Raw genomic sequence first — 112232 nt, forward strand, 5'->3', positions numbered from 1 at the left:
GCATGAGATATGCCCATTCAAAGTTTGCAATTTCAATCAGTTGCTATAGCGCCCCCCTTTGGCCAATTGATGTAATATTGCTTCATTCGCATCCTCCCATGACCCTCTACCACTGTGCCAAATTTCACATGGATTGACCAAGTCAGTGAGGAGAAAAACGTGGAACAGACACACATACCCACAGACAGACAGACTTTTCGTCATTATATAGTAAGATCATATTTTGACAAAAGTCAAGGTCATGTGATGATACTAAACCTGACCAAATCAGCACTCTGTGATGTACGTTTTTTGCTGTTTCTTTGCCTCTTTACCGCCACCTTTCCTAGTCGAGAATTATGGAGGCGGCATTGGCAATTATAAATGAAAGTTTTGACAGCATTCTCAGTGCATGAGGCTCATCTCGCTGCACAGCTGGAACACCCATTTTCAGTAAGAGCAAGCTCAAAACCATCAAAAGAGCAACATTTTGAGAGATGATGAGATGAATATGTGACAGTATGTGGCAGACTGGGTTCTGCTGATTTAACCCACATTAAAAAAAAAGAGGTCAACACTGTACATCACCCCTAGTGGTGCTGTGTTGTGTAACGTTAGTGAACTAATTTCTAAATCACGAGGTCACCTGGTAATACTAGTCTCATGTGAATAGGGCTTTCAACCCTTTAGATTTAATATTTTCTATCCCTTAAGCGGTCATCTTCGATCATAAAAGACTGACTACTCTAAAGACCACTTACCTCCTTTAAGAAAGTCTTCTGTGTCTCTTCATCAAATCTTATCAACTCTTTCATCACCATCACCTCCCCCGTCTCCTGATGCGTCACCTTGACAACAACAGATTAATCAAAATGCTGCTTAAAATCAATCTTACAAAGAACTACTGACCAGGTGTACGGTCATTAAAAATGTTTTGAGAAAGTCATCCATAATAATGAAAGGGATAATATGATGGTAAATAGTCAGTGTGTTACCTTGACAGCCTGTCCAAAGAAGCCCTTTCCAAGCACTTCTCCATGGATGAGGTCTGACGGTCTGAAGATCCGATGGGTCCGTTCTCCAGGGTCCACACGAAGAGACTCTGAGCGAACCATGTCTCTCCGAGATAAAAGCGACAGGGCTCCAGGGGACAGAGGACACTTGTCTATACTACAGCTGCGCCTGAGAGAGAGAGAAGAAAGACTCAGACAGAGAGAAAGAGGGGGGTAATTAACCAGAGTAAGCTGGGAGAATCAACACTCACAGAATGTGTCTGGATCGCATTCCCATGTTTCCTTGGTGCTGAGGAGGTGAGATGCTCATCCTGAGGTTCACTCCCGGTTCACCTGCTTCCTCCCCTGGACTTGGCTCTTCCTCCAGACTGGGGAGTTTGTGGGTTGAGGAAAGTTTGTCACGGACACATGGGTCAGGACAGTCGATGTCGTCCTGGTGATTGTTTGAGCGAAGGGGTTCAACAGCAGACTGCGGGTTGTGTTCAATGGTCAGCTGCAGTGGTCTGTTTGTGTCCTGGATCACAGAGTTTATCTAGAGGAAAGATATGGTATTTGGTATTAGTTTTTTTGTTGATGCTAGGAAGTGTAACCACTTCTCCTTTAGTTCTGACATTATTGCTGCATCAGTGGATGGTTTGAGGCCTACCTCATCTGGGGAAATGTTGTGGACGGGGATTCCGTTTACCTCCAGTACTCGGTCACCAGTGTGGACAGAGGACAGCAGATCAGAGTTGAGGGCAGCTGAGTCTAACCTGAGGAAGGAAGACAATGATTGAGGATGCAGGAAAGGTGGGATAAGGCAGGGAACATGTCGGGATCGTTGGATCAGAGTTTAACTCTATAAATGCAAAAGACTCACTCTGTCACAGTGACAGCAGAGCCTTTTTCTTGGCTGAAGTCTGTGGCTACAGTCAGGCCTCGTCGGCCACCTGCATGGGGAGGAAGAGACACCAGCGCCACCATGTGCCGACTCTTGGTGAGTGGTGAAGCTGACCCAGCTGCTGATTCAATGCCCTGACAGAAACAGTGGCCGCTGCAGAACAGATAAATCAAGAGAATAAAGGGACACTCATCAGAATCACAAATCTATGGCCAATACCTTTTCCATTTCATTCTTTTTTGGCTCACTTGCTTGATTTCTTTTCTGTCAGCTTCAAACTTACCAGTACAGTTTTGTGCGTTCAACAAGCGTGTAGGTGTCTCCGTCTCCAATGAACATTTCACAGCTCATACAGATGAAGCATTCAGGGTGGTACTTCTGCTCTCCAGCAACCTGTTTATTTAGGGTGGCAGTGTGGTTAAACAAAATTCAGAAGCCAAGGGCATAATATCAGTTTTTACAAGATGCTGTTTGCTTGGGTCAGACTTTAGGGACAAAATGCAGCTCTGCATCATAACAGTCCCGTCTGTGCATTCCTGCATCAAGGCATTGTAGTGTCAGGATGTTTTCAGAGGATATCCTTTGCTCTGAGTGTTGAAAGAAAAATAGCGTTTACTTTCATACCAGGGGGAAACCAAAAGACTGGAAGGCTTTGAATGTACGAACAATCGGTGTAGCATGCTGAGATTTGGTTTTACTTGTTGCAGTGTTTGATCCTGTGGATGTATTGCAATACTTCAGTCTGTAAATATTACATTACATCTGTATTTGATAGTTGTATGGCCACAAATGGTGGGTTTAAATGATCAAGAAAGCAGCTATTTTTAAATTATCTCGCAACTTCTAGTCAGTCTGTTACTGGCTGAGTTCAAAAAAGTTTTGGAGCATGAGAGTAGTAAAGCAAACAGGAGTATCTGCTATGGTAACTTTGACTCTGGACTGTTTGTTGTGTCTTCAAGTACGATATTGTGACTTATTATGATGAAATGTCAGTCAGCATCACCAAAGTGTGGAAGAACTGGTCAGGAAATAATGCTTTCCTCTTATGTAGTCTAGAAATGTGTGTACAGTCAAGTTTGTGGCCTGCTCAGAAAAAAATGCAGGAACACTTTTACTGTCAGTATTTCCTTGAAGTGTCAGAGTGATAGTATCATTAAAATATCACACAATGAAAATATGGCCTAATTGGTTTGTGGTGCAAGGCTTTTTCCTGTTTTCAGTGATCATCACGTTACCATAATGAGTCCTGTTGCAATGGTCTCTTTACAGCCGTGGCAGTGCTCTCCGTATCGGGCCCAGTAGTGCTTCTTACAGTAGAGCTGTCCCTCTCTTTCATAGTACCAGTGTGACAGGATGCAGCCACATTCAGAACACCTAGAGAACAGTGAGAAGAAGAGACAGAGTAGGATGGCGAAACAAGTGAAAATGGAGATTTAGAGCGGATGTAAGATGATAGATACTTCAGAGGTGTGTGCGTGAGTTAAGTAACGTGAGCCGTATTGGTGGTGGAACACATGAGACCTGCAAGGAAAGTTGACCTGTGGGATCGTCACGCACACAGCATCAGGTACAACACTTCCAGGTCAGTTGGACCATAAAGTGTGGTCAGTGTGGCCCATTTTTCTTTGACACAGTTGTATTCTATGTCATAGACAGCATTGCCTTTTCCCTCTTGATTTCTTGGACCCTGTTTGCGTTAAAGTACAGTTTCATGCTCTTATCAGTCAGAAAGTTGAGACTGAGACATCAAGTTGTTTGTCCAGCACTCGCCTGGAGGAAATAGTTTCCTTCGTTGCAGGGACAGTGTTGAAATGATGCATTACAGACCTTGAATTGCTGATGTCACCATGACAGAGAGCGCATTCAGTCAGATTCCAAACTAATATTGCTTCTTACAAAAGGACTACTCATGTAGGGTCACTAGTCAGTCACATGGTAGTCTCCCTTGGGCACGCCCACTCAAAGATTGCAAAAGAGAGTGAAACAAAGTAAAAACATTGCAACAGTTTAAAAAGCACCCTTTCCTTAAACGCAGTGCGGCATTTTCACTTTCAGTGAAGTCGTTCATTTTCACTTTAAAATCTGGGGAAACTCTCAGTAGCATCCTGGTTTAGGCTGAATGAAGAATAATACCTATGTACAACAAAAACCTGCTTCCTTATCTCTTCAACACTGCAGCCGGAGTGGGAGTTGACTTCCTGGACAGAGTACAGCTCCATGTTTCCTCCTTTTCCTATAAATGCCATGCTGTTCTTACAATAGAGAATGAAAGGGTTGCTTTGCTATTGAGAATGAAGTAGTTTCCTCCAGCGTAAGAGACACTCAATGACAGTGTTTCACTGTGATCAGTCGTATGATGTTATTATATTAAAAACTTGATTACATTAGGAAAACAGTCACTTGTGTCGTTGGTGAAGTTTTAAATCTTGTATAGTAGTAACTTAAAGTGGTAAAAAGCATTATTCTTAGGGCAGCAACTAGCAATAATTCTCCCTGTAGATTAATCTGTCGATTATTTTCTCGATAAATTGATTCATTTTTGGTCCATAAAATGGCAATAAGATAGTTGTGTTTTCCAAAGCCCAAGGTGACACCCTCAAATGTCTTGTTTTGTCCACAACCCAAAGATATTAGCTTATTGTCATAGATAAATATTCATATTTAACAAGCTAAATTCAGAGAATTTTTTATTTTTTTTCTCAACAAAGTCCTCAAACGGATTAATCGAATATCAAATTAATTGGCGATTGATTTAATAGTTGATAACTAATTGACAAATCAGCTCTAATGATCCTATTTCTTTTAAATGTTAGTACTATTACTGTTGTTGCTGCTGTTGGTGCTAAAATGTAAAACACGTAAACTCTTTTGGCAGAAAATGCAAATACTTTAATGACCTGGGAAGAAAATCATGTTTTATGTAATTTGTTAATATGGTAGCAACATGATTATCTATTATTATTACTCAGATAGATACCAAAGCTTTAATAACAAACCGTAGGTTCACTGCAGCTCATATTTATTAGTACTTGAGTAAAGTAAATAGTCACTGGAGTCTCTAGTCCTAACTGGTCACGGATTAGTCTGCTGGGGTTACAGTGCAATACAAGAAGTACTGTTAGAGATCTGTTTGACCTGCTTCTCATTCATTGCTGAGGAAATAATTAAGTAATAAAACCATCAGACAGCTGCAGCTTTATTTTTGACCTTCTGTCATTGTTATTGTGCTGCTGGCAACGGATGTGTGGAACCTCCCAGTTTAACATCTGCAGTTCCGACAAAAACATCTGGCCATGAGAAAAAAGACATTTATCCTCTCTCTGTTTCCTACTGTAACATATATCCTCACATGTCTCTGTTTATAGAAGAGAAATGTCAGGCTCGTGCTGCATCTTACATTTATCTTTAGCCACTGTTCTAAGATCTGTTCCTCTGTCACTAAAAGTGGAGCTGCGAACACATCAGCACCTGTGGTTCATAAAACAAACATTCTGTCAGGTCATAAACGTAGGTCAAATGTTAAGAATCAGATGACGTATTCTCCTGCAGTGGTTTCCTTCCTATTCTGTCTGTGTCGTCCTGCTGATTTCCTTTAAATAACAGTAGTTCTTAAAAGGAAACATTTGTTTTTGATCTAACTATATCGTGTAAGGTGTTACAATGGTGTCTCAGTGTTGTTATGCATGCAGTATTATTTATATTTGAATATAGACCTGAGAAAGATTAGTCCTTGGTGGGGTAGAACAAACATGGATCCACAAACAAACAAAAAATGTTAAGTTGTGACTTGTAGTGTTGCCTGCTTGGACGCCTGGCAAGTCAATGACATCTGTCATTGTTTTGGTTTGATAAACTACTCACACACACTCAAAATTAATGTTAAAGTAGACAGAATATTGAAGCACAGTTACTCATGTGTTTGTCACAGCAATTGTGTTTGAGGAAGTATCGCAGATGTTGATGTACAATTTGCTTACATTCTCTCGTTTTCACTCACTCGTTCATACTCTCCTTCCTCTGAATGGCGCATACACATCACACAAATTAATGAAAGTGGCTCTTACCGTCCTTTCATTCCTCTCCGAAACCTCTGGTCCCGTCGAGACATTTTGCCCTGTCACTTCACCGACAGACACTCAGAAACAATCCACCCAGTTAAGAAAGGAGCTTTTTAGCTGCATGTGTTCATGAGGAGGCACTTTATGTATTCTGCTGTGACCGGCAGCAGGCGTTGTCTGTTTTTTCTCTTTTACTCTCTCTCTCGCTCTTCATGTGCGCAGAGGCTTCCTGTGAGCATGAGTTCCCCCTCTAATATGCAGAGTAGCTGTGTGAGAAGAAATTCTGACCTACTGACACCAGCTGGCTACTCTCCCTCTGCTGGCTGCTCAGAAACAGATATATCCCAGTATAGAAGTTCTGCTCCACCGTCCCTCTCCTGTTACTTCCAGTATGTAGACGTCTGCAAGATACAGTTACACTCCTCGGCAGGGCCCACAGCGTGTGGAGCTGTATATGAGTTAAGATAAGTGTGTGATTCTCCGAAGTAGTGTGAGAGAGTCAGCACGTCTGCCTGTTTTGAATTAAGCTCTGTTCCCATCAGCGCAGGCATAATCTCTTTATGAACGCCCCAATTACTGTCCTGATCATACAGTGGAGCGCTCTATTCATCACACACAGCACACCAAGAGGGACAATTCAGTTAAAGCACAGGAAAGAGGAACAGCCCAGAAGTAGGAGAATAAAATCATAGGTACTATTCAGAACGTGGCACCGTTATTATTCACAAGTAGCTGCTGCTGTTTAATTGGCTTGAAGAGCATAAGACACAAGAGTAATGAACAAAGTCAGGAGACAGCATTACAAATTAAATCTTCAGATTGTAATTTATACTAGTTGTGTGCCATGTCTGCAGATACATTTTGTCATTGCACAGATCCTGCAGTCTGACAGACAGAGATGTGAGAGTGGAGGGGTGCTTCTATCACTGAACTGACAAAGCGATAAAGCTACGTCACTTGTGTGCTGTGACGACTTGTATCATGGTGAAACATCTTGTATGTGTGCTTCTGGTATTGTATGTTTCTACATCCACGGTTGTATGTAGATGGCGTGACACCTAGGTGAGCAGACCAACAAAAGCAGCTGTTTTTTAACAAGAGTTCAGGACATGTCCAGCCATGTTTGTAGTAACTGAAGTGGGTATTTTAAGCCAAAATATAGCCTAATCTAATCTAACCAAGTGGTTTTTGTGCCTAAACCTAGTCACACATTAACCAAAGCATTGTTATAACATAAAAAGAAACTTTAAATTTCAGCATATCCGCTAAAGCTTTCAAGATACATCTCTAGGAAGCGCTGGGATGCATCAACAGTGATGTTCCTGGGGTTCAACATCAGACCCCCTCATCCATCCGGTGACCCATTCGGGGTTGATCAAGTCCCGGATTACATCCCAGCAGCAGCAATCGAAGGGCTCGCCCTCTTTATCCAAAGCCTCCAAGTGGCTTTCTCTGCTGCTTCAGTGATGGTTCATATGGCCCCCTTTGACCGCCTAGCAAACCTCCGGTAGCTCACTTCAGTTGGTATGCAGAGAGCCCGCTGGCTTGTGCACTGCCCCACCAGCTCTTGGTATTAGGCAAGCTTCCTCTCATGAGCCTCCTCCATGTGCTCCTCCCAGGGCACAGACAGCATGGTGGATTCTGAGGAAATGATCAAGTCTGGGTGGAGTCTTGTGGGCGCAATGTGATCAGGGAACTTGAGTGGTTTTCCAAGATCCAGTCTCAGCTGCCACTCAGGCTGTGAGCAGACGGGATGGTCTTGTCCGTCGTTGGGAATGGAGCTTCTCTCCAGCCTTGAGGAAAGAGATGGTTCTCTTCCTGGGGTGGTGTTTACTGGACTGAATGGCTGTGGTGACTGAGGAGCTGTTGGAAGGATCCTCTCCAAGCACACGGGACAGGATGGTGTCGCAGTCTTGCACCAAGTATGAAGGTTTGCTGGACTTGGTAAAGTTTCATAGACAGCAGAAATCAGATGCAGAAGATGTCAGCCTGCCAGAAATCCGACCAAGTAATCTTCCGCTGCAGTGTGTTTTCCCACCTTCTCCAGGCTCTTTACCAACCGAGTCTCACCATCTTGCAGACTCTTACCTCCTCCACACCTGCACACACTTCCCCCTAGAGGAGATGTTGTCTCTCCTTTCCTTTTGCTTTGTCAGTCTGGCTGCTTGGAAATGTAAAAAATGTAACATGTCTGTGGTTTGCAGAAATGGACAATGCCAATATTTCTTCTGCTGATTTGATTGGTGATTTTGTTTATAATGATTGCTTTCAGGACTTACTGATCATGTCATTGCTTGTACCTTTGCTGTAGACCTCTCTGCTGTGTATATTGTGAACGCTACAGTGTATTTACTGAGTTTCAGTATCAGTCACCATAAAGACACTGCTGCTCTCTCTTTTTTAGTCAACCCAGGCTGTAGTGTGTTGTTTCCCCTTTTCTCGGCTTTACTTGTGGTTATCAAGCTGCCACAACGCATTAACCAACATCTGCCTCTCAATGTGCAGCTTCCTCCTATTACCTTTGCGCCAAAACCCTCTTGAGGGTTGTACATTTTGTGCATGTGCACCATTGTCAATTATTTTAGCTGCTTTAAAATAACAATAACCTGAAACAACAGTCACTGGTCATTTCTTTATTTCAGAGAGCATTGTCTGAAAGTGTACAAAAGTGCATCATTTTCTTCATAGGCCACATAAAGAACACAGATGTTAAAAACAAATGCTGAGCTACATGAGAGACACAAACATAAGCTCAAATGCAAGATGAGATTCAATGACACTTTTTTTTATCCAAATGACATCACAGACTACATTGCGATTTAGCACAATGTAGAAAACAAAGCACTTATATTAATCATAGTAGTACACAAGTTTAAAAACTGTTAAAACACACACGCACAATAACTCAAATATTTAATACTGTATTAATGCACTTGAATTCATAAAATGAGACTAAATAGATAAAGCACTCAGCTTTTTCTGCTTTTTGTCAGCATAATTTAAAAATACTAGCAAACGTGGACAATTTCCCAACAGTGTTAAAGGAGGTACATAAAAAAGAAAAACACAGTAATCATTGCTCCTTAGATGCCATTTAAACGCACTGTCATGTATTGTGATCATATAACCTCACATTTAGCTTGAATGCTTTCCTTAGCTTCATCATAAAGTCATTACAAATACATTCTTCTTATAATGAAAACAATATGCATGTTAACCAAAAGTTTACACTAATACCAATTAGAGTTTTGTAGCTATAAATGGTGCCTTTAATGTCGTGCATAGAGTGGAACAATCAGCTGAGAAACCTCAGTCTCTATATGTGTTGATACTGCTGAGGCCTGAGCACAATAAAATGAACACAGACTGCTTTTCAGGGACCAGGTAATGACCAGTCAAAACACCATACTACAAAATTAAAAAACAAAAATCTGCTTAGAGTCCCTTTGGTTCACAGTTCCCTCTAAATAGCAGCCGTCTGTATCTTTGTACAGATTGCTGGACAGATGATCCAAGTGTTTGCACTTTGTTGTTAAAGCTAAAAACAGTGAATTGATAAAACAAACATTACACTCTGCAGACCCAAGAAAAATCCAGTCTAACTGGACAAAAGTGTGGCCTCGGAGAATAAAAAAGAAAACAAAACATTGTGTCAGCATGCAGACAGGTCTGTAGGAGCTGCCCTGAGGGTGTCCTTGGTATCAGTCTTCACCCAGAGGTTCATGGTGATACTTCAACACAAATGATGTTCAACAACAATAAACAAAAACTGTATTATAATACAGGCCCCAGAATTTAAGGAGAAATCTTGATCCTTTGTTTCATTGGTTCTCAGCCTGGTAGTCAGGATCCCCAGAGAGTCACAAGGTGATTCATGAGGGAGATATTTCTATTGTATGTAATATGTATCCCCCTTAGGAGTGTAAAGACACATCAGTCTGCACTGATATATTGATTCAGTGATCAACGATCCAATATCATTTGTGCAAAGTGAAGGTACACCTTTATTTTAAAATTCCTATGGCAAGTATGTGTCACCATTTCTGTCCAAGCATACCTCCTACTTAAACATTCAGTGCTAGCGGCCTGTTGCCAGGCAGACAATGACAAACAGCCAAGAAAAAATAAATTGAGGATATTAACTTTGTCATATTGATCACAGGCTCCTGAATTTAACTGAAATCATATGGTGGCAGACTTTGTGATATTAGTTAATACTGTATCGTCTAAAGTATCGTTGTATTATTGTATCATGATGAAACCTGTGATTCACACTCCTAAACCCCATTCAGACTTGTGCATTTTCTTGTGCATTGGTGAACATTTTAAATTATTTGACCAAAGTCAAATTGCTTAATTATTATTATAAAAACAACACAGTAAGCAAAAATGTACCACCTTGCACATCAACCTGCACCAGACACATCACCTTGTGTTAAGGAATCATGACCATAACAGGTTGAGAACCACTTCTAAGCAAATAATAGTGTAACATGTGGAATGTGTTGAAGCTTTAGCTTCTATGGCAGGTAAGACAGTTACGATCTGGGATCATGCAATAGCACCACTGTTGTTTTAATGAGGTCACTTCCTGTCTGTTGGTCTTTCACTTCCTCCTTCGGCCACAGTATTTACCCTGACAGCCAGCACCTATGTACCAGGAGAAAGACAGTTATATTAGCATACATATTGTATGGGTACAAACTACACTGTGAAAAATGTTAAGCTTGTTTACCATGAAAACAGACATACACAAAACTTGTTAAAGTTAGGCTAAGTGAGGAATTTGTGATATAGAATAAAAAGACTTTAAACTAAGGCATCAAGTTCAGTCAGCTTAAGTTTAGTCTCACTTCACAGTAACAAGCATTAAACACAGAACTGCACCCTGGTTGCACTGCCTCAGTAAGAGGGGTCAGTTTGCCATTTCCCACACAGCCACATAGTTCCTGTATTTGTGGCTGTAAGACTATGGTGCAATTCTTAGGCACGTCAGTTCTCTGGAAACCATGCTTGTACCAGACTAAGTTCAGAGAAAAGAGTCGTAAAATACACCAGAAGCTGCCATTAGTAGCTTTGTTGAATTCAAATTGGATTTAAAGGAATTAAATACTGAGGTGGATTTCATCATGCTTATTGTCAGAGGAAACAACCACAATGTTGGACATGTTTCCATCACATAGCTTTTCTTTAAACTAGAAGGAAGACAACGTAGTCAGTGCGCAGTAGTACTTTCATTCAAGTCAAGTTACAGTCAAATGAACTCTTGGAAAGGGCTGCAGCAGTGTTTTACAGTGAATTGATCCAGCTTACTGTAAAGAAATACCGTGTGTATGATGTTTACCTCTGTAGCCCCCAGCTCCTAGTAAGGCCTGCATGGCTGCATATTTGGCTGCCTTCTGTGCCTTGGCTAAAGGACATGAAAGTAAAAGAGAAAGTTATTCTGCAGATAAAGAGCTAATAAAAGCATAATGACTTCATTTCAAAACACATTTCAGTTCATTTTGTTCACAATATAATCAAATTTTTATAATCAAATTTACTCCTCTCTGCTTAGGATAAAAAAAGCCTCTAAATTAATATCGTGTAGTTGCTTTAAGAAAAAAGAAAATAATTGGTAATTGTCTTCATCTAGATCACTATGTTTCAGTGTGTGGGTACAGTGTATCTCTGTGTTAATGCTGTACATATGTGTGCTAAGAGACTGAAGCTAATTAGAGCATGCTTATCCCAGAGGACACAGTGAGGTTTCTTACATTTTTGCCCTGCCCCTGCATATCCTAGAAAACAATGACAGGAAAGACAGAGTCATAATGAACAACTGATAATCTTCAGAATGGTGTCTTTTGTTATCTTGGCAATGACATGAATGAAGATATACTAAAATGAAAGTATTCTCTGTGCAAGGTTGAATATTCAGGATAAAAACATTTTATGTTTTATACTTTGTGTGCATGTGTCCACCAGTGTTATGGGTATCTACAAGATTTAAAAGTATTTATTGCTTATCGTTTTAAATTTTACAAATTATATGCTTGCTAAGTGTGACAAAGTGCTTCTGCCTTACCTGGATAGCTTCCACCAGCCACCCCACCATAGCCAGGGCCAACACCCCCTGCTGGAATGATGGACACATTACAGCCTGCATCACTAAACAATGCACTTTCTCTTAATAAAGAAGGTATGTACTGTCCAGTGGTCTGAATTTTTTAAATGTTGTTTTAAAAGCTTGTTTTGTTATTTCTGTATTGTATCAGTGCTCTGCTTAAACTGACCTGGCAAGCCACCTGCACCTCCTCCTAATCCCTGACCTGTTCCTGCCAGACCTCCTGTCCCTCCTGTTCCTCCTGCTGCAGTACCTGGACAGGTAAGTAAATACACATGCATAGAAATCAGTCAGGCTGTTAAAAGAAGAAGATTTAATAACACGCAATAAAGCTGTCAGCAGAGAGAAGGCTTTCCTAGTTTAGATTTTCATGTTCGACAGACGTGTATCAAACTTTGAAGCCATTTTAGAAAGACAACACCAAGGACATTATAGAATAATATTAAGCTGTATTTGTACAGTGTGTGCTGTGCCACACCTAAAGTTACTAATATTTAGTCACTTTTTTTTAAATCATAAACAAGAAACTCACCTGAGCCTCCAAGGATACCTCCTGTTCCTGCACCAGGGACCCCTCCTACTCCACCACCTGATGAACATAAGCGGGATTGAAGTAAATTGGATAGACTATAAATGACCAATGGCAGGTACATAATGGATGAATATCTCAGCAATTTAATCATCTTAACACATAGTAAATAGTAATACAAAGCAAGCTATAATTAAACATGGACCAAAGATGGTAACAGAAGAGGTTTAATGTCCAATTATTTATCATGTGGGTAAGACTTCAAGTTTTTCTGCATTTTGTCCTCCAAACTTGTTCATCATTTATTTCTTTGTCCTGTATGGCAAATATCTTGTGACAATCAGAACTTGTATTAGTAGGTATCAGAAATTTTTAATGTAATAATTATATGTATCAAAAGAGAAATTTACCTGGTCCATAGCCAGTTCCACCCAACGACGAGCCGTAACCTGATTTAGGAGGCTTCCTTTGCCCAAGTGCTTGGCCACCAGGTCCAAATCCACCCGCACCACCAGGTGTAAAACCTCCTGGCCCAGTTCCAGCACCTCCAGGGCCATAACCACCAGTTCCAGCACCTCCTGGGCCAAAGCCACCAGTTCCGGCACCTCCTGGGCCAAAGCCACCAGTTCCGGCACCTCCTGGGCCAAAACCACCAGTTCCAGCACCTCCTGGGCCAAAGCCACCAGTTCCAGCACCTCCTGGGCCAAAACCACCAGTTCCAGCACCTCCTGGGCCAAAGCCACCAGTTCCAGCACCTCCTGGGCCAAAGCCACCAGTTCCGGCACCTCCTGGGCCAAAACGACTTGTGCCTCCTCCTAATCCTCCTGCTGGGAAACAAATCTGAATATATAAGCATGACTATATGCTATATAAATGTTTAAAAAGATAGTAACCACCCCCAATTCTAACCCGAACCTCACCTGATCCAATTCCAGCTCCTCCATAACCTGGAAAAAATGGATGAGAACAGTCAGTGTTCTGCTTATTACTTTAATATGAAACAGTAAAATCAAACAGGAGTCTCCATCAGTACACTGAATATGTGTATGTCACCTGCCTCATAGTTTTACTCGTATAATCATTACTCACCAGATTTAGGTTTTCTTTTCCCTAATCCTCGGCCCCCTGGTCCAAAGCCTGTTCCTGTGCCAGCACCACCTGGTCCAAAGCCTGTTCCTGTGCCTGCACCACCTGGTCCAAAGCCTGTTCCTGTACCAGCACCACCTGGTCCAAAGCCTGTTCCTGTACCGGCGCCACCTGGTCCAAAGCTACCTGTTCCTGTGCCAGCGCCACCTGGTCCAAACCCTGTTCCTGTACCAGCACCACCTGGTCCAAAGCCTGTGCCTGTGCCAGCACCACCTGGTCCGAAACCTGTTCCTGTGCCAGTGCCACCTGGTCCAAAGCCTGTTCCTGTGCCAACGCCACCTGGTCCAAAGCCTGTTCCTGTGCCAACGCCACCTGGTCCAAAGCCTGTTCCTGTGCCAGCGCCACCTGGTCCAAAGCCTGTTCCTGTGCCAACGCCACCTGGTCCAAAGCCTGTTCCTGTGCCAGCGCCACCTGGTCCAAAGCCTATTCCTGTGCCGGCCCCACCTGGTCCAACCCCTCCAGGCCCATACCTGCCAGGTCCAGTACCTGTTCCACCAGGTCCAAGCCCTGCACCTAGAGAACAAGAATTAAATTGTCATTGGTTTTACGCTGGCATGCGTAGTTGCCTACCTTCAAGTTTTGTCATTTTGAGTTGTCAGAGGGAGTTAACACCCTGAATGTATCTTAAAACCAAGTAAATTATTAAATTTTGTTGGTGTTAAAATACATGACCATTATACCTGATTTGGGTGGCTTTCTTTTCCCCAGTCCTTGACCTCCAGCAGCATAAACACCAGGAATTACCCCAGCTCCACCAGGTCCATAGCTGCCTGGTCCTGTGCCAACACCACCTGGTCCAAATCCACCTGGCCTGGTTCCGACACCACCCGGTCCTGTCCCAGTACCGCTAGGTCCATATCCACCTGGTCCAGTGCCCCCAGGTCCATAACCACCAGCACCGCCAGGACCAAAGCCACCTGGTCCAGTGCCCCCAGGTCCATAACCACCAACACCAGCACCGCCAGGACCAAAGCCACCTGGTCCGGAACCAGCTCCACCTGGTCCAATCCCGTAGCCACCAGGCCCAAACCCAGTACCACCAGCTCCTGCTCCGTATCCTAGAAAGAAATATTTGTCATGTGTCAGTCCTCTGTATAAAAGCTTCTGTCTCTACACTGTATATTTGTCAATTCTTATCATACTTTTTGGTGGTTTGCCAGTGCCGGTACCCAGTCCTTGACCTGTGCCATATCTTGAACCTGAATAAAAGCGCATGTAAGATAAGTTTTCACTTACATGCTGTTGAAATAAGACATGTTTTTCTCTATCAAATTTAAACTTAATTATTAGAATTGAGTCACACAGTAAAACAATTTCATAGAAGTCAACTTACCACCAGGACCCACACCACCACCATATCCCCCCAGGCCACCACCGACTCCACCAGGACCTGCTCCTGCTCCTACTCCTCCCACACCTCCACCTAAGCCTCCAGCATCAGTTCCAACCCCTCCAATTCCGAGAGTCCCAGCACCACCAGGACCGCCACCAGTGCCTCTGCTTCCAGTCTGGCCAGGTCCAGCCCCATATCCACCAGGCCCAGCACCATAGCCACCTGGGCCAGCCCCGTAACCTCCGGGTCCTGCACCATAACCTCCTGGACCAGCACCATAGCCACCAGGACCAGCTCCATAACCGCCAGGCCCAACCCTACCCTGGCCTGCTACTCCAAGGGTCCCATATACTGAAAGATAAAAACATAAAATGGATCTCGTAGCATCTTTCATCTCTGAAGCCAAAATAAGTCCTTATTAAGGAGACCAACATATAGTGACAGTTTATAAAACCTTTGCCTGATTTTCCTGCCCCCTGTCCAGCTCCAGTCGGGTAACGTATGCCTGAGAGAAACATAAAAAGATCACTGTTTTTAGATATTCTGTATATGTCATCTGTTTGTTTAGATATTAAGGATAGTGTTAGTTATCATACCTCCACCTGGTAAAACTCCAGCACCATAGCCTATGATGGACAAAGTGTGAAATGTATACACGTCATTGTGATATAGGCATATAGGTTTAGGATGAATATACAGACGTTTCAGAGATCAAAACATGGTAGCAGCTCACTTTTTCCAGGTTTAATGACTCCTGTCCCTACTCCACCAGGCCCACCAGCCCCAGGTACCAAGCCTGCTCCTACGCCTGTTACCCCACCTACAACACCAGATCCACCACTGACGGCTCCTGCCACAGTCCCGTCCGGTCCGTATTCTACATTTAAAAAGTAAACAAATATATCTCTTTCTTCAGTGTGAGTATTTTTTGTCACCAACTGTAACTTATTGATAGATTGGATGTTTCATACACAGTGTTGGATAGAGTCATAACTGAATGTAAAAATAGCACCTTTGGGTGGTTTTGGGGTTCCTCCTACAGCGCCAGCTGCACCTCCTGCCCCAACTCCAGTTCCAGTTGCAGGACTGTCACCTCTTCCCACTCCTGTTACGCCACCTGAAACACCTCCTGTTGCTCCAGCACTGGTAGGACTCCCTCCTACTCCTCCAGGTCCTCCACCTGTACCGCCTGTACCACCTCTCTCTCCATCAGGACCTCCCTCGCCATCTCCTTCACCTGGCGTGTCACCTCTGGGTACACCTGCAGACAGTACACAGAAGGAAAGGAGAAGAAGGAGAAAACCAAAGTCAATAAACCCCCAAACTATTACATCCAAACCACCGTTACAGAGAGGAAGCAACGCAGTCCTCAGAACAAAAAGTTGGCATTGTGCATTTCTGCAAACCACAGATTTGTTATATTTGATGTTATTATGTAGTGCATGGGTGAAACTTTTGGTTTCAACAATGCTTTGGTTGGATACAGGCACAAAAACACCTTGTAAAGTTAAGAATGGATCATGTTTTGGCTTAAGATAACCAGTTTTCATGGCATAATCCCATGAAAAACCACAGGTCACTACACATCACAACCAATTTGTTGTTTGTTGGTCACAAACAGTGGTCTGCAGTGTCTCACCTACAGTAACATGCCATCCACCGTCCCCTCCACCTCCTGATGACAGAGTCAGCTCATATACTATATCGCTTTAGAAAGGTTGATATGATACATATGAAACATATTCTTTACTCTTTATTTTAATCCCAATTAGCTTCTAGAAAGTGGGTCTTCCTGGGTTCCAGTATTAACAAGCCTGGTGATTACAGTCCTCAGTGTGTGATTTGCAGACCTACTTAAACTTTTGTGACCTATCTTTCTACATCTTAATTGTGCAATATCTTGTGAAACACATTGAGTTGTATCAGACTGATGTAAGTTTGAACAAATAGGTTCTTAAAGTGGGGAAAGGCAACACTGCTGTTAATAGATGTTTGTGGTTTGGCTTATGATTACCTCTCATGGGAGTTAATACATTATGTTACTTCTGTTGTTTGGAAATAGGTAAGCAGTATTGCAGAGATATCCTTTATTTAATTTACCTGGGGGTCTGAGAGGTCTGGCCCCAGGCAATGTTGTAGAGAGATCACCACCAGAACCTGCAAAATTATTCAGTAAAATATAAGAAACATCAGATGATATTTTCCTCTGTAGAGAGGATGTAGAAACTGAGGAGGTGATAAAACATTTCAGAAAGGATAATAGTTGGGAGGTGTGAGGCAAAGTAGTGCTCTGCGCTGTCTCTGAAATCTTGTAGGAAATCTTACCTCCAGAGGGAAGTCCTGTGCCACCTGAATTTTGTAAAGAGATAAAAACAAAAGAGATATTAAAGTCACAATCTCCAAACCAGTTAACACCAGTGCAGGCATTACTTACATGTGGTATGTATTTGTGTGTGTGAGCCACACAGGCTTACTTACCAACACCTGTCCCAGCTGTTTGAAACAAGAGTTGAAACACTGGTGAGAGAAATCCTGAGACAATATCTACAGTATGCTAAACTGAACAGTAAATTGAGATTCACATACCGCTTGGTTGTACAGCCCCGCCACCAACTGTAACAACAGAAATAAAGGTTATCTCAGGAGGATATCAATTAGAAACAGTTTCACAACACATTTTTCAAAGATAAATATGTTAGTAGCCAGCTTCAGTCCTCAGCTAGCATCAGTCTGCCATGCAGTGTTGTGTGATAGGAAGTGTGAGGAAACACTCACTCTCTGGTACAGGTAAACCAGTGATAGCTGTGAAAGCAGTAAAGTGGAGAAATATAGTGATCTGCATAGAAATTAAAAGCATTTGTGATAGCGTGATGTGCCACTGTATCATAGCAAGCAGATTTTAAATTGAGCTGACACTATTTCGAAATCTATAGTCTTTTACTGTACGATATGCTCTATTAACGTCTCACATGTAACATCTTAGTGTTCATTATACTGTATACCAACTTACCAGGGGCTGCTCCTGTGGACCCTGCAGGATATGAAAACAAAATGGTCAGTCTTGTGAATTATTTAAACAAAGGAAACAAGTACATGTTTTGTTGCCTTCCAGATACAACATGCAGTATGCATGCCAGTAAGAAACATGGTTTGGTGTCCCATAAATAGTGTGGAAATTATGGCCTTCACATTTGATTTGTAAATAGACAGTCCCCATCAGGACATTTTTTAGATGCTTTTAAGAATGCTGTGTAAATATTTTGTCCCTTGAAGTTTAAGCAAAACTGTACCAGTGGTGTCTGAGTAGTCAATTGAAACTTTAAGGGTCTTTAATCATACACTTCAAATGCTTTGTGACCCCAGTATAGTATAAAGATGAGTATAGGACCCCTATATACCCATGTTAGAGATTTAAAATAGCATTATTCTAAAAGTTAAACTTTATTTATGTGGTTTCTGCACTTCCTAAACACAATTTGAAACTTATTATCTAAATTTGGCATGTACAAGGATTTAACAGTGATTGTAATGAATACTTTTTTTTTTTTTTTCCAGAGACACTCAAATCTGCAATGATCCAAAATGGCAGACAATCTGTGCAGGCAGGATTTTTTAAATTTTGAAATAATCCTGGATCCTCAGGGGGGAAATGTGTTTTGCTGCGCAGTCGCCTGAAGAAAATGTTGGCATTGTATGTTTCTCCACACTATGAATACATTATATTTGCATGTGTTGCAGATGGCGTGTCCTCACGGCTGCCAAGCTGCAGACCACTGCAGACCATTGTTTGAGACCAACAAACAACAAAACCGATTTTGATTTAACAAATCATTGTTGTGTTTCTAGCGGCTTTGTAGGCACCAAAAGTAGGTGTTTTGGAGCATGTCATTGCTGCGTTTTTATGCAGGACCGTGCCCCCAAAACTAAGTATTTTAAGACGAAACATGATCTCATCCAAATCATTACCAAGTGTTTTTTGTGCCTAAATATAACCACATGTTAACAGCAATGCAAATGTAACATATGTGTGGTTTACAGAAGTATACAATGGCAACATTTTTAATGGCGACTGGGTTGAATTATGAGTGAAAATGTAAATTTATAAATAGCCACATGATGGCACTGTCTGCAACCAAATGTAAGAGGCACCAGATTTAATTGAAATCCATATCATGGTTTTGAGGATGTCTCGCTGACTAACAGATGCACTCTGACAGAAATGGATGAACATGCAGTGCTTGCAGACAAACATGCAGAAGCTCTGGCTATGAAATATATACTGACCTGGAACTTCTGTCCCATTGAGGCCTGTTTTATAAAGTGGGAAAACAACACAACAGAGATAAGAGCGACTAACACACAAATTAAATGCAGCGGGTTTCCTCCCCCATAACACATTTTCATTAATAACACTCCCAAACCACTCCTGAATAAATTAGTGGCATTTTTAATTAGCTCCTTAACTTACATTAGTATGTGTTTGAAATTTTGTAGCATGAACGACCAGAATACCTGGTTTTGCTCCAATGATGGGGATTCCTGTTCCAGCCAAGCCATCTCCATCACCTCCTGCACCCACTGGTCTGCCAGCTACACCAATACCTCCTGTTTTAATGCACACACACACACACACACACACACACACACACACACACACACACACACACACGAAAGAATATGTGTGAATAAATAAGAGCAGTGAGTTTTATATTTAGTATAGTGTTTTGGTCCTTAATTTTCACATGTGTTTGCCATGGAGTCTGTGTGCTATAACTACACCCTTAGACCTGAATTTTAGTGTTCATACTAATTGTTGTCATATATGCACAAAATCTGTGCATGATTTCAAGGGAAGAAAAGACAGGCTCTCACAATCCAGCAAGTTTAAACACACCTTCTCCTCCAGAGCTTCCAGACCCTTCTATCACACTGCCAGCACCACCATCGCCTGGAATAAGGTCAAAATATTAAAAGGACTGAGATTTGAAAATAGTACCATATGTATGTATAGGTGCTTTGGATAAGTGTGTGAGCTAATAAAACAAAGACAATGGCAAAATCATTTTTAGATAAGCCAGTTTTCTTTGTCTTATTTCTCTCTTTTGGAAGCTCACCTCCATCACTGTCTTTTCCATCCTTGTTAGACACATGTTATAGTAAAACTAATGTATTGCAAACCCTATGAGTAAAGTTATCGTGATAATATGTGACTAGAAATGTGTTTTTGTGACCAGTTGCTCTGTGCTAACACTGCACAGATACCTTCTGATCCTGGGGCTGGTGTTCCTCCTGTGGGTCTTAGTCCTCCTCCTGATCCAGCAGACATAATTTATCACATTCAGATTATCTGGTTGAATATTAATATTTCACTGTGACCAAAATGTGTATTTTTAATCCTCAGAACAGAAGCTCACCACTGGGTCCAGCTGTTGCCCCTCCACCGATGCTGGTGCCATTCACTGAAACACCAATGCCAGTTCCTGTACCAGGTCCTGCAGTGCCAGTCCCTGTACCAGGTCCTGCAGTGCCGGTTCCTGTACCAGGTCCTGTAGTGCCGGTTCCTGTTCCTGCCCCAGGTACAACTCCACCAGGTTGCCCTAAAGTTTGTAAAAGAGATCATCTGGTAAATTCAAAGAGCTGCTTATAAACAGCTCTGTTCCATAGTTTAAGCATTTATATATTATACACATAATGTTCTACTTGACACACAGAGTCTTGTTAAAGTACATCTTACCGTACTTAGCAGCCTTAGATCCAGCTGTGCCATAGCCTGGAGATCACAACAAATAAGATGTGGTTTTAATATTCACTAGTGATCAAAGAAAAGGGTTTATACAGATGAGATAAGCATGTAAGGATGGCTATATGAGTTACTGACTAGGGCTAGTCTCAAAATAACTTATCTTATTTCACTCCCCAAACAAGAAAACACTGCTTTTTGGCATTGAAGCTAAAATATGTAACCTTAAACAAACATTGTCACGCTTCCATTGCTGCAAAGATGGTGTGATCAACTAAACACAATTATTACACAATAACACCTTGCTGCTGTTGATGATCACCTTTTTAGCAGAGTGATATCAACTGTCCTCGTCAAGCAGGACACGTATGACTCAAAAATTTGAACAGCATTTCATAATAGCAAGCTGTGAACTGTATTCACAACTAGGTTAATGTTGCAGTTTTATTACTTCACCATACTACAATATACTGATGAGATATGAGATGTTTTTGTGTCTGAGTGACTAATGAGAGTAGCAATTGTTGAAATTGGTCCAGTATTGCTGAGTGAGAGGGCTGCAGCTCGCAGTGGCAAAACAGGCTGCAGTGTAACCACGTAGGGCATGTGCTCAATGTTAATGTACATCCACTGACAGATCGTATTTTTGCCACTGACAGGCTCAGATTATTATTGTAATTATCTGACAATATTATGGAAAGGATCCCTACAGAGATAGACCTTCTTGTTTAAGATTTTAAATCCTTTTTGTTTGACCAGAAACAGCCCCTAACTTGCTATTGTCAATCAACCAAACTTTGTTACTCCAATGAGGCACCTGTTGCTGCAATTCCTACCAATTACCAGTAGATGTCAGTAAAGGGATATTTCATACTTAAATGTCATCTAGACTTAAAATGTGATTAAGATCCAAGCATGGACAGACCTACATGTCACTACACAGACTCTTTACTGAAAACCAACCTGGACCTCCAGTGCCAGTTCCAAAGCCTCCTGGTCCATAACCACCTGTAAAATTACACAAGATAATAGATGGTGTATAAGTAACTCCATCAAGAGAATTTGGAGAACATATCATTGCAAAGAAAAGAAAACAGAATATCTGTATTGCTCTCAGCTTGCAATGCCCAGTGTCATCATACATTAACAACTCACCAACTCGTCCTGCTCCACCTCCAAGTACTCCAGTACCAGCACCTGTTCCACCTTGACAGACACCAAGATCATGAAAATAATTTAGCTTTTACTGGAATTTGGAAAAAACAGCCATCGTCATGTTTTAAATATTTATCTAAATTTGAGTTTGGCAAAATTTATCTTGGACAAAATTATGAACCTGTTCCATATCCAGCCCCCGGTCCTGCACCATAGCCTCCACCTGGTCCGTAACCTGTCCCAGGCCCGTATCCACCAGGTCCATATCCTGTTCTTCCCAGTGTTCCTCCACCAGGAAGCCCTAAGGAGGGGCAAATGTGTGAGGAATTTAGCTCTAATAAAGGTAAAAAACACTTTCTCTAACTTATTATTTTTTTTGCATGAAAGTATCATTAGTACTACTTTAAAGGACCACATGGTAATTTAAAAAAAAAAATGTTGTTTCTTACCATATTTGCGGGCTTTGGCACCAGCATAACCTACAAATGCAGACACATCAATTACTTGAAGCATATTATATTAACTAGTAGATCTATTTGAATACAAATATGCTTCCTTATTTTAATAGGTCGTCATCATCCTGTTCTTTCATCATACCTCCAGGTCCATAGCCAGCTCCACCAGGTCCAAAGCCAGTACCAGCTCCACCAGGTCCAACTCCTCCTGGCCCAAAGCCAGTACCAGCTCCACCAGGTCCAACTCCTCCTGGCCCATAGCCTGTGCCAGCGCCACCAGGCCCAACACCTCCTGGTCCATAGCCAGTACCAGCACCACCTGGTCCAAAACCTCCTGGTCCATAGCCAGTACCAGCACCACCAGGTCCGACTCCTCCTGGTCCAAAGCCAGTACCAGCACCACCAGGTCCAACTCCTCCTGGTCCAAAGCCAGTACCAGCACCACCAGGTCCAACTCCTCCTGGTCCATAGCCTGTACCAGCGCCACCTGGTCCAACTCCTCCTGGCCCAAAGCCAGTACCAGCACCACCAGGTCCAACTCCTCCTGGTCCATAGCCTGTACCAGCGCCACCTGGTCCAACTCCTCCTGGTCCATAGCCTGTACCAGCGCCACCTGGTCCAACTCCTCCTGGCCCATAGCCTGTGCCAGTGCCACCAGGCCCAACACCTCCACCTGGTCCATAGCCTGTACCAGTACCGCCAGGCCTGACTCCTCCAGGACTTGTTCCTGCACCTCCAAGTGCTCCACTTAACATGCCTGTGAGAAAAACATTCAAATGCAATTATAAAATGATGATAAACTTGCATACAGTTATATTCAATATAACTATTCTTACCATATTTACGAGCTTTGGCACTGGCATCGTACCCTGAAACACAAATATAGTAATATTACTGTATCTGAAGCCATTGCTGCTAATAGTGTGTCTTAAACCGTCACTATCGCATAATTATAAGTTACATTTTTCAGACACCCTAATCTATTGATTCGTAATTACCTCCAGGTCCTGTTCCAGCTCCTCCTAATCCAGTTCCAGCTCCACCTGGTCCGTACCCAGTTCTACCTGGACCAAAACCTGCTCCTCCAGGGCCAGTGCCAGCACCACCAGGACCATAACCAAGACCACCTGTACCAGTGCTGGCACCACCTGGACCAAAACCAATGCCAGAGCCAGGTCCCCCTCCAGTGCCGAGTCCAACTCCTCCTCCCGGTCCTCCAAGGCCTCCAGCTGCACCAGTGCCTGCACCACCTGGACCAAAACCGTAGCCCCCACCTGGCCCCACTCCTGTGCCGAGACCAACTCCAGTTCCTCCACCTGGTCCTCCTCTTCCAAGGCCTCCAGCGGCTCCATTGCCTATACGGCCTAGCAGACCTGGAGAGGTTAAAGGCATTTTTAGTGTCAGCTACGAACTAAAAGAGGTTGTTACATGCCCACAGTACATATTCATTATGTTATTTTTGTATTTTACAAAAATGTGCTCATACGCCTCACCATATTTGCGTGCTTTGGCTGAGCCTGGACCATAACCTAGCAAACAAAAACAATGTGTAAGTAAATGGTCACATGAAATGACCTGTGCAAATGTAAAAGGATATTCATTGCTGACATAGTGGTTCAAAATATTCCAGAATCAGTCAATTGCAGTATTGCAGCTACCTGTTCCAACTCCACCTCCAATTCCAGGTACAGCTCCAGGTCCACCTCCTGTTCCAACTCCACCTCCGAATCCAGGTACAGCTCCAGGTCCACCTCCTGTTCCAACTCCACCTCCGAATCCAGGCACAGCTCCAGGTCCGCCTCCTGTTCCAACTCCACCTCCGAATCCAGGCACAGCTCCGGGACCACCTCCTGTTCCAACTCCTCCAAATCCAGGTCCACCACCTGTTCCAACTCCACCTCCTGGGAGTCTTCCAGCCCCAACTCCTAGAGCGCCTCCTTGACCAAGTGCACCACCTCCATTTCCAGCTCCAGCTCCACCTGGTTGACAAAACGAACAGGTGAGCGTATAAAAATGGCAATATAGAGAACTGAATAATACATTATATTGCTGTGTAACCGTCATATTGTCAACACGAGGGCGACACCTCAGCTAATGTGTCCTTACCATATTTAGCTGCAGCTTTGGCTGGATTCTTCGATTTGCCTGCCCCTGTATTTGATGAATACATTTATTTATATGTTGCTGCCTTTACATCTATCATTGACGACATGTAACTGTACATGCAGCTGCAGAGTTTACTGCATTGCTGGTTTCTATGTACCTGTTTTTGGTGATATGAGGGGGTAACCACGGAAAACACCAGGCAACTGCTGTCCACGACCATCTACAGTGAGAAATACACTACAGAGATGCTCATCCTGTGAAATACTCAATGGCAGCCTGGGATAATATTTCTTATTTAAAATTAAAGTTCAAGTAATGCATGCAAAATATGCTCGTAGTATGAAACAGTTTAGCATTTTAGGACGTTATAACACTTACTTCCTGCTCCTCCTGGTCCAACACCCCCCTGGCCGAGTACCCCGGTCCCTGCGGAGAATAAGGCAGTAGTTTTTGTGTTTAGGCATGTGTGCCTAGATATGATGTTCCAAGATTCATTAACATAGATTACATTCACACACCAATCTGAGGCCCAAGTCCAGCTCCTGTGGCCACTCCAGGGAGGACACCACGACCTCCAAATCCTGGCCAGGGAAGATGAGAAGAAAATCACCAAACTATTACAACTTCTTCTGTCAAAACACTGAATGATACATTATTGTATTGTTTAATATGTGCTTTATTTGTTTGTTAGATGTTTCTTGTATTACAACAAACCTTGGCCTGGTACGTATCCACCTTGATAGAGTCCAGGCACCCCGACTCCTGTGTGTAAGCATATGCAAATTTAGAACATCGCCCTCCAAAATTCAGTGTTTCTGGTCGATCATAAACTATGAACTGAACTGATGTTGTACATCATTTCGGAAGAAGGCATCAGTGTTTCACAAACATGGATGTAAACTGTGAGTGCATCCTCACTGGTTCATGGAGGCATACAACCATGACATGGTTATTCTAGTTTTTACCTGGAACCTGTTTTGATGCTTTGCCACCGCTCTTTCCTCCAGGTCCTCCCCCAGTGGTGCCAGTCTGTGGCAGACTTGGAACTGAAACAGGAATACATTAAATGTTAGCAAAATAAAACTTTGACACATAAATAACACAGCTAAACAGCTTTTTATTCTCCTACTTAATCTTAGAACTATCTTTTTAAAACACAATTTAGCAAAGTTAACAGTAATTACCAATTTACAATAAACTTAAGAATGTATGTTGAAATAAACTTTTCCCTAGAAATACAATATATCTCATTGTTTTAACCAAGGTGAATGCATGTTCTTACAGTTTAATCCTTAATGCTTTCTATGTGACACTTGTTCTTAATTGTAGAATACATAAAGTAAATGTTGTGCAGTACAGTGTAGTATAATTTACATTATATTATCTACCTCCTCCTGGCACAGCAGCTCCACCAGGACCGACTCCTGCTCCACCAGGTCCAACCCCTGCACCGCCAGGCCCAAATCCTGTTCCACCAGGCCCAACCCCTGTACCACCAGGCCCATATCCTGTTCCACCAGGCCCAACTCCTGCACCACCAGGCCCAAATCCTGTTCCACCAGGCCCAACTCCTGCACCACCAGGCCCAAATCCTGTTCCACCAGGGCCAACTCCTGCACCACCAGGCCCAAATCCTGTTCCACCAGGCCCAAATCCTGTTCCACCTGGCCCAACCCCTGCACCACTAGGCCCAAATCCTGTTCCACCTGGCCCAACTCCTGCACCACCAGGCCCAAATCCTGTTCCTCCAGGCCCAAGTCCTGTTCCACCAGGCCCAACCCCTGCACCACCAGGCCCAAGTCCTGTTCCACCAGGCCCAACCCCTGCACCACCAGGCCCAAGTCCTGTTCCACCAAGCCCCACCCCTGCACCGCCAGGCCCAAGTCCTGTTCCAACAGGCCCAACCCCTGCACCACCAGGCCCAAATCCGGCACCACCAGGTCCAAACCCTGCACCTCCAGGCCCATAGCCTGTTCCTAAGGTAAAAAAAAACCCATATGAAATTCAGTCACATTTCAGTGTTTAAAACTGCGTAGAGATGCATGACATTGGATTTTTTAGATATGCCGATATATAACAACTGTAGCGGAATTAAAATCATATTATACATGCACGCCCTTATCATGATGACCCACCAGCAGATGAGGACATGAATAGCAGTCCTGTAATGTATGTAATATTCATTCACTGTGAAAAATAGGAAAAAGCATGTTGGCCGGTTCCGATAGTTCATTCTAAACCCAATATTGGCCAATACTGATGACGTGCTAATATTATCGTGCATCCCTAAAACTGTGTAATAGCAATAAGATAACATTAAATACCTGTTTTAGGAGGTTTGGGACCAGTTCCACCAGCTCCTGGGTACTGACCAGCACCTGGTCCAAAACCACCTCCGTAGCCTCCATAGCCACCTGGGTCAGGACAGAGGTTTGTTTGATAGACACACATTCTTCAAGGTTAACAATATGTATGAATGCAAAGTGTGTGACCCACTAAGGGGAAGAGAATTTTTTTCAGCCATGTGTTGGGTGTTTCAGAGGAGCAGCTGTATGGCAGCCTGACAGGCTCATGTGTGACACCTATTTATGTTGTTAAGTGATTCTTACAGTTGCATCACAGTACAAATACACCTGGCAGTGGACTTACTTTAATAACACATTTATTAATTCATGTACTTGTTTATATAAAGGAACAGAAAGAGACCTATGCATTTAAACCTGTTATTGGGTGTCATGTAAGGATGAAAACCACTGACCTCCAGGTCCGTAGCCTGTTCCAGCTCCCTGACCTCTGCCAGTCCCGAGGCCTCCTGCTCCAAGCACTCCTCCACCCAAACCGCCTGCCCCAAGGCCTAATAAGCAGATAAAAGAGAATCAGTACTTAGAACTTCCTATACTTGCTGTAGTGACTACAATACACTACATCATACATTAATGAATCCAGTGTGTCCCTGTGCGACTCCACCCTTTTGTAATGTTATACATGAATGATTGCTGCCCGAGAGAAACCTCGCAAGGATTAACTTTCTCTCCGGAAGGGTTTTGAACATTTGTTTGAAGTGTGCATGTTTGACTTTAGAACTAAATCTCTCATAGGGTTTGGCTGTAGATGGGTCAGTAACAATTACAAGGCTGCAGAGGGGAACTAAAGCCTGTGTGGGGAGATTTCTGAGAAAAGAGAGCTGGTACACATGATGCTTCATGTGGAAATAGAAGATTTATAAATAGGTCAGTCTTACTTCTGGTGTTTGGTAGAATAAATCTAGTTGTTAAATGATAAGCAGCTCTAGGCCACTGTATTCAGTTTGCACAGTCTTGGCTGTAATTGGTTTTTATTTTTTGCTTGACGTTATAGCACAGTCTTTATAGGTGTACACCTCTCATTGCTTGTTCAGGTGAACCAGGATGTTTTTTCTTATTCTTCAGGGTGGAGCAGCAGAACGGCACAAATGCACTTTGCGGGCATTATTGTGTAGTATAGTGTTGTGAAAAAACGTGCCAGGTTGAGGCGGCCAAACTTTTGGAAAGTGTGACTTATGAGACTGTTTCCTGTGCTTACATTGACCCATTTTCTACCCACCGCTATAATGAGTGGTATTTAAAAGGTTCCACAAAACCAAGGCTTAACCTCTAAGGATCCTTGGATATTATCACCAACATTCCTCATCCTACATTTGGAGGATGAAAAACAGAGAGGCCTGAAATTCCAAAGCAAATCAGTCTTTCTGACTGACGTGATGGCTTCCGTCCTTTATCAGGGACCTGCCATGCCTAATGCATTAGCCTTTATCACTGAATGTGTGCACGAGGGTGGTTGGCCCCTTAACAATAGCTCATAACCATGAGGTAATGAGGAAATGAAATAATGGTACATGTATGCAATCCTTATCCTGCTTCGTTGAATTGAACAGAGGAACAATATTTACAGTGCAGGGGTTGACCTCTGATCCACATGCGCGGAGCAGAGAACTTCCTCTTATTGTGAATGTCGCACGATGCAACTGAACACAGCTGTTTGTAGGTCATGAGCTTACTAGTTTTTTTGACTAGGTTTCAGTAATTCAGCGGTTCCTTCAAAAGTTGTTGAGTACATGAGTCTTCTTACCAGCATGTGTCTGGTGTTATCTGATACAAGTATGTAGCAACTCTAGCAGTTATTGATTATCCCACTCTAACTGAAACTATGTATGTGCTCAGAGAGTGTTTGTGTGCTTAATTTGTTTTATTTTGTATTTTATTTGGCTGTTTTTTCTACTAATTCCTGTGCAAACTAAAGACAAAATTGTACTGGTTAAAGGGACAGTTCACCCCAAAATCTACTATACAGAATTTAGATCATGACCTGGTTACTCAGGATAATCCACAGAGCAGTTTCATGTAGGACATTTTTTTTTCTCCGCCAGCTGTATCACCATGCAGACCAAAGCATCTACTGCTAGCTCACCTAGCACCACTGAGCTAGCTAACGTCACAGTTCAGCAGAGGAGGATGCCATTAATGTTTACAGCTCTTGCTGTAATGAGCACAAGCCTCTCGTTCATGAGTAGATGCAAGCTTTCTTCTGCGCAGTGATACAGTTGGTGGGTGTAATTCGGTAGAAAGAAAAAAAAAATCTTAGATGAAACTTGTCACAACAAGGTCTGTGGATTATCTTTAGTAACCAGGTCATGATTTCTGGAAAGAGACATTGCTGTTGAGTTTTTCAGATATGTTTGAAGTTGAATGCCATTTAGTTCCATTATATTTGAGAGAAGTCAGACATCTCTATGGCCAATATTTCCAACACTTTGCAAACTCACATCAAAACAATCAAGACTGAAAAAAAGCACTACATGTAAAAGGAAAAAAAAAATATATATATATATATATATATTGATTTTAAAAAAAAATATATATATATATATATATATTGATTTTGAGGTGAACTGCCCCTTTAATCTGCTTAATTTAATAAAGATGTAATATTTATTTTTTGATATGTTAAGGAGACAAAAAAAAACTCCATGCCTGTGCCTTGGCCACCTGGTCCAAAACCACCAGGACCAGCTCCTCCAGGACCAGTTCCATAGCCTCCAGGACCGACGCCACCTGGTCCAAAACCACCTGATCCGACTCCACCAGGTCCCAATCCTCCTCCTACTCCTCCAGCTCCTTGTCCTGGTCCAAACCCTCCAGTCACTCCTCCATGACCACCGTAGCCACCTCCTAGAGACAAATAAGTTACCAAGATTTTGCAGAGCTTAGAGTCATCATGGTCTGTAGGTTTGTTCCTACACACCTCATATGAATGATGGCACATTTTCTATACATATAGTTCATGACATCTGAGCTTTACTGTCTTTGAAAAGACCTTTTTTGTCCCAATTCAAGACGAGAATTTTCATCTTGGTGATTCTACAGAATGTAATCGTAAATCAGTGCTCGAGCAACGGACAGGCTTGAATGTCTTACCTGTTTTTGGAGGCTTTCCACCTGTTAAAAGAAAGCAATAATAATTAAATCAACAGTAGCACAATGGAAATCCTGCTTGACTTTGCACTACAGATAATCAGCCATATCTGTCTTACCGGCTCCAACACCTCCAGGTACAACTCCGAGTCCACCACTGCCTGGGCCAAAGGTGCTGGGCCTGAAGCCTCCTGGTCCAACTCCACCAGGTCCGACTCCACCAGGTCCAACTCCTCCTGGGCCAACTCCACCAGGTCCGACTCCTCCTGGGCCAACTCCACCAGGTCCGATTCCTCCAGGTCCAACTCCTCCTGGTCCAACTCCACCAGGTCCGACTCCTCCCGGTCTCACTGCACCCGGTCCGACACCTCCAGGTCCGACTCCTCCTGGCCCTTGACCTCCATAGCCCCCTGAGGAAAACAGTCATCAGAACACTGTGAGTTGAAAACACACAAAATATATATAGATGAAGACAAACTATATATTATTTTTCATGACCACAACTGCATCTGAAACCCGATTACAGTTACTTGTACTGATATAAATCTGTGTGTTCAGTTAAACATGTCAGTCGTCACATTCCTAACTTCAAACTGAAATCACAACCAGCTGTTTATAAAACTGAGTAGAAAACACAAATGGTATCCGCCTCTACCTGCTCCTGGTCCAAAGCCTCCCAGACTGGCACCAGCACCTCCACCGGGCTGAAATCCAGTCCCAGCTCCTCCAGGGCCAAATCCTGTTCCAGTCCCACCCGGTCCGAATCCAGTTCCAGGTCCTACGCCGGCTCCTATACCGGCTCCAATGCCTCCTCCTGCTCCACCAGCAGGTACGTATACACCTGATACACAGAACCAGTTCAGAGTCACAGCAAATGACAATATGATTTAATAATGGTTTCAAATTATAACTGTTTTTTCTGTTCAGGAAATCAGATTGTTTGGATTAGCTGTACAAACACAGCAGTTTAACAATGTTTTTGTTGTTTAGACTCCTCACAGATGACTGAGTTTGTGGAATTTACGAGTCATCATTCAGAATTAATGAGACATAATTTACAACTCTTTCCCAGCACTTAATAAAACCCATTTAATTTGTCTAGTTAACAAGGATTACATTTAACTAATAAGATCAGATGCCACACATGCAGAGAGAAAAGCGTGTTTATGCCCTTACATTCATTAAGTGTGTGTGTGTGCTTGTGTTAGTGATTATCTACCCCGTGCTCTGAGTTTCTCTGCAGCTGATAACAAACACCCCTTCATCCAAAAGGCATGTATCTTTGGTCATAATTCTCACACTTTTCTGCACCTATGTTTTGTTCCACAAATCACGATAGCCAAAAATAGAACCACAGAGAGTGAACAACTATAAAAGGAAAGGTTTTTTAAGATCCCACAGTCCAGATGTGAAAAGAAGAGGTCTGTAGGGAATCCTAAAGAATGTGAGTAACTGATCTCACAGTAATGCCATGTACAGCACATTAACAACACGCAGTAAATAACTTAAGTGTTCAGTCATGCTGCAGGACAGAAACCTCCTCCCCCAAAAGCTTTTGTTGTTTTGGGAGGAATCTTGAAACACCGGACAATTATGCGCTTATATTCACCAGAGATATATCATGAAATAAAACAGCAGTTGGGCTTGGCAATGTATTCAAATAATAAATAATATATAATTCAAATAATAAATACCATCTTTACTTTTATTTTGAAACTTTGGAAAAAGGAAAAAAAAAAGATATTTTTTGCGTTTGACATGTAGAGATTGTCCAGAGTTCACTGGACTGTTTTCTATGGCGACATTAATATGTCATTATTGAATTAGTTATGTTTGTATCATTTTATAACTCTGTCCATGATATCATACTGTAGCTATTATTGTTTTTAGCCGCTCTGGCTCCAGGGATGACGATGTTGGTCTATCTGTCGGGCCCAACACTTCACTGTAGATTGAAATATCTCCACTTTAATGGAGGGTTTGATGTGAACATATTCACAGATATTACTGATGCCTTGAGAAGTTTGCTGACTTTTGCTGACTCCTACTTTTCTTCTAGCGCTACCAACAGGTCAAAACTTTAATCTATGTAGCAAAATATGTCAAATAGATCTCTGCTAGATGGATCGGCACTATTATTCGTATAGATGTTCGTGGTCTCCAGGGGAGGAGACTGAATTACTGATGAAAATTTGGTGCAGACATTCATGGTTTTCGTGGACTTAAGTGTTTCCCTGACTTTTAATCTAGCGCCCCCATGAGGTAAAAATCTATATCTGTTTAATTTTTTGGTTTATCAGTTTGTTGTTTTACAATGAGCATTACAACCTCACAGAGCTGCTTGCATGGCTGTTGATGTTTAATCTCGTGGAAAGGTGCACTATCACTGTTTGTAATGTTGATTTCCAAAAAGAAATTAAATGAGCAAGTGAATATGTTATAAAGAAAGATAATGTATGCATTTACAAACTCACAGACAACTCGTACAGTATAATATAAGTATATATATATATATATATATATATATATATATATATATATATGTATATATAAGTCTCATTCATCTAGTCGTATGCTCAGTACTTCCCTAAAAGCTAAGTATTTAAAACTTAACTGAAAGGGAAACTTAAATATGCTATCTCTTTAAAGCCAGACTCCAATACTAAGGTTTTTTTTTTTAGCAAAAAATGCACATGTTTGGGAAGTCCTGAGCACACGACTGGATAAATTAGACTTGGATCATACTGCACAAGTTGTGTATGAGTTTGTAAATTGAATTTTCAATTTAGTTTTGTTGATGTTAAACATGATCCCCAATCAGGCAATACATCAGCATGTCTATGGAGGCATACAAGATAGATAAAGTTTTCTTCATGAATTCAAGATAACACAATCTGACTAACTCATTAACAAATGGTCATTTTGTGGGTGAAGTGTTCCTTTAAGTACAAACACTCATCCAGCCTGCTCCAGTAAAACCAAAATACAGAAACTAAACAACCATGTAGCCGCACTCTCTATTAAGTGTTCAGTGGTAGCCTGACTTTGTATAAAATTACATTACACAACAGCCTGACACAGCTTTTAAACCATCTCCTCTAACAAGACGAGAAAGAGAATGAGGGGAATCTCCTTTCATTAGCCAGCTCAAATCTTAAACAGACACGACATGGAGACAGGATATGGAGGGATGAGGTCTGGAACACACAGTGATCTGTAAAGCTTTTAATAAGGTCCATTAAAAGTCAGGTGCAGCAAGCTATTAAAAGATGTAACCGTATCCTTGTTGTCCTGACCTCACACCTAGAGAGGAGGAAGCGCTGAGATGATAAATGCACAGAGAACAAGCAGTGTTATTATATTGTGGTTTGTCCAAGATCGTTCTTATTTAACATGTTTAAAAGTGCTTCTAAAGTTCATCCAGACAAATGTGATTCTACACAGCTATCTGTTCACTTTTTTAAGTTTGTGGAAAGTTGCGACAACAAGCTTTAAACATCATTCAATAACACAGAAGTTTAAGAAAAAAGCACTCCACTCTGAGAGGAGTTGACAGTACAAGAAAAGAAAATGACCAACACAAACTCAGTCCAATATTCTATGCAATATGATTCTTTATCTGAAAGCAAGACTGGAGAGGTGCTTGACCTTTAATAAACCTCCCAAATCACAAATCTGCACTAAACTACCATTAAAGAAAACAGGAGTTCATGCATTCCTCCTCTGCAAGCGCTGCTACATAAACTAAATGTGACACCTGATCCACAGGTGCTGCACTGCTGAGCGCTGCACACATGCAGTAAAGAGAACCCACCTCCTTGCAGTGAGGGTTTCCACAGAGCCAAGAGAAAGATGCCATGAAGGTACGTGGCCACCGTCCCTCTCGCCATCTCGCTCCCAAATGTCCCTCTCCTCTCCCAAGGTTCAGGTTTTTATCAGGGCTCAACAAGGCCTTAAGAAAGAAGGAGGGAAATGAGTGAGAGCAGGAATAAAAAAAAAAAAAGGGGGGGGGGGACAGGATGCAAGACAGGACACTGTGTAATTGGCTAAGAGACACAGAGAAAGATAGACAAGGAGAGAAGGGAAGAGGGAGAGAGAACACTGGATCACCTCATTAAACCAAATGGGTTGTTCTAACCCCCCAGTGACTGTTGGGCTGCATTTATTTGGCTCTCTACTGCCAAAAAGAGGGAGTATGAAGAGTGGGTGGGGGTCTGAGGGAGTGAGGGAGACGCACACACACATACACACACACACACACACACACACAGACACGCACACACACAGAACATACATGAGAGGTAAAAGAGTCTGTGAATTGTAAAGATTCAGGGGTTTTCACTCTCTCCAGACACCTCAAAAAGAAAAAGGAACTGTGCCAGAAGTTCCTTATGGATTTCAATACAGTGCCATGTTTGTCAAGTTGAAGAGAAACACTGACTGCAGTGACTCATTAAGGCATATATCATGAATCATTGGTATCCATTTATGAATAGAGTTCATGCTGATCCACAAAATGTCTTAAAAGGCGCTGAATTCTTTAACCTAAAAATAAGGCCTTAATTGGTATTAAAATGTCTTAAAGGTCCAGTGTGTAAGATTTGGAGGGATTTAGTGGCATCTAGCAGCGAGGATTGCAGCTTGCAGCCAGCTGAAAGTTCTTCTGGTTATAATTCCTTCAGTTTTCATTGTTCAGGAGGTTTTTACCGGGAGCCAAGTATTCACAGAGGTCTCTTCCTCTCCAAAACAAACACACCAGGTGATTGAACTGGTAAAAAACCCTAAGTAAGGCAGTTTCACATTACAAATCAGTGTTTCTCCTACGCTGTTCAGCATGTCACAGACATCTGCTCTCCCAGCACCTGCAAATGGCTGCTCTCTTATTTTCTTTAATAACTTAATGTGTGCTCACCTTATATCTGATCCAGACGTTTAGGAGGTTTTTACTGTGAGCTAAACTATCCGCAGAGGTCCCCTCCTCTTTAAAACAAACGGACTCAGTGATTTAAACCACTAAACCAAGGACCTGCTAATCTGTGCTCACCTTTTTTCTCTGATAACTTCAGATCCAGACGCTCAGAGGTTTTAACAAGGAGTTGAATTATTCACAGAGGTCTGTTCCTCTACAAACTATAGATCAGGTAATTTAAACTGGTTAAAACACTGAATAACGCAGTTTCATCTTAAAAACATCTGTATTTTTCCGATACTCTCACCGTGGAGGGGCTGGTAACTACGATGGCCGATACAAAATGTAAATGGTCCTATCTAGAGCCAGTGTTTAGTTTGTCTGTTCTGGGCTACTGTAGAAACATGGCCTCTCGAATTAACGTGATGCGGATCAGGATCACTGAATCACCAACACGTATATTTTGTTTCTGGCCGGGAAGCTCAGAGCAATAATCCACTGTCTGTTAGCTAGCTGTTACTGTACCCTGGACGTCATGAGGAAGCACAAATGTAATGAGATTTTGCAAAATGGCTGAAATCTGCACAAGGCAAAAGATATAGGCTCAGTGTATGTATGCAAAGCTTTTCAAACTCGGCATGATGGGAATCAAGGAATCCTATATGTACTGTTAAATCGCAAAACAGCCAAGAAAACCTGCCTACAAATGGCAGGTGTTTTCCAGTTCTGGTCTATCCTTGTCTCTGCCACGCCTCCATCTTCATCTCCAGTAGTAGCAGCAGAGTCAGCAGTAGCGGGGACAATTTACAACCTATAGCGTGATATTCCCAGACTCCGAACTTGCCCTTATTTTGACTCAGTTTTGCTTAATTTAGAATTAGTCTTATATTTAATTCCGGGTTGCATTAAAAAAGTCTTAAATCTAACTCTCCTTAGGATGTTGGAACCCTGTATGAGATATAGCTTAAAAAGATGTGTTTACTTTTGTGAAGTTTTATTCCTGTGTGTCATATCAAACACAATTATTACTATTTTACAAAGCATCTTCCGGTAATACATTCATCTTTCAAATAACACATTTACATGGAAAATTTTCAAATGAAATGCACACTGAAAGAAACTACTACAGTCTATCCCTATAAGGGGCTTTTATTTCTTTGGTCCCAGACTTTATTCAAGTAACTTATCTAAATGTTTCATATGTAAACAGCCGACATGGTACCAATCAATGAATGTGTAATGATAACATAAATATCGTTAGACTGACATGCAACTATAATATGAATGATGGATGGAGACACATGATGGTTGTAGCCTTTTGTCTGAAACGTGTGTGCACATGAAGGGGGAGGTGGAGGTAGCTTGGCAAGCGTACAAATGTGAGAGCTTGTTGCCAGAAACATAAAGAAGTTATGTCAATAGAAATAAAACCTGAAATACAGTATAAACCTGTTCTTCATAGACTGGTCAAATGAAATGAAACCCGAAACAAGTGAATCCCTGTGACCTTGACGTCAGATTGTAGCATCTTCAGGTAGGAGAGAAAACACAGAAGCACAAGGAAGTATAGGAGGGACAGGAAAAGGAAGGGAGAAAAATAAGGAGCAGGCGAAGAATAGGCTGGCAAAAAAGAGAAAGCAAAAACAATGTAGTCTATCTTTCTCTCAGCATTGCTGTTATGCCTTAAAGGTCTGAAATTTTAAACAGGTGTGGTTGACAAGATGTAGAAGGTAGAGAAGGGGCTGCATAGTCCAGCTAGTTGTTGTTCAAATATGATGTATAATAGAAGAGGAACATAAAACCCCCACTTTTTAGCCATGTTTGAAGTGATGTAGTTTAGGTTGTGTTTTAGCCACATGCCAAACAAGCACTTTACCAGAAACTAGAGGATGTTAGCTTTCAAATGAATCATCATACATACATTCTGGCCGGACTGTTCTCCTGTTACAAGCTTTCCATTTGGGTATGCCAAAGCAGCAAAAATTGCAAGGAAGAAAATAATAAGAAAGAGTTGCATCATCGTAAAAGATGTCATCAGACATGTCACCTGCCCACCACCTTTTGTCCAGCACAGTCCCAGCTGCCGTAGTCACACCAGTCAGCATACCTGGAAACAATCAGTGTTTTTATTTCAACCAGCGGTATCGCTGGGGTTTTTCTCCATGTTTGGGCTGGCTGGTTCTGTCCCAGCTCCTGAGGGTCGATGTCTGATTCTGGCAAGATTGTGAAGCATATTGTTCCTCTGGAGATAATGGGCCTGGAAAGAGATGAAGTAAATGAGCTAATGTCACCTAAACACTGAGAGACAATGGTTGTTGAAACATCCTGTTGCAGAGTAATTTTAGGTCATCCTTTGGCAGAAGAATGTGACTTCACAAGTGATAAGTAGACATTTTACTGACCCCTGGGAGGAGGACATGTGTATCAGTTCTTCCTATAAATCCTGTCCACCTGTAGCTCTGTGACCACATGGCTCATCGCCAACTGGTCACAGTGATTCTGGGTGAGAGGTGATGTTATTATCATGCCCACTTGCAATGCACTTTGCTTGTCCAATGACTGCTGCCTCAGCCATGCAGCTCCAGTGTGAACTGATAAATAGTTTATCACAAGTGACTGACTGAACCAGCAGCAGAGGCTGATGTGAGTTACACCGGCCTGCAAATGTTTCTAAGATGTGGTCATGTGGAAACCTTTGGCTCTGTCCAAAATTGCTCAATTAGAAAAGAAGTGTATTGTATATTTGTATTTCTGAACGAGTGTGTGCCTGCACTGCTGAGCTGTGTATGTACATTTGTACGTGTGTGTGTGTGTGTGTGTGTGTGTGTGTGTGTGTGTTAGAGAGAAAGAGGGAGAGAGGCAGTGCTACCTGAGCACCCATAATTGGTCTTAAAGTGTAGTTTTATTGCTCTGTTTTCTGACCTGGTATGCTTTGTGTTCGGCTTTGATGGAACCACATAGTTATGCAGTGAAATAACACTGAGGTAAGAAGATCGAAGAATGAAGGGGAAAGTGAGAACTATATGCTTAGAGCCATATACATTTTTTAGTCTTGTGGTCATAAATATTTGTTTGAAGTCATGATTCCTTGAAAGGGACGTGGAATCTCAGAGCTGACAGCTGAGACTGACTGTAGATGTTTCGAATAGTGGAAGCTGTATGTTGCAGAGTTAGTTTGTACAGTGAGAAAATCAGACATGTTTATTCATTTTGGATACACCTTACTTCTACAGTTACATCCTTCATGCTGACATAATCACACCTGAACATGTGAACACAGAGATCTCAGAATTAACAATACAGTCACCTCCTCGAGTGTGGCCATGTGAGTGCATGCAAATCTGGAGGTTCTATACAGTCTAAGATCTATGGTGTGCCCTCTAGTGGAATACTCCAGTACCATGTGTAGTCCTCAGGCAAGTACGTGAACAATTCTGTTCACGACACAGCCGGTTGTCTACCCTAATGCATGGTTAAAAAGCAATTATATATCCGGCCTTAGGGTGAGTTATGCGAATGGCTATATCTAGAGTCAGTGTTCACTATTTTTGCTCTGGGCTACTGTAGGAACATGGTGGTGCAACATTGTGGACTCCGTAGACAAGGACCAGCTCCCTAAATGGCTCAATCTAAGGCAACAAAAACACAAGATTCTTACTTTCAGGTGATTATGCACTAAAGAAAACATACATATTATATTCTATGTCTGCCAATACATCCCCCCGTAAATCTTACACACTGGACCTTTAAGAGTGGAAGTGGTCAGAGGAAGCAACATGTCACAGAGTTAGTTTGTACATTGAGAAAGTCAGACCTGTTTATTCACTCTAAACACAACTTTCCAAAGCATTAATATCCTTCAACCTGACATAATTGCACTCACACCTGCACGTGTAAACACAGAAGGAAACATTAACATTCACAAACATGCACGTTGTCCCGCATGTTAATGTGCCTGGAATCTAGAGGCATACAAGTCTAGTGAAATGGCAGCTGTGGCTCAGGAGGTAGAGCGGGTTGTTCACAAATTAGAAGATCAGTGTTTCAATCCCAGGCTCGAAGTAGCCTTGGGCAAGATACTGAATGTGGCAGGTGATACCTTGTATGGTAGCCTTGGCCACCAGTGTGCGAATGTTTGCGTGAATGGGTAAATGTGGCATGGAGTGTAAAAGTGCTTTACGCGGTCAGAAGACTAGAAAGGGGCAATACAAATGCAAGGTCATTTACTAAAACTGTAAATGTGAGCTCTTAGTCCTGTGTATCATCCCACATCATTTCAAATGCATGCTGGGATATGCTTGTGTGTCATGATTATATGAGGATTAGAAAATTTGTTTTTTTGAAAACACCTGCTGACTGAACAGACACCTGTTCATATCCTTGGTAAATGCTAAGTAGAGAACAGAAAGCCATAACAGCGTTAACAGTTTAAAGAATACAGCACGATGTTTGAAACTGTGCCGAACCCCAAAAATATTTTAGCTTTCAATATTTAACCTCCTCTTTTGATTCTGGACTCTGAATAGGAATGGCTTTTTGAAAAATGTGAATGGATTTTAGGCGTAAACGGTTTTGGTTTAGACTTAATGCATGTTGGTATTGTAGGAGTAAGACAGCAGAAGTGTTTCCAGTTAGGAAGAGTGACAATACACACACACACCGGAAGTGGACAAATTGATTCCTGCTTCTTCTACAAAATGCCTCTGGTTTTATTTTGGAAAGAATGTTTAAATGGATTATTACTGTTATTTTTCTTCCAATCAAATTCTGTTGTGCTTTAGTTACAGTGGAAACATGTAGACATGACATCATATTGTCTGCATCCAGCCAGCGGTCCGACAGAATAAGGAAAAAAAAATACCGCTCAACAAAAAACGGGCACAGAAACGCAGGTTCTGCTGCCAACGATTCTTTAAACAAAGTTAAAGTGTTATTCTGAATATAGCCATCAGTGTGGTAATGTGTGTAAACAGTGTGATTCATACACATTCACAGTCTTCACTACAAACACACACACGCGCACACACACACACACACACGGTCGCCCTCATCCACCTGCTGTCCCACATCCACACAACCTGCAGTGCCATATGCACTCATCAGTGCCAGCTCAGAGAAGCGTATCGGTGTTACAAATAAAGTAGCTGACTGAGTAGTGCCTGTTTTAAGTTTACCTAACGTCTACCTAGCGTTTACCTAACGTCTGCTGCCTATATATGGGCGTGTGTGCTGGAGGACTGCTCACCCCCTCCTGCCAGACTGGTAATTTACCCCTCTGGGTGATGGAGGGAGAGAAGGCAAGTGATAGAGAGCGAAAGGGAGGTAAAAGCAGAGAGAGAGGGAGACAGAAATGTGTGACCCAGACAGACAGAAAAACAGACAGACATGCACACTCAGACGTGCACTTGTTTGACTTGATAAAATGGCTGTAGCGCTGGTGAATATCAGGCTAAAGGTCTGGGCTGGATTGACTTTCAGTACTGATCTGTGCCAAAGAATTATATCTGCAGATTTCATGACAAGTCCACAGGCTTCATGCCCACCCATACACACAACAGTTAAAACAAGTTACCAAGGAAATAATTCAGCCTTCACCACACAGTGGGATGTAGACAGGTGCATAATGGGTCCAACTGGGAGTTAATGTCTCCTTGTAAAAGTCCAACACCAGGAACTGTTAGTCAGCATGTGGCCTAATTGGCCATTATGTTGCATCACCACTGAGGCTGTCTGACCTGTTTAAAAGAGGTTTGCTAATGTGATAATTATTGTATATAATAATTTAGACCTTTGTACAATGTACGATCAGTAATCCTCAAAACACCTAAAGGTACGATGTAAATTCAGTAATTGTCATAACACCTACATCTAGATATTGTTTTTTCCCCCAATACTAAATTGGTTTGGAGCTGATTTGGAAGCAGCCTGATTACTCATTATATGTTAAAGGGGACCTATTATGCTTTTCCGCATTTTGAGTCATATATATATAATGTTACAATGGTGGATGTTCACATTAAATGTGGCCAAATGTAAAAGTAGTTCCTGTCAGCAAATACTTAAGGCTTCAGACCGTTCTGAATACCCTCTATTCTCTCATTTCAAGACAAGCTGACGTCAGCTTGTGAATGAAAAATACATGTGGTCATCTGCTCCTGGCAGGCTACTGCAAGTGTTGACATTACGTAGCATACTACTACTACTACATGTAGCTACATGCTAACATCAGGTAAACATGTACTCTTGGTTGTCGGTGTTGTAAATTTTTCCCTGATTTTGAAACATATTCCTGCTGGAACATGTCCAGTTGTGTTTAGAAGCTTATATTGACATTTTTTTACTGTACAAAGTGCTGCTATTAAAGTTACCGGCTGCAGTGACGGTGCAGAGACAGAGACGTTACAACCCCCTCCCAGGTACCCACAAGGCCACTGCCCTTAAAGGGGAAAAGGGTGAGCTGGTAACACTTGTCAGGGTGATGATAAATCATGCGCCCATGGTGTAGTGCAAACTGGATTTAAATGTAGTTTAGTTTTCCCTTACATACAACTCAAGTTGACTTAAGTCTCCCTGCAAGTGCAGAGTGTGTGAGCTGATTCATCTCTGCTTCATGAGCAGCCATTTGCAATATGAACAACGAGGCAGTGTAACTGTGTAACACAGGACGACATGAAGAGGCTGACATGAAATTATAACAGCATCTTAAGTACTCCAGTGTTGTTGTGTGATGTTTTTCTATCTCATTCTGTCTGTTTGTCTGTCTGTTAGGCCAGTCAGACAAAAACAAACTTGCATGGGGAGACTTTAAATACAACAAAGGCATATTAACCTTCCAGTGGATTCACCAGTGGGAACATGAATGCAGTTTTGAGTGGCCACGTGTGCCATTTCAGATGTAGTCATTACAATGTGAAATTAAAATGTGAAAAGGTGAACTGATTTAAATCCTATATTTGACATATTTTAACAGTAGCATAGCATGGGTGGAGGTATGAGCCCTAATAAATGCTCTCTGGTCGGCAATAAATCACTGTCCCACAACAAAGAACTGCATAAATTTGTAGCAGCTGGAGAAGAGAAAGCTTTGTCCTTGTAATGCTTTCAAGGATGCCTGTTCAGCACTACAGGGCATCTCATTCTGATAGCATTAATCTCTGCATCCATTATACTCTGCTATGCTTGAGGCTGATTACCATGTGTATCAGGGGAGGCACGTTAAAGCCTACATCCTGCCCAGAACAAAAGATTGGTCAGCAATGACAGGGACGAAGATGTACAGATAATGACTGAATTTAGGAGAGAACAGTGAAAAAGTTGGAGACATGCCTCAGTTAGTAGTGATCCCATATGGGGCAGACCATTTAAACTGAAGACAGTAAGCATTTGCTTAAGTGGCTCAATTAAGTCATTGAGGTAGAATTACATCATGTTAGCATGGGAACATTTAAAATCCCCAAAGGTGTTTTCTCCTCATGTTTTCACACAGATACACCCAGACAAAGGAGAATATACCAATAGCGTATGTGCACAACGGCACATACTCACACACGTTTTATATCACAAAATGCAGCTGAGGAGTGTGACATCAGATGAGTTATGCAGTACAATGTCGCCCGTTACTAGCAGGCCCCTTCCCATGACTCATAACGACCCTCGGTATGGAGGGGGGGAGGCTTCATTTCCCTGGAGGTTTAAAACAACACTAGGAGAGCTGCGCAGCGCCTTACATAAACACTGCAGTACTGTAGCATACAGCAGGGACCATCCATCAGTGTGTAGCGAGGAAAAAGAGAATGAAAGACACGAGGGATGCAGGGAAAAAAAGCTGTGTTAGGAGGTCGTGCAGTGCAGTGAGAGGCCTGACAGGTCAGAGCACTTTGTAAGTGTGTGTGTGGGATCAGCAGCAATGTCTTGTGTCGCCTGTGAATACTTGAGCTCACCAAGGTACGATTCTGAAAGTGATTGTGCAGGAATGTAAAAGTCACACATGCTCTGCAGCGAGGCTGTGAACTCAGCATAAATCAGAGGGTAGTTTCTCTGTGATGTCAGAGATAGGATTTCAGATACCAGAACATGAAAACGATCTCACTTCCTGCCAAGTTTCTTCACATTAGTGAACGGTCGTGTGTGCATGCGTGTGTCACTCTCACCGTCAGATGTTTCGTGTTGCACTTTCTTCAGGCAGATTGACTTAAGTGGAATGATGAGGTCAATGCTTCACTTCATGCCAGGCCTCCTTTGACATCACACACACACACACACACACACACACACACACACACACACACACGGCACACTTAATGTAAACCCTCACATTACAAACTAACGTGTGTTAGCACTTGCAGAGACACTGGTTCAGTGAGGATTTTATAAATACTGCAAATACTAAACAGATTATACAGCCTTTTGTGGTACATTTCATGACCTCCTTGATGCAATTTAATTAAGCTAAACTGACACCCAGTGAATCCTGCGGCCTGGTTTCACAGTGGATCACAAAAGTCAACACACAGAATCACTGATACTGAAAACAAAATCTCATCTAGAAAGTACAGCTGCACATACTGTATGTGCCAAATGTTTGGACCACTCCTTTTAAACTAATATGTATTATATGATGCAAGTCACAGCTATAATAATATCTTATCATTGCAGATTACGATGGTCTCTTTTGCCTGATAATCTAAGGGCCATACTTCATTCTTGCAAAAGACTATTGGATCATTATAATCTTAAACTTGTAAGTTGAATGACATTTTAATATCAGATATATTAAATGTCCAGTGTGTAGCATTAAGAGGCATCTTTTAGAAAGAAATGATATATAATTTTCAGAACTATGTGGTCATTAGTTCATAGTCATCTGAAAATAAGAATCATTGTGTTTTCGTTACTTTAGAATGGGCCATTCATATCTACATACGGAGTGGGTCATCTTCCATGGAGCTTGCCTTGTTGTTTCTACAGTAGCCCAGAACAGACAAATCAAACACTGGTTGTAGATGGGGCCATTTGTGTTTTCGTGTTGGCCACCGTAGTTCTCCGACACACCTGCAACCTTACCACTAGATGCAGTTGTAGTAGATGTAGTTCAACAAAAAGAATGAAGAAAACCTCTTTATTGACAAGACTTCAGTCCATAAAACATAGTATAAAATTCACGAGATACACAAGGTACAGGGTGACTAAAGGGCCAAATCTCTAAAATGCCACAGTTAGTAGCTGTAGTTGATTACGTTTCTAAAAAACAACTTTTTGTTATGTTCACTGAAACTATCAGTATATCCACAATGTGCTAAATGAGACAATCTGTAAAAAAAATTATATTTCTCTGCCTTGTAGCGCTTTTAATAGCCTTACTGCATGTGAAATTAAACAACCAATCAGAGCCAAGGAGTTTCACTGCTCGTCAACTGCAGTCAAACTGTTAAACCAGGCAGCGCTGATCAAATATAACTCAAGATTCTGTCGCTGCATTGTCGGTTTCTTGACTCAAATGTTTTTAGACACATATTTTAGTGCACTGTTTTGCCATAAAATGAGAAAGTTGGTCCAGCTGGTGGGTGGTGCTTGGTACTTTAGTCGACTATTTCCAACATGGCTGCCAGGTCACAAACTTTCTCATTTTACAGCTGAACAGTACACTAAAATATCTTTCTGAAAACATTTGAGGTGAGACATTTACAATGCAGTTACAGAATCTTGATTCACCTTTGATCAGCACTTCCACGTTTGACAGTTCGACAGCAGTTCACAAGCCGTGAGTGACATAATGGACAGCTGCATGGGAGAGTACTCGGCTTTTATTGGTTGTTTTTGGTGTGCCACGGTAGATTCTGGTAAAGGCCATTAAAAGCAGTAGGAAGAGGAGGACGGACATTATTTTTCTTGTAGATTACTTGTCTCATGTACTTCTTCCAGAATATAGAGACAGTTATTTTCATTAAAGTGACCAAATCTAGCTTTAAATTAAACGTTTAAAAAAACAATTTTCCCTGCTTAAAAATATTTCATAGTTAGCCGCATTATCAAAATCATCTCCCCTAAAAGGCTCAACACAAATCGCTTGTCACATATTGCTTTACTTTTCTCCCATCTTCCTCAGCTTTCCCTTTTTAACCTCCTGCCCTTTTCCCTGTTTCACCACATTCAGTGGCAGACAGTTATATAGCAGAGATACAGCCAGTGCCAGGACTGTAATCCATCCAGAGTCATTCATGGGTCAGCCTTATAGCAGGCACGAGCTCCCAACCGACTGAGATGTAACATCTCAGCAACAGGAACCCCCATCATGCAGTCTGAGCTCATTCAGCTCCCCTATTTAGTGAGGATCACCCAGCCGAGGACCCCGCTGATAAGTCCATCTCTGTCATCACCACAAAGTCAGGACCGAGACAACCAGATGGAGGCAATTTGGACACGGAAATCATCTCATTCTCCTGCTGACATCATCACAGAGGGCAAATTAGACAGCAGGCTCATCTATCTTCTTGCCTGATCTGATAGTGTTTTACACTTATGAATGTGTACGCTGAGAACCCGATACGACCTCCGCTGATGCAGTCCATATCCACCAGTTGTCTTATGGAGTTTTCTGCAGTCGCTCCATGATGGTCACAGTCTAAGAGATGATGATGAGTTTGGTGATGTGACGATGAGGACGAGTGCAATTCCATTGCTTTGTTTGGGTCTGTAATGACAGCATTCAGTCAGTGTGTATGTGTGTGTGTGTGTCTGCGTTATGTGAGCACACACTCTGTGTCTAAGGCCATGTTCACACTGAGCATGTTTAAATTTATATTAGTTTCTCCCTTGGCTCTCTTCATTCGGTCAGGTGCTAAACATGCCAATCAATCTGTATCCACACCACCTGAAAACATAGCTCTTGGTCCTTTTCCAAGAGAACCGTTGTGCGGCTCAAGAGCAGTGAGAACATAATTGTACCAGCTTCAGGAAATTGCTCTGAAACACACCGTTTTACAGGCATAAGGAGGCAGACTGACATCTGATAGCCAGTTATTACTCATGCTGGAAAGTCTAGTGTAAAAATGATTCATGATGCTCATATTAATCTTTTTTTTTGGCTTCATGTTTTTACAGGGTATGAACACCAAGGAAGGTAAAATATTATGAGGAGGTCGGAGAGGTCCATCAGGCTGCAAGACGACAGGTTAAATACACACTGTCCAGAAAATGAACATGTAAGTCCAGTTTTGTTTGCAGTTACTAATTCGGCAATGAGGATTTTAACTGTTTACAAAAATGTGAACAAGTGGAGTTTTCATGCAGGTTTGACAGCAAACAAAACAAACTGTAGGTGTGAGTTATGTAAGAGGGAAGATGAGAAGAATGGTGTGTGCGTTCCCAACAGGAATAGATTGATGTTGTTTCATCAGCAGAGGGACACAGATGGAAACTAGTCGATGTAAGCTCTTACCACTTCTAGAGTGGATAATGACCTGCTGCTTGACCTATGTTCACAGTTAAGAGATGAAACATCAACAGGAAATCTTAGTTTTTCTGGCATGCCTACCTGCTGGATAAAAAAATACTAAATAAATAAATAAAAAATCTTTAACAACAGCAAAACTATTTCAAAACATCTATTAACTATCACACAACTTGTGCAGTATAATCTAAGTCTCATATATCTAGTCCGCTCAGTACTTCCCGAACACAAGCATTTTTGCAACAGTGTTACACTATGAAACACCTCCGCCTATGAGTAGTGCGCCTTGAGCTCTGTGTGAACAGAGTTTAACGCATGTGGATGGCCAGGCAAACATATGACTAGATAAATGAGACTTGGATTATGCTGCATGGGTTGTGTGACAGTTTGTAAAAAGATGTTTTGATATAGTTTTTCTGTTGTTAAATTTGGTCCCTGTTTACTTCAATTCATGAAAAATGTTTTTTTTTCAATTCTTTTTGGATTCTCTCTTCACCATGGAGGCAGCAAGAAAAAAAATTTCTTCACAAAGTCAAGGTTACATGAGAGTAATTGATAAACAAATGATAATTTTGCGGGTGAAGTATTTCTCTAAGATTGAACTGACTGTACATGACATTAATACAAATGTACCTGTGTTGGTGGTAGTTAACCTCAAGAAAGTCTCTAACTCTTAATGACGGACTGATGGGCCATAGCAGTACTATATATTAAATGTTCAGCAATACTGAGACATCACCATCTCCTCAACTTGGGACCAGTAACGTGACTAAATCCTACATGTTCACAATGTCCAAAGGCCTACTTCAGTCTGCTCTGACTGTAACTGCTGACTCTGTGGACTCGTACATTAACCAAGTGGCTTGCAAGTGTCAGTTTCTTATCGCCATGATTAATGTCGTCTAAATGCCACCTCTACAGCGGACAGGTGGCAGGACCCGTGGGTCCGTCACTCGTGACGTTACACAGTCGCACAGTCTCTCACCATATCGTATCCAGCGAACCGAGATTGAGCACATTACTCACATACAGCACATGCATCATTTACGCACTACAGCCGACACATTTTAGTTGGCCCTGAAACCTGTTTCGATTTCTGTTTTATTGTTGCCTTAACTACTGTGAGAAAGATACAGTGAGACTTTACGCTTGATAGGAACGTTGTAAAGAAAGAGGCTTGAGTATATAAGTCAGATGTGACTGAAATGAGAAACTGTTGATAACAAATGAATGTCACGTAGCTAATGTGGAGCAGGACCACCGCTGCTTTGGTCCTACCTGTCATCTTGGCAGACAGGAGGCAGCTGAAATGTGTTCGCACGAAAGGAATGTATGCGTCACTTATTTTAAAAAATGTTCTGTGGGAATACGTGTACCTCTGTGCACGCTTTCTTTTACAAGTGAGTTTGATACAGTAATAACAAAGAAAAGAATAACGTCATTAAACATAATGTTGGGTAAAGTACCTGTACTTTTGTCTTTATAGGTTCAGTGTGTAGGATTTAGGGGGCTATATTAGCAGAAACAGAATGCAATACAATAAGTATGTTTTATGTAGTATATAAGAATTGTGGGTTTTTTTTACCTGAGAATGAGAGGTTTATGTTAACAATGTGACTTTCTTGTCTACGGAGATCGCCCTGTGGCACCACCATGTTTCTACAGTAGCACAGAATAGACAAACCAAACACTGGCTTTAGGAAGGGCGATGCTGTTCACGTTTTTGTGTTGGCCACAATAGTTCAGTCAGGACCACTTCAGTCAAAGAAAATTTTATTTCCATTTGCAGTATTATATTGGAGGTATGGCTCTGTTCTGGGGCCTCTCTGCCTTTCCATGTGCCTACGCAGAAAGCCTCTTCCACACACCTACGTGGGAAGCCTTAAGGCAGAGAGAGCACACCTCTCTGCCCTTCCATGCGCCTACATGGAAAGCCTAAGGCAGGGAGAGCAGCAGCAAAGACCCCCTGGGAACAGAACAGAGTAGCATCAATGACAAACAGAAATGACATTGATAAGTCAGACACTACATTAAAAGGAGGAGCTGGGGTGGAGGCAGGTTGCAAAGCGACTTGTAGAGGAAGCAGCAACAGTAGGCAGGCCGAAGCAGTTCAAATAGGGCGCCCTGAATGAGATTTGCCAATTGCTTGCATAGAAAGGAATCATGTGATCTATCAGCTGACTTCCTTTCATCAATCAGCTGCTCCATCAGCTGATGTAGCTGGGATGTGAGCTGAGCTTGACATCGTGTCCTGCCTGAACTAAGGCCATGCTCAATTTAGAAGCCCATCTGCAACGCCAGTGTGGAAAAAAAAAGATTTTCAAAGTGCTTTATTTAGTGTTTTTACCTGTTTAAATCACAGCGTCCGTTTGTTTTGGAGAGGAAGAGATCATTTGTCTCCTAAAAACCTCTTGAACATGTGGATCTTAAGTTGTCAGAGATAAAAGGTGAGCACACTTAGCAGGTGCTGGGCTAATGGCGCATCTCCAACATGCCAAACAGTGTCGGAGAAACACTGATTTGTAACGTGAAACTGCTTTATTATTATTACCAGATTAAATCACAGGGTCTGTTTGTTTTGGAGAGGAGGAGACCTCAGTGGATAACTCGTCTCCTGAACTATGAACACTGAAGGAATCCTACCTGGGAGAAGTTTGAGCTGGTTGCGATCCTCACCACTGATGCCACTAAATCCCCCTAAATCTTACACGCTCTTCCTTTAATCTTTACAGTGATCTTTTATTCTGTCAGGAGTTAATAGGTTTAGTTCCTGCTGCATAATTACAATGTGCAGATAAGAATAAAACACTTATGATCATACGTTTCACCTTCTCTTGTAGTCAGTCAGTTGGATCAGTGCGTTATTTTTGCAAAAAGACACAGACGCTGCTTAAGCTGCTCATCACATCTGCATTTAGTGCACGACTAAGATCCATCTTTTAAACTGCGTGTGATCTGACAAAACGATCCACAACTTACTGAACTATGATGCATTTTGCCTGAGATGTGAATAAGTCACATGTGTGTCAGTCACATGCAGATCTCAAGTCCCTTCAGGTCTGAAGCAAGTCACAAGTTCCTGTAATAAGAATCAAAGGACGTCAACTTGAGCACCTGCAACAATTTAAGCAAGACAAGTCGAGTTATATGAAAATTCTGATCATCCGCTCAAAGTGTAGCTTTCTAGCTAACGGTTGACAAGCCAATAAGCTAATAAGTTAGCTAAAAAGACACGTTCACTTACCTTTCTTCATAGGCTTTGTAATGACAGATGGATGTTGTAGTGGTCGTATCACTAATTTTTGAGCTGCAGACCTTGCACATCGCTGTTCTTTTCTGTTTTGATTCGTCCATGTCTATGATAGCTGTCCCGTACTAGTAGGTTGCCAGGTTTGTGCGCATTGCACCAGAAATCACCTGATCATGTTTCAAAAACAATACTTCTCAATATCTAGAAAGATTATAGTATTTATCAAGACAAAAGTCAAGTCCTTTTAGAGTCATCTGTCTCTAGTCTAAGTCTCAAGCCATGAATACCAAGTCAAAGCCAAGTTGAATTTTTTATCAATGTTAGCCAAGCGAGTCTCAACTCCTAAAATACGTGACTCATGTCAAGTCATTTGACTGGAGTCCACTACCTCTGCTTTCCTTTACTTAAACCGTTCTGTCAACTACTGTGTCATATCTCATTTATTAACAACATTTATTTATGCACAGGACAACACATAAGAAGATGCAGACAGTGAATAAGTCAGTGAGCATCATCATTTTGCAGTACGGGAACATTGTGAAACAACAGTGTTTGCACCAGTGGCTCCACCAGCTGCTCTGCCACTGTTGAGAACATGCAGTGTTGGTTTCCTTTGGTTTTGTCATAATGTGGACGTGTGTAGATGATGGAGAAGTGGTGAAAGGAACACAATCAGACCAGCTAACTCACATGGTGGCTGCTGATATTTTTGATAGATGTCTCCACAGCTGTACTCTTTGTAAAAGCTGTGCCTCATTTCCTTGTTGGACCCTGCCTTACATACCAACTGCGTGAAGCTCACAACCTGCTGTGGTTTTGTGGCATTTAGCAACTATCCTGTTCCAGTGTACTTCATTGTCCTCCTCAAACCCTCGGATCGTTTTGAAGTCTGACTCTCTCGACTGCTGTTGCTCTTTTTTGATGCAGCATGTCTATGTTTGACATGTGTAATCATGTCTTTCAAACTCTTCCCCTGGCCATATACAATGAGTTTTTGCAGGGTTTTTACATTTGCAGTCATGATTCAGGCTGCAGTATAAGTAGATTTGGTTAATCGAGTGAAATAGATAAGTATACCTTTACATAAAGGCCTAATAGACTAAACTGAATTATGATGAAAGTGACTTAAATGGAAATGTTTTTAGAAGTCTCAGCTCCAACCCCTTGCTTTTTTTCTCAGATACCCCTCTTTAAGGCCTCATAGCATTAACGTGTGTGTGTTTGAGCCAGACAGCGTTACAGTGAAAGGATGTCGCTGTGTTTGTGTGTGTGAGAGAACAACACCGCTGACCTGTGCGATGACAACACCACTGCAGACACAGTAATTACAGTCGTTACTGCGACTACGCATGCAGAGCGGAGAGTGATGTGTTTTCTGAAGCATCTGCCAATAACGTGACGGCAACCATTGAAAAAGAGGGAATTGGCTTGAAAAAAACAAAAGAATCAAGTGACGAGGTGACCATGACATGAATGAGGGGAGATGATAATGCTGTTATTTGTCAAGAGTTAAGAAAGTTTGTCTTTTACCCAGAGGACCAATGAACAAAGGCAGGCATGTAACTAATGATGTCATTAAAAAACTGGGTTAAATTCGGGCGCACCAGACTAGATGCATAGCTTGTCAAATGACTTAATGCAGCAATTACAATTATCTCTTTCCAGTCTGATAGTCTGAACCTTGGACTACATGAGATGGAGAGAATAAACATGAAACTCACTTGTCTTCTGCACACGGGTGTCTGCGCCATGCAGAACTGTGTGTGCTCAGTGTGTGTGTGTTGCCAGCGCATGCCACAGCTATGACTGTAAAGTGTCTGATCTTTGAATCACATCCAAAATACAACAGGAGAATTTAATCACTTTGCCGAAAGAGAGAGGAGGAGAGCTGGAGAAAGACATGAGACAATTGGACCGAGCTGCCACTCAAGCTTTTGGCAGCAGAATTTATGAGCTCTGCTTGTGGCGCATACCTGCAATACGTCCTCTCGTCCTGACCATACATAGAATCAGGCACAATCAGGCAGCCGTGATATAAATATTGAGTTGAGACATTTTGGCAGCTGAAGTTGTGACCTAAATGCTGAAGCTATGAGCAGCTCTGATGAGTGTTTCTTAGAGGCAAGAGAGAAAATAAAACTAATGAAGTTACTGTAATCTTTTTATAGACTATCTGAGCCGTCTGGCCGGCTGTGCCATCAATCATAGATGGTGAACGGCTTCACTGGCTGGAAACTTCAGTTTGATGTGTTACACGTATACTCAGGGAAGTTGTTTTGGGGGGTATTCTGATGGGCAACAGTGGCCATGGAGATGCTTTGCTATTATTGCTTTTATCGTTTGGTTTCCTGGAGACATTCAAGTAGTTTTTAGACTTACAGCAGAGCCCTAATTTTGAAGGACTCAGCTGTAGTGGACGTGAAAAGTCACATTTACAAACAGCAACAGTTCAAACATACTGGACCAGGACTTGAGCTGTGTCCCATATGCATACTTTATACTGAACTATAAACCTTTTGTGAGTATGTTGCTCTTTATACTGGGAAAAAAACACTCTGTTTCCAGTTTATTAGGGGCATTGAGCTAAAACTTGTGCAGTCCTGCAATAAATCTGATCTTTATGAAGGTCATAATGTTGAGTTTGTGTTAAAATTGTTTTAGAGAGGTGTTGATTTTACTTTATGGTCATTTAATAGACTGTAGCTTGTGGTTCTGCTGAATTGTATTGTTATATACTGACAGATTCTTTTATTTTTATTTTTTTTTAGTACTTAGATAACTCATTAATATACTGTATATTGTGCAGGTCAAATTACTATGCTTATAAAAGATGGGAAAATGTGGGAGACAGTGATTCAACAGCAGGTCTTGGAATATCACCAGTAAAAAAAATAATTTGAATTTTATTTGAAATTCATAGAAGTTATGTAATGTAGGAGCTCAGTTTATGTTCATTTCAATATTTACTTTGAATATAGAAGAACTATTGAAAATCTGATGGGAGAACAATGATTCAAACACCCAGATTAAATAAATATGATCACAAAAATAACATTTATTTGGCAAAATATTAAATATTTTCAGTGTTAATTGTGTTTTTTGAAGGACTTCAAGCTAAACTATGCAGGATTTTTCCTAAAAAAACCCCAGAGGTACTCCCTCTTAATCATGACGTATGATACTCTACAAGTTTTTGTATTTTCTTTGTATTTTTTGTGTTCGTTTACGTTTATGTGCATGTGAAATCGGGGTAGCAGCCAGTTGCTAGATCATTGACAGCAGGCGTCTAAGAGAGACAAAAAAATGCCAATGTAACGAGGTGAAATGCCAAATGAGAGTGAATCTGGGGTTGGCTTTTACTTTCACTTTTGGTGGCAAGCGTGTTTACAAACAGTAATCTACAATTCTGCATATTCATTAATGTTGCGTAACCGCTAATACCTGTTAGGGGCTGCGGGGGGGCTGGAGCCTGTCACAGCTGACCATGGGGTGAGAGGCAGGGTACACCCTGGACAGGTCACCAGACTATCACAGGGCTGACACATAGAGACAGACAACCATTCACACTCACATTCACACCTACGGTCAATTTTGAGTCACCAATTAACCTGCATGTCTTTGGACTGTGGGAGGAAGCCGGAGTACCCAGAGAAAACCCACACTGACACAGGGAGAACATGCAAACTCCGCACAGAAGGGCTCTCACACCCTGGGGTTCGAAACCCCCGCCCTGGCTTCGAACTGGGAACTTTCTTCCTGTGAGGGGACAATGCTAACCACTGCATACGATCCTTTATAGTATACCTTTAAACATATATACAGTATTTTCCAGAACACGTTGCCTGACATGACACCATCAGAAACCCTCTTTTAATATCACATTTTGCGATGCTGGCCAAAGCTAGAGATTTATGCAGTTATACAACAGATTATCAGTGACTATCAACACAAAAGTTCAGCTCAGCTTGAACAGCGGATTGCTCTAGATTTGATATGTTTAACAACACAGCTCAATACGACGCAGCTGTTCACTTTATAAAACATGAAAACTTTTTTTTTGGCAGTCATTGCTCATTCAGATCTAATAAGCCGCCTCTGTTAATGTGCTGCATGTAGGCGGGAGTTCTGTAGAATAGACAAGCCAGTGGAGACTTGAAGTTGTCTTTTCATCATGTGTTCAGATATAGAGCTCCATTATCTGAGGAGGTCCCAGCAGACTCAAGCCAAAACCATGACCTCACTGCACTGTGGGAAATGTCCGTGGTGTTCTACCTCCATGGCTGTTTAATTCAATCATGTTTTTCTCTCTGTCCGAGTAATGATAGGGATTCACATGAATGTGGCTGGGATTCCCAGTGACTATTAAAGGAACACTCCCCTGAAAGTTATCTTTTGAGTATTAGATACTCAGTCCCGTTAGACTTAAAGCATGGCTCTGAAATGTTTGTAACTTGGATTCACAGTTGCTACAATGGATTCCAAAGAAAAGCGACCAAGATTCACTGTACCAAAACATCTGAAGAAACTTCTCAAACTCACTTCTGCAGCATAATGCAGTCAGCAGAAACATTTTTAGCTTTTAATGGGCACCTTTTGAACAACTCTAATTCAACAGCTGAAAACAGCTGCTATTAAATTCTATGGATTTTAGGACTGTACCAAATAGTTTGAGCCTTCCAAACTTCAAAATTCAAATGCTGCACAGCTTTTTCTTTTGCCATGTTTAAACCTTGTATTACTGCACAGTTGCAAATAAAGATTAGGCTACACTTTTATTAGTAGTATTATAGTGATTGCAGAATTATATTCCAGTGATGGCTACATAGGGTTGTTTTTGACTTCTGTGATTAAAACATTTCCAATAACTTCAAAGCGTCATCATGTCCAAAAGTCAAAATGTATTGAAAAAAAAAGAAAAATGTAATCATTTCCAAAATTCAAAGCATGTTTATATCCTATAAAATTTTCTGCTTCAATTCATATTTCTTGCCGTTGAGCTTCTCAAAAACAACATTTTCAGTGTGCTCAAAAAACTGTTTGCCCTCCATTTTGCTGCACACAAAGGGGGACATGCATTTGTATTAATGGGGCAGTGTAACTAAATTTTGTTTGAGGATTTTTGAGCTTCGTTTGAAAGCCTCAGTAGAGGCTTTAACTGTAAAATACATAAATTGGGTGCAGCCCTAATGGATTTATTACCTTATTGTTTCATGCTCTTGCCCAATATTACAGTGCTGTCCACTGTTTTGTTTTAACTTTTTGCCAGCAGGCCTCCCATTTATGTCCCAGCCAGCTGGCATCTGTCATTGGCTAAACTGGCCTGGTTGGGATCCTTGTTCGCAAAATTTGTGAATCCTTGCAACAAAAATCAATCTACATTCTTCTAGAGGTGGCAAAACAATCTTGCTTTTGAGCCTGTAATCTCCTCGGCTTCTTGAATTGTAAAGAACGCACGCCACTGCGACTCTAAAGAGACAAATGTTGCACACATTGAGCAAAGTGACTGCAGCTGGATTTTCCTCGTCTGTCTGTGACAAGGAGACAGAGATCTAGAGTTTGTGATCAAGCACAATAAGGGAAAACAGAAATGGAAAAAAAACTTTGAGGAAGACAAAAGGAAAATGACTATGTTTATATGCACACTAATATCACACTATTATTCTGAGTATGTCATGTAAACAGTATATTCTGTTTGGATATTCTGAGTTAGGCCTTTCCCAAATTAAGCATTTTCCAGCATTAAGAAGTATTAAAACATGTAGGATAATTATGCCAGTATTATTCTGGCTTTAGGAGCATTCTTTGGACGTGTATAGAGCACATTCGGAATTCGGAATATTCATCTCAATTGGGGTTTTTACTGAGTTTGCAACACACAGCCTCTTCACTGTTTATGTTCAGCTCTGTGTGTTGACATGAATGTGTTGTACACAAACCAGCTAGCCAACAGCTTGCAAGGCTCTGGGGTAGCGATGAAGAAACACACCAACTTTTAAACATTATTAAACAGGGATTTGGATACATTCAAGTAATGTAACTGCCTTCTTTTCAAGAAGGTGGTGGAAGGACTGAAAGAGGGAGGCTGTCACAGATGGTACACAGCAAAATGGCACAAGCGACAGCCGTTCCACTGTCCTATATTTTGGCATGATAAACGACATGTTAGGGCACGTTAAACACAGTATGCAAGGCTTCATGTCAGTGGGAATGTTAGTGGAAATTTAATTGTTATTAGCCATGTAAACATTTTAGTATGAATACTGTCTTTGTCGAAACAAGGAAGAAATCGGGAATATTTTGTGCGTGTAAACGTAGTCACTGATTGAAATTAACTTCTGCTCATTAGGGTCCGGGCAGCTAAGCTGCCAGGACACTATTGTAATCCTAGGTATTCTTCTTCTTCTTCTTCTTCTTCTTTCTTCTTCCGAGGAAATCATACTTCCCATGGGTGAAAACTCACCATACTTTGTACAAAGGTCCAGTCTCATGCTAGATATCCTCAGCTGTAAACTCAAGCCAATAGTCCTGATGGTGGCGCTACAGCAAGCGTCTAAAGTTTGAAAATTCATAACAAATCAACCATACGTGCTACAACTTCACAACTTTCATCAAACTGTAGCCCCAATACTGAAGAAACAGAAATACATTTAAACCTATTAAAAATTATGAAGTTCATCACTCTGTTTTTTTCAAAACCTGTAAAACTTCTTAAACCTATCTCCTCCCACAATTTTTGCTTAATTGACACCATCATTGGCCTTGTGAAGACCTTCTCAGAGGTTAAATACCTGGGTTTTCCACACCAGTTTGTCAGACTAGTTCCAGCCTAGTGAGACAAGCATGAACTGATGAAGCCTCTTGGATAAGAGGTGAAACATCTTCTAAGACAAAATTAAGTCCAGTTGCGTTCGATTCAATTTCCTTGAGATAACTATGACCTGGATAAATGAGAATATCCACAGGCATATATGAAAACATGCGTTTACAGACGCAGCACGTGCAGTGTAATTCAGGTCTCATATATCCAGTCGTATGCTCCCAAACACATTTTTGCTAAAACAATATGATTAAACTACTTGTCAGTGCGCAAGACAAGACAAGTTTATGCTAAAGTGTTTTTAAATAGTTAGGTTTTTGCAGAAATGCATGTGTTTGGGAAGCACTGAGCATACGACTGGATAATTTAGACTTTGGTTATTCTGCACGAGTTGTGCAAGAGTTTGTAAACATGACTCCAATTGATTGAGAATTTTCTGTTTTTGGATTCTTCATTAACCGTGGAGGCATGCAAGAAAAACAAGGTTTTCTTCATAAATTCAACATAACACAGGGTGCGTAATAGCTATAGAAATTATCATTTGGGTAGTGAAGTATTCCTATAACTTCCACTTTGGCATCTGACAAAGACCTGGGACTGATGAGGTGCAACTGGAACTCAACCTCTGTGAAGGTTATAGTGTTCAATTTTTGTCAGCATTGAGACAGAGAGAGGTTGGTTGAAGTCTGTGGTTATTTTGGAGTTCTCTGTGTTGTATTGTTATTTTATTCCCTTACTGCATGTCTGGGAATACCAAATGTTATTCTTTCCACCTGCCCATACTTATATTTTGTCCGTCAGTGTTTGTGAGATCACACTGTTTGTATTATGCAAAGACTTAACCTAGATTGCTGGGGAATTAGACTTCATAAACCTAATCAAATTGTTCGACCATGAGTTATGAATTGTAAATATGAACCACATTGCCGGCTCGACATCTTATAGCAGAGGGATTTCCGATAACATGCCTGCTTCACACGCTCTGCCCTCCTCGGAAGTATGACACAGTTGCTGCAACAGGTACTGAAAAGGATATCACCTACGTCAAACCACAGAGTCCCATTATGAATGTTTGACGCTCCATTTAGAGGGAGTATTCACTTACAACACGCACTGTACTGTACAGGGTCAGGGGGCTGGCAGCAGAGACAGGAAGAGATGATGTCACTGCCCGGGGAATATCTCTGAATCCTTCCCGACTTGGATGTTTAATTTACAGCACATTAGCCAAAGTGATACCATATTGTTACCTATGACCTACTTTAATGTTTAATGTGTGTTTGTGGTAGAACATATGGCACTGAACATGATTCTGATGCCGCAACATGCAGGGTGACATAACTTAGCTGCATTGGTGTCACACCTTCCACTCAACCCCGATTTGTTAGCACTGCCAATGAACTGTATACCTAGTATTTGCATTTTTGACTCTTTTCATACTGCCAGTCAAATACATATTTGCAAACATAGACTGAGTGAAAATTTTACTCCTATAATGCTTAAAAATGAATGTTTTGCCTTTATTTCATAGAGGACAGAGATGTGACAGGAACTGAAGGGGAAAGATAGGAGGGATGATATGCAAGTCCACGGCCGAGCTCAAACCGGGAAATTTACTCCAGAGACTCTGAGACGCCCAGTCACATGAACTTTAAACAACTCCCTATCTGAGTAAGTGTCTTCCCCACAGTACTCTATACTCAAACCCACTTGCACTTTTTCGCATCTGACTGCCATGTGGGGAAATGCATGTTGCCTTTGCGCCAAGAAAACAGTCGGCAGAACAATGGCAGAGAGAACAAGAAAAAATTTCAGACAGTGGTACAGGTCCTGACCGACGAGGTGCAGAGGCATTGCTCAAAACTTCAGGTAAGGGATTTAAACATGACAGAGAGAAACTATATTTGGGATTTAATATCCCAGTCTGTCAGTGCTGATGGTGTTGCATGTGGGCGTGACAGCCCGTATACATCTGCTTCAGTTACCACCAACTCTGTGAAAACGCTAATAACTTCACTGTAACTGAGTGTGGCTAGAAGCGCTAATCTTTGTGAATTAGACTGTTTTTGAAATGAGGCTCATTTGTACTGAAAGGGGGCGATTTGGTGCCAAATTTATGATGTCAAATGTATAATACTAATTGAAGTATTTCTACATTGTAACATTATATCTTCTATGCAAGTAACGGTATAGTAGCCTAAAGCATCTGAACACACCTTCCACCACTGTCCAGTACACTGCAGCTAGACAATATAAGTTATGATGTAACTTGACGTGTCTTTTCAGTCTTCTTTTTCCATTATACTCTTTGATTTACAGATGCAGCATTTGCGTCAGCAGAACTGGATACACAAAAATCTGCAGTGCTGTGAGTCAACACGAACACATTAAATTGCCCACTTCATTTGCTGTTTATATCATACTCCACAGTCAAGCATTCAGAGATGTGTCAGTGTTTCTGAGAATCAAACATACATGCTCGGTCAGTGCCTCTCCCGTCATCACAAAGAATACAATAGACAGACAGAGAGCACGAAACTCATTTTGGCAAATACTTCATGATTAATGCCCCTCTCCCTTAGGACCCCATGTTTATGTAATAGCTTCAGGTCCGCCAGGGCACAGACAGAGGCCTGTGCACACCAGCATAAACAGAGCACGGTGACACATTCACTCACATGCAAAATATGAAATAAACAGTTGCTTTTATTTATTGTCATAAGCTGTGGCAACAAGTGTTTTTAGAGGCAGGAGAGTGAGAACTCAAGACAACTGCACTTTGTAATGCTCTGTGTGACGGATGTGTGGTGTGAAAGCCAAGGAAAAGACAGGATGTCATTTGTTGTGACAGTGTTTATTCTACATACGGAGCGGATACTCTTTCCCAGAGTTTGCCATGTTGTTCTACAGTAGCCCAGAATGGACAAACCAAACACTGGCTCTACTGGTTCACCATAGTCCTCCTACAGGTTTGGCACATGTTAAAAGTTAGTTGGTTGCCACTTAATCATACACACTGGACCTTTTAGGATCCTTAAATACATGAGCATTAAAGGTGCATTGTGTAATGCCTGGCCACATGCTCCATCAAATAAGGGGCAGCATCTCACCTCCTCCCACCCTCCTATATATTATATTAGTAAGCCATGCCAATGTTAACTGTTGTTTTGCTTCTTTTTATATCACCTTTCTTTGCTGCAGAACCTTTTTTTTTGCCAGGAACAGGTTGTTTGGATGGTGATAAAGATCGCTTGCCAAAAGCTTTAGCCATCTTTGTTTACTGTGCCCCTCACTGGGAGCTGTACCTTCAATGTAACCGACAGTCCCTCGGGTTAACTGCACTTCTTCGTCCTCTCACGTTGGACTGACGATGGACTAAATACTCACTATCACCTCTCGAGTCTCAAGTGGTTTTACAAGACACAACAGGCCAGGGCTAGCTGGTTAGCATGCTCATTTCACTAGGTATCTCTAGCACATAATACATAGAGGTCTTTGACATAACTTCAAAACTGCTACTTCTTCACATTCTGCTGATAATGCTAGTTTAAATTCCGAAAGTTTAAACTACAATTCTGTCTGTATCTTAAACATTGTCCCTTTAAATTGCAGACAGCTGTTAGATAAGATTCTGACACAAGAGGGGAGAGTTTTGCTGTTGTTAGGTATAGGATTTAATATCTGTTTGTACTGGATCTGCAGAGCTAACACTGGGGATTTACTGTGTCTAGTTGTGTGAGGAATGGATATACATGTCACATTTAACTTTTCTATATGGTCCCAATGTCCCAATAGTCATTTCAAAGAGTCATTGTAGGGCCTGGGCTCCGACAATCTCCCATTGTAGATTAACAATGACAAGACTGGATAAAGAAATTATTATATGAGCAGAGCAGGAGTTCACAACAGGATCAGCTGGAAATGGCTGCCAACTGTAGAGAGTTACCATATTTTCAAAAAAAAATGTGCACAATGTGTTCACCGTCTTAGAATAATGAACAGCCTCAGACTGAGTCAGTCAGTCTTAGAAATAGTTTACAAAACTCTGATTGAGAGTTTGCTAATATTCCACTTGACATCATGGTTTGGTCATGACTTCAGGGCGATGAGGCAGTTTGTTACGATACTTGGCGTGGCCAGAAACGGTCATTATCGTCTTCTCATCCTTTGTTCCCTCAGAACTCTGGAGGATGCTGTGGGGTTCCTTTGACAAAAGGATTTTAGTCTCAGTGCAATCAAAAGTTTAAACTCAAGAAAATCAAGCTTCAAATCCCTGTCCACAGTATTTTGGGCACATTACAATATTGGGCTTCTTGTGGTATTTGCAGTAGTCGAGTGCATAATTATACTATGTGTTTCCGGTAACTGCCAACAGTGCCCAAGTGTCTGTTAGGCCTGCAGGCGTGTGAATATTTATCAGAGCTCACTGGGACTCGCTTAATGAGGCCTTCTTGTGCCTCGTGCAGATATATGATGGTTCAATTAAGCTCAGATCTTTGTTAAATCCAATGTTATAAAATTCTTCATGTCAGCTGATTATTGTCGGATATGAACTGTGTCTATGAGTGCATCACCATCAACAACTCGACAAGTGTGGTTCAGTAGACCATGGTGAATTAACTTAGGGGAACTTAAGGGAACTTAGGGGACATGTGCTTCAAGTCTGAGTTAAGTTGAGTATTGTGTGTTGAAATTTTTCAGATGTGAGACACTGTCTACTGGTGGTTCTTGAACAGACTATTTTGTGTTTTAATATCTTGTTTTGATTATTGTATTCATACTTTTCATCACCATATTACCATATTTGTTTTATCAATGTGTCAGAGTAGGCACAACCTTTCTTTAGACACTTAATTTTGAGAGGAGTAACTCATACATTGAAGCCATACATCTGAATACAGCCCAGATGCTGTATAGAAAACCTAAAGGGTGCAGAACAATGTAATCAAACCTAAACCACAAACCATTTATACAAGCTTGACAAACATGTTGCTTTAGCTGGGTGGCTTTGTGAACCCTCTGCACAGACAACATGACTAATCCGACACGTGCCGCCACTTGTTGTCTCAAAGACAAGTCATCAGTAACTGAGGTTAAACCAACACTTAAACCATAACAGTAATGAGGGGAACAAAAGATGAGAGAAAATGCACAGATAGTCGGAGACAAACGGGGATAACCATCTCAGTCTAATCATCACCAGCTATGTTTAAATTTTGGCTGCGTCCCAAAAGGGGGGAACACTTTCGTTAACCCTACAGTCAATCCACCGTGAAAACAAACACATTAGCCCCCCATTCTATGACTCACCGCCCTTTCACATCGACCACGAACGCTAGCTCTGCCAAGCTTTTTCCTGTCCGCCATGCCTCGCCCTTCCTCGCTTGTTTCTGCCACCACTGAGCTATCTCGCTTTCAACTTTTAACCCTCAGTGCTGGAAGCTGGATGAGGCAGAGACTGTGTGACCTTATCGTTTTCACAGACTGCACAAGCGGTTGGAATGAACAGAATTATCAGCGAGACTGGATCATATCTATTAAACATGTTTTTGTGCATATTTTTCAGGATGATGAGTCCTCAGTACAGCTGGTTGCTTATATCTCAAACATAGCCCGTGATTTTTAAAGGTCCCATATTGTAAAAAGTTAGATTTCCATGTATTTTTTAATATAAAGCAGGTAAAGAGAGAAAAAAAAAAACATGCACACAGTCCATATACAAAAACTGTGCCTTTAAACGAGCTGTCAGGACTTCAGTTATGCTCAAGCTGTAAGATTCTTTCTCACCCTGCCATTCACTCCTTGCACGCATGCTCACTCACTTTCTCTAGGTGACATTGTCTCTGTAGGTCAATAGAGTCATCAGCTGATTCACAATCAACCAATAGCGCAACGACACACCTTCTCTGTCAGCCTATCATCTCACTGCTCCTCATTTTAAATATGGTTCTGTCTCTGCCGTAGTTCTTTCTTGCTGCTGTCGTGTGCGCCCTCCACCTCCCCATCACCACCTAGTCTTTATGGATTCATCAGCCTCATCCACCTCACCAGCCATCAGCCTCAGAGTCAGCAGCCACCACCACCAACACCAGTGTCTGGGCTCCATTGCGGTGATTTATCCTGCTGCCACTCAGACGTCCCTTGATCACAAAATACCTCCCTCTGGTGTCCAAGCGCCAAAGACTTGTGTTAAATCTTAATCAGCACAAATCATCTGTTAATCTGTACACTCACATTCCGTATTGAATATAATCTTTACTTCATTCTTCAGTCCCTCCTGATTGAAGTAGTTTAGGATCTTCTCGGTGTTAATCTTGTGTGATTACTCTGATGTACAGTCAAGTGTTTGGTGAATGTTGAGGGGGACTTTTTGTCCTTAGTTGTCTATCAAGCTGAGCTTTCTGCACCAGAATAAGCCAACACTAAAGGCCTCAGTATGCTTGAAACAAAGTGCTTGTCAGATCGTCTAACCTACTTTCCAGCTGTAGAAAATGGAGGGCTCGAACGACAATTTAACCCACTTCATTCATCGAATTGCAAGGTGTGCAGAGGTGTGATAATCAGTGAGGTTTGATTTTCTCTCTCAAGCTCTGTTTTTACATTCTTCACACATCTACTTCCACTACGTTTTTTGTGTCTATGAACAAGTACATCATGAATGCCATCAAAGAGAGACTGACCGAAATGTCCCCAGTTGACCGATTCAAGTGTTGACTATGAAGACATGCAAAAGACAGAGAGAAAGTGATATCAGGGAGGCAATGGGATGTAGCCAGACGGAAATGATGGTGGCAGGCTTCTCAGCATGACATTTGCCATTGGCATTCATTACAGCTTGTAAAACTTGTGCCTTCAGATGTGGTCAGAGCACACATCATAAACTTAATCCCAACCATGGCCCTAATCTTGACCAGAACCACCTATGACGCACTTCATTAGTAGAGTTTGGTGAGAGTAGTGCACAGCCTACAAGAAGGAAAGTCCCATATCCATGTGCCACCTTCAGTTTGTGGGATATTGTGACCTTCTTTTAAACTCTGAAAACAACAACCCATTCTCTCATAACCAAATCTTCCCAGTGTTTCCACAATACGGTTGCTCAACTTTTCCCAGCTTTAAAAAGGACCCCATGCGCAGGTCCTAAGGGCTGATTTTAATTCAGTGATAGGCTCGGTCAAAGTCATACACAAACACTCTAGTTAAACAGTCTAATCTACTGAAAAATGTCATATCTGGAGACTAATAATTTACACAAGAGGATGCAGGCCAACATTATTCTAGCATGTTAATCAAGCATGAAAATATAAAACCTGCTGATTAAGAGGTCAGTGTGTTATCATAGAAAACATACATGTACAATCACACAGTCTATGTACTATCAGGACTCTGTCTTATGTCACAGCAGCCGTGGTTTCACATGATTCAGAGCTGATAACTGACCGTGTCAGCTCTCTCATGTACAAAAACATTGGATGCATTTGCACTTAGGTACAGTATGTCTATGATTATCTTTGGGTAAATATTATAATATGGCCATTGATACCATGTGATCTGCACCGATTTGATAAGAGGGAGACCTTATAGTGGAGCTGCTCCTGTGCTTTTTTTCATCATAAGAGTGCAATAAAACAGACTTTCTATTCTATAGTCCCATAGATATATGTAATATAACGGTTGCAACGTAAAGTGGAACGCTGCTCAACATCAGTTTAGCCTTACGTTATTTGTAACAGGGAACGGTACGAAAACAGTCGGTAAAATGTGAATTGTCTCAGTGTTCTTGTATGAAGGAGACTAAAGTTGGTGAATGTTGTAATTCTGGCAGAGGTATACCAATGCTGCACTGCCTTAAATGGGAAACAGAGACCCAGACCTGTGCTTTACTACAACATGGCTCTGATTAAGACCAGATTGGTCTGCCTGTGGTTGGTTCTGAGCCACAGCCAATTCCTACTCAGGGACAAGACTGTTAACACTGCAGTATGTATTGATGTTAGCCCCCCCCCTTCAGCCACTTATATCTGCGTTAGTTGAGTTCCAGAGGAATCTTCTATCCACTGGCTGGATAGAAGATTGGTGATTTTGTTGTGCTTTTACAGATGTCTGGCATAAAGAAATCAATATCAAAGATGGAAGAGTTAATGGAGGACTGACAATATTCCCTCATACAGATGTTGAAGGATGCATTTTTCCCTGTCCTGTTATCTCAAGTTTAGGTGTTGTCTTCTCATGATACTTGGTTAAGAACAAAGGCATTTTTTTTTCAATATAATTACCCTGTTATGAATATTATTATCTCAAGATAAGATAAATGTTCAATTTCATTCAAATCAGACTCACAGGACATTTTTTTTTACTGATCCTACTGATGCTTTTGGGTATAGGGATGGCAATCTCACCACCTTAATGCAGACTGAAATATCTCAACAGTCACTGAATGGACTGACATGACATTTGTACACATCAGATCAGATGCTGTGTTAGCCAACCTACAACATCTGTGCATGCTTACATGAAAAAACAATATAGAAAGATAGCGAGAATATGTACTCTTGGTCTTGACATTACAGGACTGCAAAACAATTCTTGCAACCGGGGTCCCTTTCAACTTCTGTACTACCAACTTATTGTCTCACACATACTTAAGTTTTTTAATGTTTTTGCACCATTCTGAGTTTTAATGTTCTGTTGTTGAACGTAACCTATTTTCTCCTTTAGGATGAAATGTTTTCAAAGCCCCTCACATCTCCTTTGCAGTCCTGGTTTCAGTTCAAATGTTGTGTCATCAGGTGGTTTGAGGAGAACCATCTGCAGCTCAGTACCAAACAGGCTGCAACATGGTAAGAGTCCATCACACCTGTGCTGTTGTGCTAATAAATATTTTGATTATTATGTCTTCTGGCTTACCTTGTAGTTTATGCCACCCAATTTCTTAACTAGGAACATTAAAATCTCTTGTTTTCTCCTCTCTTCTTTCAGTTAGGTGAGGTAAGGTTTCCCCTCGATGTTGAGAAAGTGATGTCTGCTACCATCTGGTGGCCAAAATGAAAACTTCATGAAGCAGATGAAAGTGTCTCGCTAAGAGACAAACACTATTTCACAGCGACTGAACAAGTCAGATTATTTACATAAATTAATTTACAGTATATTGTTTAGCTTTAATTTCAGGGTTCAAACACCATTTGATGTTGATAATTCTCTACATGAGAATGTAGAGAACAAACAATTTAAATGCAAAACATCATCTGTATGTGATGCAATCTATATAACAATGCAGGTAATATAGAATATAATATATATTTAATATCCCATGAAGCCAATGGTGTATATCAATAATAATAACAAACTATATAATTTCTAAAAGAAATACCAATTCAATATAAAAAAAGTGCCTTAGTTTCGCTCGGCATGTCCCACGTTACTAGCCGTAGTTAACGTCATCAATACAAGCCGACCGGAGCAGCATGGATCATCCTCTGAAGCATTTTTGACCTTCTACAATTATTTCTTTCAAGTAGTTTCGGTGAGTTCATTCTGCCTTACACCCTACATGCAGTGTTAATCTGTATTAATGTCAAATACAGTTGGTGTGGTTTGTAATTTCTACTTTTGAATGATAACGGTCGTGAAGTTAGAGCTAACATTAGCTGCAGTAAAGCTAACTATGTAGCCCCTGTGTGTCATCCTCCTGTAATCTGAATTTGACACAACTGTGATGTTATTATTAATGCTTAAGTCTTAGTTTCACATTGATGTGAATGCCGATGATGTAATTGTCAGAGTAAAGTTTGTATATATATTTTCTTAGGTTTGCAAAAATTAAAGCTATGCTAACTGTTGGCTACTTTTCGCTGGTGATTCAACGAAATCGCAACAACTTGTCATGTCAACGTGTGATAGAGGCCAGTTATTATGATATCATATTTGTAAACGAGAAACTAAGCCTTCAGTTAATCGTCATCTGTCAGATAATGGCTGTGGATAAATGTTAACTTTTCTTGTTCTTCTGTACCACAGGGTTGAACACAGCTTTCCATAATGTCGGTGAAGCATGCATCAGTCCATGCCAAATGGATCATAGGCAGAGTAATTGGGACCAAGATGCAAAAAACTGCCAAAGTGAGAGTCACAAGGCTGGTGCTGGACCCTTACCTGCTCAAGGTAAACCTTATTATAGTGTTCATTCACAGGAAGGACAGGTGGCATAGATAATACCACAATATACTGTCCAAACAAGTAAATACCAACATGATATCAATCAGATTACTTCTCTATCACGTCTACCTGCAGTTTTACTCTATCACATTTAAAACATGTTGATTGCCCAGAGAAGGTGAGAGCTAGGTAAACGTTCTTATTCTTATAATACTGGCGCCATTATGATACAGAGTTTTAGTACCGCTGCCAAAACAATCCATTTTTTAATGCCTTAGTTTGAGCTGTAGCGATAAGTCCTTCCACAAGACTCTTCTTTCATTCAGCAAAACATGCCAAACACAGTGTATAATGTTATTGTTTTGCAAGCAGCTGCACAAGAACTGTGCCCAAATAACAATAATAAACTTTATCTGTAGAGACTTTCTTCCAAGCGATTTTTTTCAAGGTGCTTTACAACAAAGATGCAACATAAAAGCCAAAATGACAACAATAACCGATAAAAAGACAATTGATGATGAATATGAAATACAAAAGTGAAGGTAAAAACTAGAGAATTCATATAAAGCTCCTAATAATGATAAGAATTACATACATTCAAATCCTTACTAAATAAATAGGTTGTCAGCTGTTGTTTTTTTTATATATACTTAATTTTTATTAGTTTATATGAAAAGAAAAAAATAGACAAAACCAACAACTACAGGCAGGGACATCATAGGCAAAGACAAAATGCCCAACATTGAGTAAAACAGACAAGAAGAAGCAAGGCTACACTGCAGTGCCACTGACAATGGGTCCTCGATGTCTGTGATCGTCTCTCCAGACCACAAAGGTCTCCATTATCCCCAACTTTGACCCCTGGAAATCCAGGGTACCTCCTGGGAGGGTTTCAGCTGTTGTTTTAAAAATGTTTACTGAGCCCGCACCTCTTACAGCTTTTTAAAGGGTATTGCATAATTTTGGAGCATAGTTAATAAAAGCTGCAATGCCTACTTTCTTGTGCGTATAACTGTGTGTATTTAAAAACCCAGCAGTATAAGATCTGAAAGCTTGTTAAGGATTATAACACAACAGAGAGTCAGCAATATAAGGAAAAGAAATGAAAAAGATTATATGTTATATTGGGAAATGGTATGAGCATATGTTTGGCTGTGAGACAACTTACAAGTGCTGATTGAGAGGAGATATTTTTAGCTGCCTCTAGTTCCACACAACAACCAACATGGCAGCTACAGCTCCCGTTACTGTTAATAACACTGCTGCTGACCTTTGTGTCACTAGAAATTTCTGATCCATGTTTTTATTTTGAAGAGATAGCACTTGTAAATATGGTGCAATTTTTTTACAATGTTTTAATTTTTAAGACTTGTTTACAGCTTTACAAATGTGAACTGTTTATTGATAATTTTCATGCCATATTTATAAATTGAATACACTAGGTTATTTGGGTTTTGGCCGAACTGAGTTAGCAGTGGGGCTGTAGTAACTTGTGATTTGCATTCACCATTATTTGATGGAAAATAATTTGTGTCACCAATCAGTTTTTAAATAATCTTGCTAAAATACTGCAGAACAACCCATTAACATAATAATTTGCCCACTTTGCTTAGTAACTTTGAAAGCATTGAAAATTTTACACAAATTAATAAGTTGCTACCTGTAACCACATGTAGTCTGTGATCAACTTCATTGTGTACAACTAAATGTCAATCTTTTTTAGATCAGTGATTGATTGCTGTACAGTGACTGTGTATATAAACAAGTCAAATGCTGTCTTTTCTCCACTATAGTACTACAACAAGAGGAAGACCTACTTTGCCCATGATGCTTTGCAACAGTGCACTGTGGGAGATATTGTCCTTCTCAAGGCTTTGTCTGAGGCCAGGTCCAAGCACGTGAAACACGAACTGTCTGAGATAGTGTATAAAGTCGGCCAGGTGGTCGACCCACTGACGGGAAAGAGAGTCGAAGGAAGTGAGTTTGCGGAGCCTCTGACTGACCTTCCACTCAGCCTGGGAGAGGACTTGACCTTATCAGAAAAACTGCAGGAGCTCAACATCTCTGCTGCCTCCAGCGGAGCTGATTCCCCGCCAGCACAAACTCCCACTTCATGATAGAAAACTGCATTGTTTTATTGAGTATTGTTAGTTTAAATGTCACCCTGCAATTATGTTTCTGTTCCAGGTGTTCATGTAAATATAAATTTATAAACCCGTCATCAACATATGTGCCAGTTAATGTTGGAAATACATTTTTTTTGCTACCTGCTGAGATAGTCTTGAATTCACAACACATTTCTGAGGAATTTACAATAAAAATGACAATGAGAACGCATGATGTCATTCACAAACATGTATGCAAGTATGCATGGTGCTCTTACTGTCAGACCAAAGACCTGTAGGTGAAAGACATTAGTCATATTAAAATATTATCACATATAGTCTGTATAGGGTGCATATGCAAAAGCATTTTTATCAGTATCAAGTATTTTTTTTTCATGAATTTGATCAGTCAGAGCATATCCATTCATTGAAATGTGTATGTGAATGAAAATGTATTTGGGTCAGTCTTTTACTTTGAGCCCTTTACAAGCTCTAGCCTATTTATTATTAAGTAAATTGTGATTAGAAGTCGAAGTTAAACATAACTCAACACAGCAAAGCATCCTTAGAGAGATTCACCAAAACAAGAGTGCTGTGTTGTCACTCTGTGTCTTAATTAAAAGCAGGTGTCAAATCAAAATGCTCAATATGCTTAATCAACTGTGATTTTAACCACTCTGTGTACAATATCGTACGGTCCCTTGCTTATCAAATGAACCACACACTGATTCTGGAATATAAACTTAAGACGAGTTACGTCCATGTGAGTAACGTCAGCTCCACCGGGAACAGCCCGGACTGCGGCTGCAGCCGTGTCAAACAACCTCCAACTGATTACAGCTTTCAAGGGAAAGATGGCGACCCGAGTCCTTCAAAGAGTCAGCAAAGGCCTGAAACAGACGAATAATGGGCTCCAGGCGAACGGGCAGGTCACGGTTGTCGTAAGGTAAGACATTTCTATGTGTTATTTCTTAATGCAGATGTTAAAAATACAACCAAAAAATGTGTTTTGCTTGCGTAGAGTTCACCACCAATGACAAAGTCCGGTATGCTAGGTGGCTAAGCTAACGCTACGCTAACGTAGGGACGTTGGCTGCGTTTAGAACCCCGTGTAACGTAGCTAGCATTAGCCATGTAGCTCTAAACTTGCTAACTTTCTGCTAATGCTAATTATTAACCTGCAGTACTACAAAGTTGCAAAGCGGCTTGTGTTTGCACTTTATCTCACGTGCTTCATAGTTTTGTGCGTAGAATGACAGTTACTATGTGTAGAAATAATGCAAAGTCACAGCGGAGTTTCTGTCAGTCCCAAACTTCAAGGTCAAAATGCAATGAATATCTGCACAACACTTCTTGTTTTGATTAGTGAATGGCCCAGTTTCTTGCTCCGGCAGTTGTTGTCTTCAACCACCGTGTGTAAAGACAACTGTACTGCTGCGATTTATAAACAATATGGCTAAAATGTGATATTTTTGAATGCATTATATTATTTAAAACAGTTGTGTTTGCGTAAGCTGGCAAACTGTCATAGGAATGCTTCCTGTTAAATTACAGTAACAGTCGCATGAAGTAGGCTATTTGTTAGCACTTTTAAATTAAGTTTATTACTGAAATACTGTTCAGGTGGGAAGGCTGCTTAGGAGTCCATGCAGACTAATCCTCTGGTTATGTGCAGTATGCACAGCTTATAGCCTTCTTTGCTGCTGTACTCTGAGCTTGAATTTCTCAGCAACGAATGAGTTGGATAGTCTTAAGACATTTGTACAAAGTTCATAGCTGCAGACATTACTTACCAGTATACAGTGCAACTTTGTACTGACCCCAGTCTTATTAAGAGGCACAGTGCAAGGCAGTTTTATTCATATAGCACTTCAAATCACATCTAAGCTTGTTATGCTTTACATAAAAGATGAGAGAGGCTTAAAAATACAACAGTGTGACACCCAATGTGTTTTTTTTTAACAGAAACATGTAAGAAAATAAACCTTATTTACTTGTGACTAACATATGCACTGAGCAAGACATTTTTCAGTAGAACAGCAAAGTTCTTTTTGCCCCATGTTGAACGAGCTATGTGACATGATGGAGACACAGCTTCTAAATTACCTCAAACAAATCTTTGAAATTTCTATGCATACATTTTATTATTAGAAGATGGTCAACTTACACATCAATGTCATGATGCAGTGATTGCAACAAGCTAATACCTGCTGATATGTTGATCTCGACACAAACCACGTGCACACTCACATAGTAACTAATCACAGCCCTGAGAGAGTAAGACATGTTTTAGGTTTGCTTTTTGAACTTAAACACAGTTGTGACAGATCTCAGGTCAGTTTGCTCCAGCGAACAGGACCTGTTTTTAGTTACTGAGCAAGCCAGAAGTGTACTGAGGAGCCAAAACATTTGGTGCTTTACAAGCAGCATAATTGTATGCTGCACTAGTCAGTCAGTTTTTCTATTGTTGGCAGTCATTTATTTCTTCATTGTGTAGCAGAAGGTGCTGGCTGTATGTATCTAACTTTGGTGTGTTGTTTCACCTTAGGAGTCTCTCAGCTTTCCGTGAAGACAGCTGGTTCAAGTCCCTGTTTGTTAGAAAGGTCGACCCCAGAAAGGACGCTCACTCTCATCTGCTCGCCAAGAAGGAAGACAACAACCTGTACAAAATACAGTGTAAGTATTGTGTGTGACTTGCTGTTACTGCAGTAAAAAAAAAAAAGATTACTCTGCCTGCATGATTTACATTGTTTTAAGATGGATTTAAAAATGTTTTTGTCCTAAAATAATCTCATGAAATCTGATAGTTGGTGTATTATCCACTCATGTTTTGTTGTTTCCTTGCAGTTCACAATGTCAAGCCTGAGTGCCTTGATGCTTACAATGACCTTTGGTAAGATGTTCCTGTCCCTTAATTGACTTCATTCAGATGACGAGTCAAGGAGCTGGTTTTATAAACAGTGCAGAGTTTTTACACATTTGTGTTTGTGTTGTGTGTGTGTGTACCCTTAGTGCGGACGTCTTGCCTTCCATTCATGCTAACCCTGAATACACTTGTGAGCTTGTGGGCACATGGAACACCTGGTACGGAGAGCAGGATCAGGCAGGTAAGCGCGCGCTTCAAGCTCTATGTCTGAAAGTTACGGTACAAATGTGCAAATGCCACTCACAAGCATTAATGGCATTTTAATGGTTAATTGATACCCTGCACAATCAGGTTGTCTACATAAAACAAACGTCCTTCTCAAGAGAGAAAATGCTAAATCAAAAACACAGACAAGATAGTAGTGCTCAAAAGTTTTGTTGAGTAATCAACAGTTAATGAATTGACAGCAGTAATTTATCACACAAGTCGTTAAACAAGTAAAACAGGTTCTTACATGTGAGCATGTGTTGCTTCATTCTGTTCTGAATTATTTAAATTGAATATTTCTGGCTTTTGAAGTGAAGTTTGGACAAACAAGCAGTTTAGAGATCTACCCTTAGGCTCAGAAAAACTGTGATGAATAGTTTTTACTAAAGATTTTCCTCTCCAAGACAAACATTTCCTAAGAATATTGCCGTCTCTCTCCTCCTTTGTGACACAAACCAACACTTTGACAGCTTTTCTATTTTAGTTAATTATAGCTGTGAATGTACTGCACTTTTCCTGGCCGCTGTCCATTTTGTCCTCGTGGTGACATTTATCATTGCTCAGTAGTAATCATGCCTCTCATGTTACAGGGCAGTAATAGCAGCCTCAGTTAAGGTAATCTTAAAGACTGCATGAATAAAACATGTTCACAGTCACAGCGTGTGCGCCTGGAAACAATATCCAGTACTATGCTCTGAAAAAACTTTGTTTTACACTGTAGGAAACTTGGTGTCGAATATGCAGTTTTCATAACTGATTTACTTATTCAGCGGTTGATTTTTCAGCTTGATCACTGTATTCAGCGTATTATTATTATTGTGCATTATCTTGGGGTTTTTCATACTAATCGGGTATAGCTGATACTGTCTCGTGTAGCAGCAGAGTAAATGCTTTTCTACATGATGCGAAGAACTTTTGCATTGTCTACTTTTCTTTTTACTTAACTAATAAATGTGAATGTAATAAAGCCAGTGTTGTTTTTTACTGCAACATTTTTCAATTGAAATCTCACATTTTACCAGATGTAATTGTGGTAAAATGACTTCCTGTCGTGTTTTCTCATGGAAGTTGACCAGAGGTTCATGGTTGATACACTTGATCTCACCATGCCAGCTCAGATCACAGGTGGTCTAGATATAAATAATTAAACTACACTTGCTAATGTAAAATAATATCTTGCCCAGAGAACTACAGACACATCTAGATACACATACGAGAGCTGCATTATTTTTGGCTCTTCTGCTCCTTCTATTCTAGTTCACCTGTGGAGATATCGGGGAGGATACCCGGCTCTCACCGAAGTCATGAACAAACTCAGGCAGAATAAGGTAACGGGTGCTCGGGTTAGTTCAGTTCAATTGTAGTTGGTGACCTGTAGGCCACCGTCTCTGGCAGTGCACCCATCAAATTAGATTCACAGACCATTTTTCCACCCATAATGTTTCCCCATTTTATGTGTGATGTTCCAGCTGTGTGATTGTAATTTTGGTGCAATAATCTTTTAAGCTCATTTACTGAAATACTTTAGTCTACTGTGAATAAGGTAAGTGCAGTTAATGGACCCAGTCTTGCCTTGTCCATATTGTGGATTCCTGTTTTATGTCAAGAGGTTGGGGAATTTTCTGTTTGTTTGTGTGCCTGAAGTTTCACCAAAATAACTTTTATGACATAACATTATTTAGAATGAAAATAAGTACGCCATGTGTAAACTGCAAATAAATTCGAAACCATTTTCAGGCGTCTTACCCACATAAATGTCACTCATTAAAGTGGGCACTAACCATTTAAAATCAGTCTGTTATTGATCACAAACAGGCAGATTAGTGTGGTTACTTCCTTTTTAAAATTTGGTATCCTGAACAATTGCATATTTATACATGAATTTTAGGCAATTAACAGATAATAACCCAGATTACTCACGGTGTAATGGAATGATTATTTCACAAGTAATTCAAAACTGACCAAATTAGTTAATACAAGGAGATTTATGTGAGTTGGAAATGGATGCTAACCACCCAAAACAGATGACAAAGGGTACGACTATGACTGTACCTCCACATGAGACGAGGCGATTTGTTGTTCCGGGTGTATAAAATGCTGATGCACTTAAATGGTCTAACCTCAGCTGATATTCTGCAGCCAGTCTATCTGACTTTATGGCCGTGATCCATCCTGCTATCTAACCAGAGTGAAGTATTTTAAGAAATGTAGCGTTTTTGTCTGTAGGCCCTAGACAGATGTACAGAGTAATGTGTTGCTGTTGTTTGTCATTGCTGTAGGAGTTTATGGACTACAGGAAAGAGAGGGGAAAGATGCTGCTGTCTCGTAGGAACCAGCTGCTGCTGGAGTTCAGCTTCTGGAACGAACCCGTCCCTCGTCCAGGACCCAACATCTACGAGCTCCGATCATACCAACTCAGGGTAACGCTGTAGAAAATTTTCCAGCTTCCTCACAGTATGCATAAATGTATGTTTTTCTCTGTTGCTGTAGTAAACAGCCAACTTATCTTGCACATCTCTCCGTTCTGCACATTTTTATTTCAGCCGGGGACGATGATCGAGTGGGGAAATTACTGGTGAGACATAACTTTTTAAATGCTGCTCCTTATTTTTACATTTAGTATAAAAGAAACTCAAATAGGATTCATTTTTATAGTTAATCTGAGAATCTCTTGAGTTTTCTCTTAGTGTTTGGGTAAGAGCTACCATTATCATGCACCTGTTAAAATTTCCTCACTACTATTTTATTGGTTTTACAGATTGTAGCAGATGAATATGAGTCAACGGTACTTTTTGGCTACACAGTCTATGCATGAATCCTCAGCATGACAAACTGCATCACACATAATTCACAAATCTCAAGCATAATTTTTTACCTGTTTATCCTGCATTCAATATGCACCTGTCTGATTAATAATGACTGGGAATATGCCTGTTAATGTAATAAAAACCAAAATGCTTCAAAACAATTCTGAAGTTGTAACATCAAAATTTGATGTATTAATTGTTGAGAAAATGTTGGGATATTTGAACTTAAAACCTGCAAATTCACACTGATTTAATTAGGGATGTATGATAATATTGGCAATATCAGCTTTAAATTGATTGATCAGAAGTAGCCAACGTGCTTTTTCTTATTTTGCACAATGAATGAATATTAGATATACATTAAAAAAGTATTGTATTTAATGTCTCCATCTGTTGGTGGGCTATCACAGTAAGATTATGCATGCATAATGTGTTGTTAATTCCGCTACAGCAGACTTGATCACTAAATATAGGTGGAGAAAAAAGTGGATACATTAATATTGGTATCAGTTATCGGTCAAATGAGTTGTTACATATTGGCATACTGGATATCGGCACAAAATCCAATATCGTGCATCCCTAGATTTAATCAATACAACTCTTTAATTGAAATTTGTTAATGTTTTTTAATGTAACGACCCTTTGATGCTCCGCAGGGCACGTGCGATCGAGTTTCGTCAGGAGAACCACGAGGCAGTGGGAGGCTTTTTCTCACAGATCGGAAGCCTGTACACAGTTCACCACTTATGGGGTGAGCATTGTTTCCGAGTTTAAATTCCAAATTTACATATTAGGGACATTTAAAAATGCATCTCTGGATTGCTAATAAGTGCACAAATGTGTACATAATATTCTTAGCAGACTACTGGGTATATCTTTGATGCCCCCTCAACAGTTTGTTACTATTCAGGAAATATATCAGATACCTTTTGGTGATGAAATTAATCAATATAACTCAATGTAAAAGTTTCAGATCTGAACACTTTTCTAAGGATACTTCAGGTATTCTGCATTGATTTGAGTAAAAACTGTATAAACATAGCAATATCTTTTTTCTTTTCATTTAGCCTACAAAGACCTTCAGTCCAGAGAAGACACCAGAAATGCAGCCTGGCGGCGTGAGGGTTGGGATGAGGTTGTTTATTACACAGGTACGTCTTAGTTTGCCCTCTTATCTCTGCTCACTTTACCTTTCTGACAGCAGAGGACAGTATAATCTAACATCAGCTCTGAGTGGAGTCATATCATGATGATGATATTAACATGAATGAATTCAAGCAAATTTAATGAAAGTCATAACAAAATATGTTACTGAGGTTTTTGTTTCATAGTTCATTGTATAAAACACCAGTTTGATCAAGCGTATGTTGGCCATGTGGTTGTATACAGTATATCATGTTCAGAAAGGTAGTCCTATTAATATCATGTTTTTAATTTGATATGCTATGGCCAGTGCTATTCGTCTGTCTGCCTAAATGGAGTGACCTGACTTGCTCACGTGACCTGGTGATAGTTGAACTAGGTCATTGCAGGTAGTGGTGCATCCTTTTATTCAACATAATTGAGACACATTCACATTATAAGGATACACCGTGCAGTCACATGAAAGAATCTGTCCTGTCACTGTGCTGCCAGTTTGAATACTTAGACACACACAAGATTGGAAAGCAACATATTGCATGTATTTTGTCATATTTAATTTTCATCTTAGAAAAGTGACATATGAAAACAGACTTACAAACATACTCAACCACTGTACAAAAAATCCTCTTCGCTACCAACAAGCCAAACATCAGGGACATCTGTACAGTATGTGGCAAGAGAACATAATGCATCTTTAATACATTTTATGTAAGTAAGCCATATTTCCAAAATAAGGTCGGGGACAGGGGACAAGTCTGATAACTGACATGCTGCATAATTGTGGTGGATTGTGGTGCACATCTAAACACAGGGATCTAACAGTCGTTCAGCAGTTTGTGAGTTCTAATCAAGGATGGGTGATCGTCTACATGAAATGGAAATACTGTAAAGACAACAGGTTGTGTTCATTTCAGGTCATTATTCTTGCTGATATTAAGGAAAGGCCTTCCTAAACATGGGATTTAAATGTGTTTCCCATGATATTTTAATTTAATTAAATAAGACTGGTTGTTGATTCATCCAGGTTACTAAAGTGCAAGTGAAAAGTGTAACCGATCCCTCCCACTTACCCCTTCGTTTTTTTGTTTTGTTTTTGTGTGTGTGTGCATGGAAACAATACACAGAAATCTCTAAGACTGTTGTTCCTTCCCCACCCCACAGTCCCTCTCATTCAGCACATGGAATCTAGAATAATGATTCCCATGAAGAATTCGCCCTTGAAGTAACCACAAACAGCGGGGGAGCCTCTCAACAGCCACTGCAACTGTCGCACTGACCTGTGGAGAGCGTAACCAACCATCAGAGTGTGCACTGCCAGGGAAATCTGCATAACATCAACATGCTGTTTCAGTTTTTGTTTTTCTTTGTCGTTTCTTTACTCCCCGTTTCTGTGTGGGCTTAGAATGTCTTATTTCGGGTGGTGGAAGTTCAAAACAAATCACCAAAACTGCATCTGTTACAGCGGTTAATGTGTTACTGATTCATTAATGTGCTTTGTGTAGACAAAATATAATTTGACATGCCCCTCCTCTTGACTGTCTCTATCTTTTACAGGGTCAGATATCAAGAGCTTTGTCGTATTTTTTTATGATGATACAAAAACATCGGTGTTTGAGTGATGAGATACCAAGAAGAGATCAAACATTTAGCAGTTCTAGTGCTGGTCACAGGGGCTGAAAATGTCTGACGGTCTTTCAGAATAATGACTCGTAAGCCCTGTTGCACTAGCAGATCACAAACAGTACCTGCCTCCAGTATCTCACAACAAAAACACTGCACCCAGAGCTCACAGTTCACTATCAATATGAATTGGGTAGCTTTATATGTTACAGATGATGGTCAGTTTTGCAAAGAGGAGCGTGCTGTTTACAAATCAGTGTTGTGAAATAGACGACGAAGCTGATAATTACAGGTATAGACACCTGTGTTGTAGGGTCATGGTAAGACTCTAGCTTTATATACAGTAAAAGTTCACCAGATATACACTCATCTAGAAATTGTGACTTTATGTTTACAAGGCTTTGATCCAGCCAAATGATTACAGTGTGTACCACTATTTGTTTCAGAATCATTTGGCTGGATGACCAGATTCATAATGAAAACGCACAGAAATTAAAGTTCACAAACACACTACTGAGTGTCAGACTAGTCAGAGCATGAAGCTAGACTTTGATCCAGAGCATTTCATTCCTGCTGGATATGTGAGTAAAGCGTCCAGATCTTTGGGTGAAGTGCCGAGTCCGCCAAAGGAGTCAGTTTTCCTGGTTTGTATCTTCACTGTTAAACTGAGCACATCTCCAGATTCTTATCTCACTGAAACAAAGTGGCATATCTGGCTCTTGCAGCAGTGGAGGAGACAGGATCATTCAAATGATAAGATTTTTTTTTTTTAATTTCTGCAGAACTAATCAGTATCTACAAACTGCTGTACACTGACTGGTTTGGCCTGTCCCTCTGTCAAGCAACTAATGCCAACCGGGTGAATGTGAGCTCTAACTGAGATTAATGTTTTTTTAAATGGTCAGATTGTAGATATACATAGTGGGTTTATAGACCAAGCCAGACATATGGTCAATCCTGTATCTGTAAATGAAGTGGGGGGTATTCTAAACTATCTGATGTCGGTAAACGTGGACGGGAGAGAAGTAATATCTCAATGTGGTAAATGTGAATTGCAGTGCTTTCAGATTAGTTGTACATATTGAATTAAATTCTAATGAAAAAAAAAAACCTTGGACTCCTTGTATGTCATATATTTCCATATCAGACAATCGCAAAGGTGACGTAACACGCTTAACCGGCGCGTCGTCTAGGGTGTGACTTATGCTACCTTCAGTGGATGTCGGAAATCTCAACTCTTCAAGCGCACAATTAACCACCGACGAAATTGTGAATGGTGACCACTGCATAAATGTGTTTTCCTGTTGAGTGTACCTGAGAATAGCAGTCTTCCTCCACGGGACCTAGTGAAAGCAAAACGAATAATAATAGCCCAAGTAAGTTAGACAACAGTAGTTGTATTATCATTATTAGTTGTTTAGTTTTATTTGCAAAACCTATGCAGTGTTGAATCTGTTCTACCCCAAACTGAGTCTCCCCTGCCCTCTCGTTATTCCAATAGTAGGTACAATCACTTGTAATCGGATCAGTGAGGATTAATTTGAACGGGGAGTCAACGCTTCCTAGAAATCTGCAATGTCCGAGCCCAGACTGTGTACATAAAGGCATCATGAGAACACGTGTTGGAGCCTTCTGGAAAGCGACTCTCCTTTCGAGAGCGTCTGAGCCCGAGCAGTGCGGACTCCCTACCGGCGGTACTTTTTACTTTTACTTCGCTGGCCGAGTTGCTTCGCCATGGCTGCCGTGAAAGCTCTGAACCCAAAAGCAGAGGTGGCCAGGGCCCAGGCCGCCCTGGCGGTTAATATCAGTGCCGCCCGGGGGCTTCAGGATGTGCTGAGAAGTAACCTGGGACCGAAGGGGACCATGAAAATGTGAGTGCCACTGGAGCCCTTTGTGCAGCACGCGTGCTAAGCTACCTTTGCTAAGTAGCTAGCTAGCTAGCTAGCGTTAGCTGCATTTCACCGGTACACCGTGTGCGCATGTCGCACTATAGTCATCCTGCAGACACCTTATAATGGATGTATTTTAAATTTGCAAAGTCTCTACTGTCTACTGCTGTGTCATCCTCCGCCACAAAGTGCTGAATCACATTGTCGGTCAGCTAGGCCCCCCACAGGCTAACGGATAGCGGATTTTCCCGGGGCACGTTGCCCTGCCCAGTCATCGTCACGATCCGCTTGACAACCGCTAAGCTAACATTAGCATGTTAGCATCAGCCGGTTAGCTTATTACGCTAACATGCTCAGAATTAATCTCGGTTAGGACTCATAATCACACACTGTCTGCTAATGTTAACTTGTATCTTTAACTGGTAAACTACATAATCACTGGCAACATTAACGTTAACGGTTAACGTTAGTTATTGTTCAGTGTCGGGAATTATTTCTGAACTTTAGTTATATTGCTAACAGCGTTACTGCATCTCTGTCAGTGTAACTGTTACAGATACTTGACATGGTAGTAATGGCTGACAGACAACTTAAACTTTTCTTGACTAACTGGTGACATACAGTAGGTTGTAGCTAACCAGCCTTTTCTTTGGCGAGTTAAAATTAACTCCTTCCTGCCTGTTCGGCTCTGCAGGCTGGTGTCTGGTGCAGGGGACATAAAGCTGACCAAAGATGGCAACGTCTTGTTACACGAGATGGTAAGGAAGTGCTGAACTGTGAGATGACACTGATTCTGTCCAACTATCCTGTTCCTCATTGTGCTTTATTATTGGAGCGACCACACCCCTAATTTATGCTGATGCCATTTAAGCCTGTGCATGTATATTTAGCATAGTCCCTTATCCAATAAACAACAACAAACGACTACATGTATGATTAGCCTTGTTTACTTAATGAGGCATTTATTATATGAGGAATTTGGCGTTTGTGTTTAATTAGAAAGAGTATTTGTGGGACAACATGTTTATATGTGAATGCAAGGTATTAAAAGTATCATTTTGCTTCCTAATTGGGGCACAAAACCACTAATATATTCTCGAATATATTGATGATAGAAACATGAACACCCCAAGTTTTTAAATGTCTTGCAAAGTGCTAACATTTTAAATGCATTATAATGTTTGCCATGGATTTCCAAGTGCTGTTAATGTCCAGCACCTCTCCCTGGACTCTTGAATATCTGCCACAGTACCCAGTCTATACTTCTGACAAGACATTTTTTTAGATGTCACCTTGGGCTCTGTGAAGTAGTCTTTGTTGTCCCTCAATAAACTGTGAGAGTTTTGTGCCATCACTTGTTTTTTACGTTATACTTTGCAGCAAATTCAGCACCCGACAGCATCACTGATTGCGAAGGTTGCCACGGCGCAGGATGACATCACAGGAGATGGAACCACCTCAAATGTTCTCATCATCGGTGAACTGCTGAAGCAGGCTGACCTCTACGTGTCAGAGGTAATGGAGAGAGGCGTGCTATTTAAAAGCTTTGCTGTCATATGCATGTTTTGTTATACACTCAGAATATACACCGTGTTTTCTTTTTTTAAACCTGTTACATCCCCAGCAGAGATCAAGGGGAAAGAGGGAGTAACACAGTGAAATGGAGGGAACTTTCAAAAAAGGGGGGAAAAAAAGCAAACAAAACGAATTGCCAGTTTAAAGGAAGTTAATTCAAAATGAAAACAGGGGAAAAGGACCATCAGTGAAAAAACAAGCTCCAAAAGGGAACCGGACCGCCTGTAGCAGGGACACACAATATAAAGAAAAGATTAAACACAGCCAACAAATATCACCGCACTTAGCCAAACTCTTACTTATTACCCATGTCTTAGAGACACACAACTGTCACAGCCTTCTGGCCCACTGGCACCGGCACTACTCCTCCTTCATCCATTTATATCCTCGCTGATGAGGAACACACAGGCACGTGACATAACCAAAATTAGCATGTGAATCTCTTTGGTCTGCATTTATTTAGAACTGTATTTATCTTCCCATCATAATTCCCTTTTGATTTTATGCTGCAGGGTCTTCATCCAAGAATCATCGCTGAAGGCTTTGAGGCAGCGAAAGAGAAAGCCTTGGCTGTTCTAGAGGAGGTGAAGGTGACTCGGGAAATGGATAGGGAGACCCTCATCAACGTAGCACGCACCTCCCTCAGGACCAAGGTCTACGCAGAGCTGGCAGACCTCCTCACTGAGGTGAGACATGAGGAAATGGAGTTCAGTGTACGCAGAGCTGAAAGTCAGCAAATGAACCCACAGCAAAGATTGTTTTGTTGGTTATCTATACTCTTAGCAGACTAGTTTATCCCTTTGGCTGTAAAATGTCAAATAATGACAGCGTAGTCAGATAATTGCTGTGGTGGTCAGCGATTATTTCCAGTCGTAATCTTTTTTGTGCTTGGTGTGTGTGTGTTTTCAGGCTGTAGTAGATGCTGTGCTGGCCATCACTAAACCCAATGAGCCCATTGACCTGTACATGGTGGAAATCATGGAGATGAAGCACAAGACTGACTGCGATACACAGTGAGTATTTATAAAAGCTGAAGGACTTGGAACAAGAGGCATCTATCTATCAAGGTTAACGATCTCTGAGTCCTGCTCCTTTTTGCTATGTGCTCAAGACACACATACCTGCCAACGCTAGGCTGCGAAAAGAGGGAGATTTTCTGGGGAATCGACAAAAGGCCTACCCTTAAAGCCCCCGACCGCATATAACCCTAAACCACAGATGAATAGCATAAATGCAGGGATGTGAAAGTAAAATGACTTATTTACTCTTAAATTCATAACTCATTTTAAAATTGAAATACATACAAAATGAACAAAGTGTTTTAATAAAAAGTTTAAACATAATATTAAAACTAGCCCACAGTGTTTCCCATTTCATACTGACATCCAGGCCACGTGCAGAACAACACTTGTGGAGGGCAAGAGAGACAAGTGGCTCTTTCCTACACACACAGGCAGCATTTTCAGAACAAAATTTAACAGGCTGCAGTGAGAGTCTCTCTCCATGCGATATTTAAAAATAGCGGGTTTGTGCATTCGGTCCTTCTCAGACAAGCTCGGGGGTTTAGTATTGAGGTAGCCCACAGGAGAGACACTCCACCATGCTTTTTTTTTTCTCAGAGTGCAGATTAGAATATATGCAGTTCACATAACCTGGTTGAAATTAATATATGATCCACTCATTACTAAAAGTGTGTCATATAAAAACATGACGTCAACATAAAGTGATGGTCAAAGCTGTCAGTGAAATTTAAGGTGTGTTGATTGATTCACGTCATGATCTCATGCACTGAGTAACAAGTTTAACGTTCCACCTTAAAAGTCGCTGGCAGTCGCCCAGTGAATTAAGTTATTTTTTTCTCTGACTACAGCTGCTGCAAGAAGCAACAAAACGTCCTTTCATTTTATAGTTACAGTCTACTAATAAAACTGTCAATGGTATGAACAGTGGTTACATGAGCCTCAAAACCAGCCACAACTCAGCCCTGAGCAGACGGCTATTGACCAATCAACGGACTGCACAGTTCACAGCTCCACCTTTTAGTACTGGATCTATGTGCTAGGTACCCCAACAGAGGGGGGACCAAAATAGGGACAGTACCCAATCGTTCCATTGGTACCATCCACAACTTTTCATAGTGGAAATGGAATAAAAGCGTACCAAACTGAACTTTACTGTACCGTTCCATTCAGTGGAAACGGGGCTTAAGATTTTCAGTGTCAGAGCGGAGAGCAGAGGCAGAGCGAGTGCAGCTGGGCAGGGTGGACAACTCATGTTCCAGACTGGTTAGTCAGGTATTGCGATACAATTTGAATGTAATGTGTGGAGGAGATTATACTGTCCTCAAGTCTAATCTGGCATTTTATTTCCAAATTACCACTTGGTAGCACAGCAGGAGAAAGGATTAAAAACCATGAAAATCAGGAGTGTTGGCAGATATGATAACAGTTGAGCACGCTTGGTTCCCCTTCAGAACCTCAGCTAGGGCTCCTTTGTGCCATATTTAGATATGCTATGTGCATGGTTCGACTGTTGAAAAGAAACACATTTTTCACCATGGTTGTGCCGGTAATGAATGCATACAGTACTTAATGTACTAAGGATTGGTCACACCATCTTTTACTGATAGTGGTCTAGGGGTGTATTGAGGTCCCAGACATCTGAAGGTTGTTGCTTTTTTCCCCTCTCTCAGGCTGATCAGAGGTTTGGTGTTGGACCACGGTGCACGACACCCAGACATGAAGAAGAGGGTAGAGGACGCCTACGTGCTGACCTGCAACGTCTCCTTGGAGTATGAAAAGACGGAGGTCAACTCTGGCTTCTTCTACAAGAGTGCCGAGGAGAGGGAGAAGCTTGTGGCTGCAGAAAGGAAGTTCATTGAAGATCGCGTGCAGAAGATCATCAGCTTTAAGAACAAAGTCTGTCCCAACGGGGAGAAGGGCTTCGTCGTCATTAACCAGAAGGTACGTGTGAAGAGGATTCATGCAGTATTTGCATTTTCACTGCACGACATTTGCAGTGTTTTTTCTTGTCTCCTTACTGGGAGCAGCTCAAACAGTAGCTCGTTTAAGGTGTTTCATTTGACAATGTGCTTTAAAAACATCACAATCAAACTGTAAAAGCGTAACTAGTCGTATAAAACGGTGAAGGATTACAGGAAATGAGCAGACAAATGGATGTTTACAGAAAGCTATGTAATCCGTAAACAGTGCCATCTGTCAGTAGTTGAATATAAAAATCAGGTTTCTTCTTCTTACAGATCTATCAGTAATTAATTTCACCAAGCTACATGTCAATTCACATATGGTTTAAGACATTTAATTTCTTTAGTAAGCATTTTATGACGCAACACATGTCAGTGAAAATTAATCAATCTTATAAAGTGCACAGAGAACACCCAAGGATGCTAACGTAGCTCTCCCTGGTCTCTTGTATCTGTGCTACAGTAAATCTGATCTGTACCTCTGCATTAGGAGAGTCCACTCCTCCCCTACATGTATTCAGCGGATCAGAATAAACTCAGTTTTGCTGAAACTGACATGAATACACAATAAATTGATTCTTGAATTGATGAAGACAAATGAATGTTACATTTTTTTCTTTGTCCTGTGTAGGGTATTGATCCGTTCTCCCTGGATGCCCTTGCCAAGGAGGGCATCGTAGCCCTGCGCAGGGCAAAGAGGAGGAACATGGAGAGGTAAGAATGTGACATTTTCCCTACTTCAGATATAAATTTAGTAGTTGATCTGTTTTTGGGGGCAAGCACTGATGTAAAAGTAGACCTTACTGTGTTCGTTACAAGAATGGAAAAGAACACCAGCTTCATTCCTGAAGCAAATAACTCTGTAGTTGCGGGTATTTATCGACTCATGCTCCGATCTGTGGTAATGGAGACAGGACACAGGGGTGGACACCCCAATTTTTGCCCCTTTTCCGATGCACCTTGCTGTAGCATCTCTGACTCTTTGTCATCTCAGCCATAAATTTGTCTCTCTTTGCCCAAGCAGTGCTAGAACATTTTTCCAAATTAGTTGGCACTGAGTTTGGAAGAGAGACTAAAAAAAAAAAAAAAAAAAAAAAGAAGCAACGGCCGTACATTTTCACTGGCCTCCATGCTGCTTTTCACAGTTTACACACAGAAAGGCATGCTCATCTACAGGCTATGGGAATAGGGCTGCCACTAACGATTATTTTCATTGTCGACTAATTTGGCGATTATTTCTTCGATTGGTCGACTAATCATTTTATCGAAAAATGTGTTAAAATTTTGAAAAATGTCGGTTTGTCTCGCCCAAACCCCAAAATTACGTCATCTAATGTCTTGTTTCATACTCACACCACAGGGTTTTAGTTCACTGTCATGGGAGAGTGTGTAAAGCTGCCAATATCTGAACATAAGAAGCTGCAGTAAGAGTATTTTGGGGTACTTTTATAGTACTTTTCTATGAAAAATGACTCAAACCGATTAGTCGATTACTAAAATAGTCACCGATTATTTTAATAGTCGATTAGTCATCGATTAGTCGACTAATCGTGGCAGCCCTATATGGGAAAGGAGTTTATTTTGTTTTTTAGCGGGTTTTCCTGCATGTAAAATAACACAAATATACTTGCTAATTTTGGTGGATGACATCAGTGAATTTGTTGAGTCTGTGGTGGACTTTGTAAAACAACAGAAGCAACTGCAGACAAAACTATAGTTAAATCATTACATAACCAGAAACCATGGATTACCAGAACCATCTGGAATGCTATAAACAGATTAACGTCACAGCTAGACTGAAAACATGAACAAGCATGAAGAAGCCTCCCACAAAATAAGAAGAGGCGGTGGGAAAAAAAGGCAGAATTCAATGCACACATTGAAGAAACTGACAGGATTGTGTTGCACCTTGTATGATTTCATCTGACAAGTAAATGATTGAAAAGGGTTTAGTAGTCATACTTTGTTCAGCCACAGGGGAGCGCCTTTCAGCACAAATGCTTCATTGTGAGCAGTACAATATGTCATCAACTTCTATATTTTTTGTTTTTATCACAGATACTAAAATTTTTCGGGGTATGGCATGTTATGCACGCTATGTCAGTTGCTCTCACTGTCTACTGTATTCTATACTGTATGTGACATCTCTACCCCTCTGGGCCAATTTAGCAAGTTTTTTCCACAATTTTCCACAGTCTTTGGACACAGTCTTTGGACACAGTCTTTGGACATAAAATGTATTTAAACTGACATGTTGGACAAATGCTGAGAAATCCATTGTCGAAGAGGCAGAGATGCATTTCTTTTAATATAACACAGTAAATGAGCCAGATAGCTTAACTTGCATCAGGACATGGACACCTGCACAGATAACACTCTGTCAACAGCTGCATATTTATTATCATAAATCACATTAAAGATCTGAGTTATTTTCCCCTCTGCAGGCTCACCCTCGCTTGTGGCGGCATTGCCATGAACTCGGTTGATGACCTCACACCTGAGTGCTTGGGACACGCTGGGTTGGTTTTTGAACACACACTGGTGAGTATCCATCTGAGTTCTTCTGACTGTATTCTTTTATTTATTTATTCCAGTCTAAAGGTGTCACTCCTAATCCTGTTTGCAGGGAGAGGAGAAGTACACATTCATCGAGAAGTGTGGGAACCCTCGCTCCGTTACCCTGCTGGTGAAGGGACCCAACAAACACACCCTTACACAGATCAAAGATGCCGTAAGGGATGGTTTGCGGGCAGTCAAGAACGCCATTGAAGATGGTAAGATGAGAGGGAACCTGAAATTTTACCATATGACCGTTTCGTGGAAATATTTACTGCTGTGATGCTTTTTATGGTTTATCATGCATTGACTGTCATGTTGTAACATTTAAAACTTGCAGTTCAATTTAGAAAAGAAAGTTAGTTTTGTCCCTCTTCTGAAGCTTTGGTTTCCCTGTCTAAAGCAACTCTGTAAAGCCTCTCCAGACTTTGTTATCCAGATGCTACATTCAGCAAAATCTGCTTTACAGACAGTAGCTCCAGTCATTTCTTTATGTTCTTCTGCTTATCTTGATTTTGATTTTATCATGAAACTAATTACTGAAAATGTGCCCAGTTTATTTGTGTTTTTTTAAAAATAAAATTTAGTTGGTTTCATTTGCACAGCGAACACCCAGGGATGCTGATGTGGCTCTCCCTGTTCTCCCATGTCTGTGCTACAGTGACTCTGGTCTTTACCTCTGCGTTAGGAGTGTTTCAGTCTCTCCTACATGTATTAGCTGATCAGAACAAACTCCCCAATTTTTTTTAATTCAATTAGTTTTAAACATATCGTTCCTGCCTTGTGGAGCCGAGACAGTTATACCTGTGTTTTCTGAGTATTTTTTTTCCCCCCTCTTTGTTTCTTTAGGTTGTGTCGTGTCCGGCGCAGGTGCATTTGAGGTGGCTGTCGCGGACGCTCTGGTGAAACACAAGCCCAATGTGAAAGGCAGAGCCCAGCTGGGAGTCCAAGCGTTTGCAGATGCTCTCCTAGTCATCCCCAAGGTGAAGGATTTTTACCTTGTCCCCAGGCTTCCACTGTTTCTTTGTGCTAATAGAAATCTCTTGCTCCTGAATAATGCTGTAATATTTATAGTCCCACAAACACTTACATATTACACAGGAAAAATGTTAAAAAAGATTTGTTAGCATTCATACTGTATCAGCCTCTGAGTTTAAAAATACAACCTCCTTTGCAGGTTTTGGCCCAGAACTCCGGTTACGACCCGCAGGAGACCCTGCTGAAGCTGCAGACGGAGTACAAAGAGTGTGGACAGCTAGTTGGAGTCGACCTCAGCACAGGTCAGAACCACGGCACACTGTTAATAGAAGATTATTTTGCATAATATAATGGCTTTGCTGGAACTTGAGTAGGAGTTTTAAAACAGCATGGTGGGAAATAAGAGAGATGTCCTCTTGCAAAACCAGCGCGGTTTGGCAGTACTTTGATCTAGAAAATGAAATCAGCAGCAATTTATGTTTTTTGAGATGTTATATTATTTGTTAACTTTGCTAACTTTAAAGTGACTTGCTATCATTTCTGTTGGATAATCTGCAAGGTCCAATGTGCCCCACATTTCAGAGGCAATTTGCCGTCATGTTCACATTCATACCGCACAGTGCAAAGTGTCTTGTCCTTCAGTGGCATTTAAAATTTGTCACGGTTGTTGAAGATTGCGATTAAAGTCGTCAAAGGGCTCTTAATGCACATATTTTTGGGACAATGTTTCAAACACTGAACAATAAATTAGTCTAAAAAAGGCAAAACACTCAGAAAACTGTCAAAATTTAGCACAGTCGACCAGTCTTAATTAAAATTTTCATTTAGTCGACAGGGAAATTAGTCACCAGGATTATCCCTAGTCTTGGAAGCATAAGGGATGCTTTATGAGGGTTCTAATGCACTTTTGTCACAAGCTTATTTTTTACTTAAATCCTGTTGTTCTTCAGGGGAACCCATGGTGGCAGGAGAAGCAGGTGTTTGGGATAATTACAGCGTAAAGAAACAGCTTCTCCATTCATGGTAAGATCACACATTTCTAAACAGTGCAAGATCAATAATGTGGAATTCTTATGCATAATTTCCTCAAACTCGTATTCGACTCTTCATTTCTTTACAGCACGGTGATCGCCAGCAACATCTTGCTGGTGGATGAGATCATGCGAGCTGGAATGTCTTCTCTCAAAGGTTAAAGGTCCACTGAAGAAGCTGCAGCTGTCATCATACTCACAGGGATAGTTGTTTACCTGATGGTTCAGTCAACGTATCCCCAGTCTAGGAACTCTGAAGCATCCCAGTCTGATGGACGGCCCGCTGTTAACCCCACGGCATCCATCACAGCGTCTGTCAGAAACCATTGTTATATTCGTTTTGGGTTTTTTTTCCATGGATTTGTCAATGCCTCCCTCTGATTGGTTTATTTATGAGATTTTGTTAAGCACTGACCTCTGCCACTCAGTTCTGTTTCTACCCATTAAAAGTTTTCTTGGCTCTTGAAAGATTTGGTGGCTGTTTGTCTTTGAAGAGTAATCAGATGCATAACATACAGTTATTGACTGTAGAGAGAAACTGGCTGCTCAGCGTCAACAATATTCTTATTCTAATTGGGAGAGTGCACAAATATCATGAACAACATCCGGACCAATTTATTAAAACAGGTAAACAACCAGCAGTAGAATGTAACTTCAATACATATTTGGTACTTGAACTTGAGCATTTCCATTTTCTGCTACTTCTACTCCACAACAATTCTAAATGAAAAATATTTTACTTTTAACTCTGCTAAAATACAAGCTGTATTTACTTTAAAGATCAATTTTTATACACAAAACTGAAACGTTTATATGACATGCACTGATAGATTGAACTGCTCAACGCTATGTAATAGTCAAAACTGCTTCATCTCCACCAGTTACAGCAAAGTGCTTCTCACACATGAACGCATCATAGATAAAAAAAAATCCTTTTCCACTCTGATAACAGATGTAGAATATTTCTTCTACCACTGTACATAAAGTAAATACACATACTTACGACCATGAACAGAAAAAACTTGATTGAATGGTTTAAATATAATTTCTTAGTCTATGCATGCGAAATTTCCATTTAAAGCTTCTGAAACAAAAATGTCCGGCGTTCATGTAGTACAATCATAAAGGGCGTGTTTAGATAAATAACAGGTTATTTTAGATCGTAATTAGTAAAGAAAGTCAAGGTTGTAAACGTGGATATAAAGTAATATATCTTCAAGGCTTTAATAGATGATGAAAGTAATTTTACAAATACACTTATCAAGGGGGTGATTTGTTCTTTAGCTAGACGAGTTTTTAAATTTTCATGTAACAAACTAGCTTCATGTTTAAAAAAAAAAAATAAATTTAGTAATTGAAGTTTTGTCTATTTTTTTATTTTTATTTTTTCCAACTGTAGCACGTATATAATTTAGCGGCAAGAAGCAGCGTTTTATTGTCTTAAATTTAACTTCAGAGTTTAAAAATTATAAATAAAACTTTATAACTTTATAACAACATTGTGTCGCTTCATATCATTGTTGTAGGGAAAGGGAAAAAATCAATTGAAAGAAATTAAATACTTAAATAAGTTTTTTTTAATGAAGCGGACCCTTTTGTTTCACACGGAACCTGTTTAGCGTTGAACCCATTTCCGGTGCAACGGTTAGATCTGTCCGACAGAAATGTATCCAAGTTTGGGAAGTTTTGCTGATATTTAGCTCTTAAACTTGTATTTTTATAAACGTTATATACACATACGTAATGCTTCATTAATGTTAGCTAAAACTAGTCTGTTAAAATGAAGGTTAAAGTAGTGTTTCTGATATCTGCGGTGGTTTTACTGACAGTGTCGGGTAAGATATTACTTTTTTCTGAACATAACGTTACTTAAATTATATTAACACTGAATCGCCATGATAGAGAAAAGTTTCGTTTTGACACACAGCAGCAGATGACATGTTGAGTATACCAGGAGGAAAGATGTTAATGGGAACCAGTGCAGCTGATGGGAGAGATGGAGAGGCTCCCACCAAGGAGGTTCAGCTGCAGCCGTTTAAAATAGACACATACCCCGTCACTAACGCCGACTTCAGGTAATCAGACTTGCTACCTGATATAGGAGTGTTTTGATATTACTTAGCAAAATATTATATAACTAAACCGCTGACCTTGATTCACTACAGAGACTTTGTGAGAGCACAGAAGTACAAAACTGAAGCTGAGACGTTTGGTTGGAGTTTTGTGTTTCAAGACTTTGTGCCAGAAGAGCTGAAGAGCAAAGTCACACAGAGGATTGAGGTAGTGGGATTTTTGATCAATCAGAGCATAATTGTTAGTCTGACATCAAATGACCATTAATTAATCATTTCAATCAACAGGAAAACAACAAACATTTCTTGTTTGCAGACTATCAGATTTTAAGATTTGCTTCTGCTCCATGTTTTACATTATTGTAATTGATTTCTTTGCGTTTCTAGCTGTTGGTCAGACAAAAAAAAAACATTATAATAGTAATAATGACTTCAGTGTGGGCATTATAGACTAAATGATTAATTGTTTAAAAAATAAATAGATTAATCAATAATGAAAATTGTAGTTGATGGTGTAGAAACATTTGGCAGTTTGCCATACATACTGTAAGAACACTGTCAAATACACTTGGTAGACTTTAAATATAGCAATTACCATTTGTAATGCTGTCCAATGGATAACTTTTGATTCTCGTCCTTCTTATTCAGTCTGCTCCTTGGTGGCTGCCTATAGAGCGGGTGTTTTGGAGACAGGTGAGGTGATAAGTCTCTTCCTTTGTTGTCTGAATATCTCGTAGCATGCCTTCAGTGCTGGCCTTTAACTCCTTTGACCTTCCTCTGTTCAGCCTGCAGGACCTGGTTCAGGCATTCGGGAGCGCCTGAGCTTCCCGGTGGTTCAGGTGAGCTGGAATGATGCTCAGGCCTTCTGTCGGTGGAAGGGCAAGAGACTGCCAACTGAGGAGGAGTGGGAGTGGGCTGCACGTGGGGGGCTGCAAGGTACACAGTCAATACACTGAAAGCATAGAAGAAATACTGTATGTGCCGCCATTATGGTTATATGTTCTAACTTTTTGACTGTTTGTTCGCATCTGCTCTTGACTGTTTTATAGTTTTGACGACCACCTTGTTCAATAATCAGTGTACAGTTTCATTGTTTGCAATGTCCTCTTATCCCTTTCCTGCCTCTTGTGTTCCAGGTCGAACTTATCCGTGGGGAAACAAGTTCCAGGCCAACAGAACCAACCTGTGGCAGGTCAGCTCACAACAATAATGCGTGTTGCAGAAGCACTGCACAGTTATACGCTCTGACAAGAGATTTACTGATATGTATTTTTAACTGATGTGGTAGCTTCCCTTTGTTTCTGCAGATAATTATAATACTTTCTTCGGCTAAACAGATAAATTTTGGTGTAAAACTTTATTAGACCTTCTTATCCAAAGGTAATCATGTGTCGTTGTTTATAATAGACCATGATAACTAAACTGTATTGCTAATTTGTATTAATTAAGATACTTATAGGAAAATTCTGCTGTAAGAACAATGTGTGTTTGGTATGATTTTGAACAATGCTGACGTTTTGGCCTGTTGAACTTTATCAGAGCAGCCAGGTTGAACAGTTTATCATGGCCAGAATAAACTGGTGAAACTGAGATTGGTCAACTCTGTCCTGAAGATCTGTGCGTGCTGCCTTTTTACCTTGAAGTATGTTGGAACATTATGAACCTTGTTATAGCACCACAAACAAACACTGGGAAGGTGCATCCTCTGAAAGTCTGAACTATTTTAGATCTCCTGTCATATGAAAAAGTCATGTTCATGTGAAAGCGTTTGAAAACACACGCTTTGTAATAACTTAATTTTCTGAATGTTTAAGGGATCGTTTCCAGATGTTGACACCGCAGAGGATGGATATCATGGCATCTCTCCGGTGGCAGCATTTCCTCCTCAGAACAATTATGGTAAATGTCTCTTAGTTAACATTAAAGTATGGTCAAAGATTAGAAGTGCTAGATAGACATAGATGTTACAGAAATATCAAAACCAAATAGAGAGTTAGGTACTCTGCTGTGAGTGTTTCTCGCTTTGAGAGGGATTCGATTCAGTCAATCAATCAATCAATCAATTGCTTTATTTGTCCCCAGTGGGGCAATTAGTTTCGCAGCAGTGGGAGCAACACAAAGTATAAAAGTACAAAAATACACAAATACACACAGCATAATAAACATAATTCATCTGGTATCTCTGTTAGGTCAAATGAAAATCCTATGTGAAATAATATATATGTTTATTCTTCCTACAGGACTGTATGACATGATGGGAAACACATGGGAATGGACATCCACACCTTTTCCAGCAGCACAGCCAATGTACGTGCTGCGCGGTGGCTCCTGGATCGACACGGTGGATGGCTCAGCTAATCACAAGGCACGAATCACGACCAGGTGAGTTATTAAACAGAAAAAAAGCACTGTGTTTTTAGACTCTGACCTTACAGAGCAGCTGTACAGCTGTACGGCAATCCTGACTGATGGTTATGATTCTGTGCCCTGCAGGATGGGCAACACCCCCGACTCTGCCTCTGATAACCTGGGATTCAGGTGTGCTGCGAGTGACGAACAGAAACAAGGGAAGAAAAAAGGCAAAACTGAACTGTAGCAACAAACAGGAAGTCATAAATATTAAATGAAGGACAAGAAAGTTCTTTTGAGCCAGACAAAGAAAAAGAAAAAAGCAAGGGACCAATTAAGTATCAATGACTAACAATGAATTTTACTAATGGTGACAGGACGACGTGAGTGAAGAGACAAACTGTATTTCTCCTGTGGAGAACTTTTTATTAATGAACTTGAAGAACAAACACAAACATACTAATACCTAACATTCAAAAAATAAATGATTTTTCAAATAAAAAATAAATTTATTGTTACTTCCCCCCCCCCCAAAATAATGAGACTAGCTGCAGATTATTTTAGGGGCATGACTGAAGGGACTTCTTGCCGCACTGACTGGAAGAATTAGGACACTCTTTGACTGTCACTGGCAGTCTTCCTCCTGCACGCTGGGATCTGTCTTTTGTTGAGTGTTTTTATGTGACTGGAGAGTAAATCAGTCCGTCGGTTTAGTCACAGCCTGCTATAATCCCGTCTTTGTCTTTTTGTTTACTCTCTCATCTCGAGTGGCCAGCTGAGAGGTTGTTTGGAATCATTCTGATTAACACCACAGATAAAAAAAAAAAGAGTTTTCAGCTGAACTCCAGTTTTGTCTAAGTAGCAAGTTACTGTCTTAATCTAAGAAGTGATGGAGTGCTTTTGAGCTGACCACACAATCCAGTTATATCATGCAAGTGAAATGTGTTTTTAGTGACTGACAAATATTTACTCAAGGCAAATCAGAGCTGGCAGCTCGGTTCTCGTAACATACATGTATGAGGACAGTGTCGCAATTCCTTAATTGTCAAACGGGAAATTCAACATGTAGTGTTTCAAAAAATGCAAATTAGAATGAATCTGGATTTATTTCATTTTTAAATTTTCCACTGAATTACAGCCCCTATTTATCAGTGTCATAATTTGACACTGTTGCATAACACATCATTAGTTTATAGGGATTCACATGCATGATGTGGATGCTTGCAGACCCTTTAGTCCTGAGAACTTCACCTCAAGATTTGTATTGAAACTCACAAAGGGGAAAAAAGGATGCAAAAGTTCAACATAACTTGCTTTCTGGTGAAGAGATTATTCAACAGTGATACAATATTTCATGTGTGGAATGTAAATCAGCCTGTTTTGAGATTTTATTTGGGATATATTTTCTTGCAGAGATATTTCTGTCTTGTTAATGACTATATTCTAGACTATAAATGTTACTAAACAAAAGAAATGCTGGGAATAAGTGGCACTGTCCCATGTGGTTAGTGGAAAATTTCTGTTTTAAAGGGACAGTTCTCCCTCAGAATCAAAAAATCAAATACATTTTCCTCTTACCTATAGCACTATTTATCAGTCTAGATTGTTTTGGTGTCGGCCGGTGGATATTGCAGATATCAGCCATAGAGATGTCTGCCTTGTCGTGAATATAATGGGACTAGAGTGCCAAAAAATACACTTGAAAAACTCAACAGCAATATCCCTTTCTCGAAATCATGACAAGGTTACTCAAGATAATCTACAGACCTTGTTGTGAGCAGTTTCATTTAGGAACTATTTTCTTAAATCCAAAACTACACCTGCCAATGGTATCACTGTGCACAAGGAAGCATGCATCTACTGCTAGCTCACCTAGCACCACTGAGCTAGCTAATGTTACAGCTCACCTAAGGAGGACGCCATTAATGTTTACATCTTGATCTGTCATGAGCAGGAGCGTCTTGTTCATGAGTAGATGTACGCTTCCTTCTGCATAGTGATACTGTTGGTGGGTGTAGTTTGGTAGAAAGAAAATAGTTCCTACATGAAACTGCTCACAACAAAGTCTGTAGATTATCTTAAGTAACCAGGTTATAATTTCTGGAAAGAGACATTGCTGTTGAGTTTTTTTAAATGTGCTTTTTAGTTCCATTATATTTGAGAGAAGGCAGACATCCCTACATCCGATATCTCCAACACTCTGCAACTCACACCAAAACAATCTAGATTGATAAATACCAAAAGAGGGGAGAGTTAAAAATGTGTATTTTTGATTTTGGGTGAACTGTCCCTTAAAGTAATAAGTCTTGAAGGATGAATATAGAAATGTCCTGCTGAGACGTGTTTGTGATAACATCATCTGATCTATAAATAGTGTCACAGAGAACGTTTCCTGCATACTCTAATTAGATTTGACCTATTTAGAATAAAATGTAGATTACTGGAGATGATGAAGGAGAAAAGGAAATAGTTTTACACTTAAGATGGTGCCCACCTTCCTTGTGAAGCGGTGACCTACTTCCTGCAGATATGAGGCATGAGTGCAGCACATAATATTTGGTACAGAGTTTTTGAGAAGGAAAACACTTAAGATTGTAAATCCACACAATACAACCGTGAACCACTTCTTGCCCTGCTGCTGTTTATAGAAAAAGAAAAAAAGACTAGGTCTATAATTAAAGTTTTATTAGATCACGTTATGAACACAATCAAGTGAAGAACGTGACATGACAACTTGAAACGTGACTGGCAGAACATTATGTGTCCCTCTGAAGCAAGGAAATAAACTGTAAAAATAGTTGTTTAATTGACAGTAAATTAACTGGTGATTGTTTGGCTGCAACCTTCAAATCAACTCACACCTGCATGAAAAGAATAACTTAAAGCTTCTTCTCGTGCTCAGTACATCACAGAGACATCGCTAAGTATTCAGTTATAAAATAAGATGTGTTGATGTGTCACTGACTCATCTCTGCTCATGTATGTGGGTGATTTGTGACCCAAAAAAAAGCACCCTCTTGACTGCAAGGAATGACTACAACTGGTGTTTTCCCCCAGTGTGTTTCAGTTCCTGAAATGAATCGATGACTAGGCAAAGGAAAATATAAGTCACGACACAGATTCAACCTGCCTTCCTTTGACACTGGCTGTAAATTATTCTGTTTACCCTGGTCACCATCTCCTCTGCTCAGTTTATCTGTGTTACTTGTAAATAAAAGAGCAGTTTAAATCAGGTATCATGCGTCAAGCCTGAATAATCCGTCTCTCTCAAAGGATCAAAAGCCCTCCTCTCTTTGTTCCCCTGCAGCTCTGGTATGTTTGCACGTCATGTGTTTGTGTAACGACGAAAAGAAGGAAGAAAACCCACACGGGCCACACGAAGCCACAGCCTCCAATGACATCACATCATGTCATGTCGCGTCCCTGTGAAGACGCATGCAGTTCAGGAAAAACAAGTTTGGAGGCATTCTGTTTGTTACCCTCCCTTCTTAACTCTCTGTCTTCCTGTTGCTCTTCAGTGTGTAAACACATCCTGACAGTATCCTCAGGTGGTTTAATTGACTACGTCTGCCAAGACGATCATGGACTACTCTCAGCCTTTCTCAGTCCTCAACGAGAGACTGAGACCTAGAGTCACTACCAGCGAGCAGCTCTACTCCTCTCTGACCAGACTGGAGGGCAGGCAGATGAACTCGCTCAGGAACAAATCTTCATCTTGCCGACCTACAGTTCTGCCAACACAACCAGAACCAACAGTCTCAGTGTCCATAACAGAACCAGAAGACCCAGAGGAACCTGGAGACGACTCGGAGCAGGAAGATTTGGTCTCTGATGAAGGAAGCTGTGCTGATCTGTTGAACACCTCAAGCCTCCTCGCTGAGTTAAATTTAAAGGACTTTGGTATAGAGGAGCTCGTTGACGAGAACAGAAGCACTTCCTCGTCTGAGGAGAAAGACAATCCAGGTGAGCTGACCTCAGAGGGGACAGGTCAGTCCAAGACAGAAGCCTTGGAGACTGACGGTGGAAGCTCTTTCCAAAGGAGCTACCTAAATGGGACTTTACCAGACCTGATCAAGAGTGGCAGGCCGCTCGGCAGACGGCGAACACTGGGACATGTCACAGACACGGTAGGATAACAGTCTTTATATATTTAAAATGAGGGTTTGTTGCTGTCCTGGAAAATCTGTCTTGTGCAGTGCATGAATCTAAATCTATTCTGCTGCAGACAGGCTTGTCAAACAACAAAACCTGTTATACAGGGAGCAGCCAGATTCTCAACCGTCACTCAGGAGTGTATTTACAAAAACACAGCATTAAAGATGCAAATTGTCCCAAAAAAAACAAGAGATCTTCTTCCTTTATCATAATGAAGTATAATCAAAATTAGTTTGACGTCAGAGCGCTGTAAAAGTCTGCAGTGAACTACGTTTATGATTTTACATCTGCTGATGACAGGGCTTGATTTGTTGTTGGGGGTTGAGATGGAAACAGTGTTGGCGGGAAATGTTTTGTGCCTCACACTTCATGTTAATAACTTTAAACACTGTCATCTTGGTGTGTCTTTGAATGTGTTTGTATGAATGCATTCATTTGTGCTGATTGCAGCGTTTGATTAACATCTGGGCTGGTACGACTGGATTTCTTGCTACGGTTTCACTCAGGAATCTAGATTAGCAGTTTCTGTTTACATTGTGTAAAAATGTCACAATGTACTTTCTTTGTGCGGGCCTACAGTTATCTACGCAGCAGAAATGTGGTGACTTGTAAAAAATGTGCTGATATGGTCTTCATTGTTTGCAGCTTAAAGAAGTGCGCAGAGAGGTGGAGCTGTCTCGGAGACGAAGCATCAAGCTTAAAGCACAGGTGGACAAACTGCAGGAGGGCAGAGATGGACCGGGATGGAGCCATCACAGAGAGAGGGTATAAGTTACACACAGTACCAGGACTTCTGTTGTACATCTGCAGAACTCTTTTTTTAAATAATTCCTGCCTGTTCATTTCTATCCCAGGTGACAGAGGAGGTTCTGTCTGTTCTGCGGCTGCTGCGCCCACTGACAGAGTCACAGTCCAGCCAATGTGAACCCCCTCAAGGGGAAAACCAACTAGATGCTTCACTGGGCCAGCTGCAGAATGTGGCCCGCGAACTGGCAATCCACCACACCAAAGAGGTGAAAGCAGCACCCACTCAGATAAAGCGCCTTACCCCTATCATATCAATCTCAGGCTGAGTTAATTTTATTGGGCAGGTCACCTGGGAGAATGTTTGCTTTGTACATACAAATAGAACGAAGGTTCCTGATAAGGCAGTATAATGAAAAACGTTTCAACGACTTCATGTTGTTTCTCATTATTTTGAGATAAGTAAGTCAGTATTTTGAGAAAGTTTCTCATTATTATGACCTCACAGGATCTTTTTTTCCCCAACGGACCTCCATAAAAATCCAAATATATTAAAGTGGAAACAGACAACCTTTTAACCCCCATCCAGCCCCAGCAATTCCACATGGTATTATTGTTGCCACCGCTGTTGCAAAGAGAACTGGATCGCTTTTGGTTTTCCTCAGAGCCGAGCAACTACCACGGTTTCCACAGTTACTTTGGTTGTCCCCTATTTACATTACACTGATACTCTTTGTTAAGCGGGGATAGTTGCCAACAGCTACTGGGAATAACAAATCTGTATCCTCTTCCTGTTTTGGTAGCACAATGGTTGACACTCTTGCTTTGTGCTGTAAATTAAAGCCTTAATTTTCTCAGGGGTGATCGTACCCTGCGACTGACAGAATTGCAGAGTCAAAGCGAGGCGGTATTAGCATAAGCCTATGGCATTTTACATTGCAAAAATTAGCCTAATGGCTAGCAGACTTTCCTCTACTCATATGTTTTAAAATGCTATTTTGGGGGGCTTTATTGTCTTTACAATTTAATGTTCCTAAACTGTGAAATAAAAGTAAATAAAAGCTTCATTTTCTGCTTCGCTGCGGCGTGTAGTTACATTTCGGTGGAGGTGCATAATAGGCTACGGCGTAGGGTATGCATCTACGCAGAGCCTTTATTTTAGGTATGGTGTAAATTCGAAGTAGAAGTATAAATCCTGCTTATAGGAGACCAATCTAAACACTGATGGGGTCATTATTCTATAGCCATGACATTGTCAACATTTACTTAATGATAAGTTAAAGTGAAACACTTCTATTCCCACTTTAACTTGATACAAGTCGTGGCATCTGCTCTATTTAAAGATGTATTCACTTGCAAATTAAAAATGACTCATTAATACATTTTTGGCAACGCAGCAAGGAATTTCTATTGTCAGCAGGGTAATTTTAATATACTGTAAGCCCTGAGGCCTGTACGTAGATATTAAAGCTCAGGTGATAGACCACGTGTGCCCTCCTGATGAAGCATCTTCCTCATTGTTAAGGTGTCAGAGCTCAACTATGTGGTCTGACAGGTTTACACGCGGCAGTGTCAGTAATCTGAGTCTGTCTGGTTTTTACTGTATGTTACAGAAAGTCACAAGATGTGTGACTGATGATGAGATCAAATCAGAATCCTGTAAAAGTACAGATAACAGAGAGTGAAGTCAGTCAGGTTAAAGGCAGAGATGTGACAAAACATAACCTGCCTCCTGTTGGTTCATTCAACAGTTCAAATCCGGCAAAGACGAAGCAGCAGAGGACAGCGCTATCCTGCAGCAGGCGTTACGGGACAGAGATGAGGCCATAGAGAAGTGAGTACATACACACATGATGCACACAGTCACCTTCTCTAAATAACCGATGAATCGGGGGGGTGAAAAGGAAGCTGAAAGACATGAATCTATTTTTGAGGAATGTGTCGTTCTTTCTGTTCCACCATGCAGGAAGAAGGCGATGGAGGCCGAGCTGCTGCGAAGTAAAACAGAGATGATGTCACTGAACAACCAGCTGCTGGAGGCAGTGCAGAAACGTCTGGAGCTGTCGCTGGAGCTGGAGGCCTGGAAGGTAAAATCTGAGACAGGCTTAATGTTTAACAAAGACAAAACCAGTGAATAAACTCAAATAAATAAAAAAAAACTAAAATCTAACATGGAGTCATATTAAGCAAAATAGAGATAATGTGAGAAGTCTGGGAAAGTAGGACACAGCATATATACACACACACACACATAGCCTAATTATTGTAAAGTTCACACGTCACTTTCAGGATTCAGAAAGTATTCAGCTGTGAAACACACACAAAACAAACTCAATTAAAACTCCCACATATTACAGCAGCACATCCAGGCGTTACTGCCAGCTGGTAACCTGCCACAGTGTTTTGGCCTCAGGCCCACATGTTCAGCTGGTGAGCGCCCAGCTCCCTGCAGAGTTAAACTGAAACAACACTGTACTTTGCTAGTGTTGTCAGGTTTACTGGGGAGAGCAGCGGTGTCGCAAAGTGTTGGCCGTTTGGAGCTAAAATGCCAAAATGTTATTGTCACAATTACATGATTTGTATTGATCAAATCCGTCTCTGGATATAATTTTCATCTTAGTTTGTTTTTCAATCTTTCAGTGATCTGAAAAGGCATCATCTCATAGAACAACATCAAAGTCTACTCGCTTCCAAGTCATCAAGTGTTAAAAAATGTGAACAAGTTGGATGTTAAGAGCCCTCGTCAGCTCATTTTTAAGAAATATTCGTCTTTTCTTTACTTCTAGTTGATTTTTAGTGAAGTCGCAATTAGTAGACTTTCCTCTCTGTGTACCTTTATGTTGTTTTTCGGTCACACAGTGGGAGACAATTTCATTCTTTCTTGACAGACGATCCCAGTGATCTGAGAGGTAAAGTTTAGGGACTGTATGAAAATTATTGAGGTGGGGAGGGAGGTAGGATCTTATTTTTCACTGCTTAAAAACTATTTTCTTTAGGGCCTCTCCTGTAAAAAAAAAAACTTACAATGTATTGGAATAATAATCAGTGGTCACCAAAAGACACATTATTTTAGATTAAATATATTCTAAATAAAAGGCTAAACTTGAGTTATAATATGGGCCAACTTAATACGTTATACTTAAAGGTTTGAAGGTATACTATGCAGGAATTGTTGGCTGCTGTTTGCAAACAGTATCGCCAGAGAAAGTGAAACCCAACCTCAGCTTTGTCCGCTTGGCATTTCGCCTTGCTATATTTGTTTTGTTTTTTTTGAAGGTGTACTTGTAGTTTCCTCTTGGATGTGTGCTGCTGCCTACGGTCTGGCACCTTGTTGCTACCTTTTCATATAGTCCAACCTCATCTGCACGCTGTGCAGGAATGTCCCAAACACAGCGAAATAGGAGGAAAATAGGGCAGATCCAAAGGCTTTGAAGCTTCACAGTTTCAAATGTTGGTAATCAATGTCCAAATCAGTATTTAAATGCTACAAATGGTCCATAAATTAAGAAACAATTATCCAACATTATTTATTCACCATCTACATAAATTATTATTAGTAATTCTCAGACAAGGACACTTAAAGTTAGTGACAGTTTTGTGACTCCGACTTGCTCTCATCTAACGTCAGTCACAGTCGGTCCTGCACTATTGAAACTGGAAAATGTTTGACCACAGATGACAAGATGTTGCAAGTCTTGAAAAGTATTCTTTATTCTTACCTGCATGCTAACAAAGTGGCTAACTGTCACGTCATTTTTGCTGCACTGACTAAAAACCGATGATTCCAGCTTTGAGCTTGAGTATTGAGATATTTCTCACTGACACATCCATCCTCAAAAATTGGAAGTCAGGACAGCCTGAGAAGGAACAAAAAGAAAGTAATGTTTATACAGTTCCTTATTTTCCAGTGGCTCCTGGTGTAAACTGATCTGAAACATAAAACATAAAGAAAGATCACACACTCACAGCTTTAAAATCTGGCTTATTAACACATTTTATCTTGTCCCTCTTTCCCACATGTCCTGTCTCTCATCACTGTTTATAGTCTTTCATTTGCAGATTTTTTTAAAGCCAGTATTTCTCGTGCTCTGACAGCCTGCTTGTTTTCCTTTGACTCAGGAGGACGTTCAGCTGATCATCCAACAGCAGCTTCGGATGCAGCAGCAGGCGGAGCAGGCCCAGAAGAAGCCCTCCCGCCTGGGAATCCTGAGGAGAAACAAGCCCCCCATCCAGCGGCCAACCAACTTCCCTTTGTCTGTGCCCATCCCACCCTCTACCAACTCCAACCAAATCTTCGTCCCCAGATCTGCGGGTTCTGCTTCTCCGACTCCCAGCACGCCTCCTTCCTCTCAACGCAACTGGAGGGACAGGCTGAGGAGGACCAAGAACAGTCATCCAGGAGACCAGGATGCAGCAGGGCAGGAGTCAGAAGGCAGGGTTGACGACGGCTTCCAGGTTGTTTCACTCGATTAAAACACTGATAACTTTGCACTGAATGCATTCATCCTGATGCACAAGGCTCATTTAAAGTCGCCCTCCAGTGAAAACTGTGTTTGCCTATTGTCACTTTGTGGTTTGACCACATGATGCGTGTGCAGAGTTGGACACTAAAAGGCTGTTTGCAACCTGGACCTGGAAGTTTCTAAGAACCAGCCATGATAGCTGAGCTTTAACACTTCCTTTTTTTTTTAACCTCCTTTAACTTATGATACACTGGACCATTCTTTACGAAATGAAAGAAAGATAATGCAGCCCCACCATTTCTTCCTTGCATAATTTAAAGCGACGCACCATTTGGCTGTTGACAAAAACAACACTAACAGGGATTCATGTCAGTAAACATGAGTGGACAGGAGGGTGAGCATGAGAAACCCTTCTTAACGTGACAACCGTTTTGTTTGACTTTTGTGACTAGTGGCCTGTATTCCTTTTTTTATTTCAGTTCCGGCCTTGGAGATGAAATATTTTTCACCGGTTTGTCCGTTTTTATATAGCCAGCATGAAACAACATCATAGTAACACACAGGGCGAAGTATCTAAGATGCACATTAAGGGTGTTATCAATATTGGACCTTTTCAGCCCTCTAAGTGGACTCAGAGCAGTGACTCAGCATTTTTTGCGCATATGAGAACTCAGACCCCTCTGACTATTCGAATGGACTTTTCAGTGATTTAGGAGGCATCGTGAGTCCAGCAGTTAAACCTCTGAAATGAACAATTTTTTTACATAATCTGGATTTTCTCAATGAGGGCGGAGTCGATGTCATTTTAAGAAGTTTAAACAAGCTAAAATTATATCAGACAAATTATCATTCCAAGCACAGTATTTTTCTTAAAACACATCTGAAAGGGATCTTTTGTGTATTAGTGGGAAAACATGCTTTGGATCTTTAAAGTTATGAAGCATAACTGTGATTGTGAATGAGCCATGTGATTGTTTAATACTGTAACACTTACATTTAATCTCTTGAATACTGTTGTAAATAAATAAAATTCTTACGGAAGTGCTCCGTCAGACCTCTTGCAAAGTCAGACTGCAGTCTGTTTGTCACTACATCACTTTAGCTTCTTTACCGTCTGCACTTCTTGCATTTTCAATGTTCAAAAGAAAGATGACTAAACTTTGTTGCAGATTTTTCATTTTATTGTATAATATCAATTTGTACATTTTCAATAATATATAATCCACTCCTATATGCTTCTTGCCCACATTTAAAATTTATATATGCCATTATCTAGAATGAGTGCCACCATTGTGGCAGCATATTCAACAAACTGAGACGTATATAGCACAGCAAACTTACACCTGATGACAAGAGAAAAGGCATGCTCATAGTAAAACAATATACAATCATGAACAGATGATTAGTCTTCAAACAGCTTTTCAGTGACTACATTTACATGCACGCTAATACACCATTATCATTTCAAATAGGACAATATTCCAGATTTTAAGGGGGTGACGTAAACAGGATATTCTGTGTGGATATTCTGAATTAGGTCTTATTGAGAATGTACCGTTTTTCAATTAGGATGTGCGATATTATTCGGGATCTAATCGCAATATTTGGGCATGTACAGCGCATTCAGAAAAGGTTTTTACCACAGTTTGCTCTGTGGATATGGCGTACACAAACCAACTTGCCAACAGTTTGCAAGGCTGTGGAGTAAAGATGCATGGCCAAGAGAAAAGCCTACAATTCTGGTCAAAAGGAGAAACATTATGAAAGATCTGGGTATCAACAGGTTTTTGGATATGCAAAAATATCTCAACGCCAACCTTTTCAAAAAGGTGGTTAAAGAAATGAAAGAGAGAGGCTGTGTTTGCACGGTTGAACAAGTCCACCACCAGTGGAGAACTTTAAAAAATAAAAGACATGTTAGGGCACGTTGATCGGAGTGTGCACGGCTGCATGTAAACATGAATATTAGTGAGATAGTCATTTTCATCATCCATGTCAACGGCTTAGTAGGAATACTGTCTTTTTCAGAAAGCTGGAACGATACGTGCATGTAAATGTAGTCAGTGTGACTGAATAAATTCACTCTCCTATATTGTTGATAGAGTTCCCCTTTTTGACAGACTCTTGTCCCACTGCAACACCACAGAAGCTGAAGCAGGGCCTGCATTCAAACGTCAGCGACCACAACAATCTATTCCTATGTGCAACAAGACAAATCTGTCCTGTTTTTCTTTTGTTTTTTTGAGGACGAGGATACACGTCTTCACTAACCGGAACTTCAGAAAAAGAATAAAATAAGTAGAGTTTCACCCAACTTAAGTCTGATAATTTAAAGTGTTTTAGACTTCTGTATTCACGTCAAACGAACATAAAACACTGATTGTTGTAAACATCTAGTGCCATGAAGGGATACACCCTCATCTGCGAAGCTTCCTTGTGAGAAAATTCACACAAAACTGGCAACCCAGCTGCCAATCTAAAGTCTGCCAGTTATTATTGTAGAATAAAAGTTTTTTGTTTTTTTTTCTATCAAGTCTTACAGAAATGGAAAAGGAGCTCTTGACAAAAGAGGCACACGTTTACAACACCCTGCTTATTCATACAGATGGCAGTTTCTCTACTGGACAGTACTGCTCAAACCCATGGTAACAGAAATGATAACACTAGTACGATTAGATAACGACATACATACATTGCAGCATATATTTATGAGATACCCATATAGCTTTGCGCCTTAGTTGTAAAGATAAGTTATAGGGGATAATAAATCGGTAAAACATGTTTCATCAAAACACTGATTGAACTGACCAAATACAAAGACACAACAACATTACCACGGCTTATTGCCAGACAGACAGAATAGTATAAGTGTTGAGTAATTAGCATATCCACTTGTAACCTGAGATATTCAGGAAACAGATTGTGACAATACTGCATTTGAGTTTTTCAGCTCGGTTTTCGATTATGATTATGTTGGCATAAAAATATAACCAGCGCTCTCGATGACCTCGAGTTGTGACAAAGTCACTGACCTGTAAATCCTCATCTCTGACATACAGCGGATACACAGAGGAGAGGAGATGAGAAATTAAGTTCCAAATCAAAATATTCAATATATCACTATTATCAACATCAAAATATGTTTCTACAACAAACCATCTGTACACACAGAGTCAGCATTAATGCCTCCTGGCAGAGCTCAAACCTCCTGAAACGGCACCAAACTCCCTTGGGCAAAGAGTCAACTTTAGTTTTGCACATTCTTCACTCAGCTTCTCAGATATACAGTATTTGTTTCATTCCAGTGCTGTCACGACTTTCACATCTGAACATCCTACTGCTGGTCCACTTCATCAGTCCCAGAGTGTACTTGGCCTAAAGCCACGTTTCTATCATACTGGCATAAATGTTTAATCATAAAGAAAGCACTGTGCAAATGAGAGTTTCTTTGGATTAGTACATCACCTCCAAAACAGCCCCGTTAAGTTATATATTGTCGACCTACTGAGCTAAAAATCAATGAAAACACATCTAGAAACCAGCCAATCTAGTAACACTACCTGTCTGGCAGAGATACCTAGACAAAAGAAAAGTTCACCTACGCTACACTACACTACTATCTTTAAAAGGTAAGGACTGCTCTAAAAGGGTGAGTTTGGTCCAGTGTTGGGAATTATTAGCATCATTAATGGCTCCACTCACTCTTGCTGAAGCTGCTGAATACTAACCGTCATTTCCAGTGAGGGCACGCTCAGGGGTGCTGAGCATTAAAAAAGTTCTGAGGCGTCGGCAGGAGGCAGCTAGGACTGGAGGAAGGAGATGATGGAGCTGATGAAATCTAAGGGTTTATCTGCGTGGATCCAGTGGCTCGCATCTGGGATGTACTGGATGTCAGCGTAAGGGAACAGCCTCTGGATTTCGGGGTAATCCTCAGAGCTGGATCGGGAATGAAGACACAGAGAAGGATGGATTAAATTATCAGGTTAAACAGGGTGGTGTGAGGGCGAAGGAGATGAAAGGAAGATGAACAGATAACGGTAAAAAAGCCAATTAACATCTAGAACACAGCTGGTGTGTTCACTCATTCGGTTACCACTGAATAAATGTAAATGAAAAGTGACTAATCATGTTATCAGGGGTGTTGTGGGGGCTTTTCTTAAGATGTTAGCTGGTTAAATTGTACATTTACTGTCATTTGGGTTTTCTATTTATTGCATATAAATGCAGTATATATTTATTGGGTGCAGCCTATCTATCTATCTATCTATCTATCTATCTATCTATCTCTTTTATATCGTATATATAATGTCATTATTCTGCTCTTATGTATCTGTTGCTGTAGAACAATATACAGTTTGTGTCTGAGGTGTTTTAAACCTGATATAAGCAGAACTGGCTCCACCCAAAAACAGCGTGGGTCCGTCATAGGAGTTGTCAAAGTTGGGGAAGCTCATGATTTCATCAAGGTGCGCTGAGATGGCCTCCAGGTTGACCCTCCAGGCATAGTGGCCGTTCTGCTCCACCAGGTTAGTCAGCAGGAACTGACGCACCGAGCGCTCCTGAGGGTGGGACAGACACTTTCAGACTGATTTAAAAACAGACTAATTTTTAGGGTCAGAGTTTGACTTTAAAGCAGCTACAATCAATATTCTTACATTAACAATGGATCACATGAATGCTTAAACCCTGTTTACACCTGGTATTAACATGCAACTTGGGTGATTCCATCACAAGTCCGTCTGTTCACACCTGGCATTAGAATGCGTATCCACGTGACTGGAACTCACTTCCCCGCTCCGTATGCAAATAAACACATGAATCACTTCTGTTTGCAAAGACCAAATACACGGTTGTTGTTTTTAAGCCGTGGTAGGTTTGTTGTGCTCTATGCACACTTACAGCCTTTATCATTTAAAAGGAGTAAAATCTTAAAGGTTCGGTGTGGAATTTAGGGGGATATATTTGAGTAAGAGTCAGTGTGTTTTTGTTACCTTAAAATGAGCAGTTTACATCTACAAAGGGAATGCGTCCTTGTCTATGGAGATTGCCATGTTGCACTGCCATGCTTCTACAACAGCCCAGAACGGACAAACCAAACACTGGCTCCAGACAGGGCCATTTATGTCTGTCACCGTAGCTAGCAGCCCCTCTCTGATGAGCCGCATCAGAAAAACAGGGTTGGTTTGTTACAGAGAGGCAGAGACCTCTGCAAACAATCCAGCTCCCAGTAAAAACCTCCTGAACATCTGGATCTTAAGTTATCAGAGAAGAAAGGTGAGAACACATTAGCAGGTGGTAGGTTAGCAGCCCTTATCCAACATGCTGACATCATTTGAGATGAACTGCGCCTTACCTGGGAAGTGGAAGAAAGCAGGTGGCAGCAGCAGGGGGTGGTGACAAAGAGCCACGGCCACCTCCGAATGTGGTCTGAGCAGTTGGATCTCGAGACACATTGAGGACGCATTTGGTACATTCACACCTGTACTTGGAGATGTCCACTTGTGATCCAACACCAAGGACGCATGTTAATACCAGGTGTAAACAGGGCCTTACAGGTGAGGGGTGTTGCTTGTACTGATGAGGCCAAAGAGAATTATCAGCTGCCTCTGCACAGTGTCTCTCAGCCTACATCTCATTAATTTGGCTCACAGCGCACAACTTCACTGTTTTGATTCACTCTTACTGCGCTCACAGGGTCATTTTCAGCCACAGCAGGCAGCTGTATTCATAAAAACAAGCTCTAACAACTGGCTGTACAGTACTTGCTTACCACCAAACAGCAGACAGACACAATTAGAGACAAACTGATGCACCAAGTTCGACAATTAACGGCTAATGAGATAGACATTTCCCTCAGGAGTTGGTATAGACCAAAAGCAGAGCTAAAGGGAGAGTGAATATTGGACTTACATTTATCAGGTGGCCACAAAAACGACTCTGCTGAATGCTAATATCATTCTGAATCTCCAGGATGTGTACAGAGACAACTGGTTCGACATATCAACTTTCACATCTGATATCTAACTATATACCTATTTCAGACAGTGAAAAGCGTGAAATCAAAAAGGAGTCCTGACCTTGACCAAAGAGCGCAGCTGATCCTCAGCCATCCGCCTGGCAGTGGAACGTGGGATGTCACTGGAGATCTTCATGTCCTGCATGGCCTGGATGTAATTGCGGAAGTTGGTGCGTGTGGTGGTCTGGGCTGGACTGATGTCCACTACCACCAGCCTCTCCACTAAACCAGACTACAAACAGACACAGATAGGTTGTGGTAAACAAATGGGACAAGAGGTGACAATGGGGGCAAACCAATACCAAAATGAAAACAGGACAGCGGGGTGTGGCATGAAGAGCAGAGGAGGGTTATTAGGTTCAGAGAGGATGAAAATGTACAGTCAGAAAGGTCAGGTGGCATCCAGCGAGAGGACCGTAGCGTCACCATTATTTCATGGTGACATGTCTCGGCTGCTAACCTGCGTCAGGGCAGTCGTCATGGCCGTTTTCCCTCCCATGCTGTGGCCGATAAGGACGCACTTCTCAATGCGCAGTTTGGTGAGAAGGTGTTTCAAATCATCAGCCATCGCTTCATAGGTCAGCTCCGGGCTGTGAGGGCTGGTGCCATGGTTACGGGCATCTACAGTCAGCACCTAACTGGACAAAGGACAGTTAGGACACTTGGAATGGTGGGAAAGCACCAACAGAGCGGAAACAAAAACACTTTTATATCAGCTGCATCGGTTTTTTTGGCCCCAGCTCAGGATAGTGACAGCACAAACAGAGGCTGTATTGTGCACACGAGGTGATGAGTGTCTTTAAGTAAGCCAAAGAGCAGATTATCTATCAGTATTTATTACAACAGCACAGACTGCTGGGGCGTTGTATCAAATGACTGACAGCACACTGGTTGATTGTGCATTCCCATGTCTGCTTTTGTATGAGGTCTAGTGTCAGGCTGCTGGGAACAAACTCAAACACATAACGGTGAACTGTTTTTGGTGTAACGACAGACAGGTGTGATGTTTTCATCGCTGCATTACCTTTCGGCCTGTGCGCTGCACCAAGGACTTCGCTATTGAGTGGAAGTTAGATTTGCTGCCAAAGAGGCCGTGGAGAAACACCAGGGGAGTGCTCTCTCCCTTCCCGTCAAAGACATCATAGGTCAAGCTGACTGGCTGGCTGAGGAAAAAAAAACATCCATGTTGACGAGTTAGTATCCGGCGATGAGAATTGTGTCACAACGACAAGAACAGTGATACATCTACGTGATAAAACTCTGCAAACTGATTAAACTGTCAGGGAGTGGGACTGATGCTTCGACTAGGTAAAGAAAAAATTGCAGAGATTCCTGTATTCACTCCTTTAAACAGGATATCAGGGGATATTGAGGCAGCAGTGGCAGCATTGGTCAATGATTTGTGACATATTTGATTGAAAATGTTTTGCTTCCATCTACTGGTACAACATTAGGTAACCATACATGTACAGATACATTACTTTTTAAAAAGTTTATATAGTCTTTTATATGAAAACATATTACCTGACGTGAATGTGTACATCAGAGAAGTCACTTTAAATTCAAATGTGCCACTGCAGATGTTAAACCAAAAGAAAACAGGGGGAAGACACAGCTATGTGACCACCTACTTAATAATGCAATACAATATTTGAGTTTTATAAAAAGGTGCTGACTCAACTCTATTAGGGTTGTGATTTACGGTTGTGTTTTATTTATTCAGCCTGTAAAATGTGACAAAATCATGAAAAGTGCACATTTCAATGTCTCAGAGTCTGAGGTGACATTGTCAGATGACATATGTTGTTCAAACAGGAGCCCAAAAACCCAGAGATAATCAATTTGCAACAACATAAACCAGAGAAAGCACATAAAATATTCATATTAGAGAAGCAGGAACCGGCAAACACTTGGCCAACTGCTTGATAGATTACTTCAATGACTAATCTGCTGTCAACATTTTGTTGCCTGATGATCAACTAACTGATTAATCAGCTAATCCCTTCAGGACAAAACTCTATGATGATTTCATGGGCCCTGTTGTGTGTATTTAATCCTCATCTCTTAAAAAAATTGAACTGTACTCTTCACAGATCCAGAACTTGACTGTAATATATTAGATTGCGTTAGCTACACCCCAGTACACCTGGTTAGATCTAATGCAGTCTGGTACAACAGCTCTGCAATAAATCAGAGAGGTGTTTTACTATCGATAGAAATGGGCTGGACAAAATATCAAACACTCAGTCTAAGCAATATTGCAGACATTAAGTTGAAACAATTCCTTCTCCAAGGCAGCTTTAACAAAAACAGAACAGTGTGACATTCATAAATGTAAGGTTTAATAAAGGGGGTGTGGTGTTAGGCTGCATTCATTTTAGCTAGGCTTACCTAATAAACTGGTGGCTTAGCGATTATGTAGCACAACACATCATCTATTACTGTACACAGTATTAACTATCATCGTTTTGTGTAGCTACATAAGCTAAATAAAGCAACAGACAGAGCGTCTGTAAATAAAATCCTGTGTGACAATAGCTCAGCTGGAGGTTAACCTTCTTGCTAACCAGTCGCCTGAATGTCATTTATGTAAACTGTATAAAGTTAACGGTTAATGACGACACGAAGACACGACACGGTGACAAATTCCAACGGTTAAATAACGAAAATTTAAAAAAAAGAGAAACGTTAGGCTGTCATGTCCCCCCAGCAAAACCAGCACCACCACGCCACCGCTCAGGCAGAGAGAGGGCATCAGTTAGCCGGGGAGCTAGCAGGGATACCTGGATGAGCAGGCTGATCGGACCATGGGAGCCACCCCGCAAACATCCTGCTGTCCGGGGAATAAACGACACAACGGCCGGCTGCTCAGCAGTCCTCTATGGATATAGCGACACAAAGCACTCATGGCAGCATATGCTCCGTTACCGGGTGGTCTACAAACAGCATGTGCGTTTAAAAACGGCTACAATGACAGCAGGGACTCGGTGAATGTTCGTGCACAGAGTCCCGGAGGTCGAGATTGAAAGGAGCCCCTGTCAACAGCTGAGCCGCTGCGTCATGACGTAGCACGCACCGGTGATTAGCGTGTGTTCCTTTCCCTGAGCGTGGTCTCGCAGGCTCAGGAGCAGCGCTGTCTCTTTAAAGTAAATATCCAGATTGAAATGAACATAAATAATGTTTTGTTTAACACTACAGAGCAGTCTTTAATCTTAGGGTAGCCTAAATATTTGCACTGATCTTGATTAAATGTCTTTATTAAAGGAAAAACACAGTAAATTATAATGCCATATAAATTTTGCGAGGCGGACTGCACTACATTATCCCTTTCATGCATAGTGGTCACTACAGTGCACAGCTATTTAAAAGCCATTCTCTTGTATATGCATGGGTTTTGATGCTGTAGTTGCATTTAGACACTAGAGTAGACCCTTGTGCGTCATGCCATACACTGCCACCCACTGGCCAGGTGGTGTTAGTGCAACACAAATCTCTTAAAACCAAGATGGCCGACAGAATGCAAGAAATGTTGTGCAGCTCAAGAATATCTTGCCAATCTTTCTATAACAGTAGACCCTGGTAGGTAAATAAAATCTGGAAAAATCAAGTAACATCTAAAGAGTAATACTGTTGTTAAATTTCCCAAGTATTCACTTTATGTTGTGAGGAAACTACAATTAATCATCTGTCCACTGAACTGGACATCATGCATTGCTGGCTATATTTCCACTACAAATAATAGTATTACTGCAGCTTTGTTGTTCTTAAAATACTTCATTGGCAGTGATTTTCAAAGCTGTAAATCAATTGATTTATGTTAGTAGAATGTAATTTACAGTTTTTGTAACAGAAACAATATTTTGACAATATTTTTTGGTGATTTCTGCAGAAAATGTTCATAGAAAAAATGATAAAGTTCACTAGAGGGAGGCATGAAGAGGATGGAGCTGAAAGAGGGAGGTAGGTACAGGAGGGAGGAGTAGAAAGAGAGAGGAGACACTTAGGAGTCAGAGTTCAGCGCTTTTGCATGGCATTGAACAGTATATGAACATGTTAAAATATGTGAACACATTAGTTCAACAC

General features: G+C 41.0%; 10 protein-coding genes and 1 non-coding gene across 12 annotated transcripts in view; 7 read left to right on the plus strand and 4 right to left on the minus strand.

The window, feature by feature from the left end:
- LOC126388279 (LIM domain kinase 1-like) overlaps positions 1 to 6394 on the minus strand; it is a 12093-nt gene extending 5699 nt beyond the window's left edge. The window contains exons 1-8 of the mRNA XM_050041305.1: positions 5937 to 6394; positions 3108 to 3246; positions 2156 to 2265; positions 1852 to 2025; positions 1639 to 1744; positions 1244 to 1524; positions 975 to 1161; positions 741 to 827 (exon numbers count right to left, since the gene is read on the minus strand). Coding sequence (XP_049897262.1) covers positions 741 to 827; positions 975 to 1161; positions 1244 to 1524; positions 1639 to 1744; positions 1852 to 2025; positions 2156 to 2265; positions 3108 to 3246; positions 5937 to 5980 — 1128 coding nt within the window. The 5' untranslated portion in view covers positions 5981 to 6394. The remainder of the gene's footprint in view (positions 1 to 740; positions 828 to 974; positions 1162 to 1243; positions 1525 to 1638; positions 1745 to 1851; positions 2026 to 2155; positions 2266 to 3107; positions 3247 to 5936) is intronic.
- A 1109-nt stretch (positions 6395 to 7503) lies between these two features.
- Positions 7504 to 14297, minus strand: LOC126388094 (uncharacterized). Its single transcript, XM_050040985.1, has 9 exons — positions 14282 to 14297; positions 13655 to 14224; positions 13486 to 13512; positions 12976 to 13392; positions 12569 to 12625; positions 12206 to 12289; positions 11998 to 12048; positions 11275 to 11340; positions 7504 to 7793 (listed from the first exon to the last, which is right to left on the minus strand). Exons 1-9 carry the CDS (start codon positions 14295 to 14297, stop codon positions 7504 to 7506), a joined length of 1578 nt encoding a protein of 525 aa, XP_049896942.1.
- Positions 14298 to 22859: 8562 nt separating this feature from the next.
- LOC126388095 (uncharacterized) lies at positions 22860 to 26912 on the plus strand. The gene is made up of 5 exons (XM_050040986.1): positions 22860 to 23153; positions 23399 to 23782; positions 24080 to 24393; positions 25904 to 26481; positions 26837 to 26912. Exons 1-4 carry the CDS (start codon positions 23148 to 23150, stop codon positions 26478 to 26480), a joined length of 1281 nt encoding a protein of 426 aa, XP_049896943.1. The 5' UTR covers positions 22860 to 23147; the 3' UTR covers position 26481; positions 26837 to 26912.
- LOC126388097 (spidroin-2-like) lies at positions 26817 to 33840 on the minus strand. Its single transcript, XM_050040987.1, has 7 exons — positions 33765 to 33840; positions 30606 to 30791; positions 30070 to 30360; positions 29954 to 29974; positions 29510 to 29707; positions 27259 to 27354; positions 26817 to 26914 (listed from the first exon to the last, which is right to left on the minus strand). Exons 1-7 carry the CDS (start codon positions 33838 to 33840, stop codon positions 26817 to 26819), a joined length of 966 nt encoding a protein of 321 aa, XP_049896944.1.
- A 31932-nt stretch (positions 33841 to 65772) lies between these two features.
- mrps17 (mitochondrial ribosomal protein S17) lies at positions 65773 to 68867 on the plus strand. Its single transcript, XM_050035092.1, has 3 exons — positions 65773 to 65898; positions 66393 to 66536; positions 68324 to 68867. The coding sequence occupies exons 2-3, from the start codon at positions 66414 to 66416 to the stop codon at positions 68645 to 68647; spliced, it is 447 nt and encodes a 148-aa protein (XP_049891049.1). The 5' UTR covers positions 65773 to 65898; positions 66393 to 66413; the 3' UTR covers positions 68648 to 68867.
- A 139-nt stretch (positions 68868 to 69006) lies between these two features.
- Positions 69007 to 77247, plus strand: LOC126384141 (protein NipSnap homolog 2-like). Its single transcript, XM_050035081.1, has 10 exons — positions 69007 to 69581; positions 71184 to 71311; positions 71483 to 71528; positions 71648 to 71742; positions 73026 to 73096; positions 74048 to 74188; positions 74312 to 74343; positions 75232 to 75326; positions 75643 to 75726; positions 76880 to 77247. Exons 1-10 carry the CDS (start codon positions 69490 to 69492, stop codon positions 76942 to 76944), a joined length of 849 nt encoding a protein of 282 aa, XP_049891038.1. The 5' UTR covers positions 69007 to 69489; the 3' UTR covers positions 76945 to 77247.
- A 1719-nt stretch (positions 77248 to 78966) lies between these two features.
- Positions 78967 to 88818, plus strand: cct6a (chaperonin containing TCP1, subunit 6A (zeta 1)). Its single transcript, XM_050035070.1, has 13 exons — positions 78967 to 79209; positions 79922 to 79985; positions 80608 to 80742; positions 81315 to 81488; positions 81712 to 81815; positions 83495 to 83765; positions 84417 to 84499; positions 86230 to 86326; positions 86412 to 86559; positions 87191 to 87324; positions 87519 to 87621; positions 88270 to 88342; positions 88440 to 88818. The coding sequence occupies exons 1-13, from the start codon at positions 79073 to 79075 to the stop codon at positions 88510 to 88512; spliced, it is 1596 nt and encodes a 531-aa protein (XP_049891027.1). The 5' UTR covers positions 78967 to 79072; the 3' UTR covers positions 88513 to 88818.
- LOC126388400 (small nucleolar RNA SNORA22) lies at positions 84185 to 84321 on the plus strand. The gene has a single exon (XR_007569748.1). It is a non-coding gene; the product is annotated as a small nucleolar RNA SNORA22 (small nucleolar RNA).
- A 1161-nt stretch (positions 88819 to 89979) lies between the features above and the next one.
- sumf2 (sulfatase modifying factor 2) lies at positions 89980 to 93279 on the plus strand. Of its 2 annotated transcripts, none has more exons than XM_050040271.1 (9): positions 89980 to 90185; positions 90278 to 90425; positions 90516 to 90630; positions 91071 to 91115; positions 91208 to 91358; positions 91559 to 91614; positions 92237 to 92321; positions 92663 to 92804; positions 92916 to 93279. In XM_050040271.1, the coding sequence occupies exons 1-9, from the start codon at positions 90131 to 90133 to the stop codon at positions 93016 to 93018; spliced, it is 900 nt and encodes a 299-aa protein (XP_049896228.1). In that variant the 5' UTR covers positions 89980 to 90130; the 3' UTR covers positions 93019 to 93279. The 2 variants fall into 2 exon arrangements, with proteins under 2 accessions (XP_049896228.1, XP_049896229.1); XM_050040272.1 differs by having other exon boundaries at positions 90281 to 90425.
- A 1577-nt stretch (positions 93280 to 94856) lies between these two features.
- Positions 94857 to 103202, plus strand: bicdl2l (bicaudal-D-related protein 2-like). The gene is made up of 6 exons (XM_050040391.1): positions 94857 to 96898; positions 97572 to 97691; positions 97781 to 97939; positions 99422 to 99504; positions 99637 to 99757; positions 101790 to 103202. The coding sequence occupies exons 1-6, from the start codon at positions 96353 to 96355 to the stop codon at positions 102141 to 102143; spliced, it is 1383 nt and encodes a 460-aa protein (XP_049896348.1). The 5' UTR covers positions 94857 to 96352; the 3' UTR covers positions 102144 to 103202.
- A 106-nt stretch (positions 103203 to 103308) lies between these two features.
- On the minus strand, positions 103309 to 111193 carry abhd11 (abhydrolase domain containing 11). The gene is made up of 6 exons (XM_050040392.1): positions 110933 to 111193; positions 109174 to 109312; positions 108610 to 108783; positions 108211 to 108381; positions 106511 to 106692; positions 103309 to 106069 (listed from the first exon to the last, which is right to left on the minus strand). Exons 1-6 carry the CDS (start codon positions 111055 to 111057, stop codon positions 105934 to 105936), a joined length of 927 nt encoding a protein of 308 aa, XP_049896349.1. The 5' UTR covers positions 111058 to 111193; the 3' UTR covers positions 103309 to 105933.
- Positions 111194 to 112232: the final 1039 nt, after the last annotated feature.

Source organism: Epinephelus moara, chromosome 3, assembly GCF_006386435.1.
Source record: "Epinephelus moara isolate mb chromosome 3, YSFRI_EMoa_1.0, whole genome shotgun sequence".
In the NCBI taxonomy this organism is placed as follows: Eukaryota; Metazoa; Chordata; class Actinopteri; order Perciformes; family Serranidae; genus Epinephelus; species Epinephelus moara.

Excerpts from the sequence above, each read along its gene's own strand:
- abhd11 (XM_050040392.1), bottom strand. The coding sequence starts at position 111,057 with ATGAGTGCTTTGTGTCGCTATATCCATAGAGGACTGCTGAGCAGCCGG. Across the intron at positions 109,313-110,932 it reads CGATCAGCCTGCTCATCCAG|CCAGCCAGTCAGCTTGACCT; the intron begins GTATCCCTGCTA and ends TTTTTTCCTCAG. Across the intron at positions 108,784-109,173 it reads TGCAGCGCACAGGCCGAAAG|GTGCTGACTGTAGATGCCCG; the intron begins GTAATGCAGCGA and ends TTGTCCAGTTAG.
- bicdl2l (XM_050040391.1), top strand. The coding sequence starts at position 96,353 with ATGGACTACTCTCAGCCTTTCTCAGTCCTCAACGAGAGACTGAGACCT. Across the intron at positions 97,692-97,780 it reads GGAGCCATCACAGAGAGAGG|GTGACAGAGGAGGTTCTGTC; the intron begins GTATAAGTTACA and ends TTTCTATCCCAG. Across the intron at positions 99,758-101,789 it reads TGGAGCTGGAGGCCTGGAAG|GAGGACGTTCAGCTGATCAT; the intron begins GTAAAATCTGAG and ends CCTTTGACTCAG.
- cct6a (XM_050035070.1), top strand. The coding sequence starts at position 79,073 with ATGGCTGCCGTGAAAGCTCTGAACCCAAAAGCAGAGGTGGCCAGGGCC. Across the intron at positions 84,500-86,229 it reads AAGAGGAGGAACATGGAGAG|GCTCACCCTCGCTTGTGGCG; the intron begins GTAAGAATGTGA and ends TCCCCTCTGCAG. Across the intron at positions 88,343-88,439 it reads AAACAGCTTCTCCATTCATG|CACGGTGATCGCCAGCAACA; the intron begins GTAAGATCACAC and ends ATTTCTTTACAG.
- sumf2 (XM_050040271.1), top strand. The coding sequence starts at position 90,131 with ATGAAGGTTAAAGTAGTGTTTCTGATATCTGCGGTGGTTTTACTGACA. Across the intron at positions 90,186-90,277 it reads GGTTTTACTGACAGTGTCGG|CAGCAGATGACATGTTGAGT; the intron begins GTAAGATATTAC and ends TTTGACACACAG. Across the intron at positions 91,116-91,207 it reads AGCGGGTGTTTTGGAGACAG|CCTGCAGGACCTGGTTCAGG; the intron begins GTGAGGTGATAA and ends TCCTCTGTTCAG.
- LOC126388095 (XM_050040986.1), top strand. Across the intron at positions 23,783-24,079 it reads CAGACCTGGAGAGGTTAAAG|GTACAGCTCCAGGTCCACCT; the intron begins GCATTTTTAGTG and ends CTCCAATTCCAG. Across the intron at positions 24,394-25,903 it reads CTGGTTGACAAAACGAACAG|CAGCTCCACCAGGACCGACT; the intron begins GTGAGCGTATAA and ends CTCCTGGCACAG.
- LOC126388097 (XM_050040987.1), bottom strand. The coding sequence starts at position 33,840 with ATGGCGAGAGGGACGGTGGCCACGTACCTTCATGGCATCTTTCTCTTG. Across the intron at positions 27,355-29,509 it reads ACCAGGTGGCCAAGGCACAG|GCCTTGGGGCAGGCGGTTTG; the intron begins GCATGGAGTTTT and ends TCTGCTTATTAG. Across the intron at positions 26,915-27,258 it reads AACAGGCTACGGACCTGGAG|GTGGCTATGGAGGCTACGGA; the intron begins GTCAGTGGTTTT and ends GTCCTGACCCAG.
- LOC126384141 (XM_050035081.1), top strand. The coding sequence starts at position 69,490 with ATGGCGACCCGAGTCCTTCAAAGAGTCAGCAAAGGCCTGAAACAGACG. Across the intron at positions 71,743-73,025 it reads CGGAGAGCAGGATCAGGCAG|TTCACCTGTGGAGATATCGG; the intron begins GTAAGCGCGCGC and ends CTTCTATTCTAG. Across the intron at positions 75,727-76,879 it reads TGAGGTTGTTTATTACACAG|TCCCTCTCATTCAGCACATG; the intron begins GTACGTCTTAGT and ends CCCACCCCACAG.
- mrps17 (XM_050035092.1), top strand. The coding sequence starts at position 66,414 with ATGTCGGTGAAGCATGCATCAGTCCATGCCAAATGGATCATAGGCAGA. Across the intron at positions 66,537-68,323 it reads TGGACCCTTACCTGCTCAAG|TACTACAACAAGAGGAAGAC; the intron begins GTAAACCTTATT and ends TCTCCACTATAG.
- LOC126388094 (XM_050040985.1), bottom strand. Across the intron at positions 13,513-13,654 it reads GAAAAGAAAACCTAAATCTG|GTTATGGAGGAGCTGGAATT; the intron begins GTGAGTAATGAT and ends CATTTTTTCCAG. Across the intron at positions 12,626-12,975 it reads TGGAACTGGCTATGGACCAG|GTGGTGGAGTAGGAGGGGTC; the intron begins GTAAATTTCTCT and ends TATGTTCATCAG.